Here is a 141,183-nt window from a genome sequence, read left to right on the forward strand (position 1 = left end):
CCTCAGCGACCCCACTCCCAGCCGGTACCCCCTGCCTCAGGGACCCCCACTCCCAGCCGGTACCCCCCTGCCTCAGGGACCTCCACTCCCAGCCGGTACCCCCCTGCCTCAGGGACCCCCACTCCCAGCCGGTACCCCCCTGCCTCAGGACCCCCCCACCCCCCCTGCCTCAGGGACCCCCACTCCCAGCCGGTACCCCCTTGCCTCAGGGACCCCCACTCCCAGCCGGTACCCCCTGCCTCAAGGCCTCCGACTCCCGGCTGCTCCCCATCTGCCTCGGGGCCCCCCACTCCTAAGCCTACGTCCCCCTGCCTCAGGGCCCCTCATTCTCCATCCTCCTGACCCCCTCAGGGACCTTCTGGCCCGGTCCTCCCTAACTCAAGGGCCCCCACTCTCCATCCTCCCGACCCCCCACTCCCAGCCCGGTCCCCGCCGCCTCAGGGCCCCCATTTGGCCCCCGGTCCTCGCGGCGCCCCCTCCCCCGCGAGCGGCCGAGGCGGCGGAGTCCGCGCGTCATGGCGGCGGCGGGCGGGGCGCGTCTCGCACGCAGCGCGCCGGGCGGAGCGCTCGCCGCATTGTTTGCTTCGCTGGGGAGCGAGCGAGCGACCCGGCCCTGGCGTCCGAGCCAGCCCCGCGTCCCGCGCCCGCCGCCCGCCGCCCGCCGCCCGCTCCCGCGCCCGCCGGCCGGGCCCCCCCGAGCCGGGCCTCCAGCCGGGCCCCGAGCCCGAGCCCGCGCCGCGCGAGCCGCTGCCCGAGAGTCCGCGGCCGCCGCTGCCGGGCCCGGAGCCGCCGCGGCCGAGAGGAGCCCGCGCCCAGGAGCGGCGGCGGGGCCCGGCCTGCGCGGCCGTTGGCGGAGGAGCCGCGGGCGCCATTAGCGCCGCCTCGGCCGCGCCGGTCCCCGCGCCCGCCCGCTTGCCGGGCTCCCGCGGCCGCGGCGCCCCGAAGGTGAGTGGGCGGGGGCCTGGCCGGGGAGGCCTCCCCGCCGCCTCGCGGGCCGCCCGGCCGCCGCCGCCGCCTCGGCCCGGCCTCTCGGGGTTGTGGTGCCGACGCCATGTTTGGCGGCGGCGGCGGCGGCGGCTCCGCATTGTCTGCGGGCCGGGAGCCCGGGATGCCGGGGAGGCCGGGCGGGGAGACTGGGGAGGCCGGGCCGGGCTGCCGGGGAGACGGGCGGGAAGACGGGGAGGCCGGGCGGGGAGACTGGGTAGGTCAGGCCGGGGAGTCGAGGGAGGCCGAGTCGGGCTGTGGGTCTCGGCGGCTTGGGCCGCGGCGCCTGCCCGGAGTCCGCGCTCGAGTCGGGTCGGGCCTGGGGCAGCCGCCGAGCCGGCCGGGCCGCCCCTTATGTAACACAGGCCGGCCGAGCTCTGCCAAGACGGGAACTCCCTGTGAGCAGGGACGCGCCCCGAGATCGCCCAGGAGCCGCGCGGCCTGCGGCCGCCGGGCTTGGGAACCGGCACCGCGGCCTCCCCGGGCGTTTGCAGGGAGACGCCTCGCGACCAACGCGAGGCTTCCCCGGGCCTTTTAAACGAGTGACACGATTGAGGCGCAGTTCACGGGACACGCGGCTCTTGTGAGCGGACGCAGGAGTTCTGAGAATCTGTAGCAGCGGGAGCCCCTGCCCCGCGGGGTGCGGCCCCGTCTCCCCAGACAGCGCAGCCGCCAGTGTCTGTTTTTGAGGGTCTGTCGCCAGGTGGTTGTGTAGTTAGTGGAATTGGCGGATGTTTTTGTTTGGCTGGCCCAGCGCCGGACCGAGTGCTGTGTGCTTCACACAACTTCGCACAACTCAGCGGCCGCGGCTCCCGTGGCCTTTACGGAGAGACCCGGAGCGTGGCCGGCTTCTCCCTGGGCGGGTGGTGGGAAGATGGAAGCGGCCGTCTTGTGGGCAGCCTTCCCCGCTTTTGGCCCGCAGGGCTCTTCAGAATGTACTTACGGGAATTATTCCTTGAGAAGCTACGTGTGTGCCCCCGCGGATCCCTCCCGGTGGAAATGCTTGTCCCAGCACGGAAGGGCCAGGAACAGAACCGGCCCAGGGGGGAAGCGGTGAAGCAGAGGAGGTCGTGGGTCGCCCTGCCCTGCTGAGGGCCTACTTTCCCCGGGTCCCAGTTACATGTTGAGGATATAGAGCTGCTGTGGCCGTGAAGCCTTCGGTTCAGTTCTCCCCTTGTAGAAAGTGTTGCAATGAAGAGCTTCGCGGCTCCCTGGGAGAGAGTGGGTTTCCAGGGGCTGCTTGTCGTTAGGGCGACTCAGGACTTTGCTGTCGAGGGGAAAATTACAGGTTCGTTTCTGATCTGGTGAGTAACCAACTGTTGCTTCTGCCCCACCTCAGTAATGACGCGTGTCGCCGTCCCGGGTGCCCTAGGGTCGCTCTCTGCAGGCTGTGGTGTCACCTCTGCAGGGCTCACAGGGCCTGCTGGGGGGTGGCTGTGCTGACAGCTTCCCAGGAATCCAGGGCTGAGTGGGCACCTGGAGGCCCTGGAGATGCAGAGGGGCTGAGGTTTGGCTGACCACATTTTCTCTCCTGTTCCTTTCTGTAGGTAATTGCAATCTAGTTTCAACATACAATGAGGATTTCTGTCTGATACAGAGAAAGATACCCAGTGCCTGGAGGGTCTGTTTTAAGAAGTGCTCTTAAAGTCTGCTGGGATTTCCTTTCGGGACTCACAGAGGGAAGCCTGCTCCCTGAGGGCTTTTTCTCAGGCCCAATAGATCAGGGCGAGGCTGCTGCGGGTGTCCCTGATCCCCTTGGGCCCCGAGGCCAGGCGTCCCTGACCTGGCAGGGCTAGATGCAGAGTGGGCCTTGGGCTTCAGCTGAGAATATTTGTTTTGCGAGTCAGTCACTGAAAAATCATTTTGCTTCCTGTCAGTGAAGTGTGGCACTTTGGAGGGAGGCACTGCCCAGGTGGTGGTGGTCTTAACAGGAGGTGTCCACACACCAGGCACCCTGGGGACAGTTGGGAATAGACGCAGTCCGTGGTGTTCGGACAGCAGAGGCCTCTGCCACAAGGAGCTGGAGGTATGGGTGGCAGCTCACTGGTTTTGCCCACCTCTGGAAAAGCAGATTCTCCTAAGTCTCTGTGGCCAAGTCTTCAGGCACCTGAGCCAGCGCTGGCGACCCTCCTGGTGAGGGTCTCTGCAAGCAGCGAGGGGTTCCTGGGGGTCACCCCTCGTTGTGGAGCCTGAGCGGAGCGTCTGCCTTCACGTGTGCTGGGGAGAACAGGGATTTCCCTTTGGCGTAATGCACGTATCTGGATTCGCTCAGAAAGGAGGAGGACATGGCCAGCACCATGGTCTCAATGGGGCTTGAGGAGTGCCCCTGAGGGGAAGGGGCAGGTTGGCTCAGCCTGTGGTGGTTTCCATGGCGGTCACTGCCAAGGCTCTGCAGAAGCGGGGTTGGGGCCTCACAGGGGCGAAGACTGTCCCCTCAGACCAGTGCGGGGCTCCCCCGTTGGTCCCCCGTGTTGTGGTGTGCGTGTGGAGGGCCTGTCTGTAGAGGATGGACAGGCTGTGATCTGTCTCCTACCCCTGGCCCCAGCAGGAGTGCTGCAGGGACTGTGGTGACTCTGGGCTCATGGGAGTGCTCTCCTGGGAGTAGTGGGGAGGGGAAGAGTGGTTTAGGGGGAGCATCCGATAGGACCAGGTAGCCCCTGAGCATGCCTGTCTGGTGAGCATAGCCTCTGTGCCTGGTGGGGTCCAGCCCTGTATGTGGACTTCCTGGGGGACCGCCTGCATGCTGGGAAAGTCCTGCAGCTGTGGGCTCTGGGCCGGACCCCTCCTTGGGGAGCGTTGCTGTGGTCTCTGCAGCCTGTTGGTGTGATCTGAGAGGGGACTGGTGTGTGGTGGTAGGGACACAGGTGGTCCAGGAGGGGCTCCTCAGGCTGCCTCTCTGCCTGTTACCGCAGCTCTCTCCCTGGTCCTGGGGAGTTGCTCAGGCCTGGATGCGTGGTTTTTGACACCTTGGAAAGAGGTTAGCTGTGAGTTTTGCTTTGATTGGGCTTTGAGCTGGTGAGCTAGATCTGCCCAAGCATACTTTTGCGGCTTTCTCGAGTCTTTGGTCACCCTGCATAGAATTAACTTTACTTTTGCCTTTATTTTAGGTAATCATTACCAAATGAGGAGGAAAGGACGATGTCATCGAGGCTCTGCAGCGAGGCATCCTTCCTCCCCATGCAGTGTTAAACACTCCCCCACGCGAGAAACGCTGACCTACGCTCAAGCTCAAAGGATGGTAGAGATAGAAATTGAAGGGCGCTTGCACAGGATCAGTATTTTTGATCCCCTGGAGATCATATTAGAAGATGACCTCACTGCTCAAGAGATGAGTGAATGCAACAGCAATAAGGAAAACAGCGAGCGGCCCCCGGTCTGCTTAAGAACTAAGCGTCACAAAAACAACAGAGTCAAAAAGAAAAATGAAGCCCTCCCCAGCGCCCACGGCACGCCGGCCTCGGCCAGCGCCCTCCCGGAGCCCAAGGTGCGCATCGTGGAGTACAGCCCTCCGTCCGCCCCCAGGAGGCCTCCGGTGTACTACAAGTTCATCGAGAAGTCGGCCGAGGAGCTGGACAACGAGGTGGAGTATGACATGGACGAGGAGGACTATGCCTGGCTGGAGATTGTCAATGAGAAGCGCAAGGGCGACTGCGTCCCTGCCGTGTCGCAGAGCATGTTTGAGTTCCTGATGGACCGCTTCGAGAAGGAGTCGCACTGCGAGAACCAGAAGCAGGGCGAGCAGCAGTCTCTGATCGATGAGGACGCCGTGTGCTGCATCTGCATGGATGGGGAGTGCCAGAACAGCAACGTGATCCTCTTCTGCGACATGTGCAACCTGGCCGTGCACCAGGAGTGCTACGGGGTGCCCTATATCCCCGAGGGCCAGTGGCTCTGCCGCCACTGCCTGCAGTCCCGGGCTCGTCCCGCCGACTGTGTGCTGTGCCCCAACAAGGGTGGTGCCTTCAAAAAGACAGATGACGACCGCTGGGGTCACGTGGTGTGTGCCCTGTGGATCCCAGAGGTCGGCTTTGCCAACACGGTGTTCATCGAGCCCATTGATGGGGTGAGGAACATCCCCCCAGCCCGGTGGAAACTGACATGCTACCTCTGTAAGCAGAAGGGCGTGGGTGCCTGCATCCAGTGCCACAAAGCAAACTGCTACACAGCATTCCATGTGACGTGTGCCCAGAAGGCTGGCCTGTACATGAAAATGGAGCCCGTGAAGGAACTGACTGGCGGTGGCACCACCTTCTCCGTCAGAAAGACCGCTTACTGTGATGTCCACACGCCTCCAGGCTGCACCCGGAGGCCTCTGAATATTTACGGGGATGTCGAAATGAAAAATGGCGTCTGTCGAAAAGAGAGCTCGGTTAAAACGGTCAGGTCCACATCCAAGGTCAGGAAGAAGGCAAAAAAGGCTAAGAAAACTCTGGCTGAGCCCTGCGCGGTCCTGCCGACCGTGTGCGCTCCTTATATTCCCCCGCAGAGGTAAGCGTGTCCAAGCATTGAGTCCACAAGGAGCCTGCAGTGCGGGACCCTGGGAGGACGTGGGCACAGCCTGCCGGGCCTGTGCTGCGTGGTCATTGCGTTTCCTGTTGGCGCAGCTTCCTAATATTCCCCTGAAGCGTGGTTCTGCTTGTTTACCACGTCTTTTCGGGGAGTAGATGTTGTAAAAGATTTTAGTCTGTAGGCTTGGAATGATCTATAATTTTCTAGTTTTTTTTTTTTTTTTGAGATGGAGTTTTGCTTTGTCGCCCAGGCTGGAGTATAGTGGCGCAATCTCAGCTCACTGCAACCCCCGCCTCCTGGGGTCAAGCAATTCTCCTGCCTCAGCCTCCTGAGTACCTGGGACTGCAGGCGTGCGCCACCATGTCCGACAGATTTTTGTATTTTTTAAATAGAGACGGGGTTTCACCATGTTGGCTAGGCTGGTCTCAAACGCCTGGCCTCAAGTGATCTGCCCGCCTTGGCTTCCCAAAGTGCTGGAATTACAGCACTTGCTCAGTCTTTTTTTTTTTTTTTTTTTTAAACAGGGTTTTGCTCTGTTGCCCAGGCTGGAGTGTAGTGGCACGATCTCAGCTCACTGCAACCTCTGCTGCCAGGTTCCAGCAATTCTTGTGTCTCAGCCTCCCGAGTAGCTGGGACTACAGGCGTGTGCTCCCATGCCCAGCTAATTTTTGTATTTTTAGTAGAGGCGGGGTTTCACCATGTTGCCCAGGGTGGTCTGGAACTCCTGAGCTCAGGCAGTCTGCCCACCTCTGCATCCCAAAGTGCCAGGACTATAGGTGTGAGCCACCATGCCCAGCCGTGAGTGAAGATTTTTAAGAATTTCAGTGACTAAACTTTAAGAAGGAATGAAGCCCACGCAGGAACTCTGTATGACTTTCAACCCGAGGGGCTCTGGCCTGGGCTTCCCAGTGACTTCCGGCACTGGGACATCCACTGCTGTGGCCTTGGCCTCGTTTCCCGTGCTGTGCCCCCCACTTGCTGCAGATGCCCTGAGGAAAGGGTGGCCAAACAAGGGGAGGAGCTGTGAGCACAGATGGGGCCTGCCGGTCAACAGGGCGGGTAGAGCCAGCCTGGTGCTGAGCTTGCAGCATGGCTGGGGGAGATGCCCGGAGCCCCATTACCACACAGACCCTCCAGGACTGCTGGGGGTCAGTGAGCAGGGCCCTCTGAGGTGTGAGACCTGCCCCACATGTGAGGGGAGGGCAGCACAGGTGGGACGCATGCAGGCTGAGCTGCATTGGGCAGTGAGGCTGGGAGGTTGCAGTGAGCCAGAGTTGTGCTACTGCACCGCAGCCTGGGTGACAGAGTGAAACTGTGTCTCAAAAAAAAAAAAAAGTTTTAAGTGATTTTTTGTTAATATTGCTCTACTTTGCCAAAGTGAGGTCCAGTTTCTTTTCACAGAGCTGTAAATACTCAGAGAATTAGTCAATTCAGACAGAATGAACAAAAATGCTCGTAATCCTTCCCATCCAGAGAAAACCTCGTCGAAACCAAGGTGTTTTGTCTTTATAAATTAATCTGACTTTGAAGAGATGGTTTTGCTTGGATTTCTACGTATGAGTCAAAAAGTCTAGGGTTTGTATTAAAAGCTTCTGTATAAGAGGTCTAAAAATTTCAGCTTTACTGAAATTGAAGCAAAATAAACAAAATGTGATCCAACAAAATGAAGAGCCAAAAGTCTGAAGTGCTCCCTTCCCTGGCCAGTACCAGATGATGACCTGCTCTGGGAGAGGCCGGGCCCGGCCGGGCCCCACACTCTCTGTTCTTTGGCTGCTGATGTCGGGTAGGCAGGACTGTTTGAAGGAGGCAGCGTTTGCATGTAGAGACGCAGGGGCCTGAAGTGGCCAGGGCTGATTGAGAAGAAAACTCGACCTAAATATTTGAAAGCAGGTATTGGAGCTAAACCGCGTACTTTGTGGTTCTGTTCTTTTCCTAACTTGGAAATAAACTATTATTTCAGCTTCGAGTAGAGAGAGAGAAACAAACCTGGACGAGTGTTCCTGGCCGTGGTCTCTGCAGTCTGGGTTTCCCAGTCTCCAGGAGATGCTGGTGCTTCGGGCCACCTTGCCACCAGTGGAGGAGCTCCCAGTGCACCTGGCCTGTTGGCACCGCGGTGCTGGACCCACCTCTGAGGTGGTCGTGAGAGGCAGGCTCTCAATACAGTACTGACTGCTGCCTGAAACCGGGTTTACAGCCTTGCTGTGGTCTGAGAGGCAGCTGATCTGGCAGCCCTGTTCTTAGTCCCTGGGACTACCCCTGGGTGCATGTAGGAGGCCTCAGCTGTGCATTTGAATTGTGTGTAGATGAGGGTGAAGCTTCTTACTTATTTTTTATGTTTAGAGACAGGGTCTTGTTCTGTTGCCCATGTTGGAGTGCAGTGGCGTGATCATGGCTCACCGTAGCCTCAAACTCTTGGGCTCAAGCAATCTTCCTGCCTCAGCCTCCTCCCAGCCTCAGCTGGGAATACAGGCATGAGCCACTGTGCCTGGCCCATGGTGAAGCTTCTCGATGTGCAGCAGTGGGCGGGGATGCTGAGTCTAGTTGGTTAGGGTGTGCACTAACCCATGGCTCTGGTGTAGGACCCATCTGGAGCATCTGAGGATGTTATGCTTCAGGCCAGCCAGTCACACTGGAAGAGGGATGTGACCCCATCTGAGCAGTGTTTTAGAGATTTTAGAGAAAGAGGATCTTGATCTTCCTTATTCCCTATGGACAGAACAGAATCTGCCTTCAGGGACTGACTGCTTTTATCATTCTAGTGGTTTGAAAAATTAAAATTTCAAGTAAAAAAAATAGTTCTTTTTTTTTTCCTTTTTTTTTTTGAGATGGAGTCTTGCTTTGTTGCCCAGGCTGGAGTGTAGTGCCATGATCTTGGCTCACTGCAACCTCCGCCTTCTGGGTTCAAGTGATTCTCCTGCCTCAGCCTCCCAAGTAGCTAGGATTACAAGCAAGTGCCACCACACCCAGCCGATTTTTGTATTTTTAGTAGAGACGGGGTTTCACCATATTGGCCAGGCTGGTCTCCAACTGCTGACCTCAAGTGATCCACCCGCTGTGAACTCCCAAAGTGTTGGGATTACAGGCGTGAGCCACTGTGCTGGGCTAAAAAAGATAGTTTTAAGGTTATAGTCTGTTCTTTTGTAAGTTTAATATACTATGATCAAATAATAACAGCAGTAAATAAACACTTTGAAAAACAGGCAGGGCCGGGTGCGTGGCTCACACCTGTAATGCCAGCACTTTGGGAGGCCGAGGTGGGCAGATCATGAGGTCAGGAGTTCGAGACCAGCCTGGCTAACATGGTGAAAACCCATCTGTACTAAAAATATAAGAATTAGCCAGGCATGGTGGTGCGTGCCTGTAATCCCAGCTATTCAGGAGGCTGAGGCAGGAGAATCTCTTGAACGGAGTCCTGCTCTTTGGCTCAGACTGGGGTGCAGTGGCATGATTATGGCTCACTACAGCCTCGACCTCCTGGGCTCAAGCGACTCCCCCACCTCAGCCTCCTGAGTAGCTGGGACCACAGGCGTGTGCCACCATGCCCTGCTAATGTTTTTATTTTTTGGTGAGATGGGGTCAAGCAATCTGCCTGCTTCGGCCTCCCAAAGTGCTGAGATTACAGGCGTGAGCCACCATGCCTGGCCTTACATTGATTGTTATTTTTTCTTTCTTGTTCTTTTTTTTTTTTTTTTTTTTTTTTTGTGAGATGGAGCCTTGCTCTGTTGCCTAGGCTGGAGTGCAATGGTGTGATCTCGGCTCACTGCAGCCTCCACCTCCCAGGTTCAAGCGATCCTCATGCCTCAGCCTCCCGAGTAGCTGGGACTACAGGTGTGTGCCATGGTGTCTGGCTAATTTTTGTATTTTTCGTAGAGATGGGGTTTCACCATGTTGCCCAGGATGGTCTCGAACTCGTGACTTCAGGTGATCTGCCTGCCTCGGCCTCCCAGAGTGCTGAGATTACAGGCGTGAACCACCGCGCCCAGCCCTATTTTTTCTTTTCACTTCCTCTCTCCAGCATACATCAGTTTTTATTAACAGATTGAGTTGCACCTGTATAGAATGACATTTTTTTTTTGAGACGGAGTCTTGCTCTGTCACCCAGGCTGGAGCGCAGTGGCACGATCTCGGCTCACTACAAGCTCCACCTCCCGGGTTCACGCCATTCTCCTGCCTCAGCCTCCTGAGTAGCTGGGACCACAGGCGCCCACCACCACACCTGCTAATTTTTTGTATTTTTAGTAGAGACAGGGTTTCACCATGTTAGCCAGGATGGTCTTGATCTCCTGACCTCGTGATCTGCCTGCCTCGGCCTCCCAAAGTGCTGGGATTACAGGCGTGAGCCACCGAGCCCGGCCAGGAGGACATTTTGTCTTTAGTCTTAAAGGAAAAGGGAAAGTCTTTTCCATTTGCACCAGTTTGAAATTAGGGCTCCCTTAACATGGATTACTGCAGGACTCATTCACATGAGAGTTCATACATGGAGTGAAAAGACAAACAGGGTTTCCCGATAACTCTTTTGGGTTAATTGCATGAAATGAGGGATAAATACATGCATAATCTGTTCAACAAAACTCCTAGGTTCATCAGAATGCAAAGTAGAAAGTGTCTTAAAAGAGACTGTGATCAGCAGGCAGACGGCCTGTGTCCGTTCGGTTCCTTTGACTGCTTCAGATGTTCCAGGAGGAGCTCCTCTACTACGAGAGCCTGGACTTCAACCTCACGGACAGGAGCCTCAGATAGGCAAGGCTTTCTGATGGGTGCTCCTCCTACCTTCATTCGAATGAGGGGTTCCTCCCGCTGTCACTGGGTTCATTTTATTTTGAGTTTAAAAGGATCGACTGGTCTTCGTCAGCCTTAGGAAGGGAAGCATCAGTCAGGTGAAAATACGTGGCGAACTTTAAATACCTAGCTACTTCTCTTCATGCATTTAAATCAGATTGACTTGAGCTGTTAGAAAAGTTGACTGGGTGCCGTGGCTCAGGCTAGTAATCCTCACACTGGAAGGCTGAGGTGGGTAGATTGCTTGAGCCCAGGAGGTCGAGGCTGCAGTGAGTTGTGATCGCACCTTTGTATTCCAGCCTGGGTGACAGAGTGAGACCCTGTCTCTGAAGGGTTTTGCGTGGTTATCCAGAGCAGTCTCTTGAGTTTTGGTTCTCTTTGACACAGCTGCATCTGGAGATCCTCTATGTGAGGCATGTTTAGAGAAAGAAAAACATTGACCCTTGGAATTGATACTCTTCCAAGAAATCTTTTAGTCTTGTTGATAAAGGCAGACCTCAGATGGTACCGATCCCTCGTTGTTAGTGGTGAGCCTGCAGAGATGGTGCCTGGTGTGCAGAGCGATGTGGTTGGATGGAGGTGAACAGAGCAGTCTAGGTCCCCTGGGCCGCCTGCTGGTCCTAGCCCATCACAGCACAGTTGTTCAGCAGACATGCTGCACCAGCTGATTGTTTGAGCTTGGACTTGGTGCACGTGATGGAGTTCGTCTGGATCTCCTGTCTTGGTATTCGATATGAAGATGAGTTGGTCCAGCCCATGTCCTAATGTTGTTAGCAGGTAGTCTGAACTTGAACTATCTCACATGAAGAAAGTTCCTTCTGCTGCCTCTTTTAATTTCTCTTTGGCTTCATGAACAGTCGTGCACCGCCAGTGCCATCCTTTTGAGCTCCCCAAGGCCTCTGCCAGACACATTGCCTCCAGGGGTGACTCCTTGACCCACCGTGCCATCACCACTGGCTCCGCACCCCTTCTGAGCCGTTCCTGGAGCTTGAGGCACTGCGAGGTCAGGGGAAAAGGGTCAGCGTGGCAAGGACAGATGCCCAAGCTGGGGTCGTAGAGTGGCTTATGGACTTCCTGGAAGTCAGTGGGAACTCATTTGGGAACCCCCAAAATGAGTCCCTGTGGGGTGTCTGAAATGGTGGCAGAAGGGGCAGGAATGGGGTCTGGCAGTTCTCTTCCCTCAGGTCCTGGCGGATGGATAGCAAAGTCCTGTGTGGACACCGTCACCCACAGGTGGTGTCTGCCGGCTGCTAAGGGCCTTGGGTGGCGGGCCTCAGCCCCCACAGTCCAGAGAGTGTCTGTCTGTTATTCCCTGCAGGGTAGGCACCTTGGGCCCCGGAATTTGGAGGGCACTTTTTTCCTACCCGGACTCACGTCCCACACTGTTGGAGGCCACCTGGCCCTCGTCTATTTTATAGAGACAGGGTCTCACTATGTTGTCCAGGCTGATCTTGAATTCCTGGGCTTAAGCAATCCTCCTGCCTAGGCCTCCCAAAGTGTTGAGATTACAGGCGTGAGCCATCTCGCCCAGCCCCAGCCTTAGTCTGTAGTCTGTTTAATGCTGGAGGGTAGTATGTTGACTCTGGAATAAAGATGTCACTATTCTGGAACTTGTTCTGGGGTCACTGTCGCGCGGCGTTGTCTCCCTTGTGCACTTGCTGCAGCCCCAGGCTGTTAAGCTGCACAGCCGTCGTCAGAGGGTGGGGAAGCTGTTGTGTCTTGGGAGCGTTGAGTGCTAGGTAGGCCCTGTGAGGATCCCAGCTGTCACCTGGTGGGCACCTGCGAGGTTTTGTTTTGTTCTTTTAATTGAGGCGGGGTCTTGCTCTGTCGCCCAGGCAGGAGTGAAGTGGCGCAATCCTAGCTCGCTGCAGCCTTGAACTCCTGGGCCCAAGTGGTCCTCAGCCTCCCGAAGTGCTAGGGTTACAGATTAGAGCCACCGGCCGCGGCCCCCTTTGGCTTGTGTTTTTAAGTCTTTTTTTCCTCCATGTTTCTGGCTGTTAATTTTGTTTTATAAAAGTTTGTATCTGGCATGGATTGAAGCAGGAGACACTGGCTCAGTGCCCAATGGGGGGAGCCCTGTGTGGGTACCTCCCGGGCGGTGTGGGTGCATGAGTTGGCTGCTGCGGGTGGCACCGGGAGGCCCTGTGTGGGCCCCTCCCGGGCAGTGTGGGTGCATGAGTTGGCTGCTGCGGGTAGCACTGGGAGGCATGGCAGGGGCCCTGAGGCCACAGGTGGCAGCTCCCTGTGCTTGACCTGCATCGGGTCTAGAGTGGTGGGCACTTGGGAAGGAAGCACCAGGACGACACATTGGAAGGAGGAGCTGCAGGGCAGGTCCAGCCAGTGCCTGGGAGCTCGGGAGGGTGCCTGGGTCGACACAGCCTGCGGGAGCGCCTGCTCTCCTCCGTGAGGAACAGACCTGAATGCCGTTTTAAACACTCTTTCCTGCCCCCCGTGACTTTGTTGGTTTTCTGGGTTTTAGTGCAGATTGTAGCTGGCAGCTCACAACGGAGCCCTTCCCGGTGCAGGCTGACAAGCAGGAGAGATTCTCCTACAGAAATGGACATTACTACATCTGGAAACAGATTTTTCTTTTCTTTTTTTTGAGACGGAGTCTTGCTCTGTTGCCCAGGCTGGCGTGCAGTGGCATGATCTAGGCCCACTGCAACCTCTGCCCCCCAGGTTCAAGCGATTCTCCTGCCTCAGCCTCCCAAGTAGCCGGGATTACAGGTGCATGTTACCACGCCTGGCTAATTTTTGTATTTTTAGTGGAGATGGGGTTTGGTCACGTTGGGTGGGCTGGTCTCGAACTCCTGACTGACCTAAGGTAATCCGCCTGCCTTAGCCTCCCAAAGTGTTGGGATTACAGGGATAAGCCACTGTGCCCGGCCTAGATTTGTTTTGATTGAAAAAGCCGAAGCAAATAAAAATTGTGCTGGGGAAAACTCTGAGTGCTCACAGGATGGGCTGTGTTTCCCACTGGCCTCACCACACCTTCTTCTGCACTCTCACACTCTCCTAAAGATGCTGGCATTTACTGAACTAAAGCTAGCATTTCACAGAGCAGGGCCGTGGGCCATGAACCACAGTCATCTGGCCATTTAGACAGCTCTGCCCTGCCCCCGGCGACTTGGGTACCCAACCATGTCATTCCCACCCCTAGCTTTGTGGGACACCGTTCCACTAGGCCTGGTTCTCTTCTCTGAAGCACCCCAGGCATGTAGAGGATGTTCTCAGCAGAGGGGAGACAGCACAGTGTAGCTGACTTCTGTCTGTCTTCACTTTCACCAGATTTACTTACTTTTGGCAGAAGTGGGGTTGAAAATTTATGTGAAGTTTTCTTTACTACTGGGGACAGCGGGGCAGATTACTGCCACACATTCTCACCTCTGCTCCAGCCTAGGTGCTACCTGCTGGAGGTGGTGGTGGCTTTCCTGAGAGAGCACCTCCTGGGCTCGAGCTGGTGGGAGCTTGATTTTACATTTTTATGTGGAAATAACTTCAAATTTACAAAATATTCGCAAAAATAGAGCAGGGACTACCCAGGTCCTCTACATAGAGTTGCCTGTTGCTGGGGCCGCGTCCTCTTGCACACACCCTGCCCCGTCGGAGAGGATCCCAGATGTGGCCCTTGCCCATGCACGTCAGGCGTGTGAAAACAGCAGGTGTTCCCTGGCGATGGGCAGCAGGCTTTGTGGTGCCCCAGTCTTGGTGCAGGAGTCCTCTGAGGTGAGATTCAGGGCTCTGGCCGGCTGGTCTCATGTGTTTCCTGAGCGATGGATATGGGCACGGCGTCCTCCACCTCACACCACCCGGCTTGGGGTCTGCGTGTGTATCATGCCAGGGCTCTGGGCCTGCACTGGGGGCTCCTGCCCTGCCTGTGCACTGTTTGTAGTGCGCTTGTGCCCGTGGGTGGGTGTATCTTTTCATTTTTAGTGATGTCTTTAAAAAAATTCTTTTTTACTTTGGAAATCTTTAGAGAGAGCCTCCTGTTCTTTCACTCAGCTTCAGAAGTTATACGCACCTGGCCAGCCTCCCCTCTCCCATTCCTTCCATTCCATTGTTTTGAAGCAAGTCGTGGTCATGAAATTCCATTCATGCACCTGTCAGTGTGTAAAGGTTCTTAAAAGCAACCATAATTTTATAGTGTCTGATGAACCCAAGTTTGTTAATTTCATCGTACTCCTCAAATTTATCACCCTTTTCCTATGTGGTATGTGCGTGCTCGGTCTGGTTTAAGAAACTTGTCCCTACTCTGCAGCCGTAAAGCTGTTCCCTGTATTTCCTCTAGGAGTCTTTAAAAATTTTTTTTTTTTTTGAAATGGAGTCTCACTCTGTCACCCAGACTGGAGTGCAGTGGCACAGTCTCGGCTCACGGCAACCTCCGCCTCCTGGGCTCAAGCGATTCTGCCTCAGCTTCCCGAGTAGCTGGGATTACAGGCGCCTGCCACCATGCCTGGCTAATTTTTGTATTTTTAGTAGAGATGGGGTTTCGCTATGTTGGCCAGGCTGGTCTCAAACTCTTGACCTCAAGTGATCTGCCCACCTCAGCCTCTCAAAGTGCTGGGATTATAGGCATGAGCCATTAATGGCTCCTGGCCAAAAATTTTTTTAATAAAGATAAAAGGCTGGGTGCGGTGGCTCACGCCTGTAATCCCAGCACTTTGAGAGGCCAAGGTGGGCGAATCACGAGGTCAAGAGATTGAGGTCATCCTGGCCAACATGGTGAAACCCCATCTCTACTAAAAATACAAAAATTACCTGGCCGTGGTGGTGGGCACCTGTAGTCCCAGCCACCAGGGAGGCTGAGAGGCAGGAGAATCGCTTGAACCAGGAGGCGGAAGTTGCAGTGAGCTGAGGTCGTGCCACTGCACTCCAGCCTAGCGACAGAACGAGACTCCATCTCAAAAAAACAAAAAATAGAAATGGGGTCTCACTGTGTTGCCTAGGCTGGTCTTGAACTCCTGAGCTCAAATGAGCCACTCACGTCAGCCTCCGAAAGTGCTGGTATTATAGGGGTGAGCCATGGTGCCCAGCCATCTCGAGGAGTCTTGAGCCCTCCTGGAATTGCTGTTTGGTGTGAGGCTGGGTTAGGCCTGGTGAGTCGTCTGGGTTGTGAGCCAGCCTGCTTGGCCTCCTGGTCTCAGGCCAGCTGTGACCTGGACCTTGGGCCACCCAGCAGCTTTGTGCTGAGCCTCAGTCTGCGGTTGGGTGGGCACCGCTTGTCTCCAGAATGGTGCTGGTGTGTGAGGTCCTTGGTTCGTCTCTGTACAGTGGGCAGTAGCTTTAAAGTTCCTGCTTCACCTTGTCAGACTTCTGGTTAGAGTCCTCCCGACATTAGTGTTCCTTTAGGAAGCCTGGACTCTTTACGCTGTTAATTACACTGTTAATTTCACGTAAACATGGAGGTGGCCCAGTTTGCTGCCCATGTAAGACTTTTACTTTTTTGAGACAAGGTCTTGCTCTGTCGCCCAGGCTGGAGTTCAGTGGCATGATCTCAGTTCACTGCAGCCTCCACCTCCAGAGTTCAAGTGAGTCTCGTGCCTCAGCCTCCTGAGTAGCTGGGATTATAGGTATGTGCCACCACTCTTGGCTCTCTCTAGGACTTCCTTAATGTCATAATAAAAGTTCATGGTTTTCTCCATAAGAATCTATTAGATTTATTTCTAGGCACTTGTTAATATAGTACTTCTTAAAATTAGCATTTTTTTTTTTTAGCTATGTGTTGTAGATTGATACAACATGTTGTAGGATTCTTTTGAATTGTCTTTGTGGACAGTATCTGTGAAGAATGACTCCCGCCTCAGTCTCCCACTTGAACCCAGGAGGCAGAGCTTGCAGTGAGCCAAGATTGTGCCATTGCACTCCAGCCTGGGTGACAGAGCGAGACTGTCTCAAAAAAAAAAAAAAGAGGAGCGGACCGTGCTGCTTGCTGTAGGGTTTTACCCATGTTCTTTTATTTCTGCCTCTCACATACTGTTTCATCTTAATGTATTTTTAAATTTTGAGTGATTTTTCTGTTTTTGAGAGGAATTTTTGATGTGTTAATACTATAGGTCTTAGTATATTGTAAAAACTGATGATGTTTGATACATACCAAATAATGTGTGGACCGTAAATGTAAATAGCAATGCCCACAAACCCACCCATAGCCTAGGAATTGGGAGACTCAGCACCACCGGCCAAATGCGCCTGTGCGGTGTGTCTCATTCCATCCCTGTTCTGCTGCCCGTGGGAGAATTTTGTCAGCTTCACTGAGACACTTAATACCCTCCCCTCACCTGTGGTTTTGCTTTCCATGGTGTCAGTTGCCCATGGTCAGCCATAGTCTGAAAGTATTAAATGGGAAATTCCAGCAGTAAGCAGTTCATAAGTTTTCAGTTGTGCACCATTCTGAGCAGCGTGATCACAGTCTCACTGTCCTGTCCTGCCTGCTGGGAGCGTGAATCTTCCCTTTGTCCAGGGCACCCACGCCGTGCGGCTGCCTGCCCCTTACCCGCTTACTGGCAGGTACCAAGATCCAGGCTGGTGCTCGGTCCTGTTCCAAGTTTCAGGCAGCCGGTGGAGGTCTTGGAACTATCCCCCTTGGTTAAGGGGGGACTCTTGTCATTCACACACCATGAAATTTACTCATGTGAAGTGTACAGTCGAGTGGATTTTAGTTCACAGAGTTGTGTGTTTATCACCACAACCAATTTTAGAACATTTTCATCACCTCCAAAGGAAACCCTGTGCCTGTTAGCCATTACCCCAACTTCCCACCTTCTCATCCTCCCCCAACCCCTGGCAGCCACCCATCTGCATCCTGTCTCCGTGGATTTGCCTGTTGTGGGCATTTCATAGAAATGTGTTTTTTTGTTCTTTTATGACTGGTGTCTTTCACTGAGCATGACGTTTGCAAGGTCCATCCATAGTGCCCCCTGGGTCCATAGTGCCCCCTGGGTCAGTGTGCCCTTCCTTTTCACGGCTGCGTAATGTTCATTGTATGGATAGGCCACGTTTAAAAAAATCTGTTCATCTTTTGATGGATGTTTGTTTTTTTCCTGCTTTGGAGCTTTTTTTTTTTTTTTTTTTTTTTTTTTTTTTTTTTTTTTGAGACAGAGTCTCGCTTTGTCGCCCAGGCTGGAGTGCAGTGGCGCAGTCTCGGCTCACTGCAAGCTCCGCCTCCCGGGTTCACGCCATTCTCCTGCCTCAGCCTCTCCGAGTAGCTGGGACTACAGGCGCCCGCCACCACGCCCGGCTAATTTTTTTTTTGTGTTTTTTAGTAGAGATGGGGTTTCACCGTGGTCTCGATCTCCTGACCTCGTGATCCGCCCGCCTCGGCCTCCCAAAGTGCTGGGATTACAAGCGTGAGCCACCGCGCCCGGCGCCTGCTTTGGAGCTATTATGAACAATGCTGCTCTGAACATTTGTGTAACAGTTTTTAGGTAGTGTGTTTTTATTTCTCTTGGGCATATTCTAGGAGTGGAGTTGCTGGGTCACGTGGTAACGCTGTTTAGTATTTTGAGGAAGTGCCAGATTGTTTTCCAAGGCCGCTGTACCCCTGTATATTCTCAGGCCGCTTCTTTTTGATGGTACCCATTCCATGGTGCAGGGGCATCGATCGCTCAGGGGGGTTTTGCTTTGCAGTTCCGCAGTGGCTGAAGAGGTTGCCTGGCCATTTGCGTATTTTCTTTGGATAAATGTCTGTTCAGATCTTTGCCATGTTTTCATTGGTTAGCTGACTTCTTACTGTTGTCGTAAGAGTTCTCTGTCTGTTCTGGGTACTAGACTCCCTATTAGAAACATGACTTGCAAATACTTTCTCTTCATTCTGTCTTATTGTTTTATTCAGTGTTCTTTGAAGCACAGACATTTACAAGTTTGATGGAATCCAGTTTATCTGTTTTCTCTTTGGTTGCTTGTGCTTTTGGTGTCACATGTAAGAAGGCTTTGCCTAACCAAGGATCATTTAATAGGAGTTTTATTTGTTTTTATATATGCACATATATATATATATTTTAAGAGATGGGGTTTCACTATGTTGCCCAGGCTGTTCTGAAACTCCTGGGCTCAAGCGATCTTCTCGCCTTGGCGTCCCAAAGTGCTGGGATTGCAGGTGTGAGTCACCACGTCTGGCCACCGTTTTCCTATATATGATAATTTCTGCCTTTACCTGTTAACAGTCTAGAAGCATGTGGGGTTTTCTTTTCCTTTCCTTTTCCTGTTCCTTTCCCTTTCCCTTTTCCCTTCCCTTCCCTTCCCTTTCCCCTCCCCCAAATTAATTTTTTAAACTCTTGATATCCATTGCTTGTGCTGTGCGCAAAGGACGTGGCCTCCATGGTACACATTCATTCTTTGATGCTTGTTGAGACTTTATGGCTCAATAGATTATACATTTTTTGTAAATAGTCCATCTGTGCTTGTGAATATGTGTGTTCTTTCTTTGGTGCAATATTCTCTATGAGCTTGTTGGGTCAAATGTATAAATCATGCTTACATTTTTAATATCCTTAATTTATTTTTGCGTGAATTGGTTTCATTAGGCTTGTAGGTTTAACAGTTCTCACTGTAGCTCGTGGAGGTTTTGCATTTGATATTTTCAAGATGTCCCGTTAGGCAGTGTGTATGCCTTTGGAATTTGGTCACTTCCTTCGATCATGGTGCAGTAGCCCTCGTAGCGCTCTTTACTCCAGGCACGGTGCTTCTCTGGCCTCAGTTCGGCTGATCAGTCAGTAGTACCCACTTTCTGCTCCTTAGCGTATACCTGGGCATTTTCCTTATGTCCAGCTTCAGCCTTGCTGTGGTATTTTAAAACTGGAATTAAATTTTTTTTTTTTTTTTTTTCGGAGACGGAGTCTCATTCTATCGCCCAGGCTGGAGTGCAGTGGCACGATCTCGCCTCATTACAACCTCCGCCTCCCGTGTTCAAGTGATTCTCCTGCCTCAAGCCTCCCAAGTAGTTGGGATTACAGGCACCTGTCACCACGCCTGGCTAATTTTTGTGTATTTAGTAGAGATGAGGTTTCACCATCTTGGCCAGGCTGGTCTTGAACTCCTGACCTCATGATCCACCTGCCTCGGCCTCCCAAAGTGCTGGGATTACAGGCGTGAGCCACTGCACCTGGCCTAAAACTGGAATTTTAAATTTTTAACCAGATTGACAACCTCTTCATTAGCAAGTTTAGACTGTTGACTTATGTTGGATTACTGATCTATTTTGGATTTGTTTCCATGATCCTTTTTTTTCCTTTTTCTTTATTTTTCCTCTGAGACAGAGTCTCGCTGTGTTGCCCAGGCTGGAGTACAGTGGCGTGATCTCAGCTCACTGTTAACGTCCGCCTCCCGGGTTCAGGCAGTTCTCCTGCCTCAGTCTCCTGAATAGCTAGGATTACGGGCATGTGCTACCATGCCTGGCTGATTTTTTAGTATTTTTAGTAGAGATGGGGTTTCACCATGTTGGCCAGGCTGGTCTCGAACTCCTGACCTCATGATCCACCCGCCTCGGCTTCCAAAAGTGCTGGGATTACAGGCGGAAGCCACCACGCCCGGTTCCCTTTTTCTTCTGATGTATTGACTCAAATGATTTTGCTGTTTTGGAGTGGGGGGGCATTTTCCCTCCTCTACTCATTTGGAAGGTGCACATTCCATTTAACTCTCTGTATTCAAGTTTTTTCAGTATTTTACTGTGGTCACGTACACATAACATAAAATTTACCATCTTAACCATTGTAAGTATGTAGTTCAGGGGCATGAAGCACTTCGATATTGCTGTGCAGCCATCACCACCATCTATCTTCAGAGGCTTTTTGTCCTCCCAGTCTGAAACTCTGTCCCAGTTAAACAGGAACTCCCCATTCCTCCCTCCCCGACTGCGGGCGTCCACTGTTCTACTCCCTGTCTCCATGAATTGGGCTCCTCTTCAGTCCCTCACATAAATGCAATCAGGCAGTATTTGTCTTTTTGTGTCTGGCTTATTGCACTGAGCACATTTTCAAGGTTTTTCCATGTCATTGCATGAATTGGAACTTCTTTGCCTTTTAAGGCTGAATAACCCTCTGTATGTGGAGATAAACTTTTGCTTACCCATTCCTTCCTCCATGGGCACTTGGGTTGCTTCCATGTTTTAGCCATTGTGAATAATGCTGTGAAGAACATGGGTGATAAGTATCTGAGCCCGTTTTCAGTTCTTTTGGGTGTATACCCGGAAGTGGGATTGCCAGGTCACACGGCATTTCTGTAAGTTTTTGAGGAGCCACAACACTGTTTTCCACAGCGGCTGCACCTTTTTACGTTCTTGCCGGCGGTGCACAAGGGTTTGGGGTTTCCACATCCTTGCCAACATTTTTTTTTTGTTTTTTGTTAGTATTTTTTGATAGCCATTCCAATGGGTGTGAAGGTGACATCATAGTTTGGATTTACAGCTCTGTGTTTATTGAGCATTTGTACTTTTGAAGAATTGTCTATTTGAGTATTTTAGCCAGTTTTGAATTGGGTTTTTTTTGTTGAGTTTTAGGAGTTTCTGGATATCAATCCCATATCAGATATGTGATTTGAAAATATTTCTTCCCATTCACTCTGCTGTGTGTCTTTTAATGCACACATTTTAACATTTTTCATGAAGCCCAGTTTATTTTTTCTTTTGTTTCCTGTGCCTTTGGTGTCTTATTCAAGAAATCATTGCCAAATCCAGTGTCATGAAGCTTTTCCCTTCTGTTTTAAGAGATTTATAGTTTTAGGTCTTATGTCTAGGTGTTTGATTGATTTTGAGTTAATTTTTGTGTGTGAAACGAGGCAAGGTCCAACTTCACATTCTTTTGCGTGGCCATATCCACTTGTCCCGGTGTCATCTGCTGAAAAGACTGTCTTTTCCCCTCTGAATGGTCTTGGCACTCTTGTCAACAGTCTATGTTGGATACGGGAGGATTTGCTTCAGGGTTCTCTGCTATTCCCATGGTCTGTATGTCTGTCCTTTCGTCAGCACCACACTGTTTTGATGACCATAGCTTTGTGGTAAGTTCTGAAGTCAGGAAGCGTGACTTTTACAGCTTTTTCAAGGTGATTTGGCTGTTGGGTGTTCCTTGAGTTTCCATATGAATTTTAGGGTGGATTTTCCTATTTCTGCAAAAGACATCATTGGTATTTTGATAGGAATTGCATTGGATCTGTAGATCACTTTTGGTGGTATTGACATCTTAACAATATTGGTCTTCCTATCCATACATTTCCCTAGTGCATTTAGTGGGTCCCATGGTAAAGTATTTATGTGTCAGCATGTAGACTTAACAAAAATCCAAGGAATACTTGATGTTGGAACTCTGGTGACCTCCCTTGTTTCTGGCGTTCTTTTCCCTAGTGTGGGTTCTTTTTTTTTTTTTTTTTTTTTTTTTAATGAGACGAAGTCTCACTCTTGTTCTCCAGGCTGGAGTGCAATGGTGCGATCTTGGCTCATTGTAACATCCGCTTCCCAGGCTCAAGCGATTCTCCTGCCTCAGCCTCCCGAGTAGCTGGGATTGTAGGCACGCACCACCACGCCCGGCTAATTTTTGTATTTTCAGTAGAGACGGGGTTTCACCATGTTGGCCAGGCTGGTCTCGAACTCCTGACCTCAGGTGATCTGCCTGCCTCGGCCTCCCAAAGTGCAGGGATTACAGGTGTGAGCCACCGCGCCTGGCCGCTAGTGTGGGTTCTGACTTGTCTGCAATCATCCCTGAGGTGGGCATTGCGGCTGCTGCCCCCAGGCCTCCCTCATCTCGCCCGCTCTGCCGGAATCTCAGTCCAGCCAGCCTTCAGGGACCACTTTCTGTGGTTGTCATATCTATGTCTTTGCTTAGTTTTCTTATCTGAGGTCTGTTTCCCCTTAACTCTTCTGTCTGAGTTGAGTGGGGCTCATTGTCTCAGCTGGGAAGCTGCTCTTCCATGCTCTTCCTCACTCTAATTTTGGGTTTTTCAGCCTCTTGCTCACATGAGCTCCCTCAGCCTCCCAAGTAGCTGGGGTCACAGACGCACACGCCTGCATCTGGCTCTTAAGTTTTTAAAGCATTTTCATCTAAGCGTTTTTGCTACCAACTTGTGGGCTGTTCACATTTCCAGAAGCCCTGACTCTGGAGAAGATGGTGGCCTGTTTACGAGGTCAGAATCTTTTCTCACATCTTATGGGTCAGAAGAAATAAAAACAAACAGAGTCTTTCTTTCTTTCTTTGTTTCTTTTTTAAGCGATAGGGCTGGCTGGGTGTGGTGGCTCATGTCTGTAATCCCAGTACTTTGGGAGGCTGAGGCGGGTGGATTACTTGAGGCCAGGAGTTCGAGACCAGCCTGGCCAACATAGCAAAACCCCATCTCTACTGAAAATATAAAAATTAGCTGGGTGTGGGCCGGGAGTGGTGGCTTACGCCTGTCATCCCAGCACTTGGGACACCGAGGTGGACAGATCACCTGAGGTCAGGAGTTTTGAGACCAGCCTGGCCAGCATGGTGAAACCTTGTCTCTGCTAAAAATACAAAAATTAGCTGGATGTGGTGACGGGTGCCTGTAGTCCCAGCTACTAGGGAGGCTGAGGCAGGAGAATCGCTTGAACCCGGGAGGCGGAGGTTGCAGTGAGCTGAAATTGCGCCACTGCACTCCAGCCTGGGCAATGGAGTGAGACTCCATCTCAAAAAAAAAAAAAAAAAAAAAAAAAAAAAAAAAAAAAAAAGACTCACTGAACCAGAAGAGTTAAGGGTTGTGCTATTTACTGCACATGGTTTGCCTCAGTCCAAAGTGGTGAAAACAAACTGCTCCCAAAACAGCAGGCCATGAGGTGACCAGGTCCAGCCCAGCCCGGCCTGCAGAGGAGGAGCCATGTGGGGCTATGATCAGAGCCCAGTGTCCCAGTGCACCTGCCGACACCCTCTCCAGCCTCTGGCTTCCTTCCGTTGGCTGTCCTTGGAGGGCTGTGCTTCGTGGGCAGGCGTTTGGTGTCCTGAGCATGCAGACTGCCCTTGGAGGGGTGGGCAGGATTGTTTTAGCCTAAAAGGGTTCCACATCTGCACGGGAGCTCTTGGTGATGGGTCACTCTGGCAAAGTTCCCCCAGCGGGTTCCCTGTGAGGAGGCACCTCACGGTCAGTTTTGGGTCTGGTGAGTGTTCTCCTGCAGGCTCCACACTTGAGCCAGGTCCTGCCGGAAGAGGCGGTGTTGGGTGTTCCCTTGGTGGATGAGAGGCGCCGAGGGTCTTGGTGGCTCCATGTGCCCCCAAGGGCAGCACTTTGCATTTCTTGGGAGACTTGAAGATGACTGCTGTCATTTTAGTGAGCACAGTAAAACAGCACCTGTTAGCGGGTTATACCTTGAGCTCTCTCTCTCCTCTTGGAGGTGACATGGGGACCAGTGCCCACCTCTCCCATGGCGTCCGAGTAGACAAGGTCTAGGGTTTTGGGCCTGCTGACACAGATGTGGTTGACGTCAGCTTGTGTGCAGATGGGGTCACGTAGAAAGAATGAAAACTGTTGAAGGCTTCACTCAGCATGTTTTCTTTTTGGATGTTCAATCTGGTAAATGTTGTAGTGAATGAGAAGAAGTGGATGAAATCTTTTTTTTTTTTTAATTTTAGTTTTGAGTCAGAATCTCGCTCTGTCGCCCAGGCTGGAGCGCAGTGGTGCGATTTCGGCTCACTGCAACCTCCACCTCCCAGGTTTAAGTGATTCTCCTGCCTCAGCCTCCCAATTAGCTGGGACTACAGGCGTGCACCACCACATTCAGCTAATATTTTTGTATTTTTGGTAGAGACGGGGTTTCACCATGTTGGCCAGGCTGGTCTCAAACTCCTGGCCTCAAGGGATCCCCCCGCCTCGGCCTCCCAAAGTGCTGGGATTACAGGCAGGAGCCACTGTGCCCAACCTAAAAAGTGGATGAAATCTTCAAATGGTTGGAGATCGTAAATTTTGTTTTAGCAGCACTAGGGATAGTAGAAATTACAGGTGTCATGGCTTGGAGAAAAAGTATGAACACATGGTTTTATTAGCAGTAACACTGTCATTTCTAGTTTATGTGATGAAACAACGTACTGCTTCAAAGATACACTGAGTATTTGTGTTTTAGGTTAAATAGGATTGCGAATCAGGTGGCCATTCAGCGGAAGAAGCAGTTTGTGGAGCGAGCCCACAGCTACTGGCTGCTCAAGCGGCTGTCCAGGAACGGTGCCCCCCTGCTGCGGCGGCTGCAGTCCAGCCTGCAGTCTCAGCGAAGCTCACAGCAGGTACGTGGCTCGTGGCCCCCACAGCCTTTCTGCGTCTCTCACCCCCACCCTCCAGGGAGAGGGCACCTGGTTCAGGCTGGACGTGGTGCTGCCCCCTGGGCTCAGGCTCCCCATTGGGAAGCCTCGGTCTCGTCCAGCCCTGGAGCTGTAGGAGGAGTTAGGTGTGCCCTGGGCTCTGGATCTGCAACTGTGGGGGTGATTCTCATCCGTGCCTGTCACTGGGTGTTTCTTCCGTTTTGAGTTGTGCTCCCCTGCCCCGCCCTGTCTGCACACATGCTGATGGGCAGTGGCCAGCTCTGGGGACTGGGGATGCTCAGGGATGTGTTACGCTGTGGCTGCATGAGCGTCCAGGCTGGGGACAGCAGGAGTGGGACCCAGTGAGCACACCTGGGCCATGTGGGTGGGGGTCTGTGTGCTGGACCTGGAGTGTGGGTTTCGGAAATAGGTGAGGAGTGGCTTATTTCGAGGCCCTTGCTCTGAAGGCTGGTTTAGCTTGGACTGTGGTGGGGTGGGGAGGGCTTGAGAGAGCTGAGAGAGTGGGAGAGAAGGAGCAGGACTTTTCCTTTTTAAAAGAACAAACCCAAACTCTTACATTTTGATAGTGGGTTTGAGTTTATAGACTCATCTGTTACTGTGAAACAGTCTGAAAAAATGGGTTTACAGAGTGAAATAGCTTCTGTGAGATGCACAAAAGTAAATTGAAAACACAAGTGGCTCTGCACACGGCCCAGGACCTGCGGCCAGCGCCCTCTGCCCACGCTGCCTAGTGAGGAGCCACTGGTCTTTTGGAAGACCTGTCTGCGGCTGGCATCGTGTGGCCTGAGTGCCTCTTGGAATTTCCTCATGGTGCTTTTCACTGCCATCCTGGGCACGAAGCGAAACCATCCTGCTCTGCCGTGAGGCGGCGACTTGCTCACGGGAAGCTCGAGTCTACAGGGTTCACGGTTGGGTCCCCGTGCGGTGGCCGGTGCTGTCTCTGCCCCGCAGACTCTGCCCCCGCAGCGTGAGCCCTGTTCCGTCACCTGCCGTGGCTGCCTTGTGCTCCAGGGTACTACAGAGTCTGGCGCTCTGGTCTGGCAGGTGGTGGTTTGTGGGTATGATTTGGTGTGGTGGGGTCCAGAGTTTTCTGACGGCCTTGGTGCGTCTTGGCTGTGGAGTGTTCCGGGCCTCCCATGCCATCCACCTGGGTTGCCCCACTGTGTGTCTGTCCATGGAACTTGGGGCTCCCCGGGCAGGACTGTGAGCCAGCCCCTCTGCAAGTGAGACCCTCACATGGCCACAGAGTTGAGGCTTCAGTGAATGTCTTTTGGCTGTTGAATGAGTTAACTGCACCTTCCGTTCCATGATGTGACTTTGCTTTCCATCTCTCCTCCGTCCTCACCTTGTAGCCTCCAGGGCTCCCAGAAAGGACAGCATGGTTTGGGGGCTCTTAAGAGGCAGAGTCAGTAAGTGGCTGAGCGGCGGGAAGCTCTGGGGGCTGGAGGCATTGGTCTTGGCCCCCGTGATGTTGGGGAATGGAAGAGAGTGGAGGCATTCGTCTCGGGCCCCGCAATGTTGGGGAATGGAAGAGAGGCTTTGTTGGGAGGAAGTTGAGGGTTCAGATCTTGGGTTTTATCTCGGGGCTGGACAGGACTCCAGATAAGCTGCAGAGGAGCTGTGAAGGGCAGATTCCATGGAAAGTGGGCGTGGATGTGGCCAGACAGGGGACGTCCAGCAGTGGGAATCATCATTTCTACTCTCATAAGCTGGGACACGAGGGCCAGGATCCCTGCAGTAGCAGGACACGTGGGCCAGTGGGCCACGGGGACCCAGGCAGCTGGGGGTGACCTGGGGCGTGGTGGAGCCAGGCAAGGGAAGGGGGAGGGTTGCAAAGAAGAGGTGGCCCGCTGGAACCTGCCAGCTGGGCCCCCTCTGCTTCATCGCTGCCTGTTAGGCGTCACATCCTGTTGTGTGCAGAATATGTTTGTAAGGAGAGAACATCCCCACAGCACAGCCAGAGCAGCTCTTCTGGCAGAGGGGGCAGCTTCGTGAAGACACCTGGGAAGGAGCAGAAGGAGCTGCCTGGACTTGAGCCGCAGCACAGCAGTCGGCGTGGAGAGCCTGGAAATCTACCTCTGTGTGAACGGGCTGTTGGGAGAGACTGTGCTTCTGCCTTCTCCTGGCCAGGGATGGCCACAGCTTGGTGTGGTTTCATGGTTTTGAAGCTTTGGAAGTACTTGATGCATTTGATTCCTCTGTGTCTCTGTGTACCTGCTCCAGACTGACCCTGGGAGAGGACCTTGTGGTGGGGGCAGGTGGACGAACTGGACGGGGTCTCTGAGGGGCCAGCAGGCGCCAAGGGTGCTGCAGCCATGGCGGGTCTGTGCTGGCTGCGCATATAGAGCCCTGGTTTTTGTTCTGGTGGGTGCGGCCGTTGAAGGCCGCAGGGAGAACGGGGGTGGCGGCTTAGCTTTAGGGTGAGCTGTAATTTGTGCGTATGCTGGTGGTGTCCCCCTGTGTCTCCTGCTCCCGTGGCCCATCCTTCCTGTCTGGGGAGCACATCCTCCAGCTTTCCCAGTGTCTGTCCTGTGGCATGCTGGGCGCTGCTATCCACATTGTCCTTGCTGTGCTGCGTGTGTGGCCTCTGCCAGTCCCACGCACCTGCTGGCGGCATTGGGCCCAGTGGCAGGAGCTGGGTGCTGTTGCCAGGAGGCCTGGAGCCGGCCACTCTGTAACACTGTGGGCCCCCACCCCACCCTGGGAGCTGGCCTGTGTCTCCCAGCAGAGGGGATTTTAACCTGGCCGTCCCCTAGCCCTGCCCTGCGTCTCCCCTGTGTGTCTGGAATGGACGCAAAGGCGCTCAGCGCTTCTTCCCCGCAGTGGGGACGTCTGAATGCTTCTCCTTCACTTCTGTCCTTTCTCGTGGAGCCTCCCACTGTTGATTTTTACATGGGAAATATCGAGCACTTCAGAGCCGAGTAAGGAACCTTGATCCTTCTGAGTGGATGAGGCTGCATGTGTCATGGGACCTTGGGCCCAGGTGCTGTCAACGGGGCCCCTGCCGCTGCCGATGGCGTTTGTTAAACCAGGTTGGGGAGCAGACTAGTAAGTTTGCTTAGCAGCCAGTGCGTGATAAAGGGCTTCCTGGTGATGAGATTTCTTCCGCTTCGTAACAGATTCCCAGGCCAAATGTCCTTTTGGCGGAGGTTTTCAGAAGTGTTGATTGCAAGCTGAGAGACAGGCGATACTCAGATGCTCCGGGGAGCTTGATTTTTGGAGCCCACGTTTTCCTGCCTTTGCTTGAGTTGATGTGGATCTTGTTACTCTTAGCCCCGATTTCCTGCCTGAGGGTGTTCAGCAACATTGAGGAAAACCCAGAGATCCTCACTTCAGGGGACACCAGCGCAGCAACGCTCCGCCTCGCCGTGGAGAGGCCTGGCCTTGGGGGTGGGGTTGGGAGTGCGGGGCTCAGCCTCCCTCCTTGAGCCTCCTTTTCTGAGCAGTTTGGAGTCCGAGGTCCTTGCGTCTTGTAGTCCAGCAGTCTTTTCCTTCACACCCTCGGTCCTTTAAAAAGCTGTGACAGCGCCCTGAGGTGGGCAGGTGGGAACCCGGGGACAGGCGTGGGGGGAGAGGAGGGTCTCAGGGCTGTGGAGCATGTGCCAGAAACTGATGGCCACGGCTGTCCTGAGGCTGGCAGGGCGTGCGTGTCCTGCAGCTGTGGAGGATGACAGGCGTTGGGGGCCCGCTCAGGCCCACTCACTCGTTGACTTCCTCTCCCCTTTGAGGTAGGGTCAGGGTGCCCCTGGCACTGTGACGAGCAGGCCTCATGTGGCCAGGCCTGGGGGACATGGTGAGGACGGGGCTGAGGGCAGACCCAGGTGGCCTCCTCTCCTGCGACCATCTGTGTCATGGCCTTTGCAGGGCTCTGATTCTTCTGATCACCCTGGCGTGGATGTTGGCTGGGTGGAGGCTGGCGGCCTGTGCTGTCTGGCACACCCTTCTGTCCACTGAGAAGGGAGCAGGTGCTGTCGATGGAGACGGGACCCTGGCTATGGGGAAACGTGTGTTGGGATGGAGGCGCTGTGCAGGGCAGGGCAGCAGGTCGGCTGTGTGCCAGGACCCCGTCATGCTCCGTCCAAGCCAGGATGGGCCCAGCATGTTGTTTTCTGTGCACCTGGTTTCTTTCCAGCCGCTCCCTCCATTCCCAGCTGTCCTGGAGGTGGGTCCTCGAAGGCCCCCCATTCTGTCCTGTCCCCACCTCTGTGGGCCTTTCTGGTTCTGTGAAGGCCCCCCTGCCACCAGCTTGTGGAGGCCTCTGTCCTCTCTGAAGGGTGGAACCTGTGCACCGGAGCCAGCCCCCTGCTCACCTTGGCCTGGTGGTCCCCTCTGTCTCCTCTGTCCCCTCTGTCCCGGTGCTGTCCTGGGGCTCTCTGGTGAGGATGGGTTTGCTGTCCTCCCCAGGATGGGCCTGCAGGACCCCTGCCGTGGATGCCTCTTGGGGTCTTACCTCCACGGTATCTGAGGCCTTTTGCAGAAGGAGCCTCTGGGTTTGATTGACGGAAGTGTTTACTGTTTTCAGAGAGAAAACGATGAGGAGATGAAGGCTGCCAAAGAGAAGCTGAAGTACTGGCAGCGGCTGCGACACGACCTGGAGCGCGCTCGCCTGCTGATCGAGCTGCTGCGCAAGCGGGAGAAGCTCAAGCGTGAGCAGGTGGGGCTGGGCCCGTCCCGCGTGGAGTGTACCACTGGCCACGGGGCGTGGGTGGGACGCTGGCAGCTCCTGCAGAGGGTGGGCTGCACCTGGTGGGTCCTGGCCCACGGCAGTGCCTTGCTCAGCCCAGGCCAGGTGCCTGGCTGCCATGGGTTGCAGGGCCCTAAGTGGAGGCTGCATTGTTCTGTGCCTTGACGGAAGCACAGGAGCCTGTGGGGGCTGCTTGTGGCTGTGGGGCGCGTGGTGGGGCTGAGACGCATGTGCGGCTCCCCAAAGCTGAGGCTCTGCTGGGCCCCCCCCCAGGTGAAGGTGGAGCAGGTTGCCATGGAGCTGCGGCTGACTCCGCTGACGGTGCTGCTGCGCTCAGTGCTGGATCAGCTGCAGGACAAGGACCCCGCCAGGATATTTGCGCAGCCCGTGAGTCTGAAGGAGGTGGGTGTTGCGGCGCTCGTCTGTCCTGCCGCATGTGTGACTGTGGATTTGTGCCGCCGTTTGACCGGGAAACGTGTGACTGGCTAGAGTACATCCCTTGTCTTCTTAATTCTCGTTTTTATTTAACGTACTTGTTTTTAAATTATAAAAGTGATGCATTTCATTGTAAAATATTGAAAGTGCAGTGGGCGAGAGGCCCTGTGCAGACAGTACCCTGAGCTGTGGCGGCATCCGCCCGGCACTCTCCGGTGCGCTTTAGCTGAAGGAGCTGGGGTTGGGAAGGTCCCGGCAGTACTTGGGTCTTGTGTCTGTACCGTGTGCGTGTCTGTGTGTGGCTCTCAGATAGGATGGGCTTGTGGGTTATATGGAATAATAAATTAGAGTCAACTAATATCCTGTTTTAGTTTGTAAATGATTCTTTTTCCTCTCTAAAATTAGGTACCAGATTATTTGGATCACATTAAACATCCCATGGACTTTGCCACAATGAGGAAACGGTTAGAAGCTCAAGGGTATAAAAACCTCCATGAGTTTGAGGAGGATTTTGATCTCATTATAGATAACTGCATGAAGTACAATGCCAGGGACACCGTGTTCTATAGAGCCGCGGTGAGGCTGCGCGATCAGGGAGGTGTTGTTCTGAGGCAGGCCCGGCGCGAGGTGGACAGTATCGGCTTGGAAGAGGCCTCGGGGATGCACCTGCCTGAGCGGCCTGCTGCGGCGCCGCGGCGGCCTTTCTCCTGGGAAGACGGTAAGAACCGGCGCCGAGTCCGGAGGAGCTGGAAGACGCTCTTCCCAGCAGACTCTGTCCCGCTCTGTGTTGCCCCTCCCTATCAGCACGGTCCGGGAGGACTAGCAGGCAACCGCATACATCATTTACATTTTCTAGTAGCCTCACTGAAAAATGCAAAAGAAGCAGGTGGAATTTATTTTAATAATGTATCTTATTTTGCTCAGTATATGGAAGAGTTGATTTCAACATGGGATCAGTAAACGTTACTGAGGATATATAAGCTTTTCACCTTCTTTGCCATCTGATGTGTATTTTACACTCAGCACCTGTCACTTCAGACTGGCTGCGTTTTGGGTGCCCACCAAGAGGACCATGTGGCTGTGGCTCCCTGTGGGGTGGCCGGTCTCGACAATGCAGACCCAGAAAGCCGCTTAGTTGGGGGGTTTGCATCCAGAGTGGGCCTTGGCTAACTTCTGAGGGTGGCGTGAAGCCGGAGGAACTCTGGCTTTGCCTCCGGCCCTTTAACTTCGTGGTTTGTACATGTTGTAGAAAGGGCTCTGGGAGCGTGTCCACGGCCCACCTGGACTCCAGCCTGGGCCTGCGCTTCTCGGTTGCCCAGGCACATGTTGCAGCCATGTGCAGTCACCTGCACCCTTCTCTAGACCGGTCCTCGGAAACCCGGGCTGTCCCCTGCACCCTGCTTGTTGGTCGCACCTCTGGGATTGTCTGCCCAAGGGTGCGTCCTGCCCACATGGGTTGTCAAAGCACCTAGAGCTCCAGCACCTCAGCTCCAGCTCTGAGCCACAAACTGAGCAGAAATCATGGTGTGTTTGGCTCATTTATCTAAAGGTCCCATATCCCTGATTTCTTGGCTTACCCTTTCTCCTGATGAATCACTGACCTGTGCCAGGTCTCTGCTTCTGGGATGAGGCCTGGCCCTCTTCCTCTCCTCCACGTTCCTGCCATCGTGGGGTCCACTTCCCGCCATCATGGGATTCAGCCTAGCTGGGCCATTGTTGCTTCTCCCTCTGTTCCCCTCATGGCAGCAGTGCTGGGCTCCCTGCTTCCCGTGGGGTCCCGCAGCACTCGGCATCTGTGAGGGTTGGAGGATGGGCTGTACTCTTTTAAAGAACGGCAATAGGGCCAGGCTCTGTGGCTCATGCCTGTAATCCCAGCATTTTGGGAGACCGAGGTGGGCGGATCACTTCAGGTCGGGAGATTGAGACCGGCCTGGCCAACATGCAGAAACCCCGTTTCTGCTATAAATACAAAAAATTAGCCAGGCATGGTGGCGCATGCCTGTAATCCCAGCTATTTTGGAGGCTGAGGCAGGAGAATCGCTTGAACCTGGGAGGCAGAGGCTGCAGTGAGCGGAGATTGCGCCATTGCACTCCAGCCTGGGTGACAGAGTGAGACCTTGTCTCCAAAAAAGAAAAAAGAGAGAGGCCGAGGCGGGTGGATCACGAAGTCAGGAGATCGAGACCATCCTGGCTAACATGATGAAACCCTGTCTCTACTAAAAATACAAAAACAAAATTAGCCAGGCATGGTGGCGGGCGCCTGTAGTCCTAGCTACTCGGGAGGCTGAGGCAGGAGAATGGCGTGAACCCGGGAGGCGGAGCTTGCAGTGAGCCGAGATTGCACCACTGCACTCCAGCCTGGGTGACAGAGCAAGACTCTGTCTCAAAAAATAAAAAAAAAAAACAAAAAAACAGAAAACAGAATGGAAATATATTTTTATTCTATGTCTCTGATTTTCTGATTTTAAGAGTAACACGTTTTTCTTGGAGAAATTTAGAAAATAAACACAGGCTCCAAAAAGTGCTGCTGGCTCTTGGTGAACCCGGGTGGAGCTTTAACCCCTCCCTGAAGCTGCGCCCTCCAGGCTGATCAGACCAGCTATGCTTTTCCGAGACATTCCCTTGGGGATCTGAGAGGAGCCAGGGCTGAGCCCGCCTCAGAGTGAGCCCAGGGCTCCGTGGGCTCATGCTTTTCCTGGAAGGTCCTTCTGTAGCCTCTGGTGACTGTGGGAAAGCTTCCCCCCCCTCCCCGCCCCCGACAGCCTTCACGCTCTGGCTTGGATGCCTTGCCTGCCGTCAGCTCTCAGACGCCCACCTGGTGCCCAGTGCCGGCTGCTCAGGACGCACGCTGGTTGCCTGCCCTTAAAAGCAGGAAGATGCATCGCTCTTGGACTCCCTGTCTTCTGAGCAGCCCAGAGGCCCTGCTCCTGTGCACCCCCACTTCGTGCTCCCAGCACCATGCCACCTCCCTCGAATGGAGCAGGTGTGGAGGCCTCTGAGTGTCAGCGCCTTTCAGATCATGGTCATGCAAGTTGTTAAGTGAATTTCTACACCCGGGTTTTTTTTGCTAAGGAGAAAATGAAGGATGAGAAGTCCTGGTTTCTTTCTTTCTCAGTATTTGGGAGTGCACAGGTGAGCCAGTGGCCATGGTGTGCCTTGAGGGCGCACCTGCTGCTCTTCTCAGCACAGCTGACACCTCCCATTGCCTGGTGCCTGAGCCACAGACCTGGAGGCTGTGGGTCTGTGTTTTAAAAGAAACAGATGTTTCGAGGCTTTCTTCTTGGGGTTTCAAAGGATGTGTTTTTTTGTATGAACATATTTGAGTATTATCTATGACATTTGTTCAAAGTGGTGTTATGGATACAAGTCTTGAAGGACTGATTTAAGCATTTTGTTTCTCTCTACTACTACTATATTTATTCAGCCAAAAAGACAGATGCTTTCAGTAAAACACCTGTTTCTAGCCGAAGAGAATTCATGTGTTTTGGGGCAGTCTTACTTTGCTTTTTCTTCTCTCTTCTTCTCGCTCTGGTTTTATCTTCAGATAGCTCTGAGGAGCAGTTTCTTTTCTTGGCCATCTCTTACTTATTTAAGGTAATTTGTGCTTTATAAATTTTGGTGTTTTTGAAACTGAAGTTTCTAGGGACTTTGTAGTAAATACGCCTGAAATTCAGAATGATCTGTGAATTTTACAACCCGTTTAATAAAGCCACACAATGATCAGCGTCTGAAGACTTCAGCTAAGATACCACTTAGGATGTGCAATGGCCCTAACTTAACACACTTGCCAGTTGCCACCTCTGTTTGCAGAGCCAGCGCAGGTCCAGCTGAGTTGCGCCAGGTTGGTGGAGCGTGCGCCTCTCTCTGGGGTCGCTGTGCCTCACCCAGGCAACCAGGCTGTCTGCACAGGGAGCCTCAGTGGGTCCTGGTCCAGGAGAGGTTGCGATGTTACCTGGACACTGCCCCTTCTGTGGTGACAGTGTCATGGGAGTAGAAATTCTCCATCAGGAGCATCCCAGTGTGTTCCTGTAGCAGCAGCCCCATCGTGGGTTCAGAGTGCAGGGGAGGGGCCTCTTGGGGCCTCTGGTGAGCAGGGCCTGGGTCTCGTTGCTAACAGTCACTCTCAGGGCCTTGGCCGAAGGTGATTTGAAAGACGGGACCGGTGATGTGTTCCCAGAAGGCGCGTGGGACCTGATGACTGACAGCGTGTGTCCTTTGGTTCAGTGGACAGGTTGCTGGACCCTGCCAACAGAGCCCACCTGGGCCTGGAGGAGCAGCTGAGAGAGCTGCTGGACATGCTCGACCTCACCTGCGCTATGAAGTCCAGTGGCTCCCGGAGCAAGCGGGCAAAGCTGCTCAAAAAGGAAATTGCCCTTCTCCGAAACAAGCTGAGCCAGCAGCACAGCCAGCCCCCGCCCGCGGGGCCAGGTTCGGAAGGCTTCGAAGAGGACGGAGCTGCGCTGGGGCTGGAGGCGGGCGAGGAAGGTAAGCCACAGAGAGGGCTGCCCCGCTTTCTTGCCATCAGGGCTCAGGCACAGGCACAGACCCAGACACGGGCAGCAGTGTTGGTGTGCACGGAGGCTCAGGTTAGCGCCAGTCCTGTAAAATTCACAAAGGCCGGAACACTTGATCTTCCCACTGGGTTGTTGTTTCCTTTTAAAGAGACTTTATAATTTGTGCTGTCTGTGTTTTTTCACATAATTAGTTGATAAAATTTAAGGCACAGAATAAAATTTTTCCCTTTAACTTGGGCCTGAAAAACTATTTGAAAAGAATGGTTTAGATCTTATGCTATGTTGAAGAGTAAAGGTAGCTTGAATGATGAGAGTGAGAAATGTTTTTGTTGTATTTTGTAAATTGACGGGGAGCCATTTAATTATGCACTAGGCCATCAAATGCAGCATTTTGAAAGGGCTGTTTTAGATTATTGGCACTTAAACACTCCTCCCTGATGTTGCGAAGGGAGGGACGGTACCCGCAGAGGCCTTGTCTGCCCCGAGGGTCCCCGGCCAGCTCCTCTGCAGAGTTGGTAGGTAACAGCCGTGATCGTTGCCAAAGAATGTCTGGGGAAAGGTCCAGGCAGCAAAGATGTTTTTATGACTAAGAAATAAGTGTAGGGGAACTAGCAAAACCCAGGGCAGATACAGGTTTGGCGTGGTGAGGAGGGAGCTGACCAACCGTGGTCTGTGTACATCTAGGTTGGCAGGGTGAGGAGGTAGAGCTGGTGTGTCCCATATTTGGTGAAAGGGGAATTTTAAAACCAAATTGGATTTGGAGACGTAGATAGAAAGTCATTGCCGCTGTGTTTGGCCCTGTGTCTCTGTAGCTGACCTTGGCACGCTCTGGTCACATGAAGCAGACAGTAGGGTCAGTCCCTCTTGCCACAGCGTTAGCAGCTGGTTCTTGGCCTTCTTGCACTTCCCTGCACATCCAAGTTCGAACAGCAGACAATTGAAATAAGTCACAAAATTGTTGTACAATTTTCTTTTAAAACAAAGACGTTCATCTCTTATGGACGTCTGTGCTCAGAGTGACGCGGTGTCTTCATGATACCACACAGGTCAGCGGGTCCCCACGGTCTCGGGGCCCTTTTCATCCCCTGAACTTCATGTGGCTCTTGTCTGCAGAGCTTCGCCCCTTTTATCCTGTTTTACATTTGGGCAACTTGAATGAGAGCCATTAAGCTTTTCTTTCTCTTAGAAACTTACTCCTGTGCACACAGCTGAGAATTTCTTATGCATCCTTTTCCTCATTCTGTGCCTGTTTGTTTTTCTGTTTTGGGATTCTTGTGTTTAGTTCACCATGGTCACTAGTACCCAGACTCTAGAATGTCTCTTTTGGGGCTGGTGTCAATTATACGTTAGGTCCATAGAATAAAGGCTTTTCTATTTCAAGGTGAGCGCTTGGTTTTCTATTCTCTCAAAGGCTGTTATTGTTGGCACATGATCCCTCCTCTGCTTTGGGGGCCTCGTGTTTTTTCTGGGGAACGTTTGCCTACAGGACCCTCTGGCAGCCATACCTGTCCGGGCCCTGGGCTGCCCCGTTGTGCCCAGGAGTCCAGGCTGGTGCCTGGTCCTGCAGCCTTTGCTTTCGTGCAGCCCACCGAGGCATCCTCTGGCTGTGCGGGCCTCCCTCTAGGTGGACTGCCCTTCCGTCCTTGTCTTCTGTGCCCTGAGGACTGAGTCGTGAGGAGGTTGCCAGCAGGTCCACTCACCATTCTCAAAATAGCTTCCAGTGCTTCTCTTCCCACACAGTTGTACCATTTTCACTGTGGAGCAGTAAGTTACCTTTTTAGCTTTTTTTTTAATCAGTGGCTTCCTCCATTGCCATTGGGTCACAGGGCTGAGGACCTCGCACGGTTATTGGGTCGCAGGGCTGAGGACCCCGCACAGTTATTGGGTCACAGGGCTGAGGACCCCGCACGGTTATTGGGTCGCAGGACTGAGGACCTCGCATCCTCGCATGGTTGGAGCTGCTTGGCCCTCCCCTGTGGTGAGCGTGGCTCCTCATAACCCCCAACGCTTCGCAGGAGACTTTGGAGACCATTTTTGTTGCTTTGTAGCTCTGGAATCATTTTATTTTTATTTTTATTTTTCTGGGGTCGTTGTAAGGAAAACACATACAATGTGACTGAGACACAGGTGGCTTCAAATCACCTGTTACACCCAATGTTCACAATGACTCAGTTGATGAAAAGGGCGTTTCCTGTGAGCTGATGGGAAGGTGGGTGGAGAAGCAAGCCGCCTGAAAGTCCACTCCGAGGCGAGGCGGGTAGGGTCCTGCCCCTCAGAGAAGACGGGGTCTCTGGAGAGGTGGGGCGGGCGGGGTCCTGTCTCTTAGAGAAGATTGGGGTCTGTGGAGAGGTGGGGCGGGCGGAATCTTGCCTCTTAGAGAAGATGCGGGTCTCTGGAGAGGCGAGCACCAGACTGGAATGGGGAAGTCATTAGGGAAGACAGCCACAAGCAAGCTTGTTAGTTGGTATAGAAATGTGAACTTACAATACTTATAATAGGATGAAAACCAAGAATCAGACATTTAAAAATCCAGCATGAACGTTCTCATCAGTAAAGCCTCTCCATCATTTTTCTTAAATATAACCACAATATTTTCACACCTGAAAAGATAGTAATTCCTCAATGGCAAATATACAGTCTCACTTAAATTGTAATTTAACAGTACATATGTTGTATTTATATTGCTTCCATTTGAAGCAGCTTGAACAAGGCTGTAGCCATTGAGTGCCAGGCCCCTGAGACTCTAGTGTCTGAAGGAAGGAGACACCTCCTGGGCTGCACGGTTGGCCCCGGTCTGCCCCCTTGTACAGGCCCTCTCGCAGGCTCTGCCGTAGCCGTGACTCAGTCTGCCGAGTGCAGAGGTTCGGGCTGTTGCTGTGAGCTGGCCCTGCCGGGGCTGACTTCCCAGGGGCTGCGTGTCAGCTGGGTGGGGGCCACGCCACAGCTGGGATTCCAGCCTGTCTGATGAGCCTGTGGGACGGACCTGCAGCTCACAGAGGGCTTGTCTCCACCGTGTGCTGAGATTGGTGTCTGCTGACATGGTGAGGCAGGTCAGTGCAGTCAGGAGAAGCAGGGTCCGCCCCGTGAGCTGGTGGAAGGGGCTTGCATTTCGAGTCCTTGAGACTTCCAGTCACAGCGATGCCCTTGCCAGAGGCTCCGGGGCGTCCCCTTCAGTCCAGGGCAGCTGTGGGCCCTTGAAGTGCATGCGTGGAGGTCCTCCTGCTGTGCACGGGCGCTGAGCATGTGGACCACTGTGGCCCTCAGGAAAGGATGCGTGTTCCTCGGAGTAGAAGGTGCGGAGTACGCAGCTTTGTCGCTTCAGGATTGCAGAGGACGGAGGCTTGAGGCAGGGTTGTTGGAGGGACAGTGTGGTTGCTGCCCGTGAGCTAAAATGTCTGCCTGTGTTACGCTGTGATTTTCCAAAGTGCCTTGTGGCTTTGATACAGAAGCCTTTGATTGGCATAGTGGGTGGCCAGGTGGGCAAAATATTGGGGAATTGTTCTTGCAGACTTAACTAGGTCTTTTAGTTTCTTAGAGTAGCTGGTTTGGATTAGATAACCATTTTGCCATTTGGAATATGTGACAGGTTCCAGGGACTGGAATTCTAGGATCCTGACTGATACAATGACGGGGTCTGAGAGGCTTATGCTGGAGTTGTATCGAGCATGTTCTGAGCTTTTCTCATGTGCTGTTAAGTGACAGCCTGAGATGGCCCAGAGTCAGCGAGCTTTGAGAGGAGTTTTCCTTCTTGGATGTTAACTTCCAGTCACATTTCCACTCGGATGGGTTGGGCTTGCCTGTTGTGTCTTGGAGCTTGGAGGCTCAGGTCCTGTTTTTTCTGATTTTTATGGATGAGGAACTGAGGCACTGAACAGTCTGGGGGCCTCTGTGGTCCTGGCTGGGGGAGGGGCCTGTGTGGTCGTGGCTGGGCAGGTGGCTGAGCACCCAGACGCCAGCGACCTCTGTTCCTGACCACGGCCTCCTTTGTGCCTCTGGTCAGTGCTGCAGGAGCACATCCTTTAGCCTGCGTGCTGGCGGCTAGAGCCCGGCCTGCATGTGGAGCTGCCGCAGAGAGGCCAGGGGTGTGTAGGGTGCGTGCATGGCTGAGGCAGGGCCACAGGGGCCTGCTTTGGGATAGACCAGGGGTTGGGGAAGTCCTTGCAGCGTGGAGATGGTTATGAGTCCCACATGGGGCGTTCTAGCTGGGCCGAGAGCTGGAGGTGTGGAGGAGGGGTTGTGGACCATGGTTGGGGAGGGCCTGCTGCAAGGCAGGGCTGTCTGCATGTCTCGGGGCTGCTGCCAGACAGGAGTGGTGGTTCTGAGGGTTGCACCAGAAGCAGGAGATGGGGGTTTACGGTGCCTGTTAGATAGCTGTGGAGAAGGTGGGCTGGAGGTGGTCGGGGGAAGGGGGTCTCCTGGAGGTGCTGGGAGGAGACTCCTTCAGGGTCCATCTCTGCTGGCCTGGTGCTGTTGCACCCATAGAGGCCAAGACTGGGGTTGACCACTGGCCTTGGCCCTGCAGAGGCCATTGGGATTGCAGTGAGCAGTTGAATGTCATGATCAGGACGAGAACTCGGTGGGGAGGCCAGGAGGTGGAAGAGGAGGCAGGAAGTGAAGTGAGCCCCGGGCCCTGTGCCCCAGACACCAGCTGCATCAGGACGCTGCAGGCTCCGTGCTGAAGCCCCTCCTGCGCTGCACGGGCACCAGGGATGCTGGCGCAGTAGATGCGCATGAGCAGCCTTTCAGCAGCCCTTCTCCGCATTGCCCAGTTCCCTCTGGCCAGCGTTCCCAGGTGTTTCACAAACACCTTTTCCTTAAGCCTGTTGGCGACGTGGAAGAGGAGGGAAGGAGTTTTGTCACCTTGCGTGTGCCCCTGCCTTGGGATCCAGCGTTCCCACGTGACAGCTGTGCTCCCGGCGGCTGGCACGGGAGGCTTTTTGTTGAGGTGAGGCTTTCCCGCTTGTATTCGAATCGGCTGTGAGGTGCTCCAAGGCGCGAGTGTCATTTGAAATCAGAGGCACCTTGCAGCCGAAAGCACTGCTGCCCGGCGTCATGGGGCCCAGCCTTGGGAGAACTTTTTTCTGTCAGTCTCAAAACATTGCTCTGAGTCTTGTTCAGTTGTGTAGTTTTGTATTTTCAAAACAACTTTTTGAATTATAATAGTAACCATACATACTTCAAACGGTTTTAGGAAAGTTTGCAGGTTTAACGAAATGAAAACTGTACCCAGTGATAATATATACTAAGGATTAAAGTGTCACTCTTGGTTTTATGTCACACTTCCTGTTGTCAGTACCGGTCCTGCTTGGAAAGAAGCTTCAGTGGCTTGGCTTGGCTTGGTGTGGCATCGCCTCACCCTGTCAGCCTTGTGCCAGAGCCTGTCCGGCCCCCCGGACTCAGGACAGTGCACAGAGCCCCATAGACCAGCCCCAGGCCATCGTCCTGACCTCAGGCTCTGTACCATTTTACACTTCTGGTTTTTATAATGTTAAAAAGACTTTAAAAAGAGGTTAAAGCAGTCTTTTTCCAAAGACTTTATTTTTAAAAGTCAGATTTTTTTTTTTTTTTTCCTAAAAGCTCCCATCACAATATTTGGGAATGTGGCACGGACTTCTGTGCTGTGGTGAGCGGGGCTTTTTTTCCCTGCCTTTCTTGAGAATCATCCACAGCCACTCACCACTCCGTTTTTTTTTTTTTATTTTTTTTTTATTTTTGACTTAAGACCTTGACCAGAGATGAGATTTAATGTTTCTTTCCTTTTATTTGCTAACTTCGTCGCCCAGTAAAGCTCTGTGGGAATGCCCGTTTAAGGCCCCTTTAGTTATGTGAGATACTTTTCTTCCTCAAGGTAAGTGAATTATTGATTGCAGAAATTGTCATGAACTCGAGTGATGTGTTTAATATTGGCGCATGTGAAATAATCTTTCACAGTTTTTTTCAGAGAGTAACTGTGTGCCTGGGCACTGCACCCAGGGCCGCAGCCTTTGGCGTTAGGGAAGCACACACAGTGTGGCCCGAGCCCACGGGGCCCACACTGCCGAGCAGACAGTATGTGCGATGCGTTGTTTCCTTAACTGAATTAGTATTTTGGTGGACTTCACATTTATAGTAAGTTTTATAATAGATTTTATAATCTTCAGTTTTCAAAAATCACTTTATTTATAATTTTTTCAGGAGATAAATCTCCCCCTAAACTTGAACCATCAGATGCATTACCTCTTCCTTCAAACTCGGAGACTAATTCAGAACCACCAACCCTCAAACCAGTAGAACTCAACCCAGAGCAGAGTAAACTTTTCAAAAGAGTCACATTTGATAATGAATCACATAGCGCTTGCACTCAGAGCGCACTGGTAAGCGGACGCCCTCCAGAGCCCACCCGCGCCAGTAGTGGCGATGTGCCGGCGGCGGCGGCCTCCGCGGTGGCGGAGCCAGCAAGCGATGTAAACAGACGCACTTCTGTTCTCTTCTGCAAATCGAAAAGTGTAAGCCCCCCAAAGTCTGCCAAGAACACTGAAACCCAGCCAACTTCTCCTCAGCTAGGGACCAAAACCTTTTTGTCTGTAGTCCTTCCGAGGTTGGAGACTCTTCTGCAGCCAAGGAAAAGGTCGCGGAGCACATGCGGAGACTCCGAGGTGGAGGAGGAGTCCCCAGGAAAGCGCCTGGACGCAGGTAAATGCCGCGGGCGGCCCTGAGAAGCGCCCTTGCCGACCGGTGCCGGGAGCGTCCTTCAGGATCATTGGTGTGACGGGGGGTGCCCAGCTTCTGTTTTTGCAGCATTCTCTTAATTTCCAGAGAAGACAACAGTGCAGTGTTTTCTTTGAAAAGCCTTGAGTTGTGGGTCTGAGGCCGGCACCTTTGTGGGGGGCCTGTTTGCCACGAGAGATTGTGCAGCCTTGCTGGGCTGCCCTGGGCCAGGGGTCGATGGTCCTTGGTCCTGTCTTCTGCCACATACTTCCTCTCTGATTTATTTATTTATTTATTTATTTATTTATTTTTAAGAGAGAGTCTTGCCTTGTCACCCAGGCTGGAGTGAGTGGCTCCCTGCAGCCTCCAACTCCTGGGCTCAAGTGATCCTCCTGCCTCAGCCTCCTGTGTAGCTGGAACTACAGGTGCACACCACCACTCCCGGCTAATGTGAAAATTTTTGGTAGAGATGGGGTCTCGCCGTGTTGTCCCGGCTGGTCTTGAACTCCTGGCCTCTGACTCCCAAAGTGTTGGGATTAGATGTGTGAGCCACTGCACGTGGCCCCTTCTGATCTTTAAAAAAGTACTGAGAATGAATTCAGGTGTGGTTTTAATTGGTCATCTTGACTTTGCTGTGCACATCTGGATAAGCTAGTGACTGGCTGCTCCCAGCACTTGTGGGAGCTCGACTCTGCACACCCTCGGTCAGGTCTCCTGCAGCCCCACAGACCTAAGACCCAGGGTTCAGCCTGGCCCTTCCCTGGGCCTCTGAGAGGACCTGCCCTTGTGGTAAATGCAGTACTTTGCAGTTGATTTCAGCAACATTTACTCATTGTTTTATATGGCCCTCTTAGCCACATATGTGATGAGGTATTAGGACCTGCTGAAATGGTACCGGAAAGTGCTTCTCATCTCTTGCTGCGCTTTTGTAATTGAACTCTGTTGAATTACTCGGTGAGGGTGTTGCCATGTGTGTGCCGTGCTGAGATCACTTTGAGGAGGCAGCTGTGTTCCTGCCGCCTCTGCTCCCTGCCCCTCAGAGGAAGCTGAGGAGTTTGTGTCCTTTAAAGAGGAGCACCTGTCATCGGTTTGCTTGTTCAGTACTGGCTGCGCTTCTGGAGGTGCTGGGTCAGGTTGCCAGTGGCTGCTTTCTGGAAGCGTGTCTGGAGCTTCTTTGTCATTTTGGTTTTTGTCCCGAGTCAAGGCTTGGTTCCCATCTGTCCTGTCTGCCTGTTATACCTAGATAAGAAGATGCGCATTTTCTCCTGGCTGTGCTGGTGTGCAGTGGTTCCTCCTGCACTTCAGCAGTGAGAGAGGGTGGGGCTGGGTGGGTGTTGCTTATTTCCCAGAGTGGCGGCAAGTGAGTCCTGTGTCGTGGAGCCTCGCCAGGCCGGGCACAGACGGAAGGCTGTGGTGGGCAAGACCTGCCCAGGCCCCTCCCTCACATCTTGTCCCTGCTCCTTCTGCTGGTCCCTGGCCTGAAGCATCCAGGGAGGGGAGTGAGACCAGGCGCTGTCTTTAGGTCTTTGTGCGGAAGGAAGCGCACTTCCCACCCTTGCCAGCAAGCAGGTCATGCCTCTTGTTGCCAGAGTAATTTCTGGTAAATTTCATTTTGATTTGTATGAAAATTTTGCACATAAATGAATGTGTAGAAATTTTCTACCCATGTCCTTTTACTTTGATGGATTGATGTTAAATTGGCATTTTAAAATAATTTGAAAAAGCTTTTTTGCTTTCTAAGTAATAGGAAGCTATTGAAATGCTTCACAAGATACCAATAAGGATAGATGCCCTTGACTCAGGACTTGGGGATGTGTCTTAACCACGCTGGTCTTTCTTAGTCACCTTTGGTGAAAGACTCTGACCTGGTTTTCCAAGCACCCCGGAGTCCTGCAATGAATCGGGTCAGGGTGCTTTGCACTGGGTACTAGAGGTTGGTTCAGTGCAATTGTGGGCGTCCCCTCCACACACAAAACTTGGAGTTCAGCTGATGCTCCGCTTCCTCGGGGTTTCACGTCTGTCGGCGGCAGAGGTACGGGACTCTGTGCGTGGAGGCCCTGCCGGCCGTGGGGCTGGGGTTTGAGGCGGCCTCCGCTCGACACTCAGCAGGATGCTCATGTGGTGGCTTCCACCAGGTGGCCCCACCTGCCCGGGCCCTGCCCCAGCTGTGGGCTCCCACCGTGGACAGTTTTGCTGGCTGGCGGCCACGTCCTCAGCAACCTCTCAGGCTCATTCATCAGCTGTCCCTTGTAGAAGAGCACGTGTCCCCTCCAGGCCACTGTCTTACATTGGAGTGGAGTGTTTTGAGGGCTTCTCGTGGTGACAGTGGTGTAGAGCAGTGTTACTGCAGACCTTCAGTGAGCGTGGCCCTTGGTGGCTTTTGAGAATCATGGTGCCCTCTGATCCTGACTGAAGTGGAGATTTCTGTTCTCTCATTCCCGAGTGACAGTGGATTTCCGTGGAGGTGCGGTGAGTTCCTGAGCTCTCTCCTGAGCAGCCGGGAGCCTCAGCAGCATTAAGACCAGGCCCTTGGGAGTGGGAGGCATTCCACTGCTGTGGCCGAGGCGCCCGGGGAAGGGCTGGGCGTGCTCTGAATGATGCCAGTCCTGCCATCCGCCCTCGCGTTGGTTTCACCAGAACCTTCTGTTGCTCTGCACATGGGGGATTTCTTGCCCCGAGCTGCAGTTCTTCGCAGTCTTAGGACGGGAATTATCTGGAACCTTCTGATGTTTTCCAAACATTCATCTGTGTGCTCTGATCTTTAGGGAGTTATCTGGCATTTTCCAGCACACACACAATTCTGAGTTAGGCTGAACAGGGTCGCTGGTCCTGAGGCGACGCACTCACTGTGGGCCTCCCGCCTGTGTCGCTGCGCCTGCGGGCCGGCTGTGCTGTGCGCCAGGCTTCTGTTCCCGCGATGGCCCAGCCCCAGAGGCTGTCCCTGGCTCATGGCTTCCTTCCTCCGCGACTGCACGCTCACTGGCAGTGAACCCTCACCTGAAGCGGCCTTCCACTCGCCGCCATTTCGGAGACCCCTGCTGCGAGTCTCTGTGTGCACGTGCTGGGGCGTGAGAGCGCGGGGCTGTCTTCAGTGTCCTTCGGCTGTTCAGGGAGGAGGCTGAGCTGTCCTGCCCTTTCATTCAGACTAAATGGCTTTTTCACTGTTTTCCAGGTTCTCACTTTAACCACTAATGTGCTGGGTAGTTCACTCTTTGGACCCTAATCATTTTCTCTTACCTCAACTTGGACTGGAGTTCTGCTAAGCGGCCGTTTTGGAATGCACAAAGATCACTGCATCTTGCCTTTCACTTAATTCTTGCGGATCACATTGGAATCATCAGCTCAAACATCCTCTAAACAAAAACACAAACAGCAGCCCTGGAGGAGCTCTCCCCCACCCTAGCCCACCCCTCTGTAAGTCAGAGCCCCGCAGTGGGAATGGTGCTGGTGCCCGGTGCACACCTGGAGCTGGCGGGATGTCGTGGCGCCTCAGCCTTCCCTCTCGACAGTCACGAAGGACGCAGAGCAGAGCCGGGCACCGGCTGGGAGACTGCTGCAGCTGACGACACAGTGGACAGCATTCTGAGGCTGTCCTGAGCGTGTGCAGAGCCGTCCCATAGTGACTGGCGGTTCGGGTGCCACGGCCATGCCCAGGCGCGTTGTGCTGTGTCGGTGCCATGGAGTATGGAGGAACTTGGCTCGGCACCATCTGAGGATGTGGCATGGACAGTGCGTGCTCACTCGCTCGCTAGCATCTTCTGTATTTCTGGGTTTTCTACCTGATTTCCGTCTCCCCTTACTTCCCCTTCCTCTGTTTTTTCCCCACAATGCCCAGTGGATTCTTGAGCAGTGCTGCTGTTTGTCTCTTGCTGGTCCCCACGCTGAGTGTCCCTGCGGCCAACTGAGAAGTCCTGCTCGTGGGGTGGGGCATCTGTGCCTGGGATCTTGTGCAGGCATCTGGCCTGGGCCTTGGGTCTGTCTCTGACCGTCCCAGCTGCATTGTCACGGAGCAGGTCCCAGCAAGAGCAGGTCTTGTGCAGGCGTCTGGCCTGGGCCTTGGTTCTGTCTCTGACTATCCCGGCTGCATTGTCACGGAGCGGGTCCCAGCAAGATGGGCCTTGAGTCTGTCTCTGACCGTCCCCAGCTGCATTGTCACGGAGCGGGTCCCGGCAAGATGGGCCTTGGGTCTGTCTCTGACCGTCCCCAGCTGCATTGTCACGGAGCGGGTCCCGGCAAGATGGGCCTTGGGTCTGTCTCTGACTGTCCCCAGCTGCGTTGTCACGGAGCGGGTCCCAGCAAGATGGGCCTTGGGTCTGTCTCTGAACCGTCCCGGCTGCATTGTCACGGAGCGGGTCCCAGCAAGTCTTGTGCAGGCGTCTGGCCTGGGCCTTGGGTCTGTCTCTGACCGTCCTGGCTGCATTGTCACGGAGCAGGTCCCAGCAAGAGCAGGGCGCTGTTGGAATCTTCTTCCGTGTGTGTTTTTGTTGAGAGGTTGAAAAATGCACCGAAACTGCTCTCCTTTTAACGATGGTAAAAGTGAAACTGAAAACAGGAGATAGTGGGCTCTCCTTTGCCACTGCGTGGGGCCCTCAGGGCTCTGGTCTTCAGGGCGCAGGCTCAGCCCACCTGCTTCATACGGCCAAGCTTCCCATGAGCCGGAGAAGCTGAGGCGGCAGCTTGGGTGCCGGCGGCAGGGGCGGGCGTGTATCCCGCACCGTGGGGATGCGTTCCCATGGCTCCCTGCCCTCAGGCGTCTCGGCAGCCACTGATCAGGGCCTGGTGTTCTTGCACCTGTGGCCTGGAGGATTTGTGGTGTCCCCATGGGTTGGGGGCTGGCAGCCTGAGACCAGAGGAGACTACGGCCCATCAGTCAGACCTGCAGGCCTCCGCCTCCCCAGGTGGGCCCTGGGGCTTCTCTTCCCTGTGGGGAGGGGCAGTGTCTCAGCCGCTGTGGCCTTCAGTCTCTCAGAAGACCCTTTGGGGACCTCCTCGGACAGTTGCAGGTGTGCTGTGGACGTACCTGGTGAGGGGCAGGCTTCCGGGGACCGCACTTAGCTGGGCTGTGGGACGCCTTTGCGCCATCTCCTTTGGGGGCAGAGAGGGACATTTCTGAGTTCAGTCTTTGGCCTCCTAGGAGGTCACTGGGGAGGCCCTTGAGCGTGGGTGGGCCCTGGCCGCTGTGGGAATTCCGTGCAGCTCCTGTGTTGAGGGGGCAGTTGAGGGGGCTCTTTCTCGGCAGCCCCCGCCTCTTTTAATGTATTTCTCACAGTCACCAGCTTTACTTTCAGCATTAAAAAGAAAAACCTCGTGCTGAAAAAGTTGCTGAAAGTTGCTCCCTGCTATATACATGATTTAGAGGCTTGGGCTCGGCCTCAGTGCCTGCTGTTTGCAAATGCCTCATGGACCTGGCACCCATCTCTGCAGACCTTAGGCCCTGGGTTCCCCATGTTGGGCCCCACCTCAAGGCTGGCCTGGGCTTCAGAATGTTCTGGGCTGAGGTCCTTGCAGGGATGCTGAGGTGCAGGTCATGGTGAGCATCTCCCAGGTGGCCGGAAGAGCCTCACAGGGCGGGAGTTGGCAGGGCCGAGATGGAGAGATCTCAGAACCAGAGCTGTCTTAGATTATTTTCTGGTGGTCCAGATGGAGGCTGGGAGGGTCTGGGCAGCGCAGGCCACCTCGCAGCTCCCCCGAGGTTCTGGGGACTCCAGGCGGTGGCTGCAGAGCCTCCCGGGACGTGTCTGTGGCCTGGTTTGGCCTCTTGGGTGACCCTGCACTGCCACAGCCCCCAGACCGCCTGTTAGCAGGCCCTGCGGCTGTGCCACCCCCACCAGGCCTCCCGCTGGGTGGCGTCTTGGTTGGGCTGGGTGGTGTCTCAGTTGGGCTGGGTTTGTCTGTGCTGCCCACATCTTCCCTGGTGCTGTCACATTTTCATGGGTGACACACGGAACCTCTGTGTGTTTTTGCATCATACGCGCACTCACTGAATGCTTAGGAAAATTAAGAGGGGCATTTTATCATTCTCTCCTTTCTGAGAATTAAGGACTTGCTTTGTGTTTTAATCCCCTTCCTGGCCCCACTCCATGTGGTGGTTTACATGGAGCTGGGGCCGTCATGGCTGGTGAGTGGCCTGTGCATGGCTTGGCTGTGTTGGGGCTGCAGGTGCTGGCACAGCTGCGGGTGCTCTGGTGCTAGGGTCCTCAGGCTGGCATCACTGGGCAGTCTTGTGAAGGCTGCACTGGTCGTCGTCTTTCCCCAAGTGGCCGTTGCTCGGCCGACCAGTAACTACTAAAAGCCTCCCCACCCAGGCCCTGGGCCGCGTCTGCTCAGCCTGGAGCAGGCTCACCCTGCACCTGGGGTCTGGAGTGCGCTGGGGGCCTGGCTGTGGGGTGTGGGTCGCCAGGCTGGTGGCTGCTCTCTGGAGACGGCTCACATGCGTTGGCAGACCCCTCCCCGGGCCTGTGAGCTGAATGCTGGCAGGGGTGCTGGGTTCCGTCCGTCCACTGCTGATGTGAGCTGGGTGGGCTTCCCCTGCCTTCACCCACTCAGGTTGGAGTAGGGATGGAGTCTCTGCTCCTGAGGGATTCTCGGGGCCAGGGCAGGACTTTTAACTCCCTCTTGAGACACCTTCAGGGCCTGAGTGTGCAGGGTCTGAGCCCCCTCTGTGATGAGTGTGGGGAGGATGTGGAGCCCCAGGGCAGCTCAGCGTGTGGCTCAAGGCCTTCTCCTGTAGGTTCTTAGATTTATTTGTTCCCTTGCCAGAGATGAGTATGGCACACCCAACTGGCCGCAGTTCCTGCCTTAAAATGACCGAGGTTAAAATGAGAAACACAGAGCTTCCCTTGGAGCTCATGGTACATTCCAGTCCAGCAGAGAGGGAGCTGGTGTCTGACTTGAGTCTGTGGAGGGCAGCAGGGCACCCGCCCAGTCTGTGCATTCCCTTCTGAGCTTGATTTAGCCCCTCTGTTTAAGTCAGTCATGCTCACTGAGAACAGACAGAAAGTGTATGAAGCGGGTGGAGGTTGATGCAGCCTCTCTATTGAAAAGTCGGTTGTGCTCATTGAGAACAGACAGGAAGCGTACAAAGCGGGTGGAAAACCCCACAGTCCAGCCATTCCCGTCAAAACATGTCTCCCAGCCACTCGGGAGGCTGAGGCAGGAGGATCACTTGAGCCCAGGAGGTCGAGGTTGCAGTGAGCCATGGAGTCCATTGCACTCCATCCTGGGTGACAGAGCGAGACATCGTTTCCAAAAAGAATTCTACAGAAATGCTCTATTTACAAATTTACATAATTTCCTTTGAAAATAGATTTAAAAATTTTTTAAGGATGAGGTAGGTAGGCAGGAAAATGGGGTTCTTTTTGGATAAAAAAATTCACACGGCCGGGTGTGGTGGCTCACGCCTGTAATCCCAGCACTTTGGGAGGCCGAGGTGGGCGGATCACGAGGTCAGGAGATCAAGACCATCCTGGCTAACACAGTGAAACTCCATCCCTACTAAAAATACAAAAAATTAGCCAGGCGTGGTGGCAGGCGCCTGTAGTCCCAGCTACTCAGGAGGCTGAGGCAGGAGAATGGCGTGAACCCGGGGGGCGGAGCTTGCAGTGAGCCATTGCACCACTGCACTCCAGCCTGGGCGACAGAGGGAGACCCCGTCTCAAAAAAGAAAAAAAAAAAAATCACACACCCCTTCAGCTCTCACACCTAGCGGGCGCCGGGCGGGAACATCGTCCCCATGTTGTGACTCCCGTGGGGGACCTTGTCGGGGAGCCTTGGGCGGATGTGTTGTTTCCTGTTGACTGACAAAGTCAGGACTTTTTAGGGGGAAAATACTGAGATTTGCCTTATTTTTTAAACATTGAGATGATGGAATTGTGAGTTGTGTTTTGTTCAGCTGTGTACAATACTTGAAAGGCAGTGATTGCAGCTTCATGGTGAGCGAGGCCAGACACACTCAGATGCGGCGATGGCCCCGGATTTTGTGTTTTAAAGTGTTTCGTCAGCACTTTTGACTTCATGTTAACACTTGTCTTTTGAACCAAGGTTTTCTCTTTTTAAAACCTGATTTCCTGTTCCCTGGAGCTCTGCTCCTGTGAACACGTTTTTGTGTCTTTGGTGGCCCCTTCAGCCTGGTGAAGGTTCCGTTCAAATGCGGCCTGTGCCGGCGTGGACAGGCCGCCCCCGTGTTTGCACTCACAGGTTGCACATCTGCCCCTGTGGCAGGCTCACAGCACCCTTTCTTTGCCTTCACAGAGCCTGTTTAAAGACCCGGGCCTGTGAAGAGGGGCATCTTCATGGTGCTCAGCAAACTACTATGATCGGAGCTGACTGCAGTTTGTTGATTTCATTTAACGAGTAGCTTTGGTGTCTGCTTACTGTAAGGACTATGCTCGGGAACTTGGGAGTGAAAAGGAAGATGCTGTCTTACCTGTCTGTGAAACGTTCTTTGTAAGATGTGTTCCAAGTGTAACGTAGTTGAGTCATGCTTGAGTGTGCCCTGGTTGTGCTGAGCTCGGCCTGCCTGCCTGTGTTCCAGGTCTCACCAATGGCTTTGGGGGTGCGAGGAGCGAGCAGGAGCTGGGCGGCGGCCTGGGGAGGAGAGCCACACCCCGACGACGCTGCGCCTCCGAGTCCAGCATCTCCTCCAGCAACAGCCCGCTCTGCGACTCGAGGTGGGTACCGCAGCCCCGAGCTTCCCGCCACGCAGCTCCCAGCACCGCCCGCCCCGCCTGGCTATCCTGGAAACCGGGACATTCCAGCTCCCATCTTAGTGTCCTCTGAAAAATTCTGGCCCAGGATTCATGTGTGCTCTGCCCTTGTGGACAGTTTCCCATGCTGCATATTAATCTGCTTTATAGAATTCAAGCAGAAGTAGGAAAAACACTGCGTGAAATAGGAACACAATTTTAGAATCTGCAATGAAGTTTTACACTTGATCTTTTCCTCCCAGAATCTGGCAGTGAGCACAGCCCTGCCTGTCTGCCCTTTGAAGGCCACTTTGGCCTCCTGAGTCCCCCCTGCCACAGGCTCACTCCCTCCAGACCTGCGCACCCACAGGCCTGCCTGGCCGATGGGGTGTCAGGCAGGATGCGTGGCCAGCTTGGTGGCGGACAGCCCACGGGACGAAGCCCGTGAGGCTGAAGGCAGGGGCGGGGCACCTGACTCCCTCTGCTCTTCCTCCCGAAGCTTTAGTGCGCCCAAATGTGGGCGGGGCAAACCGGCTCTTGTGCGAAGGCACACGCTGGAGGACCGCAGTGAGCTGATCTCCTGCATCGAGAATGGGAACTATGCCAAGGCGGCCAGGATCGCAGCTGGTGAGTTGCCCAGACCTGCCTCCGTGGCTCTCCACACCTCCTGGTTAGCGTCTTAGGGCTTGACTGCTGGGGACTGGACTCCGGCTCAGGGAGCACGGTGCCCTGTGTGGAGCCCCACCCTGGCCGACCTCCCGGGGGAGGGTTCATCACACACCGAGGGGCTCTGGGCTGCAGCCCTGCTAGGGTGCCTGCAGAGGTGGCGCCTCCTCCATCCTGCCTTCGTTTCCCTGTGGAACATCCAGCTCTGTGTGGCTCCTGGTTGCCAGGCACTGTCAAGGCTGTCTGGGGTTGTTTAGGTTCAGTGGTCATTTGCAGCTGCACAGGGGACTGACTGCAGGGTGGGTGCCCTCAACTTCAGGCCCCTGGGGGAGGGAGAGGTCCCGGGGTTTGGGGTCGCACAGCCTTCACTGTGGAAGGCAGCCATGCTGTGAGGGGGCATCAGGACGGAGACCCCCCAGGTGGGAGGAACAGCAGGGAGCTGGTCTGGCGGAGAGGGAGCCAGGACTTTGGTTTCCGATTTGGGGTGTCAGTTGTGTAAATGAGGCAGGAGCACGCTGGGAGCCCCGTCCTTGGGGCAAGGAGGGCTCAGAAGGGGCTGTGCTGGGCACCTGGAGTCGGAGCCTTCTAGCCCGGAGGGCAGGAGATTCTCTGGGTCCGTGGGAGTCTGGTGGGCCCCCAGGTGGGCTGCAGGGACATTGGGGATGCAAGGGCCTGGACTCCACAGGAGAGGCAGTGGTGCCGCCGGGGGTGGGTGAGAAAGGCCTGAGAGCTGGGCTGTGCTCGGGGGGCCCCACGCTGTTGCTGCGCCTTTTGTCGGGGTGGGGGGGGGGGGGGGCGGGGCGTGCCTCCTCTGTCCTGCTGACACCGTGCCTCTCTGCAGAAGTCGGCCAGAACAGCATGTGGATCTCCACCGATGCTGCCGCTTCGGTGCTGGAGCCCCTGAAGGTGGTGTGGGCCAAGTGCAGCGGCTACCCCTCCTACCCGGCACTGGTGAGTACGGCTCTCATGGTGCCTGCGGGTCCTGAGGAGGCGCACACAGCTGTGCGGTGGAGGGGGGTTCTGAGGAGGCTCACATAGCTCGGGGGGGCGGGGGTGGTCTGAGGAGGTTCACAAGCTGGGCGGGGGGTGCGGGGGTGGTCTGAGGAGGCTCACACAGCTGCGGAGGGGTGCGGGGTTGGTCCAGGAGGTTCACACAGCTGGAAGAGGCAGGGGTGGTTCGGGGACGGGGGGCGGGCGGGGGTGGTCTGAGGAGGCTCACACAGCTGTGGGGGGCGGGGGGGTGCCAGTGACAGGTGCGGTCATCTGTGGGTGTGAGCCTCACAGTGACCTCAGCGGGTCCTTCTCGTGCAGATCATCGACCCCAAGATGCCGCGCGTGCCTGGCCACCACAATGGCGTCACCATCCCGGCCCCACCCCTGGACGTGCTGAAGATTGGGGAGCACATGCAGACCAAGTCCGATGAGAAGCTGTTCCTCGTTCTCTTTTTTGATAATAAGAGAAGTTGGTGAGTTGAGAAGCCTTAAACTCCGGGGACCGGCTGGGGTGGTTGTGTGGGGACCATGGGCTCGGTGACCTGAGTGTCCCTGTGGCGAGCAGCCTCTTTGTCTGCTGGGCCCTGGCACAGCTAAAGTCGGAGGTGAGTGCTCCGCTGTTTGCCTGGTAGAGAAGGGCACTGCTCAGCCCCCTCGCCGGGACTGTGGGACGGGCACCGAGCACAGGGTCTGTCTCTGCCTGACGGCTTCCTCTCCCTCTCGCCTGAACCCCATTGGCCTGGACTGTCTCTTCCCTACTCCTTACCCGTGTGTCCGCTGTAGTGTTGGGGGTTCCTCTGCTGTGCTCCCGGACCCCTGTGCTGCAGGACATGGCCCCCGCCCGGGCCTGGCCTCTGGCCCTGTGCTTAGAGCCTTCCGTCCCAGCATCATCCAGCTCTGCTCAGACATCCACCCCATCACAGGAGGCTCCCCCTGTGCCCTGAGCTGCTTTTTCCCAGAGCGTCTGGGGGACCCTCATGTGCCAGGGTTCAGACCCCAAGACCCCTCTGTGTAGGACACGCTGGCAGCACATGCCCCTGGGTGGAGCTGTGGTCCCGGCTGTGCCCTGTGCACGTGGCCTGGGCAGGTGCTTCCTGGCTCCCCGTGGAGCTGGCTGCACTTGGGACCTGGCGCAGGGGCTCGGGGCCACCTGCCTGAGGTGTGCCTGGAGCAGGACTGGCAGCACAGGCATCCCTACTGTCTTTCTCTTCCTTGCCTCGACCTCTGCCTCTTTGGCCATGTGGCCACTGCTCCTTGTCAGGCCCTGAGCGAGGCCCACACCTTGTCCATCCGAGGGCCCCTTTGATGGGGTCTCCCCAACCACTGGCCCCTGCTCCGGGGCCCACCCTGACTCTGGGCTTGGTGTGTGCATGTCTTGTCACTCAGCAGGCACTGGGAAACATTTTGGAGGTGGAGGAGGAGGTGATGGTTTTTATGCCTTACTTAGCTTCCTGTATCCCCAAGTCGGAGAGGGGAAGGGAGGGGTGCACTCCTGGCCTTGGGCCTGTCCCTGCACGGGGCCCAGCTGTCTTGGTGGTGCTGAGCAGGGCCCCTTCCTATCAGAGAGCAGTGAATTTGTTAGATGATTACATGGAGCATGTTGAAATACCACGTGCAAGCAATGATTTTCCCCATGTTTTTCCTTTTAAAAAGGCAGTGGCTTCCTAAGTCCAAAATGGTTCCCCTTGGTATTGATGAAACTATAGACAAGTTAAAGATGATGGAAGGGAGGAATTCCAGCATCCGGAAGGCTGTGCGGATCGCTTTTGACCGCGCCATGAACCACCTGAGCCGCGTCCACGGGGAGCCGACCAGCGACCTCAGTGACATTGACTGATGGCCCGGCCGCCAGCTCGGGTCTTGTCCATAGTGTTGATAAGCTGTACATGTTTGTATATTGTTCAAAACTTAACTTATTCTGATTTTTAGTTGTAGCTCTTTAATTCTTTTTCCCCGGGGAGGGGGGAGGTTTTATTTCCAAGTTTTCTAGGAACCCATCTCCGTCTGGGCGCTGTGAGTGGGGTGGGCGCGTCCGGGCAGCGCAGTGCGTCTGTCGCACGTCCCCGGGCCGTGCTGCTGGCGTCACTTTCTTTGATATGTAGCTTTTTCTTAAAGACTTTTGAATGTTTAATAATTTTGTAAATCATGCTCTTTACACAGAGTACCACTTATTTAATAAGACGGGATGTAAATTTACAATGACAAATGTGTATTTTAAGAAAGAAAATGACATTATTTTGAACGGTACTTTGTGGAAAGAGGGGAGAATAAAGTTATGCTGTGTACATCACTTGCAGATCACCAAAAACACTCCGCTGCCCGTGACCGCCGGCAGGTGTGTCCCCGCTGCCGTCGTCCCGCCCACCTCAAACCCCGCAGGTGTGCCTCCCAGCGGATTATTTATTGTAGAAAGTGTATTCATTTGCTTTATAATGAAAAATACATTTGCAAAGGTATATTGATATGCATTTTTATACAGGCACATAAAAATTCAACTTGGCTTGGGAGCAGAATGCATTGCATTGTATAAATGACTCTGGCCTGTGTGTACTTTGATTTTATAACTTGTAATCTTTTGTTTACAATGAGGGGCTTTCTGTAACTTGTTTTAATTTAGAACACTTTGGTAGCAATAGAAACTTTGGATACATTTTTGTATGGTACATGTGATGTATATAGAATTAGTACTTTATTTTTATTTTTAAGAGGTAAAGCATTATGTTGGGGAAAGTAGGGTGGGTTTCCAAATTTGCATTTTTTATATTAAAAATAAAGTCAAGATTTGGACGGTGTGGCCTTTTTATTCCTACAGCCTTAGATGGCTAGGTGAGCCCCAAGGACGGGTGGGGTGCTGGCTGCAAGGGGCGGGGACATGCCTTTATCTTAAAAATTGTCATGGGATGGCATTATTTGTTACTTCACCTGATCATATTTTTATTTTAAAACTTTAGTTACATAAAAGTTTTAAATGCTTTTTAAGCCTACACCATTTGTAACATCTCCATAGAAACTTGGAAATCAAGTCTTCCTTAGATAGTTTCTGTCCTGCATCTGACAGGTGCTTCCTATCTGCCGTGGCTCTCCTTCCCACAGCCAGCCCCGCCCGGCACGCCCCTCCCCACCACCAGCAGCTGGTGGCTCCCAGGATCACCCACCGCCCACGCAGAAAGGAAATGGGGAAGCGGGTGCAGGAGCCAGATGGGGACAGGCCGTGGAGAAGTCAGCTACCACCGAGAAGCCCAGCTAATGGCGGGTGCAGTTTGCACCCCTTCTCTTTGCCACCCACAGTCTGCTCGTGCTGTCGATGAGAGGAATCTGCTCTAAGTGGGTCTGAGCGGAGGGAGATGCTGAAACTTTGAGCCTTTTGTTTCTGGCTTAACCTTGGTGGATTTTCACCCTCTGGGCATTACCTCTTGTCCAGGGGAGGGGCTGGGGGAGTGCCTGGAGCTGTGGGGACAGAGGGCTGAGTGGGGGGTACTGCCTGGGCTGGCCACATAATATTCTGCTGCATATTAATTTTTTTTTTGAGACAGTCTTTCTCTGTTGCCCAGGCTGGAGTGCAATGGCTCGATAGCTCACTGCCACCTCCGCCTCCTGGGTTCAAGTGATTCTCCTGCCTCAGCTTCCGGAGTAGCTGGGACTGCAGGTGCCCGCCACCAGGGCTGGCTAATTTTCGTATTTTTATTAGCGATGGGGTTTTGCTATGTTGCCCAGGCCCATCCCGATCTCCTGCCCTCAAGTGATCCACCTGCCTCGGCCTCCCAGAGTGCTGGGATTACAGGCTTGAGCCACTGCCCCTGGCCAGCTGCATATTGTTAATTAGACATAAAATGCAAAATAAGATGATGTAAACACGAAGGTGTGAAATAAGATGGACACCTGCTGAGCGCGCCTGTCGTGGAGCGTCGCCCCTCTGCAAAAGCAGGGGTCAGCATGTGTTCTCCGGTCCTTGCTCTTACAGAGGGGTGAGCTGCGTGTGCGTCTTCCAGCCACTTCCTGGGCTGCTCAGAGGCCTCTCACGGGTTTTCTGGGTTGCTGCCACTTACTTGCAGGGGTGCTGAGGCGGGGCGCCTCCCGTGCGGGGCATGTCCAGCGCCCTCTCTGAAGGCTTGGCAGGTACAGGTGGGAGTGGGGGTCTCTGGGCTGCTGTGGGGACTGGGCAGGCTCCTGGAAGACCTCCCTGTGTTTGGGCTGAAAGCGCAGCCCGAGGGGAGGTCCCCAGGGAAGCGGCTGTCGGGAGTGGGGGCGGGGAGGAGGGAGGGACCGAGGAGCCGGCGGCACTCCCTGAAGGCCCAGGAACGTCCCTAAACAAGGCGCCGCGTTCTCGATGCGGTGGGGTCTGCTTTCTTTTCTCAAAAGCTGCAATGACTCCACGCTCGGAGGACTGGCGTTCGCGCCCTGTTCCAATGCTGCCCCGGGGCCCTGGCCTTGGGGAATCGGGGCCTTGGGCTGGACACTGGGGGCTTCGCGGAGCCGGGCCTGGCGGGGCGAGCGGAGCAGAGGCTGGGCAGTCCCGGGGAAGCGCTCGCCAAAGCCGGGCGCGGCTCCCAGAGCGCGAGGTGCAGAACCAGAGGCTGGTTCCGTGGCGCTAACGAGAGAAGAGGAAGCGCGCTGTGTAGACGGCGCTCACCCCGTGGGGCGACCCCCTTCCTCAACTCCATGGACGGGGCTCATCGGTTCCCAGCGGCTCAGACGCGGATCCTGGCCTCGCCCGCCGTCCAAGTCGTGCTCTCCAGGGTTCTGTCTCCCAGGGCGCGCCCTCGCCGCGGTCCTCCGTCCTCCAGGGCGGTGCGCTCGGCTTGAGCGTGGGGAGGGTGGGCGTGTAGGTTCGGGGAGTTGGTGCGTCTTGGCTTTTCAGGACGAGGAGGGAGCAAGAGGTTCCCTACCTTTTCCCCCAAAACCAGAGCCTTTGACATCTCCCTGAGCCCACGGGGCTGGTGCCCACCTCATGAGCAGATCCATTCTGGCCCAAGGCCACCGGGACTGGAGGCGGCTGGGGGTGGGGAGGTGTCCACACCGCTCGCACCCCACTGACTTCCCCGCAGCCTCCCTACCTCGCTAGGACCCCGGGCCCTCCCAGCCCCCGGAGGAGCGCCTCGGTGTGGGCAGCTGAGACCCAGAGGACTCAGGGCACGAAGCCGCCAGAGTTTCATGTTTGGGAACCAAGTTCACAGTGTGGCCTCCTGTTGTGACACCACTCCGCCCCGTCTTGGCTGAAAAACCTGTGGCAGTGGGTTAAAAAGAATGAGGAGGAACTTAGTACGCTGATGTGAAAAGGCCTTCAAAATAGAGTGCAGAGCAATCCAATTTCCCTGGGTTCCAGGCTGTGCCCTAGCGAAGCCGACCCACTGTGGGGGCGACCACTGAGTCATGCTCACCTCCCTGGGTTGACTGGCTGGTGGGGGTCTGGAGTCTACATGGTGACTGGCTGGTGGGGGTCTCGGGTTAAGCAGGGGGCTCCGTATCCAGTGTGGGATCCCAGCTTCCCTCTCAGGTGTGTCCAGCTGGCCTTGTCCCCTGCACCCACTCCTCCTGGGTGCAGCTCCCCACCCAGCTGTGCCCGGTTGGCATCCGACGCCCTCACATGGAGTCTGGCTCGTCCTTCCCTAAAACCAGCCTGTTTGCTTCTGGAATTGGCTCAACGTTGAGCTGCTCCTTCCTAGCCTGGGGCGTGAGCAGTTTGGGAAAGCCGATCTGTTTTTCCCATTTCTGAGGCTGTGGTGGGCCTTGTCAGCAGGAGGACAGGCTGCTTGGAGAGGCTGGGATGATTCCAAAGTGTCCGTCAGTGTGTAATGCTGTGGACATTTTTGGGGGGTCCTCCTGAGTAGCGTCGGAGTCCATTTTTCCAGGCCTCAAGCCCCTGCCAAACTGCCGCCGAGCCCTGGGCTGGCTCCCGGACCACCCCTGCCCCTGGCCGGTTCTGTCACCTGCCGGGGAGTCCCTCTGCTTTGGGGAGGTTATTCCTGCCTGACTTCAGGGGAGGAGGAAACAGTCATGTGTCTGGCAGTCCGGGCAAGAAAGGGAGGGCAGAAGCGTGAGGCTTAGGGAGCTGGGGGTTCAGCCAGGTGGGGAGAGCCCCTTAGTCACACGGGGAGAGGACAGGGGCTGCAGGGAGAATGCAGTGAGGAGTTGAGCCCCAGGTCCCCTTCTCTGTGGGTGGGCCCTGCCTTGGGCCACATGGGGGTGGCAGGAACCAGGGGCAGCAGCAGGTAGGGAGCGAAGACCCTCAGTCAGACCCCCAGGAGGTCCAGCCCAAATCTGCGCTGGTCACTCCATCCTCCAGAGACCCACTCGGGTTCCAAATCCTTTGGGCCCAGGCTCTGAGCACCCAGGTTGTGCTTGGACTGCAAGCACAGGGGGTGGGTGGGAGGCCCTGCAGCCCCTTCCTGCAGATGCGCCCCTCCCCTAAGGCCCTCTCAGCCTGGGGGTCCCCTCGGGTCTCGTCCCTGATCCCCCGGCCTGTCCCCATGCCTGGTCAGTGCTACCTCTGAGCCTCCTCTGTGCACCATCACCATCTCCATCCCCACAGAGCCTCGGTCCAGCCCTGCGGTCTTGTGGACAGTGACCCCTGTCCTCTGGGCGCCCACTGCACTGAAGAAGTTGCTGGGGAGGAGCGAGGGGTGAGGGGCCCCACCTGATGGCTGAGCGCTCACCCCCAGGCTGGGCCGTGGCACTGAGTCCTATGAGCATCTGGAGGAAGGGAGGTCGGCGGGGTACCACGGTGGCCCTCAGGGGCCTCCTGCCCCCTCCAGTGCTCCCCCTTCTGAGGGATGGCTCAGAGACGGACTCAGAGTGTCCTTCCTGTCCACCTGGAGATGAGAGCTGGTCAGGCGGTGTCTGTGGCCGGAGCTGGAGGCTGTCATCCTGTTCCCTCTGCTGGGCTCACTTCAGGGCAGCAAGTCTTGGCTGGGCCGAAGGCCAGGCGCCGGGCAGCACAGCTGTTCCATTTCTGTGAGCTTCGAGGGCCTGTGGATGCCGGGGAGTGGGGGCTGGGAGCAATGTGCAAAGGCTGGAGGATCCCAAAAATGACCCCCACACAACAAGTAGGAGAGAAGGCCTCTGCTAGTTTACAAAAATCACATTTTTCTCATGGAAAGCAGAAGATTACGGCCAAATTCTATGCATATTTCAGTATAATGAGTGTCCAAAGTGAAGTGCCCAGAGGTCCCCCTGTCCCCCACTCTCGGGACCTAGCCAAAGTCCCCCCTCCAGGGAGCATGGTGGGGTGTGTACTCCACTGTGTGAGTGGGGGCTTCTGGGAGCCGTGGGGCTGGGGCAGCCGGACTCAGCGACGCAGTAAGAAGCCTGGACTCCCTGGAGGGAGCCTGCATGTGAGCTTGGCCCTTGACCAGGCCGGCAACAGCTCTGCTGAGCTAGGACCCCCCTCCTGCGTGGATATTTCCTGAAATTATGATTCACTTACAGTGTTCTGCTCACTGACTCTTAGCGGCTCTACCTTATCTCATTAGTGTTTCTCCCGTTGCAAATGAAACACATCTCTTGTTGGTCTCTCGCCCCAGAGTTTTAACATCAGCTCAGCTGTGGGGACTCCCACTCTGAAGCACCAAGACCCTCCAGGTTCCTCCCTGCCTCCTCTGACTCCCCACGCCGTCCTGTTGTACCGGTGAGGACAGCCAGGTTCTGGGGCTCAGCGACCCGCCTCCCATGGCGCCCCCACGGGAGAGCCAGGTGGGAGGTGGGGAGTAGAGCCCAGGATGGGTTAGCCAACCCCCACCTTGGAGGATCAATATGTGGCAAATGCACCCACATGTGGTGCCTGCTGGTTTATGGAGTTCAGTTGTTATTATCACCTATAATTAAAAGCAAATGAAAAAAGAATTGAGGAGATGGCTGGTTCCAAGATGGCTGCATAGAAGCAAGCTGGCTTCACTCTCTGCCACAGAAAATCCAAAACAAATATTCAGCACCAAAATTATCTCCAGCAACATCCCAGAACTCAAATATGAGGATGAGACAGTCCCCAGGGCCACAGAGAAGTGAATAAACTCTGAGCAAGCAGTAAGAGAACTGGAATTCTATATCTATGATGTCCCTTCCCCCAGTCTACCTGCACCAAGTGTGGGCAAATCTCCCCTGACTCACGGCTTCTGCACTGGAAAAATGAGATCAAGGTGGACTACCAGCTTCCCAGTATTTTGGGCTCCCTGGCAGGAGACTTGTTCTGCTTCAACCCAAGGGAAGCATTCAGAATGCTTAAAGGAGAAATATCCCTGAGGCCAGCCAGACAACGGGAAGAGGTGGGACTAGCATCTCCAGCCCTAAAAACTGCCCTGTAATGCAGCCAAAAGAGGCACCAAGTCAGGCTGTTCAGCTACATGATAGGAGGCACAGTCCATAGGTTCCCTGGGCATGGACCCCCGGCCAGTCTGCCCACACTGCTGGGGTATCCCCTGTGGGACCTCCCCCATTTGGGACAGGAAGCCCCACTCCGATCCTTTAATTGGAGCTGAGGAAAACCTGGACTTATGTTGCCCTCTAGTGCCGAAGAAGGAGGCAGCAACCTAGCAGAAAAAAAATTCAACAGGTACATGGCAAAGAGTCTCTAAGCAAACATACCCAGTAAAAACCAAAACAAGCCAGACAGAGAAGACTGGAATAAAGAACTAATCCTTCAATGCAAAGACGTAGATGTGCATTCACAAGAAACAAGCAAACAGGGAACTATGAACCACTCAAAGGGACAAAGCAAGGAACCAGTGACTAATGAGATGGCCACATGTGAGCCTCTGATCAAGAATCCAAAATAGCAGTTATAGGGAAACTCAGCGATCTCCAAGATAACCCAGAAAATCAATTCAGAAACTTATCAGAGAATTTTAACAAAGATATTGAAATTAAAAAATCAAACAGAAATATCGGAACTGAGGAAAACATCTGCTGAACTGGAAAATTGATAGAGGCTCTCAACAGCAGAATGGGTCAAGCAGAGGAAAGAATCAGTGAGCTCAAAGACAGGCTATTGGAAAAGACACAGTCAGGGCCGGGCGCGATGGCTCCTGCCTGTAATCCCAGAAGTTTGGGAGGCCGAGGTGGGTGGATCACGAGGTCAGGAGTCCAAGACTAGCCTGGCCAACATAATGAAACTCCATCTCTACTAAAAATACAAAAATTAGCTGGGTGTGGTGGTGTGTGTCTGTGGTCCCAGCTATTTGGGAGGCTGAGTGGGGAGGAGCACCTGAACCCAGGAGGTCGAGGCTGCAGGTAGCCACGATTGTACCGCTGCACTCCAGCCTGTGTGACAGAGCCAGTCCCTGTCTCTTTGTATCTATTTTTTTTTTTTTTTTTTGAGGCGGAGTCTCGCTCTGCCGCCCAGGCTGGAGTGCAGTGGTGCAATCTCGGCTCACTGCAAGCTCCGCCTCCCGGGTTCACGCCATTCTCCTGCCTCAGCCTCTCTGAGTAGCTGGGACTACAGGCGCCCGCCACCACGCCCGGCTGATTTTTTTGTATTTTTAGTAGAGACAGGGTTTCACCATGGTCTCGATCTCCTGACCTCGTGATCCGCCCGCCTCGGCCTCCCAAAGTGCTGGGATTACAAGCGTGAGCCACCGCGCCCGGCCTCTTTGTATCTATTTATCTATCTACATAGATAGATAAAGAGATACACTTTATATATATAAAGATAGAAAGACTTAAAGTAAACAACCTAACAGCGCACCTCGAAGAAATTGAAAAACAAGAATGAGCCAAACCCCAAATTAATGGAAGGAAATAATAAAGATCAGAATAGAACTAAACAAAAGAGACTAGAAAACAATACAAAGAATCAACAAAACAAAAGGTTAGTTTTTTGAAAAGATAAAATTGACCAATCTTTAATTAGACTAAGAAAAAAAAAAGGCATGACCTTGCAGAGGTCGGGGCCACAGGCCCACACCTGCCCAAGGAGGCTGTGCCAGCCTCCCGCTCTGGCTTCTGGTGGATGCACGGCACTCCTGCTTTGACGTCCATTTGGCCGCAGGGCTGGTCAGCGGGGCTGGAAGGCACCTGTCCAGCAGCCCGGTTGGTTTGGTTCCCATGCCCGCTATGGACTCAGGTCCAGCTCTCTCCTGAGGGCCTGGGGTCCCCATGCACCCTGCCCTGGGTGTGCTGCTGTGGGGGTGGCTGCAGGCCCCGGGCCCACTGGGTTGCTCCCCATCCTGCTCCCATCTGACTTGGCTAACCCGGGTGTCCATTTCCTCCCAACCCTGCCTCAGGTGCAGCTGCTACAGGCCCACCGGCAGTGGGGCGGCCTCACTCCCCGCAGGGGCCATAAGGGAAGCCCCTGGGTGGGGCACTGTCCTCTTCTGTTTGCAGATACTGAAGGTTGGAAACAGGCCTGGGGACAGGAGGGTCAGGGCAGGCCAGGGCCAAGGGCTCGGATGATGCAGTCAGGCTGTGGGGCTGAACCAGGGGCTCGTGGGGGGCTGGCTTCCCAGGCTTCTCCCCACCCTGGCACGATTAGCTGGAACCAGAACGAGGTGAGTGGTGGCTGACGGACGCTGCTGGGCCATGATAGCAGCTTCCTGGTAATGCTTGGCCCTGCGTGGGAAACACTGTTATGGATAATGTGGAACCTGCACCAGGCCTGTGTGTGGCACCCGCGGTGGGGAGGTGGGGGCTTTGGGGTTCGTTGCCAGGGAGGGTGACAGCAGCTGGAGAGTGGTTGTGGCCCCCAGCCCTGCGGACCCCCAGCTCCCGCCTCTAAGAACCCAGGCGTGGCCAGGAGGCAAGGTCAGAGTGGCCGAGGTGGTCCTCTCCGCCTTCCTCCCTCTCCTCCTTCACTCATTCTGCAAGTGTCCTGAGCCCTAGCAGTGCCCCAGTGACTTCCGCCTGGTGGCCTGTCCCCGCCTGGGTGGAGGCCTGCTGGGTGGACACAGGTCTGAGGCTGCCAGCCGGAGGCGGCTTCTCCCAGCCCCTCCATTCAGCAGGAAAAGCCAACAGTTGGGTTTGGTGTCAACCCAGGGACTGAATTTCTGGCATCTAAGCCATTGGTTCCGTGAATAAATAAGAATCGGCATTCATGTCTCTACATATATATATATATATATTTTTTTTTTTGAGACGGAGTCTCGCTCCGTCACCCAGGCTGGAGTGCAGTGGTGAGATCTCGGCTCACTGCAAGCTCTGCCTCCCGGGTTCACGCCATTCTCTCGCCTCAGCCTCCCGAGTAGCCGGGACTACAGGCATCTGCCACCTCGCCCGGCTAATTTTTTGTATTTTTAGTAGAGACGGGGTTTCACCATGTTAGCCAAGATGGTCTCGATCTCCTGACCTCGTGATCCACTCGCCTCGGCCTCCCAAAGTGCTGGGATTACAGGCTTGAGCCACTGTGCCTGGCCGTCTCTACTTATATTTTTAACCCATGGAGAGCATTTACTTGACAACTACGCTGCAGTGAGGATGTGAGTTAGTGAGCAAGCGTGGCTTGGCGTCTGCACGTCTGCCTGCTCTGGCCGGGGCTGTGGTGGGCAACCCAGGCGCTGGGTGGAACTGGTGAAGGCAGAAGGCAGAGCCTATCTCCACCCACTGCCTGGGCTGACGGCTCCTCCCAGGGTTCCCTCGGGCACCACCCGTGTGAGCAGCTCTGGCACCCGGCCTGTGACCCCTGAAGCCCGGCCTTCCTTGAGCTTTCCATCAGCTTCTGTGGAGCAGCGGGTCCCCTCGGGGTTACGAATGCTTCCACACCCGGTGTGAGCAGCAGCTTCCTGAGCATAAATCACGCCATGAGACCTGTTGGCTGCGGCCTATTACAGCAGCTGTCTTTAGAGGAAGAGTAAATTCATTTTGATTTATAGAGAGCAGGTGCTTCAACTTTCTTCCCTGCCTCGCGTTCAGGGTTCAGCAGCTCTCTGCTGCCTGTGTGAATATTAATCAGTGCCCCTGACTCTGGGAGCTGGGTTCCTTAGGTGGGGTGCCCAGGCTGGGGGCTGGTGGGGATGCCAGCAGGCCCCAGGGGCTAGAGACTGCGGCTGGCTGCCCCCACTCTGCTCACAGCCCTGCACGGAGAGCCCCTTGCCCACCTGGGGGATGCCCAGCCCTCAGGCCTGGGGGTGCTCACCGGCAGCGCTCACTGAGAGGTGGGTCCCGGAAGAGGCCTGTGAGGGCCCCTGGGGTGTTGGGGTCCAGGTGCTTTGACCTTCCTCTGGCAAAGGTGATGCTCAGCCCAGAGAAGAGCAGGCCTGGGCCCCAGCTGGGGAGAGGGGGCAGCTTGCGGGGCACGGCAGAAGGAGCCAGACCCCAGGGCTGCACAGAGAGGCTGGGGCTGAGCCAATGGACCCCACACACTCTGCCCACTTTAGCAAGGCCCAGCCTCTCCTCCTCGCTGACCAGGTCTGCGTCCTTCCAGCCTTCCTGAGATATCATTGGCATGAGAGAATTCACCCATCTAAGGCACACAATTCACTGGTTTTTAGTACATTCTCAGAGCTGTGTAACCATCATCGCAGTCAATTTTGCAATCTTTCAATCACCTCCAAAGGACACCCGTTCTCATCAGCAGTCCCTCCTCCTTCCTCTTCCCCAAGCCCTTGGCAACACTGATCGGCTTTGAGTGTGTGGAGCTGCCCGTTCTGGACGTTTCCTGTGAGTGGAATCATACCGTACCGGTCCTCTTGTACCTGACTTCCCGCACCTGGTGCAATGGTTTAAAGCGTGTTGGCTGTATCAGGCGTCAGAGCTTCACGTCTCCCCATGGCTGAATGACACTGCGTTGCATGGGGCTTCCACAGTTTGCTTATCCAGCCCCTGGGGCCTGCTGGCATCCTCGCCGGCCCCCAGGGCACCTCCCAGGAGTGTGTGGCAGTGCCCAGTCTCCCCTGTCTCCTTGGAGCAGCGCAGTGGCTGCAGCCATGTCGGTAGATCCCCGATAGTGAGGCTCTCAAAACGGCCTCAGCTGAGGCTGCCCCAGGTTTGAATGTCTGTGAGGTTGTTTGTGGGTTCCCCTTTCTGGAGCGACGTATCTGTGCAATGTTCAGGCAGCTCCATGTGTCAGGCCCGAGGCCCTAGTGGGTGGATGGTTTCTCCCATAGCCAGGATTGTAAAAGCCCATTTCAGAGTGCGGAGCCCTGGGAATTTCTTACAGTTTAGGCATGTCCAGGAGACTCCCACCTGGAGGCTGTCAGCTCCTGGCTGGACAGGCTGCCATGAGCCCTCTCCTAACTTACTTCTGGTGTTTCCTGTCTCATCTCTGGTGAATCCTAGCATTCTCTCCGGGATGGTCTGTTCAAAATGTGCACATCTATTTACTATTTTGTCCCTCTCCATGGAGGAGGTACATGTATCTGTGCCTATCAGCCATCGTGATCGCTCTGCATATACGTTTTTGTGTAGATATACGTTTTTATTTCCCTTGGGCATATGCCTAGGAGTGAATTGCATGGTTATACATTAACTCTCTGTTTAATATTTTTATTTTTATTTTTTTGAGACAGAGTCTCATTCTGCCACCCAGGCTGGGATGCAGTGACGGAATCTCACCTCACTGCAACCTCTACCTCCTGGGTTCAAATGATTCTCCTGCCTCAGCCTCCGGAGTAGCTGGGATTACAGGCATGCACTACCACACTGGGCTAATTTTTGTATTTATAGTAGAGATGGGGTTTCACCATGTTGGCCAGGCTGTTCTCAAACTCTTGACCTCAGGTGATCTGCCTGTCTTGGCCTCCCAAAGTGCTGGGACTACAGGTGTGAGCCACTGCGCCCAGCCCTGTTTAACATTTTAAGGAGCTGCTGGACTGATTTCCAAAGCAATTGCATCATTTTACATTCCCACCAGCAGTTTACGAGGTTCCAATTTCCCCAAATCGCCACCAACACTTGCAATTTTCTATTTTTTCCTGTGTCTTTTGAGATGATCGTGTGGTTTGTCCCTTTATTCTATTAATGTATTGCATTAATTGGTTTTTGGATGTTAAGCCAAACTTGTATTCCTGGGATAAATTCTTTTTTGGTTTTAGGATATAATCCTTTTTATACATTGCTGAATTCTGTATTTTGTTAAGGATATTTGTATCTGTATTCAGAAGGGATATTCTTTCTTGTGATATCTTTGGTTTTGGTTTCAGGGTAATACTGGCCTCAGAATTAGTTGGGAAGCATGTTAGTCCAGTTTGCACTGCCATAAAGAATTACTTGAGGCTGGGTAATTTGTAATGAAAAGCGGTTTGTTTGGTATATGATTCTGCAGGCTGTACAGGAAGCATAATGCTGGTATCTGCTTCTGGTGAGGGCCTCAGGAATAATGAGTGAATTCTCCTCACTCATTACTGCAAGCCATTCTTGAGGGATCCAGCCCTGTGACCCAAATGCCTCCTACTAGACCTACCTCCAGCATTGGAGATCTCATTTCAACATGAGATTTGGAGGGGACAAGACATCCAAACCATATCTAGAAGTCTTACCTTCTCTTCAGTTATTTTGAAAAAATGCTTGAAGGATTAGCATTTCTTATTTATTTAAATGTTTGGTAAAGCCTTTCCCTGCCCAGCGCTGCTAGGCCTGTGGGTCTCTGTTGAGCCACAGACGTGGGTCTCTGTTCCACAGGATAGGGTTTGTTAAAATTAAGAATAAGGCCTACTTTAAGAGATACCAAGTGAAATTTAGAAGATTAGGAGAGGGTAAAACTGATCACTATGCTCAGAAACATTTGGTGATACAGGATAAAAATAAACACAACACATCCAAATACAGGATGATAGTTTGTATAACAGAGATATCATTTGTTAGATTGCTTATGCCCGTATAGAGGGGGATATGATAGTCCGTGTAGCATATGCACATGAACTGTCAAAATATAGTGTGAAGGTTGGCCTGACAAATGACACTGCAGCATATTGTCCTGGCTTGCTGCTGGCCCACAGGCTTCTCAATAGGTTTGGCCTGGACAAGATCTAAGAAGGCCAAGTGGAGGTGACTGGCGATGAATCCAATGTGGAAAGCATAGATGGTCAGCTGGGTGCCTTTGCCTGCTCTTTGGATGCAGGCCTTGCCAGAACTACCACTGGCAATAAAGTTTTTGGTGCCTTAAAGGGAGCTGTGGATGGAGGCTGGTCTATCCCTCACAGTGCCAAACAATTCCCTAGTCATGATTCTGAAAGCAAAGAATTTAAAGCAGAAGTACACTGGAAGCACATCATAGGCCAGAATGTTGCAGATTACATGCGCTACTTAATGGAGGAAGACGAAGATGCTTATAAGAAACAGTTCTCTCAATACATAAAGAACAGGATAGGCCAGGCCCAGTGGCTCACATCTGTAATCTCAGCATTTACGGAGGTCGAGGCAGGGCGATCACTTGAGGCCAGGAGTTCACAACCAGCTGGTCAACATGGTGAAACTTCGTCTCTGCTAAAAATACAAATATTAGCTGGATGTGGTGGTGGGTGCCTGTGATCCCAGCTACTTGGGAGGCTGAGGCAGGAGAATCACTTGAACCTGGGAGGTAGAGGTTGCAGTGAGCTGAGATCACGCCACTGTACTCCAGCCTGAATAACAGTGAGACTCCACCAAAAAAAAAAAAAAAAAAAAAAAAAAAGCTTAACTCCAGACATGATGATGGAGGAGATGTATAAGACAGCTCATGCTGGGGCCGGGTGCGGTGGCTCATGCCTGTAATCCCAGCAGCTCAAGAGGCTGAGGCAGGAGAATCGCTCGAACCTGGGAGGCGGAGGTTGCAGTGAGCCAAGATTGCGCCATGGCACTCTAGCTTGGGTGACAGAGTGAGACTCCATCTCAAAAAAAAAAAAAAAAAAAAAAAAGAAAGCTCATGCTGCTATACAAGATAATCCAGTCTATGAAAAGAAGCCCAAGGAAGAAGTTAGAAAGAAGAGGTGAAAATGTCTGTTGCTCAGAAGAAAGCCTGGGTAGTTCAAAAGAAGGCGAGCTTCCTTAGAGCTTGGGAGCAGGCTACTGAGAGCTAAACCAAACAATTTCTATGAGGATTTTCCAGACGAAGACAATAAACTTGTTGACAGCAACTAAAAAAAAAGTTTGGTAGAATTCACAAGTGAAGTCATCCGTCCTTGTGCTTTTCAGTGTGGAAATTTCAAAAATTACTATTTCAATCTGTTTCCTTGTTGAATAGGTCTCTGTAGTTTCTTTCAGTAATTTGTCCATTTAATCTGTTATGTAATCTGTTGGCATAAAATTGTTCATAGCATTCTCTTTTCATCCTTTTTATTTCTGTAGGATCTGTAGTGATATCCCATCTTTCATTTTTGATTTTGATAATTTTTTTTTTTTGAGACAGGGTCTTGCTGTGTCCCCCAGGCTGGAGTGCAGTGGTGCAGTCATAGCTCACTGTAGCCTTGACCTGCAGCCTGGCCCTGAGAAAAGGACAGCAGGGCAGGAGGATCACCCAGATAGGTGGACGGGCTGCTGTGCTGGCCTGGTCAGTTGCACATCTGAAGGGATTTAAGCTGAGGCCATGACATGGCTGGAGGTGAGTTGTAGAAGAGGCCAGCCCAAAGCACTGGCATCCGTGCCGAAGCCCCTGTGGACACTGATGTCTGAAATTGGAACTGACTACAGTGGTCGACAGATGCTCTGGGACCCCTACCATAGCCTGGGGGACACACCAGGGACTGGGGCTTCAGCAACAGGCAAAGACCCTCAACCACGGGCTTGTGGTGTGTGGGGACTTGGAGAAGCACACAGTCACTGTGGGGTGAAGGTGGAGGGACACAGCAGGGGCTGGAGAGGGCAGGGCTGTCACTATGTGGGCATCAGGGCAGGCATCTCTGAGGAGGGGGGCACTGTGCAGGGTCCCCATCATTCACCTGCAGGAAGAGGGGCAGAGCTGGCAGGATTCCAGCCACATGCTGGGCAAGCACGCATGGGAGGACCTGGTCTGATCAGTGGTCTGCAGGAAGAGGGGCACGGCCAGGAGGGGCAGAGCAGGCAGGATTCTAGCCATGCACTGGGCAAGCATGCGTGGGAGGACCTGCTCTGCTGCTGCCATCTTGATTTTCTTCATTTTTGCTTTTTTTCCTCAGAGACAAGGTTTTGCCGTCTTGCCCAGGCTGGTCTGTAGCTCCTGGGCTCAAGAGAATCCTTCTGCCTCAGCCTCCCAAAGTGGTGGGATTACAGGTATGAACCATGGCGCCTGCATGGGGCCCACAAGTCTGGAGCTGTGCTTGGCTGGGGGTCCCTGTGGGGGACGTGGGAGTCAGGACCCTCCAGCTGTAACAGGAAGGGGCCGGGGGCTGGGGTCATAGCTGGGCTGGACAGCCCAGTGGAGGTGAAAGTCAAAAGCTGTGGGGAGGGGAGTTAGGACAGCCGGGCCAAGACTCAGAATTCTCTGGAAAGAGGGAAGATCCCATGAGTGGGTGGTGTCTGGGTTCTGGGCACTGCACTTGGAGGGGGAACATGGAAGGGCCAGTGAAGTGGCAGAGGGAGGCCCCCCCTGTTACAGGACAGGCAAGACCCCAAACTAGGGCTTAGCATGGGAGGGTTCTTGGCTTCCCCAAGGGGAATTCGAGGGTGAGCTAGTGGTGTGGGACAGCAGTCTTTCATTGAACGGTACTCCTTCTTGAGGACAGGGCTAACTCCTAGGCAGTGCACCCACAGCCAACAGTGTATGGGTGCTTGGCAGCTGTATTTATACCCATGAGAACCCACTTTCAATTACATGCAAATTAAGGATGGGCCAATGCAAATTGAGGGGCAAGTTATTTAGAATTTTCTAGGAAAAAGGCGGTAGCTTCTGGGTCATTGCCATGGAAAGGGGTGGCACCTTATGGGTCGTTGCCATGGCATTTGTAAACTGTCATGGCACTGGTGGGCATGTCTGATGCCAGTGAGCAGTGAGGGCAGCCAGGGATCCGCCTCTCACCATCTGCTAGTTCCTGCTGGTTCCTTCACTTCATCCTGCCTGGACCAGGTCCTGTTTGGGTCAGTGGGGCTGGGACCAGAAAACAAGTCCTGCCAGTCTCTTATCTCACCTGAATGCCAAAGGGAGAAGCCTCTAGAAGGAGGAGGGTTGGGGGGGCAGGAGCTGGGCTGGAAAGGGGCTGCAGCAGGGGCGGGGCAGGTTGGGGTGAAGGCGGTGGGGGTTGCTGTGTGGGGGACAGGACATGGGAGGGGCTTCCCGTGGAGGGCCTGCTGTGGAAGCAAACGTGAGGCGGCCCCACTCCCATGTCTGCTCCAGGGACCCTGTCCTCCCAGGGATGGGGAGGTGAGGCCGCCCTGCGATGTTCGGTGGCAGGCGCTGGGGGCTCACGGAGGTGATGCTGCCGGGCCTGCTGGGAGCCAGGCTGAACTGCAGACAGGCAGGGATGCCGGCGGTGGGGACGCTGGGCTCTGCCGCAGATGCCTCCCCTCCTGCAAGACCCCTCGCAGGGGTGCGGGCTGTGGAGGCTCCCGGCCCTGCCCACCTGTCCGTGCCCTGAGGAGTGGAGGTGAGGGCTGAGCCCTGGAGAACAGGGTTGTTCTGATGATGAGTGATGATATTTCCAGTGTCGTCTCCTGCGTCCTGCAAGACAGGCTGTGCCCGGCGACTTCCCAAACAAAACACTAAATGCTTGGCATGAGGTGCTGGAGGAGGTGCTGCTGCCTGGCAGCAGATGCTGGCAGGAAGACACTGGGTCTCCGGGCAGAGGCCCAGGACGGGCCCCCAGGAGTCCTTCCCCTCCTGTCCCATGCGATGCTTCTCCGGGCCTTTGACGAGTACTTCAGAACATCTCATCTCATCCCTGCCACTGGGCACAGCTGGGGCCTGGAGAAAGGCGCGAACTTATGAGAGGAAAGAGCTGTGAGGAAGGTGATGTTTCAGTGGCTAAACAGCCACTCTTCTCTCAGAAGCTATGCACTGAACCCACATACACCAGAGGCCCATGGGCAGGTCTGGTCCAGGGAAGCCAAGGACAGGCCACACGCATCCACAGCCTGTGGGAGGGTCCTGGCGAGTGTCCCCTGGGACCAACGGCTCCCTCAGGCCACTCTGTCTTGCCAGGGGAGTCAAGAGGTGCCCAGAGGCCAGATGCTCACCAAGGGAGCACCAGGCAGGCTCTGAGAGCTGCCAGAGGCCAGAACCCATATCCTAACGCATTAGCCCTCCGGCCCTGCCCCATGTGTCTTCAAGAGGACAAGACTGGAGGGCAGAGCAGAGGAGACTCAGGTGTCCTGGCACCTGCTGCCAGGTGGGAAGTGTGATGAGGCCTCTCCCCACACTCCCTGCTTTGTGCAGGAGGCTGAGCACAGCAGCTCTGGCCCGAGAGAGCCCTTGGGGTGCACGTGCCCCAGCAGGTGGGAGGCCAGCCCCACCCTGGATCACACCTGCCGTCCCTGGCGGTTCTGAGAAATTGCACTGTGAATGATGAGGTTCAGTTGGATTTTCTGATAGATTCCTGCAAGTTAATTGAAAATAAAATGCACGAGCTTTTCTTTTAATGAGAAAAGGCAGATGTAGCTGGAACTAATCAGTGAGGGACTGGGGCAAACTCAGAGACCGTGGAAGGAAAATAAAAGTTTGAAGGCATTTGAAAAATATGGCAATTCTCCCCAAACAGTGACACGGTGAAGCATCAATATACTGAGTTCTGAGTTATTGCTCCTGAGGCAATGAGGACCCATTACCCGGCACAATTCCCGGTTCCACTGTCATTATCGCTTAATTAAATCACGTTACTGATGGGTTTGCTGTCACAGTTATACTGATGGTCCCTAGGAAGCTGCTTTGAGAGCCAGGAGCTGCAGCGTTTGGGGGCTGGCCTGGGCCTCAGGTCCACGAACCACAGCCCCTGGGCCCCTTCTGGCCCCGCTCCCCACCCGCACCCATCACTCTGCTCTTGGGGTGGTCCTGGCCCTGGCTCCGTCCCTCCTTCCTTCTCATGGACGTTCTTAGAAATGGGCTTGGCTGGCCGGTGTGGTGGCTCACACCTGTCATCCCAGCACTTTGGGAGGCCAAGGCCGGTGGATCACTTGAGGCCAGGAGTTCGAGATTAGCCTGGCCAACATGGTGAAAACCCGCCTCTACTAAAGATACAAAAATTAGCTGGGTGTGCTGACACGCATCTGTAATCCCAGCTACTTGGGGGCTAAGGTACGAGAATCGCTTGAACCAGGGAGATGGAGGTTGCAGTGAGCTGAGATTACGCCACTGTTCTCTAGCCTGGCCCTGGGCGGCAGAGCAAGACTCTGTCTCAAACAAACAAACAAAAAAAGGCCTGGCCGCAATTCGGCAGCAGCTCTCGATGCTGAGGGTGTCAGTGGCTGGTGATCTGTCCCCAGGCATCTGGCCATGACCTTCAGCCATGTTATTCTCTGCACTCAGCCAAAAGACCCCCCCCGAGGTCTCGTGATTAGAACTCCCTGAGCCCTGGAGACCTGCTGTGGGAACCCGTTGTGTTAGCATCTGTCCTTGTGTAACAAGGTCACCACAAAGCTTGCAGCTCAAAACGACGCACATCTGTCATCTCACAGTCTCTGGCCAGCGGTCTGGCGCCGCTTAGTGGGGTCCTCTGCTCGGCCCACAGGCTGCCATCGGGTGGCGGCGGGGCTGGAGGCTGAGCTGGGGCAGAGTTCACCTCCACGCTCACTCAGGGTGCTGGCAACCATCCGTCCTCTCAACTGTAGGACTGATGGCTTCATTTTCTCGCTGGCTTTTGTCCAGAGGCTGCACTCTGGTGCTAGAGGCCACTGAAGGTCCCAGGTATGTGGTGTTGCCCAACATGGCTGCTGTGTTCCCGCAGCAAAGGAGAGAGCAGCTCCAGCGAGGCAGGGTCACAGCTGTACGTGGTGTGGTCATGCACACACACTTAGCCATGGACACTCTATCCCTGCGATGTGGCTTAGGAGCAAGAAACAGGTCCCAGCAACACCCAAGGGGAGGGGACCAGGAAGGGGCACAACTCCCCCCGAGCTGGGAGTGCCTTCAGGTGAGGGGCACAGGCTCCAAGTGCATGCTGGGGAGAAGAAAGGCCAAGGTACCCACGTTGGGTTTGCAGAACAAGCCTGAACCCCACCCCTCCTCTGTCCAGCCTGAACCCCACCCCTCCTCTGTCCAGCCTGAACCCCACCCCTCCTCTGTCCAGCCTGAACCCCACCCCCCTCCTCTGTCCAGCCTGAACCCCACCCCCTCCTCTGTCCAGCCTGAACCCCACCCCCTCCTCTGTCCAGCCTGAACCCCACCCCTCCTCTGTCCAGCCTGAACCCCACCCCCTCCTCTGTCCAGCCTGAACCCCACCCCCCTCCTCTGTCCAGCCTGAACCCCACCCCCTCCTCTGTCCAGCCTGAACCCCACCCCCTCCTCTGTCCAGCCTGAACCCCACCCCCCTCCTCTGTCCAGCCTGAACCCCACCCCCCTCCTCTGTCCAGCCTGAACCCCACCCCCCTCCTCTGTCCAGCCTGAACCCCACCCCCCTCCTCTGTCCAGCCTGAACCCCACCCCCCTCCTCTGTCCAGCCTGAACCCCACCCCTCCTCTGTCCAGCCTGAACCCCACCCCTCCTCTGTCCAGCCTGAACCCCACCCCCTCCTCTTTCCAACCCTGCTCCCTGTGAAGTTTCCTCAGCTTTTGCTTTTGTTATTGTGAGCATCCAGGCCCTTTCTGTTCAGTGTCCTCCTTCCCACACCCCACTCCCCCTCTGTCTTCCTGAACATCTGTCCCTTTGTCATTGAGAATCCAGACAGCGGCTGTTTCTAACCTCTTTCCAGGGTTGGAGTAGCCCTGGTGTGTGCCTGGCCGGGCTCCAGGCCTGTGCCTCCTGGGTTCTGGGGGGGCTCTGGGATGTGGTCCTGCCAGTGGCCTTTGACGGGGGACGTGGGGCACCATGTGCAACCCCTCTCCTCCCTGGAGCAGCTTTTCTGGCCCAGAGGCTGGGAAACATCTTCCACTCAGGGTTTGGTCTTCATTCTCCTTGTTCCGGGTGAGAAACCACATCCAGGTGGGTGCTGGAGGGAGCTGAGGGGCACCTGCCTTCCCGCCTCCTCTGCTGCTCCCAGGATCACCTGCCCACTCTGCCACAGGCTTGGCCTGGGCCTGGCACGCATGGGCCATGTGTGGCCTGAGACACGGTGTGGTCACTTCCTGGATGATTTACTTCTGGAGCCCGGATCGTTGACCGATGATCAATGTCAGCTCCTTACAAGTAAACGTTACCTGTCAGGCTAAATGCCAAGACATGCAGCATTCACAGAAAAGAAAAGTCTGGGCCGGGCGCGGTGGCTCACGCCTGTAATCCCAGAACTTTGGGAGGCCAAGGCGGGCAGATCACGAGTTCAGGAGATCAAGACCATCCTGGCTAACACAGTGAAACCCCGTCTCTACTAAAAATACAAAAAATTAGCTGGGCGTGGTGGTGGGCACCTGTAGTCCCAGCTACTTGGGAGGCTGAGGCAGGAGAATGGCGTGAACCTGGGAGGCAGAGGTTGCAGTGAGCCGAGATCGCACCTGCACTCCAGCCTGGGTGACAGAGCGAGACTCCGTCTCAAAAAAAAACAACAAAAAAAAGGAAAGTCTGAAGTGACCCTGCTCAGCCTTCTCCAGATCTGCATTTAATGTGTGGACCTTCATCTGAGTCTCTGAGGAGGTCGTGAAATGTGGCTTCTCTTCGAGGTCACACCTGCCTGGGGCTGCCTTACTTGGCCCGGTTACACATGCAGCTTCTCTATTGATTTTCCGGCAAGCGAGTCTGCTCCAGACCCAGCTTCTGGGAGTCCTGAAGGACCCACAATCCCTAGGGTTAACCTGTCCGACTCCCCTAGGTAGTCCCACATCCTCCACCCACCAGCACAGGGGACGTTCATGACCCCCACCCGGGCACAGAGACCCCTGTGGGGTCTGCCGGGCACCCAGGAGGCAGGGAGGGTCGTGGGGGAGGGGACCGGGGTGTTTCTTCGCAGCCCGGGGCGTGGCGGCTCATGAGACCTCTGTGGGGAGGCAGGAGACAGCGTGGCCCTTCCCAGGGCTGGTGGGGCTGGCGGGGAGGAAGCTGGAGCCCTGGGCGGGGGTCCGGGGGATGGCGGGGTGGCATCGAGGACCCTCGGGTGCAGTGGGTGCCTCTGTGAGGGGCCGGAGGGGGCCGCTTCTTCCCTGGACCCCGAGGCCCTGCAGGGCAAGACATGGCCGGGCATCTCCCAGGGCAGTGAATAGGGGGCTCCTGCAGGGTGGGCCCGTCCGCCTCATGGGGGGCCTGAGACAGGGGTGGGACCTGCCCTGCCCTCAGGGCCTGGCCTCTCCTCCCCTTCCCTTCCCTCATTCATTCATTCGTTCATTCATTCATTCACCCCTCCTGGGTCCTCCTGGCCGCGCTAGGCCTGGCATGGGGGGTCCCTGCCAGGCTCTCCTGGTTGCCGCCCACCATTCCCCCAGGACCCCGTAGCCCTCGCGGACCAAACACCCGCGCAGGGAATCGGCTCTGTCCCCTGCCCCATGCTGGCGCCGCCCCCATGATCCCCAACGGGAGTCCCCAGAAGGCCGCCGTGGGGTGGGGACGTTGAGGCCGGCGTGGGAGGGCACAGGGCCCAGTGGTCCCTGGCCGAATGTCCCAGCAGAGGGGTCAGGGGTGAAACAGGGACTGCGGTGGGACCCCCGGGGAGTAGCCATCGGGGCTGGGACACCTGGGGCAGTGCATGGGGACCCTGGCTGAGGACGGGGGCCTTGGGGTGAGCCTGGGGATGGGGGTTGGGGCCTGCTCTGGAGGGGAAGGCTGGGGCAGAGCTGCTCAGAGACATTCCAGGCGATGCCGTGGAGCCCTGGGATGGCCATGTGGGGGGCTGTAGACCCCTGTCCTGCCTGGACCCCTGTGGGTGGGGTAGGGGTGAAGGGCACCTGCACTCCCCACAGAGTAGGTGCTGCCTCCTGCCCTGCAGGCCCCGCCGGACACTCTTTCTGGAGAGGCTCAGGGTGCAGACCCCGGTTGGCCGGAGGGGAGCCGGGCGAGGTCTTCCCCAGGAGGCTTGGTCGCTGTGACTGGTGGGATGGCTGCTGCAGCCTTGGCTCAGAAACTGGCCCTTCTCAGGACAATTGGAGGGTGCCCCTGCTTGCCTGCTGTTGCTGGTTGACTCATTCCAGAGCGCCGCTCACATATCTGCCAGGCTCTTCCCCGCCGGGAGCTCCTGGAGGCTGACCCCTGCCTCCCCTGGGGGCTGCTTCTGTCCTAGGTCCCCCACTTTCCCCTGGCACTGAAGCCTTTCTTCCCCATGTGATTGTCTTAATGGAGGGGGCAGGAGGCGAGGCCCCCTTTCTGGGTGTCCAACCCGGCCACTGCTGTCCTGGGGAACAAGCTCGTTAGGGGAGGCTGGGGTGTCTTTCTCCCGGGAAAAGCTCTGAGACCCCAGGGCCCAGGCTGGATGCAGTCCGGTTGGTGTCCCCAGGTGGGGAAAGGAGGTCCTTTTGAGCCCCTGTATGGCTCCAGGGACACGGCCCTGCCTCCAGGCTCACCTTCCACGAGACGCCCCCCAACCCCACAGCTCTGTGCCCGGGTGGGGGTCATGAACGTCCCCTGTGCCGGTAGGTGGAGGATGTGGGACTACCTAGGGGAGCCGGGCAGGTTAACCCTAGGGATTGTGGGTCCTTCAGGACTCCCAGAAGCTGGGTCTGGAGCAGGCTCGCTTGCCGGAAAATCAATAGAGAAGCTGCATGTGTAACCGGGCCAAGTAAGGCAGCCTCTGGGCCCTGAACACCTGTGGTTGGGAGCACCAGCTCTGCCCTCTGTGCTGTGAATAGCATCTCACACACACACAGTTGGCTCACATCACCTGGAGACAGAGCCACGTCCTAGTGTGTCCTCCTGTTGGGCGCTGGCCAAAAAAGTCCAGGGTCAGAAAGGTGCAGTCTCTGGTGGGGGACCCAGGACTCCAGGCTACAGGTGCAGGGAGGGGTGAGAGCAGTGAGCGGCCTCACCTCCCCACTGCCGTGTGAGCATCTGGGGCCAGGTCCTGCTGTGAGTGGAGAGGTTCGCAGGTCACTCATTTCCTACCTAGAACAGCTCTGTCCCAGCATGTTTCCTGCTGTCAGGATCCCAGCATCTGGGATGGGGCCTCCTCTCAGACAAAGGGACCTCAGTCCCATTCTCCACTGTGGGCAAGACCACCCCCCCCCGGATCTGACATGTTCCCCTGCACATTGTGAGGCAGCTCCCGACCTGGTTCATCCTCCATGCACCTGCTCTTTCCTGCCCTCCAGGTGGCTCTGTGGACAAGGCTGGAGAGATGCAGGAGGAGACAGTTTGTTTTCAAGGAGCAAAGAGCCCCTGAGTGTCGTGGGCTGCTGTGACCAAGGACCACAAACAATAGAAGCTCATTCTCTTGCAGCTCTGGAGCCAGAATCCTGAAATTTGGGTGTGGCAGGGCCGCCCTCCCTCTAGATGCCCTGGGGAGGACCCTCCTGCTTCTCTGGGTCCTGTGGCCCTGGGCGCCCAACCCTCCAGACACCCTGAGGAGGACCCTCCTTCTTCTCTGGCTCCTGGGGCACTGGGCACCCCATGCTCTGTGTCTGTTTCTTGTGTGTCTCTTACAAGAGCACCTGGCACTGGCTTTAGGGCACCTGGACCATCCAGGAAGACCGCATCCTGAAACCCTGACCACACCAGCATCAGTAGAGACCCTTTCTCTAAACGGGGCACATCCACAGCTTTCAGGCTGTCCCCAGGTGAGACAGACTAAGAACTCTGGGGACCTGACCACCCTTGCCCCAGCTCACTTGTACAGCTGAGATTTCCCACCAGGAGAAGCAAACCCCAAAGACCATGGGCTGCTGCCTTGCCCAATGCCCAGAGTAGTGGCTCAGAGACTTCGTCCAGGATGAGAGGCACTTCGTAGGGAAAGAGAACCCTAAAGCTCTCACCAAAGGAACTGACTTTATTTGAAACAGGGTGCTAAGAAGTTTAAGCCTGAGTGCTCTTGAAGAAAAATAGTTCTTTTTCTTTTATGAGACAAGTGTAAATCATATATTATTGTAAGAAAGCTAAGTCAAAAATTCAGGAAACCGTTGAGTTCCTTCCATATATCAGGTGCTGTTAAAATCGAGGGTGGAGGGTGGGAGGAGGGAGAGGATAAGAAAAAATAACTATTGGATACTAGGCTTAGTATCCGAGTAATGAAATAATCTGCACAACAAACCCCCATGACAGGAGTTTACCTGTATAACAAACTTGCACATGTACCTCTGAACCTAAAATAAAAGTTAAGAAAACAATAGTTCCTAATTAACAGCAATGAGCTGTTACCACGGGCTAGCTAGTTTGCTAGAAAGAACTAAGGACTAAGAAGTGCCCTGCTGGGTCAGAATCAACCTAAGACTGGAACTCATAACTATTTCTGCCTGAATTTAATTGAATTAGTGTGCTGAGCAATTAATGCCCCAGGGCTTAGTGAAAAACAATAGAGCAACCAGCAGGTAATTAGTGGAGCTTAACAGGCTGAGTGTAATGGCAAATGAGGCAGAGAGCTTAACAGAGAGATCAGGGAAAGAGACAAGAATAGCCCCAGTGAAAACAAAACTGCTGTCATCTAGGGTGGTTGTGTATACACCCAAGGCTGAGCCCACTAGAGAATGCCATCGAAGGGGGAATGCCATTCTAAGGGGGAAATAAATGTTACTAAAGTAACCTAGCCAAGTCAGAAAATAAATAAGCCACAACAAAAAGAAGCCCTAGGGGGTGGGGGGGTCGGGAATCAGTATCCAGAGTTATATAAAATATTATCTAAAATGTCCAGTTTTTAACAAAACCTAAAAGACATTAAATAGGAATGCATGACGGATACACAGGGAAAAGAGCAGTAACAGAAGCTGCCCATGGGAGGGATCAGATGCCAGACTTAACAGACAGGGACCTCCAAGTATCCATCAATACATTCAAAGAACTAAAGAAAACCATGCAGAATTGTTATATGTAAATGCTTACTCCCTGGTACTGCAAAGAAATAGCACTTGAACATAAATTTAATTCTCTCAGCAAGGCAACCTTTACTTCCTGCAGAAAGGGTGCTCCTCGCAGATGGAATAATGGCGAGAGCACACCTGAACAAAGGAGGGAAGCAATTTTTATCCCTTATACAGTTTGTCCCTGTTACTGTGTCCTGTCCCCATTGGCTGGAGCCAGATAGCACAATTTAAACTAAAACCCGATTGGCTAACAGTATAAAACTTTTCTAAATAGGTAAAAGTAATGGAAGGATAAAGGAAAAGAGGAAGTTGCTTATGAAAGAAATTAGAAAAGTAATAATATTCCCAAATAAGGAAGGTGTATATGCTGCGAGCTGGGACATGCCTGTGAGCACATCCAGCACAGATATCTTGGTTAAAGTACAAGGACATAGAATGTACTACATGTCTGTGAGCACGTCTAGCATAAAATTAGCCTTTAAAAGAAACTATTATTTCTAACACTTATGATTTATTCTTTAACAAGAAGGGAAACTTTGAAGAGGAACTTTTACTTTCTACAAGAAAGAAGTAAAGGAAGATATGAAGACAGTGAGAGTATGAATAGAAACTATCAATAGAGACTCAAATACAGACTATGAATAAAAAGAAACTATAAAAGAGAATCAAGTGAAAATGTTGGAGTTGAAAAATACAATAATTGAAAAAGATTTTTTAGAGGGGGTCAATGGTAGTTTAGAACTGGCAGAAGAAGGAATCAGTGAATTTGAAGATAGATTAATAGAGATTATGCAATCTGAAAAACAGAAAATGGAAGAAAAATGAATAGAACCTCGGAGAAATGTGGGACAACTTTCAGTCCACCAACATCCTCATCACAGGTTTACTTGAGAAGAAAAGGAGAAAAGACAACAAATATTTGAACAAATAATGCCTGGAAATTTCCCAAATTTGCTGAACACATTAATCTATACATCTGAGAAACCCTATGACCTCAAAGTAGAATAAATGCAAAGAAATCCACATGCAGACTCATCATAGTAAATACTGAAAGCCAAAAGCAAAACACAAAACAAAAAACAACCAAAAAACATCCTGAAAGTAGCAAGAGAAAAAAATGACTCCTCATGGTTATGGGTAAGGGCACTCCAACAAGATTAACAGGTGACTTTTCATCAGAAACAATGAAGGCCAGAAGGCAGTAGGATGACATATTCAAAGGACTGAACAAAAACCCAAACAAACCTGTAAATCAAGATTGTCATAGCCCAAAAATGATCTTTCAACACGAAGGCCAAATAAGAAGTTCTCAGATAAACAAAAGCCAAAATAATTCATGGTTGGCAGATATGCCTTAAAAGTGATCCCAGATGGAAATGTGAATCCACACCAAAAAAAGAGCACTAGAAATGTAATAATGAATTACAAAAGACAGTATAAATGCACATTTCTTCTTTCTTTGAGTGATTTGAAAATCAATTGTGTAAAACAATATGTATATGGTTGTATTCCTGGACCTGTAACAAACAAAAATTTAATATATTAATAATAGCACAAAGGAGGTATGAGGAACAACACTGTATTGAAGCAAAGAAGTCACAACAGATGGTAACTCAGACCCACAGAAACAAATGAAGGTGGCCAGGGTGGTTCATGCCTGAAATCTCAGCACTTTGGGTGGCTGAGATGGTGGATCACTTGAACCCAGGAGTTCCAAGACCAGCCTGGTCAACACAGTGAGGCCTCGTCTATACCAAAAAAAAAAAAAAAGTTAAAAGACAAATGAAGAGAATAAGTGGTAAATAAGAAAAGATAATATAACTAAACAAGGTAAATATAACAATATAAAGATAACATGTCAACATATAATTGGAGTTAATATAAATCTGAAGTAGATTCTGATATGTTAAGTGTATGTGGTAAGCTGTAGAGCAACCACTAAGAAAATAAAATATGGTGAAAAAGCCATTAAAGGAATAGAAAAAATTGCACTAGAAAATATTCACTTAATTAAGAAATCTGTAAAGGAGGAATAGATTAATGACAACAACAACAACAAAAAGACATAAGACCATGAGACATATAGGGAACAAAAGGTAAAATACAGACATAAATTCAACTATATTCATAATTACATTAAATGTGAATGATTAATAAAAAGGCAGAGATAGATTGGATAAAGAACCAATATCCAATTATATACTGTCTAAAGAAGACAGATTTTAGATTCAGAGATACAAAAAAGCTGAAAGTAAAAGGATGAAAAATACATACCATGCAGACAGCAACCATAAGAGAGCTGGAGTACTTACAGAAATTTAAAACAAAAAATGTTACTAGGGATAAATAGGAATATTTTATAATGATAAAAGCCAGTTCTTCAGGTAAAATAACAATTGTAAACATAGGCACCTAACAACAGAGCCCCAAAATATGTAAAACAAAAACTGACAGAATTGAATGGAGACATAGACATTTCAACAATAATAGTTGGAGACATCAATGCTTCATTTTCAATAATGGGTAGAACAATCAGGCAGAATAGCAACAGGAAATGAAAAACTCAAACACATTACAACCAAGTAGATCTGAGTGGTATCTGCAGACCACTCCACGCAACAGCAGAACACTCATTCTTCTCAAGCACATGTGGGGCGTTCTTCATGATAGATCACATACTAGACCATTAAATCAGCCTCAGTAACTTTCTTTTTTAATTTTTTTATTTTACTTTAAGTTCTGAGATACATGTGCAGAATGTGCAGGTTTGTTACATAGCTATACATGTGCCATGGTGGTTTTCTACACCTATCAACCTATCGTCTTGGTTTTAAGCCCCGCATGCATTAGGTATTTGTCCTAATGCGCTCCCTCCCCTTGCCCCCCACCCTCCAACAGGCACTGGTGTATGATGTCCCCCTCCCTATGTTCATGTGTTCTCATTGTTCAATTCCCACTTATGAGCGAGAACCTGCAGTGTTTCGTTTTCTGTTCCTGTGTTAGTTTGCTGAGAATGATGGCTTCCATCTGCATCCGTGTCTCTGAAAAGGACATGAACTCAATTCTTTTTTTATGGCTGCATAGTATTCCATGGTAGACATGTGCTACATTTTCTTTATTTAGTCTATCACTGATGGGCATTTGGGTGGGTTCCAAGTCTTTGCCATTGTAAATAGTGCTGCAATAAACATACGTGTGCGTGTGTCTTTATAGTAGTATGATTTATAATCCTTTGGGTATATACCCAGTAATGGGATTGCTGGCTCAGATGGTATTTCTGGTTCTAGATCCTTGAGGAATTGCCGCACTGTCTTCCCCATCTTCCACAATGGTTGAACTAATTTACACTCCCACCAACAGTGTAAAAGCATCCCTATTTCTCCACAGCCTTGCCAGCATCTGTCGTTTCCTGACTTTTTAATAATTGCCATTCTAACTGGTGTGAGATGGTATCTCATTGTGGTTTTTATTTGCATTTCTCTAATGACCAGTGATGATTAGCTTTTTTTCATATGTTTATTGGCCGCATAAATGTTTTCTTTTGAGAAGTGTCTGTTCATTTCTTTTGCCCACTTTTTGATGTGGTTGTTTTCTTCTTGCAAATTTGTTGAAGTTCCTTGTAGATTCTGGATATTAGACATTTGTCAGATGGATAGATTGCAAAAATTTTCTCCCACTCTGTAGGTTGCCTGGACATTCTGATGATAGTTTCTTTTGCTTGCAGAAACTCTTTAGTTTAATTAGATCCCATTTGTCAACTTTGGCTTTTGTTGCAATTGCTTTTGGTGTTTTAGTCAGGAAGTCTTTGCCCATGCCTATGTCCTGAACAGTATTGCCTAGGTTTTCTCCTAGGATTTTTATGGTTTTAGGTTTTACATTTAAGCTTTTAATCCATCTTGAGTTAATTTTTGAATAAAGCGTAAGGAAGGGGTCCAGTTTCTGTTTTCTGCATATGGCTAGCCAGTTCTCCCAGCACCATTTATTAAATAGGGAATCCTTTCCCCATTGCTTTTGTCAGGTTTGTCAAAGATCAGATGGTTGTAGATGTGTGGTATTATTTCTGAGGTCTCCATTCTGTTCCATTGATCTATACATCTGTTTTGGTACCAGTACCATGCTGTTTTGGTTACTGTAGCCTTGTAGTATAGTTTGAAGTCAGGTAGTGTGATGCCACCAGCTTTGTTGTTTTTGTTTAGGATTGGCTTGGCTATACAGGCTCTTTTTTGGTTCTATGTGAGATTTAAAGTAGTTTTTTTCTAATTATGCAAAGAAAGCCAATGGTAGCTTGATGAGAATAGCTTTGAATCTATAAATTACTTTGGGCAGTATGGCCATTTTCATGATATTGATTCTTCCTATTCATGAGCATGGAACTTTTTTCCATTTGTTTGTGTCCTCTTTTATTTCCTTGAGCAGTTGTTTGTAGTTTTCCTTGAAGAGGTCCTTCATGTCCCTTGTAAGTTGTATTCCTAAGTATTTTATTCTCTTTGTGACAATTGTGAATGGGAGTACACTCATAATTTGGCTCTCTGCTTGTCTATTATTGGCGTATAGGAATGCGTGGGATTTTTGCACATTGATTTTCTATCCTGAGACTTTGCTGAAGTTACTTATCAGCTTAAAAAGATTTTGGACTGAGACGATGGAGTTTTCTAAATATAGAATCATGTCATCTGCAGAGACGATTTGACTTCCTCTCTTCCTATTCAAATACCTTTATTTCTTTCTCTTGCCTGATTGCCCTGGCCAGAACTTCCAGCACTATGTTGAATAGGAGTGGTGAGAGAGGGCATCCTTGTCTTATGCCAGTTTTCAAAGGGAATGCTTCCAGCTTTTGCCCATTCAGTATGATATTGGCTATGGGTTTGTCATAAATAGCTCTTATTATTTTGAGATATGTTCCATCAATACCTAGTTTATTGAGAGTTTTCAGCATGAAGGGATGTTGAATTTTATCAAAAGCCTTTTTCTGGATCTTTTGAGATAATCATGTGGTTTTTGTCATTGGCTCTGTTTATGTGGTGGATTATGTTTATTGATTTGCATATGTTGAACTAGCCTTGCATCCCAGGGATGAAGCTGGCTTGATCATGGTGGATAAGCTTTTTGATGTGCTGCTGAATTCAGTTTGCCAGTATTTTATTGAGGATTTTTGCATCATGTTCATCAGGGATATTGGCCTGAAACTTTGTTTTTTTGTTGTGTCTTTGCCAGGTTTTGGTATCAGGATGATGCTGGCCTCATAAAATGAGTTAGGGAGGAGTCTCTCTTTTTCTATTGTTTGGAATAGTTTCAGAAGGAATGGTACCAGCTCCTCTTTGTACCTCTGGTAGAATTTGGCTGTGAATCCATCAGCCTCAGTAACTTTCAAAGGATTGAAACCTTTCAAAACACAATCACTGAGTATAATGGATTGAAATTAGAAATAAAAAATAGAAAGAAACTTGGGAAATTCACAAATATGTGCACATTAAGTAACACACATTCCTAAATAACAAAACAGATTAATGACAAAATCACAAGGAAAATAAGAAAATACTTTGAGATGAATGAAATTGGAGATGCAACATACCAAAACGTATGGAATGCAGCTAAAGCAGTGCAGAGAGGAAGTTTATGTCTGAGAACACTTACATTTAAAAAGAAAGCTTTCAAATCCACAACCTAACCTCCCAACTTGAGATAGTGAAAAAAGAAGAGCAAACTAAACCTCAAGCAGGCAGAAGGAAGGAAATAATATAGAAAAAAAGTTAGTGAAATGTAGATTAGAAAATAGAGAAAATCAGTAAAATAAAGGCTGATTCTTCCAAAAGATCAGCAAAACTGACCAACCTTTAGCTAGACTAAGGAAAAAAGAGAGAAGACTGAGCTTACTAAAATCAGAAATAAAAGATGGAACATCATTTAGGAATATGTTTAACAAGACAGTGGAGAACTTAAACTCTGAAAACGTCAAAACATTGTTGAAAGCAATTAAATTAGACCTAAATAAATGGAGATTTCAAGTTCATGGACCATAACACTGATACTGAATAGATGGCAATACTCTCCAAATTGATCTGCAGAATTAGTGCAATCCCTATCCAAACCCAAGTTGACCTGTTTGCAGAAACAGAAAAAAATCCATCCTAAAATTAGTATGGAATCTAAAAAGACCCTGAATATAACCTCAAAACTCAAAACTTTACAAAGAACAAAGTTGGGGGACTCACACTTCCTTATTTCAAAACTGAATACAAAACACCAGTAATGGAGACTGTGGCAATGCCACAAGGCTGGACACACAGATCAGTGGAATAGGCAACCCAGAAATTAAACCCTTAGTTGGTTTTTGACAAAGACATTAAGACCATTTATTGGGGGAAAAGAATAGTTTTTCAACGAACCCTGTTGGGACAGCTGTATATCCACATGCAAAATAATAAATTTGAGTTCCTACCTCACATATACAAAAAATTAAGTCAAAGCAGGTCAAAGATCTAACTGCAAGAGCTGAAACTGTAAAACTCTTAGAAGGAAACACACGTGTAAATCTTTGGATTAGGTAATGGTGTCTTATACATGATACCAAAATGAAAGAAACAAAAGAAAAAACAGATACGTTGAACTTCATCAAAATTAAAAACGTTTGTGCATCAAAGGTCACTGTCTCTATTATAGCAAACGAAAAGACAACCCACTGAATGGGAGAAAATATTTGCAAATCAAATATTTGATAATTTATATATAGAACATATAAGAATTATAGAAGGTACTATTACAGCAGTAATAATTTCCATACATCTTCTGAAATCTAGGCGGATGTTCCCAACCCTCAATTCTTGACTTCTGTGCACCCTCACACTCAACGCTGTGTGGAAGTTGCCAAGGCTTGGAGCTTCCAGCCTCTGAAGCCACAGCCCGAGCTCTACTGTGACCCCTTTCAGAGTGGCTGGGATGCAGGGCACCAAGTCCCTCGGCTGCACACAGCACAGGGATCCTGGGCCCAGCCCGTGAAACCACTTTTTCCTCCTAAACCTCCAGGCCTGTGAAGGGAGGGGCTGCCATGAAGACCTCTGACGTGCTCTGGAGACATTTTCTTCATTGTCTTGAGGATTAACATTCGCTCCTTGTTACTTATGCAAATTTTTGCAGCCGGCTTGAATTTCTCCTCAGAAAATGGGATTTTCTTTTCTATCACACCATCAGGCTGCAAATTTTCCAAACTTTTATGCTCTGTTTCCCTTTTAAAACTGAATGCCTTTAACAGCACCCAAGTCACCACTTGAATGTTTTGTTGCTTAGAAATTTCTTCCACTAGATACCCTAAATCATCTCTCTCAAGTTCAAAGTTCCACACATCTCTAGGGCAGGGGCAAAATGCTGCCAGTCTCTTTGCTAAAGCATAACAAAAGTCGCTTTTGCTCCAGTTCTCAACAAGTTCCTCATCTCCATCTGAGACCACCTCAGCCTGGATTTCATTGTCCATATCACTATCAGCATTTTTGTCACAGCCATTCAACAAGTCTTTAGGGAGTTCCAAACTTTCCCACATTTTCCTGTCTTCTTCTGAGCCCTCCAAACTGTTCCAACGCCTGCCTGTTACCCAGTTCCAAAGTCATTTCCACGTTTTCAGGTAACTCTTCAGCAGTGCCCCACTCCACTGGTACCAATTTACTGTATCATTCTGTTTTCACGCTGCTGATAAAGACATACCCAAGACTGGGAAGAAAAAGAAGTTTAATCGGACTTACAGTTCCACATGGCTAGGGAGGCCTCAGAATCATGGTGGGAGGTGAAAGGCACTTCTTACATGGCGGTGGCAAGAGAAAATGAGTGCTAAGCATAACGGGTTTCCCTTTATCAAACCATCAGATCTCGTGAGACTTATTCACTACCACAAGGACAGCACGGGAAAGACCCACCCTCATAATTCAGTCATCTCCCACTGGGTCCCTTCCACAACACGTAGGAATTATGGGAGCTACAAGATGAAATTTGGATGGGGACACAGAGCCAAACCACACCAATGACCACTATGGACATGGACATATGCTCAACGTCAGCAGCTGTCAGGAACAGGCAAATCAAAGCCACAAAGAGACAGTGCTTCACACCCACTGGGACGGCTGTAGTCTAAAGGGTACAATGACAGGTGTTGGAAGGATGTGGAGAACCAGATTCCTCATCCATCACTGGCAGGAGGGGCAAGTGGTGTAGCCACTGTGGAAGACAGTCTCATTTTCCCTCCAATGTCAAATGTAGAGTTACCAGATGACCCAGGAATTCTACTCCTAGGCATTTACCCAGGAGAAAGGCAAACGTGTCCATGGACAAAGCTGTACATCTGTGTTCACAGCAGCATGATTAGTGATAGCCAAAAAGTGGAAACAACCCAAATTTCTGCCAAGGGATAAGTAGTTGCACAAAATGTGATGTAATCCATACAATGGAATTGTATTAAACCCTAAATGGCAACAAATGTCTGATTCCTGCTGCACCATGGATGGACCTCGAGAGCTTCTTTGGAGGTTCTAGCAGGGAAGCATGGCTGCTCAGACACCCTGGACTGAAGAACGGTCCTTCTCTATTTGGGAAGGTCATTTTCTTTGGCTGAGCACACAGTTTTGGGAGGGAGGCACGTGGAGTGGTCAGGCGGGAAGGGAATGCTGCTGAGCTGGCCACATCAGTGGAATCAACCCTGGTAATCAATGGGGTGACAGATGCCACAGCCAGATCGCCCCCACAGAGTCTCGAAAGCATCATGCTGAGTAAACAAAGCTGGTCTCCACGGACCACATGGTGTATGATTAGATTGATGTGAAATGTCCTGAACAGACACATCTACAGAGACAGAGAGTGGCTTCATGATGGATGGGGGCGGGGGAAATGGGAGACTCGGAGTGATGGCTGCTGGAAGCAGGATTTCTTTCTTTTTGAGGTGATAAAATGTTCTAAAATTGTGGTGATAGACGCACAGCCTGTGAATATACTAAAAGGCATTGAGATGGGCACTTTAAGCGTGTGAGTTTGAGGGTATGTGAATGATATCTCCATGCAGCCATTAAAAAACCTGGCAGCTCAAAGATGATAACCAGAACCAACGTCCTTTATTCAATCACCCCACTGAGGAGGCAGGGGCAGGCAGGGTAGGGATGGGGAGGGGTCTCTGCCTTCGGCCGGGGTGAAAAGTGGCACTGACGGCTGCGGGTGCCTCCCGCGCGGGTTCTCACGGCGGGTGCCTCCCGAGCGGGTTCTCACTGCAGCTTGAGCCAAGTCATCACTTTTACGGAGTGGCTTTTCAAGTATGGCCATATTCGTAACTAGTTTGGAAATCGTTAAATGACTTCTTACTCTTGTTTTTTCAAGAAAAGATTCTGCGCTCATTACTAACCATAATTTTAAAGACAGAAGGGGCATCACTGGGAAGAGCTGTGTGTCGCTCGCTGCCCGTGCACACGCACGCCCGAGGCTTCTCATCAGCATGCAATGAGGTTACGCATGTGCATAAAGGGTATACTCTCCTCTTGGTGTTTGTGGGAATGGAACTCTCTCCTCTCTGTATGTGCGGGAATGATACACTCTCCTATCTGTATGTGCGGGAATGGCACAGACTTCTCTCTCATATATGCAGGAACCCAGTCCAGGGGTGATGGTCCTCCTCACACTCCTAGCTCCGCTCTCACCCACCTCCTAGGTTCGGTGCCCTCCCCAGGGATCTGCCGGTCCCTATCATGGATGCAGGACCTATGGTAGGTACCCGGCGGGGTTGACCAGCAGCGGGAAGGAGAGACCAGCACAAGCGCGCTGACTGACACGTGCAGATGCGATGCCCAGGGCGGGAAGAGGAAGGTGTGGGCTGAGAGGCGCCTGGACAGCCAAGGAAGGCTTTGGGGAGGTGACAGGCGAGGAGAGACCACCAGGAAGTGAGGAACTAGGGGACAGAAAGGAGGGAGCCCACGGCCACCTGGGGTCTTCAAGGGTCCTGTGGGCAGGGTGGGCATGGCACGGGGGGTCTCAGGCTTCCCTGTGAGGCCTCTGAGGCCATCATGTAGGGGAGGCAGCTCAGGCATTGCCAAGCAGGGCGGGAAGTGGGGGCTCAGGGGCGTTGCTGGGGGTGCACGTGGGTGGGCTGTGGGAGGCAGCGGGTGGGTCACCCAATGGTGGGGAGGTGTCACCTGCCTGGGGGTGTTCCCTTTAAACTCTACATGAGGCCGAGCGAGAGTTAAAGGGAAAGGTGGGGTGGCGGACAAGCTGGGGGTGGGGGACAAGTCGGGGGTGGGGGACAAGCCGGGGGTGGGGGACAAGCTGGGGGTGGGAGGCAAGCTGGGGGTGGGCAAGGTGCGCCTTCCCAGAAGGCTTCGACGGCACGGCTGGCTTTCCAGGTGCCCAGGGGAGGATGAGGATGTTTGTCCTGTTGTGGGGATCCCAGAACCTCTACATCCTGCTGCTGGGCTGGTGCACCTGAGGCGCTGGTCAGGGTGGAGGTGGCATCCCCCCTGCCCCATGGCAGCCAGCCCTGCCCCTGCCACCAAGCCTGTGGGCACGGAGCTGCGTCTGGCGACCCCACTGCACTGGGCCTGCAGGGGCAGGGGGGGTCCGGGATGCAAGCACCGCCTCCCTCACAGGTAGAACTCTGAGAGCTTAGAACCTCTGAGAGCTTTGAAATCCCTCTAGAATTTGAGGGTAAGCAATCTGTCAACACACAGCTTCTTTTTACAAAACAAGACATTTTCTCTAAGTGATATTTGCAGCTGAAAGACAACTTGGTTTTTCAGATCTGTAATCTGTAATCTTATTCAGAAACAGACTTCCATTTGGCTTCATCCTGTGTTTTATGAAATAAAGTCAAAATTGCTAACACATTTCCTTATATTTCCATTTGGGAAGGAGATACATAAATAACTGGGCTTGGTAGAAGCAGCTTCCAATATAGACACACAGCTGTGAGCTATTCCCGTCAAGAGCGGAAAACCAGGCCCCCGGCGTCAGGCCTGGCTTCAGAGATCAGCACGTCTGACTTTTGGGGTGAGGGCTTAGTGGCTTGGAAGGGGCCCAAGGTCAGCCAGCAGAGCCGGGGCAGGGGGTCTGCGTGCCACTCCACATGGAGACCATGCTTCTGTGTCGTCCGACTTGGGTATATGTGCCAGTTTGGGGAGCCACGAAGCTGACGGGGAGCTCATTCCTCCAGGTGGATGCCTGGCCCGTTTGTGGGCAGCCTCCCAGGAGGCTGAGTCTCCCGGGAGGCTGAAGCGCAGCCGGGCTGCACAGCACGGTGCCCCTTCCCTCTGTTCTGGACCCCAGGCCGCGGTCACGCCCCCAGCCGGACGGCTCTCCTCTAGGAGATAAACCCTTTCTCCTTCCGAGGCTGGCGTCCCCTCTGTGTCCACCACCACTGGCCTCTCTGGTGAGGCTCTGTCCAGTCCTGCACTGCCCCTGGCCGGAGCTCCAGGTTGGGCTGACTCAGGCCACGTGGGGACCCACAGGTGCAGTGGGTGGAGGCAGCCCTGAGGCCACTCAGTCCCTGGACCTGGCCGGATCCCTGAATCCGTCTTGACCCCATGGCCCCTGAGTATCAGAGATGCCCAGGAGCCCCGAGTCTGCATGACAAGTGCCACTGTGAGCCCCATCTCCCCCGTCTCTGCCTCCTCAGACCCCTCTGTTCTCGCTGCTGCACAGGTCCTCTGAGTCCTGAGCCTGACATAGACAGGCCCGCCAGAGAGGGTCAGGACCTCGGACAGTGCCCCACAGCCCCCATTCTGGAACTGGTGCTCACCAGATGCCTCTCACCAGGTGCCTCCTGCCACTGTCCCCTCCCCAGAACCCAGGAGGAGGCCGACCCTTTCTGCGGGCAGTGGGCCTCCTTCCGAAATGTCTCAGCCCTACCCGGCTTTTGCAGTGAGCGTAGGAGGGCAGGGGAAGGCTTCTCCTCTTGGGTGCCCTGAGGGAGAATAAGCCCTGGGGGGGCAGGGACGGGCCACCAGGCCTCAGGGGTGTCCCTGGCCAGTCGGCGGAGCTGGGACCTGCTGCGGACTCTCCTCTCTAGTATCCCCGACTGCCCCCTCCCTGAAGCCTGGTGCTCATTCCTCCCTCTGGGTCATCTTGGCCTCCCCTGCAGCTGCAGCAGCCCAGCAGAGGCCAAGCTTTCTCAGTGAGCCTGGGTCTTCAAGTGTGGACGTGGCTTCAGATGACTGGACCTCACAGGTGCCCCCCTAGGTCCTCAGCTGAGACCTCTGAGGCCATCACGTAGGGGAGGCGGCTCAGGCATCCGGAGCAGGGTGGGTAGAGGGGTGTCAGGGGCGTTGCTGCAGGAGGGTGCGTGGGAGGGGATGCCTGGATTCACCTTCCTCATCTGTAAATAAGGAAAATAAGGTCCCCTCAATTCGTGGGAGTTGATATTAAAACAGAGCAGTTGTGGAAACCGCAGCATTATCTCTGGGTGAGTCTTGCAAGCGCCTTCTCAGACACCTTCCTTTGTGCTGTTGTTCAGGTTCGGTGCCTGTGTGGAAGCAGCACCTGGACTTTTTTTAGAGGCTCCACTGTGTTCCCGTGGGGCAGGTGTGCAACCGAGGGGGTGGGGCAGGTACAGTGGGGGGAAGTGGGAGAGCGACTGGGGCCCCAGAGGCGTGAGGCTGTGAGTCAGTTCCCCGACTTTTCTCCACCCGAGAGGCTGAGGTTCCACTTCTGCCCTGGAGTCCTGGCCGTGGGACACAGCCCAGCAGGCAGAGCCAGGCGAGAGGGGACAGGGAGGTCAGAGTGTTCCAGAAAGAAGGGGACCGGGAGGTCAGAGTATTCTAGAAAGAAGGAGACGGGGAGGTCAGAGTGTTCCAGAAGGAGGGGCCAGTGCATCTCAACACCCAGAGATGGTGGCATGGCTACATGGGTTAATACCTCTGTGAGTATAACAGAAAAACCCTAAAAATCTCTGCTGCCACACACAGTCAAGTGTATTTTACTCTTGAGTCCAATGTTGCTCATGGCTGGCTCTTTTCCTTATGCTCAGGAACTGGATTCCTTCTCCTAGGGTTCCTCCACCTTCCACACTTTTCCAGACATGGCCCTGGGGTCACTTTGGTTCCAGACAGAGGGAACAAGAGCCTGGGAACAGCTTCCCAGGGTGTCCTGGAGACCAGGCTTGTGCACCCGATGTCCATACTCCTTTGTCAGAACTCAGTCCTGTGATTACCTTCCATATCAAGGGAGGCTGGAAAACATAGTTCGGTTGTGTGCCTAAGCACAACAGGAAGTGGCTTTGGTGACAGCTGCCAGCTCCTGCCACCCACACTCTTCTGATCATCAGATGATCAGATGGTGGCTTCACCACTTTTCCCACACGTGGAACCCACAGGACCCCGTCTTCACCACCACAAGACACCCCAGGGGCCTGGCCAGCCCTGCATCCAGCTCAAAGCCCTGGGTCTCCCAGGATCTCTGCCTCTCTGTGACTCTCTCTCTTGCTCTTGGTCACAGGGATACCGAAGACACGTATGAAAGGGGTTCCATGTGCATGTTCGATATTTTCCCGAATAGGAGAATGAATCAGTGAAACATAAACACATTTTATTTTGAAATAGAATGGAAAGTTCAACAAAATACTAGCAGAAACCCAATTCAGCAGCTTATTAAAAGGATTCTACTCCAGGACCAGGTGGAATTTGTTCCTGAATGCAAGAATGGTTCAACATATGAAACTGATCGATGTTGTTCACCATGTTAACCAAATGAAGGAAAGAAACCACGTGACCTTCATCAATGCAGAAAGAGCCTTTGAACAAACTCAACACCCGTTCATGATAAAAACTTGGAAAAAACCAGGCTAGAATGAAACGACCCCAACGTAACAATGGCCATGTAGGAAGAACCCACAGTGAGCGTTGTACTCAATGGTGAGAGGCAGAAAGCCTCTCCTCTGAGACCAGGAACAAGGCAAATGTACCCACACTCTTCACTGCTGTTCAACACAGCACTGGAAGTTCCAGCCAGAGCAGTCAGATAAAATAGATAAAAGGCATCCAACATGGACAAGAAGATGTAAAATTATCTCTGTTCACAGACAACATGATGGAATATGTAGAAAATCCTAAAGATTCCACCCAAAACCTGTTAGAACTAACAGAACTAACAGGTGAATTCAGCAAAGTTGCAAGACACAAAATCAATGCAGAAAAGTCAATTGCATTTGCATATACTAATGATGAGATATCCAAAAAAGAAATTTAAAAATTCCATCCATAATAGCACCACAAGGAATAAAATACTTAGGAATTAACCAAGGAAGTGAAAGACTTGTATGCTGAAAAAATAAAAAGACATAAATAAATGGAAAGACACCCAGTGTTTATGAATTAGACTTATTATAGTTAAGACATCCATCTTGTCCAAAGCAAGTTGCAGATTCAATGCAATTCCTATAAAAATTCTAAAGACTTTTTTTTTTTTGAGATGGAGTCTGGCTCTGTTGCCCAGGCTGGAGTGCAGTGGCGCCATCTCAGCTCACTGCAATCTCCGCCTCCCGGGTTCATGCCATTCTCCTGCCTCAGCCTCCCGAGTAGCTGGGACTACAGGCACCTGCCACCACGCCTGGCTAATTTTTTGTATTTTTTTAGTAGAGACGGGGTTTCACTGTGTTAGCCAGGATGGTCTCGATCTCCTGACCTCGTGATCTGCCCGCCTCGGGCTCGCAAAGTGCAGACTTATTTTTTTTTTTTTTCAGAACTAGAAAAACCCATTCTAAAATTCATGTGGAATCTCTAGGGATCCTCACTAGCCAAAACAGTCTGGAAAAGAAAAAAAAAACCCAAAGTTGAAGAACTCACACTTTCTAATTTCAAAACTTACTACAAAGCTACAGTCATCAAAACAGTATGGTACCAGCATAAACACAGGACATTTAGACCAAGGGAATAGAATACAGCCCAGAAATAAGCCCTCGTATATACAGTCAAATGATTTTTGACAAGGGTGCCAAGACCATTCAATGGGGAAAGAACAGTCCATTCAACAAATGCTGCTGAGAAAACTAGATATCCCCATGTGAAAGAATAAAATAGAACTTTTACGTAGCACCAGACTTGAAAATTAACTCAAAATTTATCAAAGATCTACTTGTAAAAGCTAAAACTCTCAGAAGAAAACATAAGGGAAAAGCATTGTGATACTGATTTTCGTAATGATTTCTTTTTTCTTTTTTTTTTTTTTTTTGAGACGGAGTCTCGCTCTGTCGTCCAGGCTGGAGTGCAGTGGCACAATCTCGGCTCGCTGCAAGCTCCGCCTTCCGGGTTCACGCCATTCTCCTGCCTCAGCCTCTCCGAGTAGCTGGGACTACAGGCACCCGCCACCATGCCTGGCTAATTTTTTTGTACTTTTAGTAGAGACGGGGTTTCACCGTGGTCTCGATCTCCTGACCTCGTGATCCACCCGCCTCGGCCTCCCAAAGTGCTGGGATTACAAGCGTGAGCCACCGTGCCTGGCCATGATTTCTTAAATATGACACAAATGCACAGGCAATGAAAGAAAAGATAGGTAAGTCAGACCTTATCAAAATTAAAAACTTTCCTTCTTTCTTTTTTCTTTCTCTCTCTCTTCTCTCTCTCTTTCTTTTTTTTTTTTTTTCTGGCAGAGTCTTGCTTTGTCACCCAGGCTGGAGTACAATGGCATGATCCCAGCTCACTGCAACCTCCGCCTCCTGGGTTCAAGCTATTCTCCTGCCTCAGCCTCCTGAGTAGCTGGGACTACAGGCACCCGCCACCATGCCCGGCTAGTTTTGGTATTTTTAGGGGACACAGGGTTTCACCATTTTGGTCAGGCTGGTCTCAAACTCCTGACCTCAGGTGATCCGCCCACCTCAACCTCCTGAAGTGCTGGGATTACAAGCGTGAGCCACCATGCCTGGCCCCAAATTAAAAACATTTGTGCTTTGAAGGACACTATCAAAAAGGTGAAAAGGCAACACGTGGAATGGGAGAAAATATTTGCAAATAATCTACCTGATAAGGGATTAATATCTTGAATGTGTGAAGAACTCCTGCAACTCAACAACAACAACAAAAACCAAACAACACAGTAAAAAACGTGGGTGGAGAAGTTAAGTAGGCATTTCTCCAAACAAGATACACAAGTGTCCAAGATCCACATGAAGAGATGCTCCACATCATGAATTACTAGGGAAATGCCAGTAAAAACCACAGTGAGGCCCCACCTCATGCCCATTAGGGTGGCTCTTACGGAAGCAAGAGAAAATAACAAGTGTTGACGAGCACAGAGGGAAATTGGAACTCTGTGCACTCTTGGTGGGGATGTAAAATGATGCAGCAGCTATGGAAAAACCGTATGCTGGCTTCCCCAAATATCAAACTGAATGACCGCGTAATCCAGAAATTCCATTTCCAAATATACACTCAAAATAACAGAGCAATCCTTGAACAGATATTTATACCTTTATGTTCACAGCAGCGTTATTCACAAGAGCTAAAAGGTGGAAGCAACGCAAGTGTCCATCAGTGCATGAATGGGTAAACAAAACGTGGTCCGTGCGTTCAGTGGGATATTATTCAGCCTCGAAAAGGAAGAAAATCGGCTTGGGCAATGTGGCGAAATCCTGTTTCTACCAACAACACAAAAAATTAGCCGGGTGTGGTGGTGCACACCTGCAGTCCCAGCTAGCTGGGAGGCTGAGGTACGAGAACTGCTTGAACCCAGAGGAGGGGCAGAGGTTGTGGTGAGGCATTATTGTGCCACTGAACCCCAGCCTTGGTGACAGAGTGAGCCCTCATCTCAAAAAAAAGGAAGAAAATTCTGATACGTGTTACAACATAGATGAACCTTAAAAATTTACTAAGTGAAACAAACTGGACACGAAAGAGAAATACTGCATAATTCCACTCATGTGAGGAGCCTAGAGTCACCAAATACATAGACAGAAAGTAGAATTTGTGGGGAAGGGGGTGGGGAAAGGGAAATTGCAAGTTAGCGTTTAATGGGGACAGAGTCTCAGTCTGGTCAGATGACGGGTGCTTGAGATGAGTGTGGCGATGGTTGCAGAGGGATGTGGGTGTACTTAACGCCACAGAAGCACATGTTTAAAAGTGGTTAATATGGTACATTTTATTTATTTATTTATTTATTTAAGAAGGAGTCTTGCTCTGTTGCCCAGGCTGGAGTGCAGTGGTGTGATCATGTCTCACTGCAACTTCAAACTCCTGGGCTCAAGTGATCCTCCCGCCTCAGCCTCCTGAGTAGGTAGGACCACAGGCATGCACCACCATGCCTGGCTAATTTTAAAAATTTTTTGTGGAGATGGGGTCTAGCCATGTTGCCCAGGCTGGTCTTGAACTCCTGGGCTCAAGTGATCCTCCCCCTTTGGCCTCCCAAAGTGCTGGGATTACAGTGGGATTACAGGCGTCTCTCCTAAAAGTACAAAAATTTAGCCAGGCGCGGCGGTGCACGCCTGTCATCTCAGCTACTCAGGAGGTGGAGGCCTGAGAATTGCTTGAACCTGGGAGGCGGAGTTTGCAGTGAGTTAGCCGAGATCGTGCCACTGCACTCCAGCTTGGGGGACACAGCAAGACTCCATCTCAAAAAAAAAATTATTTGCTGGGTGTGATGGTTCATGCCTGTAATTCCAGCACTTTGGGAGGCCGAGGCTGGAGGATCAATTGAGCCCAAGAACTTAAGCCCAGTCTGGGCAATGAAGTGAGACCCCATCTCTACAAAAAACACAAAAATTAGGCAGGCGTGGTCCCAGCGACTCAGGAGGCTGAGGTGGGAGGATCACTTGAATCCAGGGAGGTTGAGGCTGCAGTGAGCTGAGATTCTGCCACTGCGCTCTAGGCTGGGCAACAGAGTGAGACCCCGTCTCAAAAAAAAAAAAAAAAAAACAAATTATTGAGGACTCCAGCAAGCTTTTGTTTATGTGGCTTATGTCTACTGATATCTACCCTATTGAAATTAAAACTGAGAAGTTACAGTATTCATTCATTTCCATATAACAAAAGTAAACCTATAGCGTTTGAACACAGCACATTTTTGTGAAAAGAAAAATATTTCAATATTTCAAAAAGAAGTTGGGTGCCAAGAGTGGCTGTACTTCCCAATTCTGAGACCTCCTTTGTGTAGCTGGGGCCCACACCTGCGCCCGGGGCTGGGGTGGGGCTGGGGCTGCGTCTGCCTGTGCCTGCTGTCCTGGGAGCAGCCTGCGGGCTTGGCAAAGACCGCGCTCCCTGCCCTCAACCGCGGAGAGGCCCTCGCTGTCTGGAGCAGGATGGGAGAAAAAGGCGCCACAGGCCCTGGCTTTGGGGATTTAGAGGGTAAGTTGGCCCAGTAGACAAGGTCAGATGAAGCCACCCAGGCTCCGCCGGGCCAAGTGTGATGAGTGCGCGGGGCATGTAGCCACCTGGAGGCTGTGCACTCACCGATGTGATGCGGAATCGAGGTGTCACCATGGCTGGGCTGTGAGGAGGACACTTGAGTCCATGGGTGAGTAACGCAGCGGTCCCTCCCCAGCGTGCGGGGCCTCGTTGGGTCTGTCAGAGATGTGGAGCCTTCTGCCTGGACATGGGCTTGTCCTGCCTTCAGATTCGGACTAGGCCTGGAGCTTGCAGCGCTGGCTCCCCCGGGTGTCCAGCTCTCCCGGATTCCAGCTCTCCTGGGTGTCCGGCTCTCCCAGGTGTCCGGCTCTCCCGGGTGTCCAGGTCTTTCGGGTGTCCAGGTCTCTCGGGTGTCTGGCTCTCCCGGGTGTCCGGCTCTCCCGGATTCCGGCTCTCCCGGGTGTCCGGCTCTCCCGGGTGTCCGGCTCCCCCGGGTGTCCGGCTCTCTCGGGTGTCCGGCTCTCTCGGGTGTCCGGCTCTCCCGGGTGTCCGGCTCTCCTGGGTGTCCGGCTCTCCCGGATTCTGGCTCTCCCGGGTGTCCGGCTCTCCCGGATTCTGGCTCCCCCGGGTGTCCGGCTCCCCCGGGTGTCCGGCTCCCTCGGGTGTCCGGCTCTCTCGGGTGTCCGGCTCTCCTGGGTGTCCGGCTCTCTCGGTGTCCGGCTCTCTCGGGTGTCTGGCTCTCTCGGGTGTCCGGCTCTCCTGGGTGTCCGGCTCTCTCGGGTGTCCGGCTCTCCCGGGTGTCCGGCTCTCCGGGTGTCCGGCTCTCTCGGGTGTCCGGCTCTCCCAGGTGTCTGGCTCTCCCGGGTGTCCGGCTCTCTCGGGTGTCCGGCTCTCCTGGGTGTCCGGCTCTCCTGGGTGTCCGGCTCGCCAGCTACAGATGGTGAGCTCTCAGCTTCCTAACTGTGGGAGCCAATTTTTTAAAAATAAACCTCTCTCTGTGCACGACCCCCTGGCTCTTTTCCCCTGGAGAACTCTGACTAACACAGTCAACATCTGGAGAGAAAGCAGGGCCTCCTCACCCCCAACCAGGTTGGTGTATACTTTTCTTTTGAAGGTGTAAACTTACTTTCCCTTTTATAAGGGTCCATTTTACATGATTCTTCAACAAATTCAACAGAAAACAAATCAACAGTTTCTGAGCAGCCCCTGTTCTGTGCCCCGTGCAGAGGAAACAGACGTTACAGGGTGAGTGGAGGTGGAGAGGAGCCCCCCACCCAGGGGGAAGCCCCTCACGACTTGTGGCTGCTGGAAGCGGGGAAGGAGGTGGGGAACTTCCTCAGAACAACGGTTCACGGGGCCGGGGAAACCTCTCGGGGTGAAGCAGGACCTCCTCCAACCTCAGTTGTTGCCTCTGATGGCTGAGCTCTGTTTGACGTTTCGGAATTACTGAGATGCTAGAAGTGGATTCAGACAAGTCTGTGTTTTCTCTGCTCTGGTTCCTGTGAGGTGTCCCTTCCCCTGGGGTCTCAGTGACTGTCCCCACTATGTCTCCAGTTAAAGGAGGGATGGAGACCCCTATTCCAAACACGCAGTCCCCATGGCCACTTCCGAATTGCCAGGTCAGAGCTCACAGACAGCTGTCGGTTCCCAGGAGGGAGTGCTGACTTCAGAGCTGGGGCTGCCACAGGCCTCCTACGAGGGCTGGGACCACTCCCAGCTTCCCCACACCTGCCCCGCAGAACACTCGCCCTGCAGAGGCTGCCTCAGACGTCTTCTCCTTTTCCTCTGAAGAACTCACTCTCTCTCTAAACGGGCACTGGGAGCCACTGTGAGAGGGGCTGAGGTCGGCTTTGGGCAGGCATCCCCTCGGCACTGTGGGGATGGGTACCAGCAGGGCCCGGGAGGACTGGGCTGGGGAAATACTGGACAAAATTGGAAGGAAAGGACTGGGTGGCCGATGGGCTGTGGGTAGGGAGCCGGAGTCTCGTGGTGGCTGCGGTTTCCTGTTCCAGGGTGGAGGGCAGCGGTGCCTCCTGAGAGCTGGCCTGAGCTTGGTGTGAGAGGGCTGGCTCAGGCCTCGGACCAGGGCTACCTGGAGAGTGCGTCTTGTGCTGGGGCTTACAGAGGTTCTTACACACTCTGCTGAGCCACCAGGTGTCCGGCCGGTCAGTGAGGAGGACCAGCCGGACCGACCGTGGCCATCAAGCCTTTACTCACTACTGTGGCCGCAGACAAGAGGCAGAGGGAGGCACCGGCTCCTGTGTCCCATTTGCCCCACGGAGGGGATGGGTGAGGGTTGGCCGGGTGCAGTGCAGATGTGGGGATCGCCTCAAGAGGAGGAGCCCCCAGCAAGAGGCTCCTGGCAGAGACGGGCACAATGGCGGCTCACGTCTGCAATCCCAGCACTTGCAGAAGCCAGGTGGGAGGGTCACTGGAGGCCACGAGTTTGAGGTCAGCCTGGGCAACACAGCAAGACACTGCCTCTAAAAACAGTCTGGGGCCAGGGGCAGGAAGGGCATGAGGGGAGGAAAGTGGTTCAGCTGCCACCCCCACCCCGCTAAGGAGGCCTCTGGATGCTGGTGCCTGGCCTAGGACTCTAGACGTGAGTGGGAGCCTGGCCTTCTGGTGCTGGGGTGGCCGCTGGGCCCGGGACTGCAGCTCCCTGCAGACGCCGTGATGCGCTGGCTGCATAAGCCTGGTGCGGGGAGGGCAGCTTCCCCGAGGCCTGCCCGGCAAAGCCTCATCAGGCCTGTGGTTGGGGCCAGATTCTAATCAGGAACCAACTCATGAAATCCTCACAAAAGCCCAGTGCTGAGTTTCCACGCAGCAGACTGGGGTGGACTTCAGGGTTAATGCAGGTGGTCTAGCACCAGCGTCCGAGATGCTGACTTCCCCTGGTCCAGCCTGTCCAGCCGCCGTGGGCATCGGGTTGGTGGGAGACAGGTGGTAGGTGTGGGGGTCCATCACTCTGAGCCATGCTGCCCCTTTTTGCTGAGTCGAACTCTACCCTGTGTGTTTCTTGCATCCCTCCCTCCCCTGGGAGCTGGGTTACCGTAGATCCTGGAATCTCTTACTTAGATCTTTGCCTGAAGTCGTCTTTTCTTCATGAGGGCAGCTGTACTGCACCCACACCATCATCACAGGACCCCCTCGCCTCCTGGCCCCGGGGGCCACCACTTGGTCCATGGCTGGCCAGGGAAGGTGCCTCATCTTCCTGCCCACAGCAGGGCCGACTGGGGAGTCTGCAAGAGGAGCGGACACACAGCCCCAGCAAGGCCAACTGGGGAGTCTGCATGAAGCTGGCTGGGGGGAAGAGCGTCTTCCTCATGGCTGTGGGTCAGGAGGGTCCAGGGGCCTGACCTGACTCAAAGAGAAACAGGTTCATGGGTACTGATGGTGGGCAGAGGGGGAGACAGGTGAGAGGAGAGACAGAAAGAGAGAGAGATCTGATAATATCACATAAGCTCCTGGATCCAGCCATTCCTGAAGCCTCCAAGTCACCTAACATTGGGTCCACCCTGGACTTCCCCTTCAGCTTAAGCTTGGTTTCAAACACTAGTAATTTAGGCCCATTCCTAATTCTCCATTTTCAGCTTCCTCATGATATTTATACCAGAGACAAAAGCAAATAAACAGATGGAAATCCAAACGCAGCCAATAAACCTTCTTTTGTTTAAGCTCATTCTGAACCAGGAGCCTGTGCTCCTCATACCCTGCTGTGTCCTTGGTTTTCTCCGGGAAGGTGCTCTGGGGATAAAACCAGATGACCCACCTGACACGTGGAGTTGCAGGGGGTCAGGTGACACGGCGGCTGAGCTCCGAGCCCAGATGACGCCCTCATAGCCGAGCTCCGTGGGGCCCAATCCTTCGCGCACCCAGCCCATCCCTTCGGCTGTGTGGGACCCCCGGACCCAGGTTCCGGTTTTCAGGTGTTATTTCTGGTCAGTGGTTTGGATCCCTCCCAGGAGGGCCTGGGTGGCCAAGGCAGCGGGAGGTGCCCTGCAGTGGCACAGCAGCACTGTCTCCACTCGCTGTTCAGGTCTGGGACACACAGTGCTGTTGCTCAGCTGGAGACGGGGCATCCCAGTGACGGTCACGTTGCAAGGACAGGAGAGATCCCTGCCCAATGTTCGGTTTGGATGTCAAGACTGAAGATGCCACACACACACACCAGGAGGGTGAGAACGTCCCATGCCTTACACCACTGAGGTTTCCAGGGGAGCAGGAGCCCCCCGCCCCGCCCCACCCGAGCTGGTCCAAAGGCCAGGGTTTATCGTGGTTGGGGTGGGGCCAGGGCGGGGGTTCCTCGGGATGCCAGGGGCTTCTGTGCTTCGAATCTTTCACAGGCACTAAAGGGAGGCCTGCCCGGTGTGGGGCCCAGGGAGGAGGGAGAGGGGAGGCTTCAAAGCCATCAGCAACCAGACCTCAGACAGTGGAGAGAAATCCTCCCCACCCTCCCTCAGCCACGCAGTTTCCAGTCCCACAAAATTCCCCGATAAATCAGGACCTTTGATTGGGACAGACCAGGGAGGCGTGGGGACCACCCGGCCGGGCTCCCGGGCGAGTCTCAGGGCCTGGCCGGCCTGGGTGTCTCTGCACACTGGTTCATTCTGCAGACAGCCCCGAGTGCCTCTGTGCAGGGAGACGCTCGGCTGCGCGCAGTCCGGGCACAGTTCTCGGGGAGCCCAGAGGAGGGAGCACGAGCTCCAGGAATGAGCAGGACTCAGCCGTCTGTGGCGATGGCTGGAGGGGCTGGTGTGAGGCTGTGGGACCGGCCAGGGATGTGGTGGCCGGAGCCGTCTGGAGCAGGGCCACCCATGCCCGGGTCCCGGAGCTGCCGCTTCCCCGCGTGCGACTTGGGAGGCCACCCTCCTTCCCCGCTGCGAGGTGGGGGGACACCGGGCGGGCTCCTGGCTCCTGTGGAGCCCTGGAACGGGGCTGACGGTTGGCAGGTGCAGGGCACCGACTCCCGCCATTTCTGACGGTCTCAACTCCCGTTTCTCCTTCTCCAAAATGCCCTGCATGTTTTTTTGTTCTGGAGTTTCTCTGGAAAATGCTGGTTCTGTTTATGCACAAGTCTCCTTTTTCCTGGTCACTGGGGTCCCGAGGTTGCGGCGCCTGACGTCATGCGTGTTGCTGAAGCTGCTCTGTGGGGACAGTGACCAACTGCGTTGCCACAGTGACCCGGCCAGGATCCTTCAGGACAGGGCAGACGGGGCAAACGCCTGGGCACAGAACCCAGGCGGGGGCAGCGGCGCCCTCAGGCAGGGTGTCCACAGGGTGCCCCAGGGCTGCCGGAACAAAGACCCCAATACTGCGGGGCTTAAAACAACAGAAACGTGCTGTCCTCCATTCTGGAGGCCAGAAGTCTGACATCAGGGTGTGGGCAGGGCCGCCTTCCCTGCGGTTTCCAGGAGAAGCTCCTTCCTGCCTCTTCCGGCTTCCGGCCCCGGTGTCCCCAGGTGTCCTCAGTAGCGGCTGCATCGCTCCGGTCTCTGCATCTGTCTGCACAAGGCCATCTTCCCGGACACCTGTTTCCTCTCTGTGTCCCCTCCGCTTCCTATATGGACACGAGTCAGGACTGAGGGCCTACCCTGCTCCTGTGTGACCTCATCTAAACTTAATCACTCATATCTCCCAAGAATCAATTTCCAAATACAGCCACAGTCTGAGGTTCTGGATGAACATTTCAGAAACTATTCAACCCACTGCATTACCCAGCTGTGGCGCTATATATATATATATATATGTAAATTTCTTTTTTAGAGACAGTGTCTCGCTGTGTTGCTCAGGCTGGAGGGCAGTGGCTCTTCACAGACAAAGTCACCGTGTGCTACAGCTTCCAACTCCTGGGCTCGAACCATCCTCCTGCATCAGCCCCACAAGTACTGGGGAGCACAGGTGTCTGTCACTGTGTCCGGCTGTGGTGACAGATGGAGCCCCCGACACAGGTTTGTAACTCAAGGCACTGACATCCAACCTGAAGGGCAAGAGCAGGGCAGCGAAAGTGCTGCAGACGGAGGCCTCTTCAAGCCTGGACACCTGCGGGAGAGAAACCCCCAGGAGCCAGGATCACCGAACACCCAAAGACGTCCCGCTCTGGAAAGAGACTGCAGCCTCAACAAACAGGAGTCACAGCTGAGAAACCAGAGGTAATCAAAGTAGTCAGAACTTCACAGTGAGTCCATTCAAAATTCAATCTTCAGAGAGATGAAGAAAGATATCATTCGTAAAACAAGAACAGAGTATTAGGAACAAGAACAACTGGTAGACAAAGAACAAAGTAGAAATTGTTCATTTATTTATTTATTTTTGAGACAGGGTCTCACTCTGTTGCCCAGGCTGGAATGCAGTGGTGTGATCACAGCTCACTGCAGCCTCCACCTCCTGGACTTAAGTGATTCTCCTGCCTCAGCTTCCTGAACAGCTGGAACCACAGGTGCATGCCACCACACCTGGTTAGTTTTTTCTTTTTCTTTCATTCTTTTTTTTTTTTTTGAGATGGAGTTTCACTCTTGTTGCCCAGGTGGGAATGCAGTGGCACGATCTCGGCTCACCACGACCTCCACATCCCAGGTTCAATTCTCCTGCTTCAGCCTACTGAGTAGCTGGGATTACAGGCATGCGCCACCACACCTGGCTAATTTTGTATTTTTAGTAGAGACTGGGTTTCGCCGTGTTGGTCAGGCTGGTCTTGAACTCCTGACCTCAGGTGATCTGCCTGCCTTGGCCTTCCAAAGTGCTGGGATTACAGGTGTGAGCCACCACACCTGCCCCCCTACTTTTTTTTGTAGAGATGGGGTCTCACTGTGTTGCCCAGGCTGGCCTCAAACTCCTGGGCTCAATGATTCTCCTGCCCCAGCCTCCCAAAGCATTGGGATTCAGGTATGAGTCACTGCATGTGGCCAAAATGTTAAAACAAAACATAGTAATTTAAATTAGAAGCTCACATGTGGGTAAATAGAGGACCAGTGTCAGTGAAAGAGTATTTGTTCAATGTTGGAAAAATTAATAATGAAAAGACAAATAATTTAGTTGCAGTTCAAGATCCTTTAAGACATCACTGGGTCTGGTTGCTGACACTTGTTTAGATTTGCACATCTGCCCATGAGGGCTGGCCCCGTAGCCACCTTTCCTTTGGTCAGGTTTTGGCACCAAGATTACGCTGGCATCATTCAGCGTGTTGGGCTTATTTCTTTCTTGAATGTTTGAAAAATTTCACCAGGGAACTCACCTGGCCTGGAGACTTTCTGTGAGAAAGTTTTAGGTTGAAGGTTCATTTTCTCTTTTCTTTTTCTTTTCTTTTCTTTTCTCTTCTTTTCTCTTCTCTTCTCTTCTCTTCTCTTCTCTTCTCTTCTCTTCTTCTCTTCTTTCTCTCTTCTTTTCTCTTCTTTTCTTTTCTTGTAGATCTTCTTTCAAGCAGATCAACTTGTTAAAAGCATGCGGCCCTGGCTTTGAGCAAGTGGAGGATTTAGAGATGGACCAGAGTGGACTCACTGTCTGTTCTCCCCCAGGCAGTTTTGCTGCTTACAAGTATTTGCCTTGAGATGCCTTTAATCAGCCGCTTCCCTACGGTTCCTGTGGGATCAGCCAGCTGTGAGCATCATCACGTGTGCCAGGCTGGCTGGGCCATGATGCCATCTGCTCCAGGGGCCCCAGACTCAGACGTGTGGTCCGGGGAAGAGACACCAGGATAGGCAGTGGGGCAGCAATGGCTGTTCTGCTTTTGAGGCCAGGGGATGCAGCTCTGGGGCGCACTGCAGCCACTCGGCTGTGGGGGACAGGAAGGTCTCCCAGGTTCCACACCCTCTGTCCTGTCACCTTGCAGCTTTGCCCCCCAAAAGACACGGAGGCTCTTTCATCACTCCTCGAATCTGGGCTGGACCTGAGGCTTACTTTGGCCAATAGATTGTGGGGGAAATAAGAATGTGCGGTCGTCCGGGGCCTCAAGGGGCCTTGCACGTCTCTGCTCTCTCAGACCCCTGCCGGACCCGGGGGCTGGCCTGCTGGAGGATGAGAGAGGAGAGCGGAGTGCCCATTTGTTCCAGTCAAGGCCTTCCTAGGCCAGCTGACACCCAGCCGATCCCCAGACACGGGAGAGACCCCAGCTAAGCGTGGCAGAACCGCTTTGGGACCCACAATGGACCTCAGACACGTGATTGGTCCCAGCTGAGACCACACCCACCCAGCTGTCCACAAACGTGTGAGCAGTACTACCTGTTTATCACTTCAGGCCACTGAGCGTGGGGTGCTTGTTACGCAGCAGTGGCTGACGGATGCAACCGCCCACTGTGATTGGCCACACAGATAGGAGTCCAGGCCTAGCTCATAGCAAGGTATTTCTGCAGTTTGCAAGGAAGAAGAAAGGAAGAGAAAGGAGAAGAAAGGGAAGTGGAGGGGAGGTGCAGGGCTGGGCTTCTCGTTCAAGCCCACAGGTGCTGTCCTCACAGGTGTTCTGTGGCTCCCGAGAGGGTGCAATTGCTCTGCTGGGCTCGGAGCTGAGCGAGAACTTTCCTGGTGCCTTCCGAGAGGGTGCAGTTGCTCTGCTGGGCTCGGAGCTGAGCGAGAACTTTCCTGGTGCCTGAGTATTAGCAACATCCCTTCCCAGCACTGACTGAAGAGGTTGAGAGCCAGAAACTACAATTTGGAAATTTAATTATATCTCCGGAAGAAATGTATGCTTCTTAGAATGATTTTATTCAAAAAGCCTTCAAAAAATAGAACCGACGTTTTCCCTATATTGTGATTAATTCAAACCAAATAAAAGGAACCGTTGAACTCTTATTGACACCCTACGGGGAGTTTTCATTTGCAGTATCTGTAAACCCTGAAATCTCAATTTGTGTCAAATAAGCTCCTACAGGTGCGGTCCCGGGTTCCAGTGATAGCGTGTCACGTTTTGTTCTATTTAAATAAATTACATACTCTATCGCCCGGCATTATTCTGTCTCCTAATCAAATTGCCAATCAGGCGGGTCCCAGGCCTGACGGGGTGGAGACGGTCTGCGTTCCCCGGGGCAGGGCGCACACCACCGGCCGCAAGTTATGCAAATGCCGGCGGCCGAAGCTCCCAGAATGAAATCAAGATGTAAATAGGACTGTGGATTATGGCGATCAGCCTCGGCCTCCAGGGATGGGTTTGCCAAGCTCCAGGTGGCTTGGCTGCTGCCTCTCGTGAGCAGCAGGTTTTCATCAGCACTTCCAAAAGCAGGGACCACGGCTGTGTGGGAGGGCGGACGGGCAGTGTCAGACCCCAGGGCACAGCCAAGTCCCCGGGTCTGTGGGGTGTGTGTGTGAGTGTGGACATGTGTGTGTGTACATGTGTCATGCTGTTTGGGTGTGTTTGTAAGTATGCATGTGTCTGTGTGTGCATGTGCGCACATGTGTGTATACGATGGCCCCTTCACATCTGTGGGTTCTTCGTCTGTGGATTGAATATCAAAAAAATTAAAAAATAACAAAACAACAATTAAAAATAATACAAATAAATTAGAAAACCTGTGCCGTGTAACAACTGTTTACATAGCATTTACATGGGACTCGGTGTCACAGGGGGGCCTGGAGATGATTGACAGCATCCAGGAGGATGTGCCTGGGTTTCAAGCAAACGCTGCACCGTTTTCTATAAAGGACGTGAGCACCTGTGGATGTTAGTGTCTGTGGGGGGTTCTGGAACCTGTCCCCGCGGACACGGAGGGATGACTGTATGTCTTGTGTGGTGTGAACACGTGTACCGCATGTCCTCGTGGGTGATGTGTGCCTAAGTTGTGTGCACGTGTGCCCTGGCGTGTGTGTGTGTGTAGACGTGTCTTATTGCATGCATGTCTATGTGGTGTGTGTCATACATGTGGTGTGTGTCATACATGCATGTGCATAAGTGTCTCTGTGTGAAGTGGGTGGACTTAAGTGTGTGTGGCTCCTGCCCACTCCGGCACCTGCCCAGAGCCCTCGTTCCTGTGTCTGGTCTGGTCGCACGCCCACTCAGGTGGACCTCCCTTCTTGACCCTGGGTCTTCATGTTCTTCTGTCCTAGGCTTCTGCCATCGTCCTAGCTCTGGCCACTCGGGGCTGCCGGGCCCCACCTGCCTGGGCCGGATGCTCCTCTGAACCTGCCCAGAACAAGGGTTCTGTGCTGGGGTTGGTCTGGCGCTGGGGAGAAAGAGCCGGGGGGCAGGGCTTGGCAATGGGAAGCATCACGAGCAGCGTGGGCCCACCCCTGGAGCGCTCCCCTCCCCTCTCCTGTCCTGAGATGCTGCTACTGATGCACGTCTTCCTCCCCAAAGGTCCTGGGAGCCCAGCGAGGGAGGCCAGAGTGTCCACCGTTCACAGAGAGCCTCTCCAGAGCAGCAGGTGTGCCGAGGACGGGGACTCAGGCGCGCGCCTGGTTTGCAGCACCAGCAGCAGAGATGGAGGAAATCAGTGACTTCTGGGAGGAGGGAGGAGACGTGAATGTCAATGGATTCAGGCCCATCTCTGTGAGTGTGGAGAGGGCCAGGGCCTGGCAGAGCCTGATGTATTTCATGCGGACGCTCAACCGGGTCACAGTGGGATCCACTCTCTGCTGGGGGCCCTCAGGGCAGATGGTGCGGATGGCATCTGGCAACCTAGGTGGTGGTGTCTTCTCATAAACCACAGGCGCCGCTTCCTTCCCTTTACAGGTTAATTCTCTGATAAAATCAGAAAGCTGATGGCCAGGCATGGTGGTGTGTGCCTGTGGTCCCAGCTACTCACAGGGCTGAGATGGGAGGATCGATTAAGCCCAGGATGTGGAGGCTGCGGGAAGCCATGCCTGAGCCACTGCACTGCAGCCTGGGCAACAGAGCGAGACTCTGTCTCTAAAAAACAAGCAACAACAAAACAAAACAAAACAAAACAAAAGCAAGCAAGTGGAAACCGAGGATTACTCAAACGCCTGGGAAAATAAAACATCGGGTTCCCAGTGCCTTTCTCCCAAACCGGCTCTGAGATGTGCTGGCTTCTCCTTCCAAGCCTTGGGGACGAGGGCTGCAAGGGGTCTGGGGCCACCTTCAGTTGAGGCTGGGCTGTGGGTGCTGGCGGGAGCCTGAGGACCCCAATGACACAGGCCACCCTTCACTGCCAGCGTGGGGGTGCACTGGCCTCCGCTGTGGCGCCGACCCTGCTCCTGAAACCATGCATTCGGCGCTAGAATCCTGAAAACACAGAACACAGAACAGCCTCTCCTAGGGCTGCAGTGTGACTTTCACCACCCATGGTGCTTTGGCCACTGTGGGCTCCTTGCATCAGAATAATGTCAACATTAAAAGTTACTTTGGACATAGCTAAATCTTTTGACATCTTGCTTTTTTTTTTTCCGTTATAGGCAGAATTCAATAGGTTTTCATGGGTGCTAAAATTTTCATTTTGTTTTCTAGCGTGAGAAAAAACTAAAATACTTGCTTTGAATCTACAAGGTCACACTCCCCCACATTTTAAAAGAAATTTAAACATTTTCACGGGCCCCCAAAGCGTCCTGGATGCTGCTGATGCCCTGTGCCCAGTGGGGAGTCGGGTCTGACTTTATCGACGTGTAGCTGACACGCAGGAGCTGTTCAGGACTGAGCAGTGCGCACTTTGATAAGGCTGGATGTGAAACCATGTCCACCATCGGGAGAATGAACAGACTGCCCCCTGAAGCTTCTCTGTGCCCCTCTGCAGACCCCCTTCCTAGCCCACCCGCCTCCCCACACCCCTCCCCAGGCAACCAGTGCCCTAAGTGCTGGGTGGGACCCTTTTTTTTTTTTGAGACAGAGTCTTGCACTGTCGCCCAGGCTGGAGTGCAGTGGCGTGATTTCAGCTCACTGCAACCTCCGCCTCCCGGGTTCAAGCCATTCTCCAGCCTCAGCCTCCCAAGTAGCTGGGATTACAGGCGCCCACCACCACACCCAGCTAATTTTTTGTATTTTTAGTAGAGATGGGGCTTCACTATGTTGGCCAGGCTGGTCTTGAACTCCTGACCTTGTGATCTGCCTGCCTCGGCCTCCCAGAGGGCTGTGATGACAGGTGTGAGCCACGTGCCGGGCCGTGTAGGGGCCTCTTCAGGGCTTTATGCAAATGGGGTCGTGTGCCTTGCAGGGTTTTAGTTTTTCCGTCCGGCTTCTTTCCTTCAGCCTAATCGTTTTGAAATTCATCTAGATCATCTTGTGTATCAGTCATAAGTCTTTTATTTCTATCTCTGAGTCATAAGTCTTTTATTTCTATCTCTGACCTATTACAAGGGGAGCCGCTGTGAACATGTGTGTGTCTTCACACGGACACATGGCGTTCACCCCTCTCGGTAGATTGCTGGCCACGGGATGGCTCGGTCCTGTGGGCGCGTCCCCCTCACTTCCACAGAAACCACCAAACTCCTCTCCAAAGTGCTGGAGCGGCAAGCAGGGTATCTGCCTCTCGGTATCCCCGATTCCCACCAGCCCTTGATACGGCCCGTGTCGGAGTTCTGGGCATTCGAAAAGGTGTGGTCTAGAGATACTTTGTAGTTTGTTTTTCTCTGATGACTCATAATGTTGAGTATCTTTCCATGTGCTTATTGGCCATTTGTATATCTGACGACATATGAGTTCGAATCTTTTGTGCATTTATTTTTTCTTACTATTCCTTTATCAGATTTGTGATTTACAAATATTTTCTTCCGGGCTGTGGATTGTCTTTTCAATGTTCAAAAATGTCTTTAAAATTTTTATGAATGTATTTTTATTTATTTTTTTAAAGACAGGATTTCAGTATGTTGCCTAGGCTGGTCTTGAACTCCTGGGCTCAAGTGATCCTCCCACCTCAGCCTCCCACCGTGCTGGTTATTTGTTTCCTCTCTCTTTTTCCGTTATTAATTGGATAGAGATTTAAAACACATACCCTCTTCTTCCCCTGCAGACTTTCCGCCTTTTGCAAAGTCTGACTCTCAGGATTCCGCCAGCCACGCTCTCCTGCAACTCTTGCTCCCAGGGGGCTCCATAACTCCACGGCTCCGTGCTTCTTAGTTCATTGCCCCTGGGATTAGGGAGGACACCCTTCTGGGTAGCTGAGACTATGACCCGGGGACCATGCCTCTGAGCAACAGTCTTTCTTTTTGACAATAGAAAACTTTACAGCAAGGGAGCAGACAGGCCTGGGGGCTTGATCACCCAAGGTGTCTTTGATAACACAGGGCGTCCTGTCCACCAGGCCCTGAAAATCTCAGGCTGCCTCTCCGTCTCCTCCCATCCAGCAGGAGCTCAGCGACTGAAAACTTCGACGGCATCTCTTAGGGAGAGGAGGGGCGGGGGTGGGAGGCCGCTGTCTGAAATGGGATGTCAGGAGGCCTGGGACTCTGCAGGCCCTGATAAGTGGGATTTATCCTCGGGAATGTAATGAGAGCTGACACCTATTTCTGACGCGACTGTATCATAGATTGCCAGGGCAGGATAGCGTCACATTCCGAGCAGGCAGAGATGTATTTGCTGAAGGTGAAAATGTCATTTAAACTGTTGATACCTTTCAAATTGTCTTGGCAGGATGCCACAAGTAGCCCATGCCTTTTCCAAATAAATATATACAATCTCCAATTCTGCGCCGAGGACAGGGGTGTGTGATTGTCGTGTCGACTCTTCTGCTCTTCCCAGCAATTCAAGCTCTCTGCGGAGGGAATTTGATTTTGTGTGATAAAGATGCATAATCAATAATGCCTCGAGGCTCCAGCCCTTAACTCAGACGTCCTCAGCCTCCTCCCGCAGACCAGACCCACAGCCCAGCCTGGAGCTGGCAGCTGCCTCAGTCCTGGTTTTGGAAGCCCTGTCCTGGTGTCTGAGGCCTCTGGGAGGAGGAAACTAAAGAGGTGCCAGGTGACCCGTGGAGGAAGAGGGGGCGTTAGTGGAAGCAGCTCTTGGTATCCATGAGGATTAGAAACGAGCTCAGCAAGAAGACGTTTGCAGTTAGGAAGTGAGCTTTCTGAATTCCTCCCTCAGGGCAGTCGAGGCAAAGCCCTGGCCCCAGCCACAGCTCAGAGCCCACTGGGTCTTGCCACGGTGGCTGCCATGTTGCTGTTCTGAGCTGTGCCCCGCCTCAGCCGCTCTCTGGGAAAAGCCCTTCTGACCATGTTATTCGAATAGGGGACTGTGTCTCCCCATAAATGCTTTTAGAATCCGGAGCTTGAGAAAACTCTGGTTTGGGAAGGCTGGAGCTGGCCTGGGGCGGCCCGTCTGCGGGCGGGGCCGGGCTGACCTGTGTTCTCCCCGGACACAGAGGGTGGGCCAAGAGGGGTCCGGATGCCAGCTGGGCCGGTTTGAGCCTCTCCCGGGGATTTGTATAAAAAGAGCCTTTTATTATAAAAAAATTCAAACATATTTAGAAAAAGCATCAGACCATATCCACTGTACCTGTCTCCCTCTGGCAGGGCCTTAGGACGCTCTCATTCCAGAGCTCCTCTTGTTGGAATGTCAGGGAAGCACCAGATCTCAGCATTTCATGGATGGGGCATTCCAGTTTGTATCTCCAAAAGACAAAAACTCCTTTTTAAAAGCAACCACAATATCACTCCCACATCTAAAAGTTGCCCACAATTTCTTCATATCAACAAACATCTGGTCAGCGTCCACATTTCCCCAGCCGTCTCCCGTCTCATGTTCTGCTTTGTTCAGTCGGGGCCCAAGCCTGGCCTCGGGCTGCCTTGGCAGGTGGGTCTTGGGTGTGTCTCAGAGTCCTGTGGAAATGGCTCTCTTCCTGCCTTTTTCCCTGGAACATGTTGAAGAGGCCGTGTCGCTGGGCCTGCTGATTTCTCTATATTTAGGATTTTGCTGGTTGCGTTCTGTGGTGCTGATTTCAGATGCCTTCTTCTGCCCTGAATTCCCTGTGAGGTTACAGTCAGATTGTGGGCCTGGTGGGCTTTTTTGGTGAGCAGCATGGCCCACGGCGGTCCTGTGCTCTTCATCAGGGTGCACTCAGTGTCCGGCAGGCCCTTGGCCACGTGACTGCTGTTGACGGTCAGTGTCTAGACCCACCGTTGCCTCTGGAGTTTGCAAAGGGGCGAGCTCTAATTCCACTCCTCCTTCCCCACGCAGGGCTGGAATTCTTCTCTTAGGAGACACTTTTCCTCCTTGACCACTTGACTAGTTCAAGATATCATTTGTGTAGGAAAGTGAGGTTAGGGCTTGATTCTTCCTTTTTATTTACCGGTTTTCAAAAAACTAGGAACAGTGGGGTGTCTTTCTTGTTGTTTTGAACTATCGGATTTTACACGATTGACTCTCGAATCCTTTTGATGTGACGCAGCTCTGAAGGCTTCTCTTCTCTCTGCTATAATAAGATATTCAAGGCACCAGGTCTGTATCAGCCCCAGGCCTGCAATCAACCATTTCTCCAGGGAGCCTCATCCCTTCCGCCATGGGAAGACACAGCAAGAAGATGCCATCTATGAGCCAGGAAGTGGGTCCCCACCACACAGAGCCTGCCAGCCTCCTATTCTTGGACTCCCAGCCTCCAGAGCTGTGAGCAATGAATGCCTGCTGTTTATAAGTTATGGTAGTTCGCTGCCACGGCCCAAGTGGACGAAGACATCATGTATGTGCCCAGCACTGGGGATGAAAACTGAGGCATGGTGCCAGGACTGGAGGAAGAGCTGGCCTGGGAACAGGTGCTGGGACACAGCAGGACCCAACACAGGAGGGTGGACATACAGGGGCACCCAGGGAGGGAGGGATTGGTCTTGGCTCAGAAGAGAAATATGTGGGTGTCGGGTGAGGCAGGAGCGTGAGAGGGGGGTGTGTGTGATCAAAGTTCCCAAAGACATGAGTGCTCGGGGGCCGAGGGTTCACAGGTAGACAGGTGCGTAACTCTGGAGGGCAGTGTAGTGCCGTTTTGCTGAGGGTCTTGGAGGCCCAGTAGGATTTTGGGTTCATCCTCTGCAATTAAGTTTCACTCAATTGGGAAGTAACCTGATTGCATTTGGGCTTTAAGGGTAATGTTGCTGCTGAGGAGACTGGGGGGGCTTGGGGACAAATGACTGTGGTGGGAGGTGTGGGTCTTGGGTTCCTGGCTTGGGAAGCATTTGGGAGCTTTCCTGAGATTTAGAGAATGCCTCCTCCTTGTCTCCCTTCTTCCTCCTCTGGTCATTTTTTTTTTTCCCAATCAGCCTAGCCCACCAGTTTCCACCTTGCTTCTCCACAGGTCTTTGGCCAGTTGACTGCCATCAGCATCTGTCAACAGAGTGGGAGGCAAGGAGTGTTTTCATCTTCTGGGAATCTTTTCATGTGGTGAACCCCTCAGCTCAGCATTAATGTGACAGATCCCACGGGTTGATTTTTAAATGTTAAACCAACCTTGCATTCCCAGGTGAACACACTTCCAGATGTATTTGTGATACATTCCTTTTTGTCTGTGTTAGTTGGTCTGGTTTGCTAATATTTTGCTGTGGAGTTTTCATCCAAGTTCATGAGGAAGATTGGCCTTTATTTCAATTTTCATGTAATTTTTTAGTCTTATTTAAATATCAATGACATGCTGGGTTCAAAAATGAGTTGGGGCATTTTCATGCTTCTAAAATTCTCTGTAAGAGTTCGGATATAATCAGCATTTTCTTCCTTAAATATCTGGCAGAATTCACTGGTGAAATGCCTTGGGTCTACAGTTTTCTTTGTGGAAAGGTTTTAAATGTGACACAATGTATGTAATAGATAGATATAGGGCTGCTTACATTTTCTTTTTCTTCTTATGTCAGTTTTGGTGAGTTATCTAGGACATTTTCCATTGCATGTAAATTTTCGAATTTGTTGGCATGACATTTTAAATAATAGGTTCGTAACCAGAGAAATGACCCTGTTCTTAGTCCAAAGCGTGCTGTTGGGGATACATCATCACTCCCAGGCTCTTCTATTCCTTCCTAAGTGTCTATGACCTTAGTTCTTTACCTGGTTATTCTTAATGGCAGCTTACTGAGGTCCAGTCGGTGCCTGATTTCAGGCCTCTGCCTAATTTCCCTGTGAGTGAAAGAATAATTGTACCATGTGATTGGGAAACAGTGCAAATGTGGGGTTGGCCCAGCCCCTTCCTGGCTTCTCTTGGAAGGAGGTAGCAGCAAGGACAACTCCAGGGCAAGGACTGGCCAACCCAAAGCCTACTGAGATGACCATTCTTACTGGCACTTGGGCTCTTCTGGGGACAGGTATCCCTCCTCCCACTAGGGACAACTGGACACCTCTTATTCCAGTGGCAGCTGGTGAGGGTAAGCCCTTCTTTTCTTTGCAAATCCTAGAAAAGGAAAGGGAGCATTGCAGTTTGGACTGGGGTCTGAGTCCTAGGGGAACACCTTTATTCCTCTGGGAAAGCATGGGCTCAGGGCCTGGGCCTGGGAAGGACAGTGGGGTGTGGGTGGTGGTGCTGACCCTGCTGAAGGCTGCATGGGCAGCTCCCAGGGGGATTTTTGCCTCATGGTACCTCCAAGTTCAAATTGTCTGATGCTTCCTCCAGGAAATCATTCCCTTATTTCCAGGCTGTGATACCATGAAATATATATTTAATCTTCACCTAGTTTCCTGGCCTATAAGTCCTAAAGTCCTTGGACTCTCCAAAGTGATGAGTGTGTTTTTGTATGTTAAGGAGTTGACAGATGGCTGGCATCCCCTAGGTAGCTTCAGGATGGGGGCTGTGACTGGAGAGATCAAGGCAGGATGAGAGGTTGGGACTATCAGCGAACCTCCAATCTGTGGGAAGGGGAGGGGCTGAAGTTGAGCTAATCACCAATGGCCAGTGATTTAACCAATCATGCCTACATAATGAAGCCTTCATAAAAACCCAAAAGGACAGGTTCTGGGAGTTTCTGGACAACTGAACACATGGCAGTTCCTGGAAGGTGGTGTGGCCAGGGAGGACATGGAAGCTCCACACCCCTTTCCCCATAACTCACCCTATGCATCTCTTCATATATGTCCTTTGTAATATCCTTTATAATAAACCAGGAAATGTAACTAACTGTTTCCCTGAGTTCTGTGAGCCCCTCTAGCAAATTTTATTAATTTTATTAACCCAAGGAGGGGATTTGGGAACCCTGATTTATAGCCTTTTAGTCAGAAGCACAAGCGAAACAACCCAGGGCTTGTAACTGGCATTGAAATTGGGGAGAGTCTTGTGGGACTGAGCCCTCAACCTGTGGGCCCTGATGCTATCTCCAGGTAGACAGTATCAGAACTGAATTGAATTAGGGGACACTCAGCTACCATCCACTACAGAGGCAATTGATTGGTTGTTGGTGGGGACAACCCACCCCTGACCTCTGTGACTCCAGAGGTCACAGAAGTCTTCTGTATTGATGGATGTGGGATGACAGCAGAGGAAAAACAGTTTTGTTTTTTTCTACAGAATTGGTGTCAGAAGTGGGATTTGCTAGAGGGGCCTGGCTCATAGAAACATGGGTTTGGGAAGAGAAAGGATAAAAGGGTGGGGGTTGAGGAACTTTGATTCCTAGGTGGCCACATGGTCACTCCTGGTATGGAGCTGCAGGTGGTCTGGGCTCAGCTATCGAAGGTGAAAGTTACCAGTGGAATTTAAAGATGGATCCAACTCCTGGGGAGCTGGTTTGCTGGATACATAAGGAAATGCAAAGTAATAAAAAAAGCAAAACAGTCAGTCCCTTGTTTATTGTTATCTGTACTAGCTAAAATAAAATTAAAAGTGTGTTGCCTGGGCATGGTGGCTCACGCCTGTAATCCAAGCACTTTGGGAGGCTGAGGTGGGCACATCGCCTGAGGTCAGCCTGACCAACATGGAGAAACCTTGTCTCTACTAAAAATTCAAAAATTAGCCCGGACAGGGTGCGAGTGTAGCATGGAGAAGGACATTCTGACCCTGAGACACAAACAGGACCTGCTTCCTCTGCCAGGCTCGGGCCCTGGCTTCGTCCAGGTGCCACCAGATGGTTGAGGCAATGTGGACTTGGGTGGCCCCAGAATCACCAGAGGCCTGGAGAAGCTGGCCCAGCGGGGCCATCTAAGAACTTTTTTAGCTGCTTTTGTAGAGTACTTCTGACTTATTTTGGTAGTTCAAATGATTTGTCTTGAATGTACAATATTTCATACGTGATCCATTGGATTTATTCTTTTGATGTTGTCTATCCTAGGGGGGCTTGCACCTGCAGACTTAGCTGATAGATTTGTTAAGCCAGATTGCAGATACCCAGGGGCTGCTCCAGTCTGGGGCTCTGCCTTCTTACCAGTATTTTTTTTTGAGATGGAGTCTTGCTCTGTTGCCCAGGCTGGAGTGCAATGGCTCAATATCGGCTCATTGCAACTTCCGCCTCTCAGGTTCAAGTGATTCTCCTCCCTCAGCCTCCCAAGTCGCTGGGATACAGGCATGTGCTATCACGCCCAGCAAATTTTGTATGTTTAGTAGAGTTGGGGTTTCACCATGTTGGTCAGGCTGGTCTCGAACTCCTGACCTCAAGTGATCTACCCACTTAGTTAATAGTATATCTCAATCTAACAAGGCCTGGCTCCAGCAGGCACTCAATAAAACATTCGTTCATTCAGCTCCTATTTCCTGGAGCCACCAAATTCCAGGGGCCACATCTGGGACAGACGGGGGCAGGCCTCCCCTTCTGCAGAGCCTTGCATGGCCCAGGGAGCCTCAGCCCAAACAGGAAGGGAAACAGGTTTCTCCCTTGCGCTTTTCAAACACATCGAAAGAATAAAAATCCTGGATCTTAGAATACTTATCATCACAATTCTGTCTGCCTACATTGAAAATATGTACATTACCATATTATAAAGGTACTGTGTGCTTATTTAAAATAATTTGTAAAACATTTGAACTCAGAAAAAATAAAAAAATCATCTTGAGATCCATTGACCAAAGATGACTTCTGCTATAGTTTGGTCTATTTCAATTGAATGGGTTTTTTTCCTCTATGGGCTTTCACACACACATACACACACACACACACACACACACACACACACACACACACACACACAGAGAGAGAGAGAGAGAGAGAGAGAGAGACATAATCATGTTTTAAAGACATTGTAATTTTAAATGTAGACTTTACTGTAAATAAAGTGTATTTACATATACACTATGCTATTTTATCCACTCTGAGATCCCATCTGTGCCTATTTCATTGGGCAGATGGATATATAGTAATTTTCCTATTTCCTTATTGATGGACACTGAAGCTGTTTGTGAATTTTTATCTCATGAATGAGACTGCAACAAATATCTTTGAGCATAAGGATTCTTATCTTAGGATTTGGATTAGTTATTTTAAAAGGTGGGTTAATGGGCGCGTACACACATGTGATTTAGAATCTCTAGTGTTTCTAGGAATGGTACCGAATGCTCCCCACCTGCTCTTCTGGGACAGCCCCGGAGCTGCGCACCTGGAGGCGACATGCGTCACCTGCGCCTGGTCCGCATGTGCGGCTGTCGCCTCATGCTGGCGTGATGGTTTCCCCTTTCTCCGTCTCAGCCTCGGCCTTTTTGTTGCTGTTTCTCAGCTGGGCAAAATCTTTCCCCTGCGAGGTTCCATGCTAGTCTGTCTTCTGTTTCCCACATTTTCTCCCTGAGTTTTTAGATCTCATGGGCTGTGAGCCAGAGAGTGCTCTGAGTGGAGGCTGTGGGGAGCTTGAGGCCGAGCTGCCATGCCGGCCCCAGTGCCTGCGCCCGGCTCTGAGGCGGCCCCTCCCAGGCAGGTGCAGGAAGAGACATGAGGGGTGCTGGTCCCTCCCCTCGGGCAGAGCGGCCCCTGCCATGCAGGTGCAGGAAGAGACATGAGGGGTGCTGGTCCCTCCCCTCGGGCAGAGCGGCCCCTCCCAGGCAGGTGCAGGAAGAGACATGGCGGGGGAGGTGTTGGCCACTCCCCTGGGGCAGAGCGGCCCCTGCCATGCAGGTGCAGGAAGAGACATGGGGGGGGGTGTTGGCCACTCCCCTGGGCAGAGCGGCCCCTGCCATGCAGGTGCAGGAAGAGACATGGGGGCTGCTGGCCCCTCCCCTCGGGCAGAGCGGCCCCTCCCAGGCAGGTGCAGGAAGAGACATGGGGGGGGAGGTGTTGGCCACTCCCCTGGGGCAGAGCGGCCCCTCCCAGGCAGGTGCAGGAAGAGACATGGGGGGTGCTGGCCCCTCCCCTCGGGCAGAGCGGCCCCTCTGTCCTGCACATCCAGGGCTGGTTCCCTGCGTGGCCTCCTTGTCAGTTAGCAGGTTGGATTCTGCTTGTTGCTTGAAATTAAGGCAGTGGTGTTCATCAACAAACTACTTAAACAATTCAGAAAATACACCCAAGTAGGCAAAAGAGAAAAAAGAAATCTAAAGGGATGCAAAATCTCAAAAGAGAACAGAAAACACCTTAATCCAGATAAGCCTTCGGTGAGTGAGTATTGATTGCCGATCGCTCTCAGGTGCCTGAGCTGAGCCAGGTTTGTCATTAGGAGAAGGAAGCGGCCCCTCCTCACTCCCCTCCGCCTTCTCGGCCTCTCTCCTCTGCCTGGGCTGGGAGGCCCCTTGACCCACACACTCCCGTCCTCCTTGTGTTTCTCCTGGGGGCTCTGGGCAGAAAAACCCCCTCCCTAGGCGGCCGCCACAGCTGGAGCGAGGGCCCGCCCTGCACCCCAAAAGGAAGGTGACAAATGCCTCCTCCATCCCCCTTAGCGACCCCAGCACCTGGCTGGCGCCTGAGCTGGAACGGGGGTCCACAAAACAAGGAGCCCCTTGGCCACCTGTGCAGCGTGGGTGGAGCATGCAAGGGCACCTGCCCTGGAAGGGCTGTAAGGCGATGGGGCAAGGGTGTCTCAGGCCTGGAGCTGTATTGAGGACGCACTCATGGAACTTTCCTTTTCACAGGAGTCTACGTGGGCCCCGCAGGTAGGAGCTCTGCCCAGACCCACCCTAGACCAGCCCCGCCAGACCCACGCTGCCTGTTGCCCCCCGCCCGTGTCTGCGCCGCTTCCTGCTGTGGGCATCTCAGGGGCCTGGGTCCCTTGGCATGCTGTCTCCCCAGCAGGCACCTCCCTCTCCCAGGACCGGGAGTGGCCCCAAAGCAGGCCCCTGGGGCTGGGGTGGGGAGGGGACACAGCCCATCCCAGGAGCGGGGAGCCCTGAGTGGGTCTGAGGTGCTGAGGCCCGGCTGGGCTGGGAGCAGCTGTTTTTGCTGATTATTTTCCTGCAAACCCTTATCTGGCCTCCAGTACCTACCGGAAATGAGGCTGGGCTGGGGGCAGCAGCAGAGATAATCAAGACAAATGAGCTGTCTGGAAGCCGGGGACTGCGGGCTGCTTGGGCCTGGAGCTGCGTCTTTCTCTATGTGAACCCCGGTCTGGCGGGAGGAGGCAGGCACGGTGGTCGGGAGGTGTCCTGGCTGCCTAGAGGCCACAGGGGAAGCCGTCTCAGCCCTCACCCCACATGCCGGACCCTCCCAGCTCGGCCCGCCGGTCTGCACCATTCCCTGCCTTGCACCCGGGTACTGTGGCCACTTTCTCACCCAGCGACTGTGATTCCCGGGACGCCCTGTGGTCATTCAGACCCTGCACATCTCACGGCCCTATCCATAGGGTGTGCATAGAACTTAGGGGCCAGCAGGACCATTTTGAGAAGGAAAGCAGGCCCTGCTGGCCACACGGGGGATGTGGGTACAAACCTGGATGGAGTTGGGCCATTTATTCACCTGTTTGGGACCCAGCCCCATAGCAGGCCAGGCACTGTAGCAGGCCAGGGAAAAATCTGGCCTCACTCAGACCAGGCGACCCCTTCCCTCGGCTTGGTGACCTAGAGGCCACTCTGCCCGCCCCTTTTCAGGACTTCACTGCTTGCTAAGGATAAGAACAAGGATAATGATAAATAACACTAATATTGCAGACTGTCCTCGAGCTTCCCCCTGGGCTGCACCCCTTCTTCTCTCCTGGGGAGTCTTTTGAAAAATTCAGTATTTTATATAAGTAATTGATATGTGTGTTTAAAATGGTGTGTAGTTATACTCAAAACAGAAGTCGCAATTCTCCACAGAAATATGTTTTTGTGCATAAACAAAATAAATCATGGGCTCTAACGAGCGTGGCTGGAACGGGGGGATCGTAACGATGTGACGAGCGTGCGGTGACCCTAATTATCATGCCTGCCGTTATTTCAGTAAGAAGCAGGGTTGGATTATTTGTGAATGCTGACACAATGACTCGTAACAGGGGCTGCATTTCTTGAGTTATTGGTGGCACTGATGTATCTGATGACAATTCACATATGAGGTGAATGAGCTGCAGGGAAGGGGCTGATGCCGGGACCATCCAGGCCTGTGGCCCCTCTCTGCCCCATGGGAGGCCAAAGGGGCTGCTCCTGCCAGTGGGGTGGGATCCCAGGGTCTGGAGGAGGCATGGGCTTGGGAGGGTCCTGTAGAGGGGAGGAAGGGCATGGAGTCCCCTGGAGCTGGCTGCTGCCCACCCAGCCGTGGGCGGTGGTGGGGAGGAGATCAGAGACAGGCGGGTCGAACCCAGGGGACTTGGGTGCTTGGGCCTGGGCAGGGGAGGGTCAGTTGGGGCACTAGGGGAGAGGGGCCATGTGGGGCTTGGGAGGATGGTCCTGGCTGCGGCAGGGTCCCCCTGCTTCATGGCTCCCGACCACCCCAGGCACTTGCCCTGCCTGACCCCAGGCCTTGGGAGTGGTGCCCCCCTTCAGAGCCTCAGTGTCCTGGCGACCCCTGACCTTGAGGTCAGACGATGGGAGAGAGGGTAGTGTGGCCGATGCCTCTGGTGCCCTGGGCTGCCGTCCAGCCCTCTTCGTCCAGCCAGGGCTTTGCTGTTGACTGAAGCTCCCCATTTTCATAGCGGAGACTCCAGACAGCCACCGAGGCGGATGTTCAGCCCATCCCTGGCCTCCACCCACGGGATGCCACCAGCACCCCCAGTCCTGACATCAGAAATGGCTCCAGACACTGTGAATTGTGCCTGAGGCAGCATGCCCGGCTGAGGCTATGCCTCTGCATTTTCTTCTGTTTAGTCATTTGGGGGCCTGTGACCAACTGACCTCCCTGACCACAACTTCTGGTGAAGGGTCAAGAGGTTTTGGGGGCAGCTCTGCTGGCTCTTGAGCTGAGGCCTCACAAACACAAGAACACACATGTACACACATGTACGAACACCACATACAGATACACATGCACACACATAGGCACACACAGACACACTTGCACACCCCAAACATGCAAACTCACATGTACACACACCAACATACAGAACAACACATGCACACACAAGCACACACAGACACACCTTCAACACACTTACATGCACCAAAATATGTACACACAATCATGTGCACAAACGTGCACACACATGCATGAGCATGGAGACACAGAACACATGGAACCACAAGGCATGTCCAAACACACATGCATGCAACACACACACGAACACACCAACACATGCACACACACACAGGCAAGTGTACTGCACACATAGACACACATGTGCTCACACATGCACATATGAAACGCATGCTCAAGTACATACACATATGCACACATGTGCACATACACCCCAGAGACCACGAGGAGACCCGGTGGCTGAATGAAATGTGGGATCCTGGACTGGATCCAGGAACAGATGAAGGACATTAGTGGGACAACTGTTGAAATCCAAATAAAGTCTGTCATTAGCTAACAGCAGCATGCACCAATGTTGTCTTAGTTTTGATAAATGTGTACATGTGCACACATACATACACACACAAATACACACATGATGCATGCATGCACATGCACGCTGCTCCGCTGTGACCCCCATGCCTCTCCCTGTGTCTCACAGGTGGCTCCTGTGGTCTCCTGGTTTCTGTTCAGGGCCACCTACACCTCTGGGAATCTGTCGCGGACCAGAGAAGACAAAGAGACCTGGTGGCTAAATGCAATATGGGATCCTGGGCTGGATCCTGGAACAGACAAAGGAGATTAGTGGGAAAACTGGTGAAATCCAAATAAAGTCTGTCATTTAGCTGATAGCAGTGTGCACCAATGTTAGTGTCTTAGTTTTGATAAATGCCTCATGGTTATATAGATGTTAACACTAGAGAAACCTGAGTGGAAGAGATACAGGACCTCTCTGTAATATTTTAATATCTTTTTAACTCATATAAATCTATAATTGTTTCAAAATGAAATGTTAAACAGGGAGGATACTTAGTGAGTGAAATGACTTACTGATTTTTTTTTTTTTTTTTTTTTTTTTGAGACGGAGTCTTGCTCTGTCACCCAGGCTGGAGTGCAGTGGCACAATCTCGGCTCACTGCAAGCTCCGCCTCCCGGGTTCACGCCATTCTCCTGCCTCCGCCTCTCCGAGTAACTGGGACTACAGGCGCCCGCCACCACGCCCGGCTAATTTTTTTTTTTTTGTATTTTTTAGTAGAGATGGGGTTTCACCGTGGTCTTGATCTCCTGACCTCATGATCCACCTGCCTCGGCCTCCCAAAGTGCTGGGATTACAAGCGTGAGCCATCGCGCCCGGCCGACTTACTGATTTTTAAAAAGAACAAACTTCACTTACCTAAGAAGCTTCTAAGCAGATATTGGAGTCTTTGAAGATTCCAACTGGATTCTCTGAAAATGTGAGTAAGGTTTTTTTCTCTGTAGAAATCAAAGGCCAGGTGCAATGGCTCATGTATATAATCCCAGCACTTTGGGAGGCTGAGGTGGGCAGATCACCTGAGGTCAGCAGTTGGAGACCAGCCTGGCCAACATGGTGAAACCCCATCTCTACTAAAAATACAAAAATTAGCCGAGTGTAGTGGTGGGCACCTGTAATCCCAGCCACTTGGGAGGCTGAGGCAGGAGAATCATTTGAACCAGGAGGTGAAGGTTGCAGTGAGCCTAGATTGCGCCATTGCACTCCAGCCTGGGCGACAGGGCAAGGCTCTGTCCCCCACCCCCCAAAAAATCAAAAAAGCATATGAAACTGTAAAAATATAATGAGCAAAAATATTTAGGAAATAATATAAAAGACATAAGAGACTGCAATTTATTTATCAGATTCTGCATCTAGGGAAACTGTTTTCCAAAGAGAAGAGATGTCAAACACAAGTCATTTAAAAAAATCTAGGGGAGAGTGACTGAATTCTTAAACTGGGATGTGAAGTCAACACTGTAGAAGTTGTTCTGTGCCAGGACTCAGGGGCTGACGAGACTGAAGCCCAGTGCCAAAACCTGCCCCACTTTGCAGGGAGAGCAGGAAAGACAGGTCATTTTGTTTTAAACCCAGGGCTTAAGGTAGATTCCCTGCTTGTAATGAGATCAGAACATTTCACAAAAGCAAGAGTTTCAGCCATTCTCAGAGAACTCACAGAAGTTCATCTTTAACCTCTGCTTGTCTTGAAAGATGGGAGGGAAACTTAAGATGGGAAAAAAAGTTCTAATTTCCATAAATTTCTTCATCTTAGAAATGCAGCAAATCCTTCCTGATTCTACCCCAACATGTTGGGGTTTGAGGAGATTCATCCTGGAGGAACCCAAATTCCCAAAGCAACTAAAACTGTTGGTTGAACCAATGTCACATGTAGCAAGGGGATTGCCTGCACTGCAGGAGGGCCATCACACCCATTCTGGGGACTCCCTTCTCAGCAGCCTCTGGATCCAGGGCTTCTCACACTTCAGGGATAAAACACTGCAGTGTCTTGTTGAGCCTCAAGGGACAGGCACACACTTCACCCAGGTCTACTGTTGGGTGTCCAAAAGCCAAAGGCCCCTCTTCTGGTTCTCATTACAATGACCATCATCAGTTAGTGCTGTTCAGATTAAGCAAATGAAAAAGACAGAGGGGCAAAGGAACATTAATTCCCTGCATTGTTATATATTGAGATTTGCCATTCAGTACTAACAAAACAAAACAAAACAAAACAACTCTGCAGCTATTTTCCATCTTTTCCTGCATTTTGTATCTCTTGCCACCAGGAGGCAGTGTTGAAGTCTGAACACGGACATCTGAGCAGTGAGTTTTAACCCCACATATAAGCTTGTAGTCTGTTATTGATGGGGTTAACAAAAGCACTATTACCTGCAGTAGTGGCCACAGGGGGCCAGGGCTAGCCTTGAGTTAGCATGTGCCCAAACACCTTTCTCCTCAGCCTCCTGTGGCTTTGAGTGCCAGATTTCCCATGATTCAAATACAATTTTTCTCCTAGCTCCGCCTCCTCATCCCATGGCTCTCAGCAGCTTCAAATTGCTGCAGACAGCCTCAGACTTTAAAAAAAGATAAACTTCCCTTAAGTTGTTTTCTTAAAGGGCCAATTTCCCTTACACAGCACATTGTGAGAAAAATGTAAATGAAGTTTTTGAGTATAGATTCAAACTGGTTACAAGATAATTGCTAACAACAAAAATGTACAGCATTGCAGTTGCCTCAATTCTAATTTTATACAAGAATTAATTTACAAATATATAATTCCAGCTAGCATATGTTGTCATTTTTATGTCTGTGCAACTTAGACTTTTACCTCCAAAGTTATTTTAAATCTGTCTTGGAGGATGTTTAATATGAGTTTGGCAAATGACATTTCTGTGGACGCCTCTGGGGATGACACTTGTCAGGAGGCTGTCTGAGGTAATTTGTGTAATTTGCTGGGGTTCATTATTGCAGATATCAGCAATCAATATTTTTTTCCCTCAAAAAGGACATCAGTTGGTTCTTAAAAGCACATGGGAGCCTTCTCCTCCTCTATAACCCATCCTGGAGCGTCCACAGCAAGGACACTGGTCACCCCTCTGGGGGGCAAAGGACAGTCAGGGCTGTCAGACCATAGGGGCCGAGGGTGAGAGGGGGCCTGAGAGGAAGAGAGAGACAGAGACAGAGAGAGACAGCAGCAGAGAGAGACAGCAGAAAGAGGCAGAGACAGAAGCAGAGACAGCGCAGAGACAAAGAAAGAGACAGAGACAGAGAGAGACAAAGAGCAGCAGAGAGACAAAAAGAGAGACACAGCAGAGAGATAGACACAAAGATAGCCCGGTTTCCCACTGCTATAAAGAAATACCCGAGACTGGGTATAAAGGAAAGAGGTTTAATTGACTGACAGTTCAGCATGGCTGGGGAGCCCACAGGAAACTTACAGTCATGGAGCAAGGCAAAGGAGAAGCAAGGACCTTCTTCACAAGATGGCAGGAGAGAGAAGTTCAAGCAGGGGAAATGCCAGATGCGTATAAAACCATCAGGTCTCGAGAGAACTCACTCATTATCACGAGAACGGGATACCACCTGCATGGTATCCCGTTGGGGAAACCACCCGCATGATCCAATCACGTCCACCTGGCCCTCCCTTGACACATGAGGATTATGGGGATTACAATTTGAGATGAGGTTTGGGTGGGGACACAGAGCCAAACCATATCAAAGAGAGACAGAGAGAGAGAGAGTGAGAGTGAGCACTGTGGTGCGAGAAGGCAGGCAGGACAGCCCATGGAAGTCCACGGTCCTCCCTGATGCAGCCACTCGGGTGGGCTGAGGACACACTGAGGAGGGACAGGGTTTCCTCCAAAGGCTCCATGACTTCAGAGCAGGCCGGAGTGGAGGGCTGGATCCTGCAGGCTGCCAAGGCCTGGGGCTAAGTGTGGGCCGATGTGGGCAGCAACTTCCTCCAGCCCATGGGGCTCAGGAGAGGCTGCAGGAACTGGGGCCAGACCGAGAGGATACCCCTGAGACCTTGAGGGGGGAGCTGACCTCCAGGGTCTCTCTGGGGCCTGGTGGCACACGTGGATCCAGTGGTGGGCAGGAGAGGGGGAGCTTCTCTGCCCAGGGACCACGCATCAGAAACGTGGGGAGACCCAGATGCCCCTGAGTCTGTCCCCCTGGCTCCAGGCTTTCACAGGGGTGTGAAGCCGCCTTGATTCTTTGCAGCCCTTCCCATAAAAAGGTGGACTCTGCTTCTTGTCTACTCCCTCAGCCAGGGCCAGCCTGTGGCCGCTTGGCCAACCGAATGTGGTGGAAGCATCATTGTGAGGCCCAGCTGGGGCTCAAGAGCCTCTTGTTCACTGTGGGATCCCTGCCGAGCTGCCTGGCAAAGGAGTCTGGGCCTGTGGAGCAGCAAGGAGCCCAACCGGGGTCTTCACACCAGGCCTCCACCAGCCTAGCCCCAGCCATGCCGGCCACTGACCAGCGATGTGTAAGGGTCAAGTTGAGATCAGAAGCCACCCTGCTGAGCCTGGCCTGGGCTGCTGGCACGTGAGGGGGCTGCAGGTGCACAGCTTCGAGAGCCCTGGTGGCTGCTGTGAGAAGCTGCTGTCTTGGGGGCGGCTTGCCGTGCAGCCGCGGGAGACCGACTGGTGCGGGCATGTGGCCTGTGGATTCACACTCTTCTTCAATAGATGGAAGGCTGTTTAAATGCATGGTACCCGTAAGAAATGCAAACCAACCTGGGTATCTGCTACTCAGCCTCAAACAGGCAGAAAAACCCAAGAATTCCTGAAGAGCCCTGTGGGGCCCTGCTCAGCTCCATCCGTCTCCCACCCCCACGGGGGAAATGCCACCATGAATTTTGTTTCCCGTCCCCTGGCTTTTAAAATAATGTTTCCACATTGGCAAGGACCCCTAAGCAATGTCTTGCCGGATCACCTCATCCTAGATGGATCACCGGCTGGGACTCCTCCCCCACATCCTGCTGACGCTGTCTCTCCTGGTATGATGTCCCTGAGAGCCCCTCACGCTGAGCACCTGCCTGTGGTTCCGCCCTGTCCACAGCTGCCTGGGGTTCCGCCCTGTCCACAGCTGCCTGGGGTTCCTCCCTGTCCACAGTTGCACGGGTTTCTGCCCTGTCCACAGCTGCATGGGGTTCTGCCGTCTCGATGAACCACAGCTGATATATCCAACCCAGCACTGCTAGGAGCTTGGGCTGCTCTCATTTTTCACAACGTTACAGAAATGACCACGCTGAGCATTCTTGCACGCACCCCCACACGCCCAGGGTGGGAGTTTCTCTAGTGCTTCCCACTGGCGGGCAGGGAGATCGCGATGTCCCCCATTTGACCTGCAGGGTGACTTGGCTAGGCCTGGTGTCCCTCACCACTCCCCTCACTCTGCCCTTTTCCACCTGTGCTATGGTGAGAAATGCGGGAAATCGCTTATGGGGCCACACGCACCCAACATTCCAGTCGCTCAGAGGAACACAGGTGCAATCGTGCAACCTCAGCATCTCTCAATTTCACTTAGTTTTCTTTAAAATGATCCAAACCGATGTTCACTGCCCCAGGGCACCTTCCTCATATTCTCAACAATGCTTGATGTTTCCAGACTGTGGACAGTTCTGTAATGCGTTTTCAAATGATGGTTTTAATTTGCATTCACCTGAATACCGCGTGCTTCTTAACTGGCCACTTCTATTCCTCTTCCACATTCAATCTTGATTGTCTCTCATTCATTTGGTGAAGTTAGTTATGCATTCTGGACACCAATTCATGCCAGCTGAATGCATTGCAAGTATCTTTTCCCAGTTGGTAGGTCTACATCCCATCTATTTATGCTGCCTTTGACGAATTTTAATGTTACAGACTTTGTCAATCTTTTCCGTTAGTATTTGCACTGTTGGGGTTTTGTTGAAGAAAGTATTCCTTAGGCCATGGTCATAAGTATGTTCTCCTATGTTGACCTTCAAAGTTTTGTAAACATTTATATTTCCAGTAAGTCTTTGATTCATTTGGAACTGATGTTTATGTATGAAGGAGGTAGAAATCAATTTTCCCTATTTTTTTTAAGATGTTAACCAATTTTCCCAGCATCAATTATTGAATAAGCTTTCCTTTCCCCTTTAATCTGCAATTCCAAACTCTATTAAAATCCTGTTGATTGGTATATATACATGTATTATACCTGTTATGCACATATAAATATGTGTGTGTGTGTGTGCATGTATGTGTGTACATGCATTTTCATGAATACACTTACATTGTGGATTTCCTCCTAGACCCTCTCCACATCATCAGAACCTGAAGTCTGGTCACCAGAGCTCCAACCCTTCCTTGGGAGGGAGCCTGTGTTCAATGTGAATTCACCTCACAGGATGTCCACTTTCACTGTGGTTCTGGACTCTGAGGATATCTTACTTTCCAGATAGTTTTGTGATTTACTGAAAAAGATCTTTAAAGCATATTGTATCTAGCATTTATAGGTCTTTTCAATTGGTTCATATTATGCACTTCATCTGCCATACTGCTGGATATAGAAGTCCTTCACTTCTATATTTTGCACTTCATTTACACTCAATACTTAGACTTACTATCAAGTTTACCAATTTATCTGATCATGATCATTTCTTGACTGCTATTACTTCATTTAAAAATACATTCTATCAAGCTCTTTCACCGATAGTAAACTTTTGATCTTGGTCTAAAACTGCCTTTACCTTCACTCTTGAGTAATTTAGCTGGGTATAGAATTTTTGATTGACAGTTTCTTTCTATCAGCACATTGAAGATTCGAAGATATTATCCCACTGACCTCGGCAATCACTATGGTTGATGAGAAGTCTTTCATTTCAATATGATGAAGGCATGTATTTGCTTTTATTTATTCTCTAGTAGAAAATGTTTTCTTCAGTTGGACATGGTGGCTCATGCCTGTAATCGCAGCACTCTGGGAGACTGAGATGGGTGGATCACTTGAGATCAGGAGTTGGAGACCAGCCTGCCCAACATGGTGAAACCCAATCTCTACCAAAAAATACAAAAATCAGCCAAGTATGGTGTTGCATGCCTGTAGTCCCAGCTACTCTAGAGGCTGAGGCACGAGAATCACTTGAACCCAAGAGGCAGAGGTTGCAGTGAGCCAAGATTGTGCCATTGTACTCCATCCTGGGCAGCAGAGTGAGACTCTGTCTTAAAAAAAAAAAAAGAGAAAAAAGAAAAAAAGAAAATGTTTTCTTCAATCTTAGAAAACTTCCGTTGATTATCTTTCCAAACATTGCCTGTGCACTCTTTTCTTTCTTTTCCCTCTTTTGGAACTCTTAGAAAATGTGTGTTGAGTTTTTCATTCAGTTTCCTTTTCTTATTTTCCTTTTCCTTGTGAGAAAGTGACTTCCTCAGATCCACCTTTAAATCCACAATTTTTCTCTTCATCTGTGTCTAATTGACTATTTAGCCTGTCTATTTACTTCTTACACTCAATATTTTTATGTCTGCAAATTCTTTCTGCTTCTTTTTCATTTGTTTACAATCTGTCTCCTTTATTTTTTATTTATTTATTGTTTTTTTTTTTTTTTTGAGACGGAGTCTTGCTCTGTCACCCAGGCTGGAGTACAGTGGCACGATCTCAGCTCACTGCAAGTTCTGCCTCCTGAGTTCATGCCATTCTCCTGCCTCAGCCTCCTGAGTAGCTGGGACTACAGGCACCCACCACCACGCCTGGCTAATTTTTTTGTATTTTTATTACAGACGGGATTTCGCTGCATTAGCCAGGGTAGTCTCGATCTCCTGACCTTGTGATCTGCCTGCCTTGGCCTCCCAAAGTGCTAGGATTACAGGTATGAGCCACCACGCCCGGCCTACCTCCTTTATTTTTAATGTCCTTTTTTTTCTTTTTTTTTTTTTCTGAAGCAGGGTCTTATTCTATCATTCAGGCTGGAGTGCAGTGGACAGTCATATCTCACTGCAGACTTGACCTCCTTGGCTCAAGCAATCCTCCTGCCTCAGCCTCATGAGTAGTTAGGACAACAGTGCATCTACCACGCCTGGCTAATTTTTTAAAATTATTATTTTATTTTTTATTTTTTGTAGAGACGAGGTCTTGCTTTGTTGCCCAGGCTGGTCTCAAATTCATGGCTTCAAGCAATTCTCCTGCCGTAGCCTTCCAAAACACTGGGATTGCAAGCATAGTGTCCTATTCTTGTCTTATTGTTTCTGTATTTTTTTTCTTTAAACATTTGAACATATTATTTTAAAGTATCTCTTAGCAGTTCTGCTTTCCCTTGCCTTTGGGGTGCACATTCTCCAGTTCTTTGGCCAGCCCCTAGGGCTGCCTCGAGTAGTCGCTGCCTCGAGTAGTCACTGCCTAACCTGGTTTGCGTCTTCACTGTGAGAACATCCCATGGGTTCTCTTTATAGCAGCCTCTTGTGCCCTGATTTGTGGAACTTTCTTCTTACATGATTGAAGGGTTTCCACTAGATCTAGGAGTGTTTGCATTTTAACTTAAGGAGTTCTTCCCATGGAACAAGGAGTGTAAACCCCACCTTTATACACATCCATGGTTTAGGCCAAGGCCACCCATTTTCATTTCATTGATAAATATTAATAATTGTTGAGTGCCTGTCCGTGCCCAGCAAAGCTCTCAGCTGGCTTCTATTTCCAGCCCAAGCCCTGGCAGTTGACTGGCTGCCTTGCCATTTCCTCAGACTGGCTGTGAAGTTTTTAGTCTTTTTCATAAGGAGGGAATTCTCTGGGGCTCCCAACCTTATGCAAGGAGTGCAATCAGCCCAGCTCCCATCCAAGCCTGGTTCTGTGGCTTGGCTGTGATGCCAGTGTGGGCCTCAAGCCCAGCCCCTGAGACCCACATCAGAGTCTTTGCTGCTTCTCATCCCTCCCCAACCCCCAGGCCAGCTTTGAGCTCTGGATCCTGGCAGCTCCGTCCTTCCAGTCTCCTCCATGTGTCCCTGCAGTTGTCATGCCATGGTCAGCATTTCTATGTGTCTGGACCGGGGAGGGGCTGGAGGGAGCTGGCAGCTGGATGGGACGTGGACCCAGCCCTGGCTACCCCTGCTGACTGTCACCCTCCCCTTCCTGTCCCATAGCTGCCAGGAAGGACCCCTCTGCCATGCACCCCTCCTTCCACCCCACTTGCCTGGAACAGCTAACTTGGATCTGGCACAGGCACCCCCTGGAGCTCCCTGAGCACCCCTGTCCTCTGCATTTGGGCTGAAATGTCCTCTGTGCTCCAGTGGCTCTGGGCCTGTCCACAGCTGCCCAGATGCTGGCACGTCAGACACCCCAGGCACCCCAGTCATGGCAGACACATCAGGCACCCCAGACATGCCAGGCGCTCCAGGCACCCCAGTCACCCCAGGTACTCCAGTCACCTTAGACACCCCAGACATGCCAGGCACCCCAGCCACCCCAGTCACCTCAGACACCCCAGACATGCCAGGCACTCCAGGCACCCAGACATGACAGACATGACAGACACACAAGGCACCCCAGACATGCCAATCATGCCAGACACCCCAGGTACCCCAGACACTCCAGGCACCCAACCACCCCAGACACACCAGGCACCCCAGACATGCCAGGCACTCCAGACACCCCAGCCACCCCAGGCACTCCAGGTACCCCAGTCAACGCCAGGAACCCCAGACACCCCAGAAACGCCAGATACCTCAGGCACCTGAGACACATGAGGCACCCCAGACACACCGTGTGCTCCCTCCAGCTGGCCACAGCCCCATTGCTTTTCTGCAATATCTGATTAACTCAAGCATTCAGCTCTCTTCCCGCCAAAAGAGGGGGAAAAACAGCTCAAAACTGGGAAAGGTTTCTAAACGGGCATCTGTTGGAAGCACAAGGCCAGCAGACTCAATTAGAAGCATCTCCAGAAACTGCAGAAAAATCAATCTTCTTTCATCATGGAAATAATGAAATTTTCCACATTCCTGTCCAAACATGGTGCCCACAGGCCAGATGGCGGCTCCACTCCCGGGCACAAGGGGTGTGTTCTGTGGGGTGGGTGCAGGTGAGTGCAGGGGCTGGAGGGCTGGATAGGGCCACAGCCTGGGGGACAGGCCAAGCCCCTGTCCACCTGGGAACCCCAGTTCCTCCTGCTCAGAACCAACTCGCTTGAGCTCCATGCTCTGGGCAGCCAGGGTCTGGCCACCCTGCGAGGCCTTTCTGTCCATGGGTGGCCGTCGCTGGAGGCCACTTTATTAACGGACATGAGTCATTGTGGCCATAACACTGCTTGCTTATGACGACACCTGCATGGTCCTTGGGGTACAGCGGTCACCTCCGTGTTCTATGGTTTTTCTATTCCACACAGAGGTTCTTCCTGGCCAGGAATGGAGGAGATGGGGAGATGGGGGTGCCGGAAGGATGGAGTCGGTTGATGCTGGTTTCCTAGAGGGTCCCCCTCTTCTTCCCAGACCTCCCCCCGCCGTTCCTTCTTCCCTCCAGAGATTTGTACTCACTTTTTCAAACCTCCGCAGCCTTCTTGCACATGGGCAAGGACACACACCTACGTATGTGTACATGCACAGGCACGCAGCTGGAGGCACAGCTGTCTGCAGCTGGTGTCTGATGAGCCTCGGGGGAGTGAGTCACCTTCCGACAGTGGGCAGCCTCAGACCCTGGGCCTCCGCACCCTCCCTCCACTGGGAGCCTCAGGGCCCACACCCTCTGGGCCTGTCCGAGAGCATTGAGGCTGATGTGGTCCTGAGCCTGGGCCTTGCCCTGTCACTGCCTGGGGTACAGACAGGGTCCGAGGCTGCTGGGGACGGAACGTTTGTGCCCCTCAACATTCCTGCTGAGCCCTAATGTCATCCAGCTGATGGTGTTAGGAGGGAGGGCCTTCGGGCAGTGATCAGGTCGTGAGGGTAGGGCCTCCTGAAGGGGTTATTGCCCTTATATCAGGGACCACAGGGACACCCCATCTCCGCAACCACTTGAGGACATCTGTCAAGCAGAAGAGACCCACACCAGACCCCAGGGAGGCCTGTCCCTGCCTCTGCACTTCCTGCCGCCAGAGATGTAAGAAGTAACATCCTGTTGTCTGTGAGTTCCCTAGGCTGGGTCCTCTGTGAGCCCTGCCCAGGCCTGGTCCTCTATGAGCCCCCCAGGCTGGGTCCTCTGTGACCCCCACCCAGGCCTGGTCCTCTGTGAGTCCCCCAGACCCGGTCCTCTGTGAGTCCCCCAGGCTGGGTCCTTTGTGACAGCAGCTCAGCTGAACCAGGGACCCAGCACCACCATGAGCTTGCCATGTCCTGCAGCTGCAGGTGACAGAGGCAGGAACAGGCTGTGGGGCTGTGTCCACAGGGAAGGGCCTGGGCTGGACCATGAGTCCCCTGGAGTTGCTGGTGCTCCCCCAGTCCTGCCAAGATGACCTGGACCCACCTGGCTGTGCAGACCTCCAGTGTCCAGTGGCAGACGCTCCTTGGCTGGCTGGGTTTCCACCCCTGCCTCTCTCCATCATTCTGAGTGGTGTCAGACCTCGTGGTCGGCACCTGCTGAACTCGCCTCCAGCTGACCAGTCATTAACTGACACTGTAGGGGTCATGTGACTGCTCGGCTCAGGGTGGCTGTGGGCTTGCCCACAGCATGGTCTCTATTTATGTAAGCAAGTCCCTAAGCCCGTCACCCAGGGAGGGGAGTTTAGCTCTGCCCACTAGAAGGAGGCACATCCAGGGATTTGTGTTCACTTGTTCAAACCTACACAGTAACTAATAACAACTTTAAAAGACACTTCCAAGCCATGTAACTTTCCTCTTTCTCCTGCACTTCTGCCCACCAATCTCGGCCTCCAGCACAGCGTAGCTCCCCTGGCTGTTCCTGCTCCGTGCTCTCACCGACTTTCCGTTTCCCTCAGTCCTTCTATGTGGGTGATTTGGAATTCTGTAAGGAAGACTTCTCTCTTCTTTCCCATTTATCTATTTATGTATTCACTAATTTATATTAATAGGGGCTCTTGGATACATTTTCTTTGGGTATAATCTAATAGGGTCGCTATTTATTTTATGGTTGCAATGGTTCCACCCTTGACCATTGGGGTCTCCTGTGTGTTTCTGACATGCCCCACCATCCTTTTTTTTTTTTTCTTTGCACTTTCCAACTTTCTAGCACTACCAGATGCCACAGGCTCATCTTGTATATTTCCTGCTGTAGACCCAGAGTCAGATTCCTTCTAAAGAGCCCTGGTTCCTTTCCTTAGAGAATGGGATTTAGAAGCCACAGTCTGGGTGCTGGCTGTGCTTGAGGCTCCTGGGGTGTCACTGCTTCTAGGCCTTCTCAGGGGCAGAGCTGGGAAATACATGTGTCCACTATCCCCATCCCGTGTCCACACACATCTTAAATATTTCTGTATGCATCTAACTGTAAATAGACACTTATTAAAATAAGCTCAGCCTCGTGCTGACATCTCAGACTCAAATCCACTACCTCAAAGCTCATTCTGCCTCCCCCTAGTGTAAGTGTAACTATTCTCCCTGCACTGACTGGTTCTCATCTCTACAATGTATGTGCTTGTTTAACTCTAGGGTACGTAGTGTCAGAATTGCTCATCTGTAACCCTGCCGGACACTAGAGCACACTGTGCACAGGCAGCATCAGTCGAAACACCCTATTCGGGAGTCACTTACTTACTCAACTCCTCTCCCCGCCCCGTTGGGCGAGATTATTGCTTCTGTCTTTAAATACAGGTGGATCCACTTGTTAGGCGCCGCGTGCCATCCTGAGGCCCCCACCTCCTGGCTGATTTCTTGGTTTGCATACTATACCAGTCAGCCTGGGTCGCCCTCACAGAATGCTATGGACTGGGCCGCATAAACAGCAGACATTGATTTGCTCACAGTCCTGGAGACGGGAAGTCCAAGAGCAAGGTGCTGGGGGGTGTGGCTCTGGGCGGGAGCTGTCTCCCTCGCTGTGTCCTCTCGTGGCTTCTCCTCTGTGCACGTGGACCTCTGGCATCTCTTCTTAGGAGGACACCGGTCCTGCTGGGCCAGGGCCCCACCCATGTCAGCTCATTTAGCCTCAGTTACCTCTAGGACCCGTCTCCAAATATACTCCCACTGGGGCTTAGGGCTTCAGCATCTCAGTTGGGGAAGATGCAATTCAGTCCATTGCACACGCAGTGAAGTGTCGCAGAGTGTTGACAATGCCTGGAACCACTTATCCACCACCAGGCATTGCATAGAGCAGCTCCACTGCCCTAACAACCATCTTCTGTGTCCCTTTTTAGCCAATTCCGCCCCCTCCCCCAAGCCCTGGCAGTGGCCAATATGTTTTCTGTTCTACAGTTTTGTTTTTTTCAGAATGTCATACAAATGGGACCACCCACTGTGTATCTGCTGGGGTCTGTTTTTTGTCTCTTGGCAAAATGCACTTAGGATCAGTGCGTGTTGCTCCGTTACCCAGGCTCGCTCTTCCCGTGGCTCAGCGTTGCTCCTGGCCTGGATGTGCTGCAGTGAGTCTGTCTGTCCGTTCCCAGGCTCGCTCCTCCTGTGGCTGAGTGGCGCTCCCAGTGTGGATGTGCGGCAGTCTGTCTGTCCATTCTCCGGCTGGACACTTCGGCGATTCCCAGTTTTGTCGATTACAGATGCAGCTGCCCTGAGCAGTCATCGTGTGTGGTTTCTTGTGTGAACAGTTCTCAGTTTGCTGGACTCAGTGCTAAGAGGGTGATATCTGGGTTGTATGTTTAGCTTTGTCAGAATCTGCAAACCATTTTTCCAAATTTTTTGTCCCCACCAGTGGCCAGATAGAGTCCTGCCCCCACCCTCCCTCTCCTTCCTGCTCGGTCGGGAAGCTGCCCCCTCTGGAACAGCGGGCAGCTCTGCACGCCCCAACAACGGACTCTGGGTTGTGACAGTTTCGGGGAGGTGGACGGGCAGGAGGTGGCCAGGTTGCCCTTTACCTGTGTGGGTTGGCTTTGTCATTCTTCCTGGGCTCCTAGAGGCTCTCTGGTAGAGCCTCAGGCAGGGACCACCCCGCCCCTGACGCCTGCTACTCCTAATGCAACTCTAGGCCCAGGAAAGGTGGCTGTGGCCGGCTGGTCGTGCCCCCTGGAGCGGCTGCAGGAGTCCTGGTTGGGGGCATGGTATTGTCTCTGGCAGGACCCTCAGTCCTGGGGTGATGGCACGGCCAGGAAGGCTGCACAGACCTCACCTCAGGTTTTGTCGGAGAGACCCCTGGGTGCTACTGACCCCCTTTCTTTGGGAAGTCCCTTCTCCCCTGAGCTGTTCCTCCATGGCTCCTGTGGTCTCCTTGCCACAGTGATCAGTCAGGCAGGACTTCCGCCAGCGCGTCCTGGGGGTTCTCACACTGAAGGTGGAGGGAGGGCTCTTCCCATGGCTGGGCTGATCTCAACTCAGGGGAGCCCAGGTCTCCTGCTGGAAGGAGGGGCTGGGGGAGGGAGTGTGTGATGAGCTGATGGTTATTGAGACCCTGAGGCCCTGGAGCCTCAGCCTCAGTTTCCCTGTTCTTGAAGCTTTCCTTGTGCGTGCAAACTACAGGTGTCCTTCCAGGAACTCCCCTGCTGCGGACATCTCAGGCCAGGCCAAGTAGAGTTTGCTTTTTGGATCTGAGACCCTGCCTGTAAGGCCATCTTGTCTACTAGTCCCATGCAGCCAATGGCACGGGAAGGCACTGAGCACAGGGGGCCCCGAGGCCAGCTCCCCCTGCACTTCTCAGAGCTCTGAGGGACTGAGTCCCAGAACAAGGGCCATGAAGCCAGCTCCCTCTGTACTTCCTGGAGCTCTGAGGGATTGAATCTCACAGACCCTCTCAAGGGGGCCCTGGAGGGGCCATCACCAAGGGACACAGTCTGTGTTCTGAGATCATGGGTGGGGAACCAGGGGTGCTTTGCAGCAGAGGGATATTTAGGGGTCTTGGGGACAGATAGGACTGTCGTAGGCAGGGATGAGGGCTGGGAGTATTCCGCAGGCAGGAGCCCTAGATGAGGATGAAGGAATAGGATTGGGTCTGGAGCCTAGGGGGGCCTCAGGCAAATTGGCAGTAGGGGGCATTGGGAAAGGGTGCGTTCTCGAGGGCCCACATCGTCTGTGGCAGCGACTTTGAGCCCCTTTTTCTTCACCCACCCAGAAAGGGGCACAGAGCCGGGCACAGCCTCGGGCCCAGGAGACGCTGTCTGGCCCTGCCCTCTTCTCCAGTGTCTGGCCTGAGTATGTGTCCTTTGTTCTCAAACTCGCAGCTTGCCAGGCTTGGTGCCTGGTAGCCAGAGCTGACTCACATGTGGGGCGTGGGGTGGAGGGACCATGCTGATTTAACATTCTGGGGAGTGCTGCCTCCTTCCCAAGCTCCATATCCACTTTCCCAGGTTGAAAATCCCTAGAGCTTTCTCAAGACCCCCGCCAGGCACCACTGCAAGTAGAGACCCTCTGGGAGGCCTTTTCCACCCTGATGAGGGATTTAGCACCTTTGAGCTCCTGAGGCAGCTGCTGCCTTGATCCCACCTCCACTGCTAGTCAGCAGCGCCTGTCCTTGCTCCTAAAGGGAAGGTGTGTTTTTGTAGGGCTCATGGCTATCGAAGAAGCCAGAACCCCTCTTGCTCCCCTCCCCCAGGACCTCCTTGGTCTGCACACCTGGTCCCAGGCCTGGCTGGTGTGGGGAAGGGCTCTGCACGGATGGGTCCTGGGCACCTTGGAGCCTATCATCCACAGTGGCCGGGAGTGGAAGGCAGTGACCCTGCCCTGGTGAGGCCAGTGGATTGAGTGTGGAATTGTGATTCACATATGCTGGCTGCCTGGGTGCCAGGGGACGCCGGCGGATCTGACACGTTCAGGGGATCAGTGGACGCCGGCAGATCTGACGCATTCAGGTGACCCAGCTCCAGACAAGCGGGGCCAGGTCAGGAAGCTTCTCGGGTTGGGGCCTGGGAGACAGACTCCAGCAGGGCAGCTGTGGCCCAGGTTTCCTGCGGCTGCCCTCAGGGGCTGCAGGGCAGGATCTGGACCCCACGCAGTCATAGCAGAGGCCTCCCTGGGCCCCATGGGAACGCCGGGCCTGGATGGCTCTCGGGTGTCCCGAATCTGGGGAGCGGCCAGCCCTTGCATCTGCACTGATAGTCCCTGGGTTCGGGCTCAGGGCAGAGGCCAGCGTGGGATCTGGCTTTCTCCCAGCGGCTGCCCCCGGCCAAGCTGTGTGACCCTGAGGGGTTTGACAGGGGTCCCCGCAGGGCTGGTGGGAGATGGGTGGGCGCAGGGCCAGGTCGCCCACAGAAAGGAGTCCGGTTTGGGTGGTGAGTGCGGGAAAGTGGGTGTCTCTGAATGGTGGCCTCAGCTCCAGGAGCAGCCCAGGCTGGGGTGGGAGGTGGGAGGTGGGGCTGCTTGCACCAGGGGTAGTAGATGGAGTTGGTGAGAAAGGGTCAAATTGAGGATGTTTTTCCAGAGGAAGAGATTAGACCTGTTGATATCCGGGGCCCAAAGAAAAGAGAGATCCTGAGATGGAGGGAAGGGGCCTGAGACTGCAGGGCCTGGGAGGTGGCGCTCCGGGGTCCCAGTGGTCCTGGCCCTGCATGTCCATCTGATTGATGGCTCTGCTGTTCACCTGGATGCTGCCCCTCCTCCCAGGCCAGCAGCAGCATCCCGCCCAGCCCCAGTTGTGCGCCCCATGTGAGCTTGCAGTGTCTGGGATAAGCCAGCTGGGACCCCAGGCAGATTGGAGTGCTGTTAGGGGCCTGCCTGCTTTCCTTGGGGGACAGCAGTGTGAGGCCCGGGACCCACCACCTTGCCTGAGCCTTCAGGGCCTCAAGAGCCTATTGCCCGCAGTCCTCTGTGGCTCTCCAAGGTAGACAGTGGTGTTGCTGCTAAAACGATGGTCACTAGAGCTTTGGGCACCGAGGTGATGAGACCACACATTGCCCCAGACTGTAATTTCAGCTGGGCAGGCAGCCGGACTTGCGATGCTGCCAGACGCTTTAGGCGAGGGTTATCAGGGCTCACCCAGGTCTGCGGGGAGTCTGGCCTCAGGCTCATAAACCCTTCTGCAAACCTGGGTGCTCCCCACAGAGTCGGACCTGAATTCAGACGGAGATGCCTTGATCCCTCCCTCAAGTTTCCAGCAGGGGATTCCAAAGGCCACGCTGCACTGGGCAGGAGGAGGGGTGCAGCTCCCGGGGTGTGGCGGCCGTGGTCCCCACCTACTCTGTGGGCAGGAGGAGGGGTGCAGCTCCCGGGGTGTGGCGGCTGTGGTCCCCACCTGCTCCGTGGGCAGGAGGAGGGGTGCAGCTCCCGGGGTGTGGCGGCCGTGGTCCCCACCTACTCTGTGGGTGGGAGGGAGGGTGTAGCTCCCGGAGTGTGGCAGCTGTGGTCCCCACCTGCTCCGTGGGCGGGAGGAAGGGTGCACTTCTCACAGGGTGGTGGCGGTTCCCCACCTGCTCCGTGGTCCCCACCTGCTCCGTGGGCGGGAGGAGGGGTGCAGCTCCTGGGGTGTGGCAGCTGTGGTCCCCACCTGCTCCGTGGGCAGGAGGAAGGGTGCACTTCTCACAGGGTGGTGGCGGTTCCCCACCTGCTCCGTGGTCCTCACCTGCTCTGTGGGTGGTCACCTCCTCTTCGCCCTTGTGGGTCTGCAGGTGGAGGGAGCTGGACCATGTAGCGCTCTCCCCGGCGCCTCCCCACATGCCGCTCCCAGGGCAGGAGGGGGCCTGGGGTGGGCCTGGACTTCCTCTGGATCCGTACCCTGATCCCCCTCACTCCTGTCCAACCCAACATTCACAGCAGCCCAGCGTCCTCGACCAAAGGCTGGTGTCCAGGTCCTGGGCTCCTCATGCCCATCCACGGGGATCCTGTCCTCACTGGCTGACACCTCCTGTGGCTCAGCAAGAGCTGGGCCCTGAACTCTGTACAAGTTTGTTCTTAAAATTATAATCCCCCCGCTATCTAGGGACCCGGACCCTAATTTCCCAGCTGGAAGCATCAGGTTTTTTTCGGAACCATCCATCCACCCCTTACCCTTGCTGATGAGCCCACTGTCTACGGTGTCATTCCCTCCACCAGCCAAGGGGCAGGTGCGCCCACTGGAAAGTCCCCAGGAGGTCCCTGCAGGTGCTCCTGGAAGTTGGGGGCATCTGGGGTTTGGGGGCACTGGTGGGTTGTCCTTCTCACCTTTTTACATTTTCACTCTGGTATGCGGAGTTAATGCTGGCTTTATTTTATTTATTTATTTTTACAAATAAAGAACTTTGTAAGCAAGGGTTGAGAACGTGTTATTACATGTTGCTTTTCCTTCTGCATTTTGAACCTCCTCTACCATGGTTTACTGTCTGTCACTAAAAGCAGACTCCTGGACGGGAGGCCCTGCGGGGAGGCCTTGGCCACCTGCAGAGCCTGGGAGGGGTTTGTCCAGGTGAGGTGCTCACTGGACCACTGCCGGGTGAATGCACACATGCCGGCAGCCGGTATCAGAACGGGACGCCGTCCTGCCCTGGGGCTTCAGCACTGTGCTGGCTGCTGAGCCTCCTCATGCAGAGGGAGGTCGCTCTCAGGTCTGCTTGGTGGTGCCAGGCCACGGTAGGTAAGTGAAGACACTCAGGGGCCCATCGTCTGGGTTTAGATTCCAGCTTCGCCAGCTACTGCTGCGTCGCCTTGGGGGTTTGATTGACGTCTCTCTTCTCAGTTGTCCCATCTGTAAAATGGGGTTGAAAATACTGCCTCCTAGGCTGGGTATGAAAAGATGGAGTTCGTGTAAGGAAAGTGCTCAGAATGGTCCCGGATAGTGGGCAGCATATTTGTTAGCTGTTTAAAAGTTATTATTATTTTTAAAATTTCAGAACTGGGTATAGACATGTATCAGATGGATGCTGTATTTGTCATGTGATCACACAGTCACATGATCTCGCAGCACCAAGAATCTCGGGGGGATCTGATCTCTTTCCACCGTTGGCAGAAGAGTCCAGGTGGGGGTGAGGGGCATGCGTGTGGCAGCAGGAACACAGCTGCTTCACACTTCTGGGCTGGTGGCTTCCCCAGAGGGTGGGAGAGATCTCGAACCTGCCAGCACACCCGCTGCATAATGCTCTGTGCCTTGGGTCAGCCGAGTATTCTGCAAATTGGATCTGGGGCCTGGAAATCCCAAGTCATCACCTTGGACCCCATCCCTGTCTAGACCCGGGACTTGAGTCTTGCAAGTTCCCTGCTGACTGGCCCATCTACAGCAGCCTACAGCCACCATAGCAAAGTTCAAGAACTTCACAGCCAGTGAGACAGAAGCGGTAGATATCTGGGTAAATAGATTCTTCTTTCCCTCTTGCATTTGAAATTATGCTTTGAGAATTATGGTTGAAATTACAAATTATAACTCTGTCTGATGGGGTTTTCAATGAACATAAATGTATTATGTAAGATGACCACAAGAAAGGTGAGGATTAAGGGGCCTGACTGGCAGTAAAGTCTCCGTAATACACGTGAAGTGGTAAAATACGATTCTAAGAAGACTGTGAAAAGGTAACTGTGTGTAGTATAATATAATCCCTGGAGCTATCACTAAAGAGGTTATACAAAGAGATACAGTCAGAAACACAATAGAGAAATTAAAACGGAATACTAAAAAAAGTCCAGATAAATCAGACAGAAGGAAAGGAGAAACAGAAAAATGAAAACCAGAGGGAGGAAACAAAAAGCAAAGAAAACGGGAGGTCTCAATCCAAATCTCAATCAAATGTATCAACAGTTACAATAAATGTAAATAGTTTTATTAGACTGGGTGTCGTGGCACGTGCCTGTGATCTCAGCTGCTCAGGAGGCTGAGGTGGGAGGATCTCTTGAGTCCAGGAGTTCAAGGCTGCAGTGAGCCACGATCACACCACTGCACTCCAGCCTGAGCAACAGAGTGAGACTCTGCCTCAAGAAAAACAAAAAACAAAATAGAAAGAAAGAAAACATGTCCTAATCAGGTGCTATGTACAAGAAATTTACATCGAATATAATGAAAAAGGTGGGTTGAAAGTAAAAGATAAAGAAATATATATAATGGAAGCACTAAACAAATAAAGCTGGAATGGCTACATTAATATCAGACAAAACAGAGTTTAGAGCAAAGAAAATTATGAGAGGAAAAAGAGGGATATTATGTAATGCTAAAAAGATCAATTCACAGAACATCTAATAATCCTACTTGTATACGTACCTAACGAACAACAGAGGTTCAAAATACATGAAGCAAAATAGACAGAAATGAAATGAGGAGACAAATCCACACTTGTTGGAGATTTTGGCATCTCCTTGTACTGGATAGAATTAGTAGAAAGCCAGGAAGGATATAAAACAACT

General features: G+C 52.7%; 1 protein-coding gene and 1 pseudogene across 7 annotated transcripts; both read left to right on the top strand.

Moving 5' to 3' along the window:
- Positions 1-572: 572 nt before the first annotated feature.
- Positions 573-53,968, top strand: BRD1 (bromodomain containing 1). Of its 7 annotated transcripts, XR_004030895.1 has the most exons (14): positions 808-945; positions 4,092-5,472; positions 24,326-24,482; positions 29,041-29,172; positions 29,476-29,604; positions 30,043-30,355; positions 33,862-34,122; positions 40,326-40,636; positions 40,719-40,823; positions 49,372-49,507; positions 50,022-50,149; positions 51,030-51,139; positions 51,500-51,654; positions 52,835-53,968. XR_004030895.1 is itself a non-coding variant. In XM_030815334.1 (13 exons), the coding sequence occupies exons 2-13, from the start codon at positions 4,106-4,108 to the stop codon at positions 53,016-53,018; spliced, it is 3,570 nt and encodes a 1,189-aa protein (XP_030671194.1). In that variant the 5' UTR covers positions 573-945; positions 4,092-4,105; the 3' UTR covers positions 53,019-53,968. The 7 variants fall into 7 exon arrangements, 6 of the variants coding, with proteins under 6 accessions (XP_030671194.1, XP_030671198.1, XP_030671197.1 ...); XM_030815334.1 differs by having other exon boundaries at positions 573-945; positions 40,326-40,823; XM_030815337.1 differs by lacking the exon at positions 40,326-40,636 and having other exon boundaries at positions 814-945; positions 29,476-29,589.
- A 9,926-nt stretch (positions 53,969-63,894) lies between these two features.
- Positions 63,895-67,098, top strand: LOC100588932 (annotated as a pseudogene).
- Positions 67,099-141,183: the final 74,085 nt, after the last annotated feature.

The sequence above is a fragment of the Nomascus leucogenys genome, chromosome 7b (genome assembly GCF_006542625.1).
Source record: "Nomascus leucogenys isolate Asia chromosome 7b, Asia_NLE_v1, whole genome shotgun sequence".
NCBI lineage: Eukaryota > Metazoa > Chordata > Mammalia > Primates > Hylobatidae > Nomascus > Nomascus leucogenys.

Coding starts and splice junctions, on each gene's coding strand:
- BRD1 (XM_030815334.1), top strand. CDS start 4,106: ATGAGGAGGAAAGGACGATGTCATCGAGGCTCTGCAGCGAGGCATCCT. Junction 29,173..29,475: donor AGAAGCTCAAGCGTGAGCAG/GTGGGGCTGGGC, acceptor GCCCCCCCCCAG/GTGAAGGTGGAGCAGGTTGC. Junction 40,824..49,371: donor AGGAAAGCGCCTGGACGCAG/GTAAATGCCGCG, acceptor CCTGTGTTCCAG/GTCTCACCAATGGCTTTGGG.